This window comes from Onychostoma macrolepis, chromosome 19 (genome assembly GCF_012432095.1).
Source record: "Onychostoma macrolepis isolate SWU-2019 chromosome 19, ASM1243209v1, whole genome shotgun sequence".
In the NCBI taxonomy this organism is placed as follows: domain Eukaryota; kingdom Metazoa; phylum Chordata; class Actinopteri; order Cypriniformes; family Cyprinidae; genus Onychostoma; species Onychostoma macrolepis.
In genome coordinates, this window is record NC_081173.1 from 11,474,003 (window position 1) to 11,616,989 (window position 142,987).

At 37.5% G+C, this 142,987-nt stretch overlaps 11 protein-coding genes across 20 annotated transcripts; 5 read left to right on the forward strand and 6 right to left on the reverse strand.

The window, feature by feature from the left end:
- Window positions 1–24,636: 24,636 nt before the first annotated feature.
- nt5c1aa (5'-nucleotidase, cytosolic IAa) lies at window positions 24,637–46,957 on the reverse strand. The gene is given in 8 exon segments (XM_058754711.1): window positions 24,637–26,677; window positions 26,680–26,875; window positions 34,136–34,320; window positions 35,102–35,224; window positions 39,169–39,298; window positions 40,293–40,460; window positions 43,863–43,907; window positions 46,539–46,957. Coding segments are annotated over 8 exon segments (1,152 nt in total). The 5' UTR covers window positions 46,686–46,957; the 3' UTR covers window positions 24,637–26,519.
- Window positions 46,958–53,739: 6,782 nt separating this feature from the next.
- On the forward strand, window positions 53,740–58,311 carry stk3 (serine/threonine kinase 3 (STE20 homolog, yeast)). The gene is made up of 11 exons (XM_058754608.1): window positions 53,740–53,937; window positions 54,214–54,294; window positions 54,382–54,510; window positions 54,620–54,734; window positions 54,824–54,988; window positions 55,408–55,575; window positions 55,669–55,806; window positions 55,966–56,091; window positions 56,183–56,387; window positions 56,474–56,646; window positions 56,733–58,311. Exons 1-11 carry the CDS (start codon window positions 53,915–53,917, stop codon window positions 56,889–56,891), a joined length of 1,482 nt encoding a protein of 493 aa, XP_058610591.1. The 5' UTR covers window positions 53,740–53,914; the 3' UTR covers window positions 56,892–58,311.
- Window positions 58,312–58,977: 666 nt separating this feature from the next.
- Window positions 58,978–63,059, forward strand: rida (reactive intermediate imine deaminase A homolog). 2 transcript variants are annotated; one of them, XM_058754558.1, is made up of 6 exons: window positions 58,978–59,148; window positions 60,530–60,632; window positions 60,880–60,934; window positions 61,408–61,476; window positions 62,197–62,252; window positions 62,631–63,059. In XM_058754558.1, exons 1-6 carry the CDS (start codon window positions 59,084–59,086, stop codon window positions 62,688–62,690), a joined length of 408 nt encoding a protein of 135 aa, XP_058610541.1. In that variant the 5' UTR covers window positions 58,978–59,083; the 3' UTR covers window positions 62,691–63,059. The 2 variants fall into 2 exon arrangements, with proteins under 2 accessions (XP_058610541.1, XP_058610542.1); XM_058754559.1 differs by lacking the exon at window positions 58,978–59,148 and adding an exon at window positions 59,248–59,461.
- Window positions 62,920–77,743, reverse strand: si:dkey-284p5.3 (uncharacterized protein LOC557830 homolog). 2 transcript variants are annotated; one of them, XM_058754555.1, is made up of 5 exons: window positions 77,695–77,743; window positions 67,245–67,334; window positions 64,738–64,989; window positions 63,601–63,651; window positions 62,920–63,501 (listed from the first exon to the last, which is right to left on the reverse strand). In XM_058754555.1, exons 1-5 carry the CDS (start codon window positions 77,726–77,728, stop codon window positions 63,482–63,484), a joined length of 447 nt encoding a protein of 148 aa, XP_058610538.1. In that variant the 5' UTR covers window positions 77,729–77,743; the 3' UTR covers window positions 62,920–63,481. The 2 variants fall into 2 exon arrangements, with proteins under 2 accessions (XP_058610538.1, XP_058610539.1); XM_058754556.1 differs by lacking the exon at window positions 77,695–77,743 and adding an exon at window positions 67,519–67,902.
- Window positions 77,744–84,870: 7,127 nt separating this feature from the next.
- Window positions 84,871–86,653, forward strand: rpl30 (ribosomal protein L30). Its single transcript, XM_058753783.1, has 5 exons — window positions 84,871–84,979; window positions 85,091–85,139; window positions 85,882–86,027; window positions 86,156–86,286; window positions 86,553–86,653. The coding sequence occupies exons 2-5, from the start codon at window positions 85,119–85,121 to the stop codon at window positions 86,603–86,605; spliced, it is 351 nt and encodes a 116-aa protein (XP_058609766.1). The 5' UTR covers window positions 84,871–84,979; window positions 85,091–85,118; the 3' UTR covers window positions 86,606–86,653.
- Window positions 86,654–88,259: 1,606 nt separating this feature from the next.
- Window positions 88,260–99,317, reverse strand: laptm4b (lysosomal protein transmembrane 4 beta). The gene is made up of 7 exons (XM_058754731.1): window positions 99,018–99,317; window positions 97,604–97,721; window positions 95,917–95,990; window positions 95,544–95,666; window positions 95,354–95,452; window positions 94,426–94,521; window positions 88,260–90,767 (listed from the first exon to the last, which is right to left on the reverse strand). The coding sequence occupies exons 1-7, from the start codon at window positions 99,108–99,110 to the stop codon at window positions 90,693–90,695; spliced, it is 678 nt and encodes a 225-aa protein (XP_058610714.1). The 5' UTR covers window positions 99,111–99,317; the 3' UTR covers window positions 88,260–90,692.
- A 2,366-nt stretch (window positions 99,318–101,683) lies between these two features.
- mtdha (metadherin a) lies at window positions 101,684–109,761 on the reverse strand. 6 transcript variants are annotated; one of them, XM_058754589.1, is made up of 12 exons: window positions 109,311–109,761; window positions 108,589–108,723; window positions 106,692–106,776; window positions 106,399–106,563; window positions 106,216–106,263; window positions 105,369–105,533; window positions 105,053–105,151; window positions 104,887–104,970; window positions 104,244–104,368; window positions 104,054–104,155; window positions 103,830–103,944; window positions 101,684–103,328 (listed from the first exon to the last, which is right to left on the reverse strand). In XM_058754589.1, the coding sequence occupies exons 1-12, from the start codon at window positions 109,662–109,664 to the stop codon at window positions 103,261–103,263; spliced, it is 1,545 nt and encodes a 514-aa protein (XP_058610572.1). In that variant the 5' UTR covers window positions 109,665–109,761; the 3' UTR covers window positions 101,684–103,260. The 6 variants fall into 6 exon arrangements, with proteins under 6 accessions (XP_058610572.1, XP_058610573.1, XP_058610571.1 ...); XM_058754590.1 differs by having other exon boundaries at window positions 106,399–106,560; window positions 109,311–109,760; XM_058754588.1 differs by having other exon boundaries at window positions 106,399–106,560; window positions 108,589–108,726; window positions 109,311–109,760.
- A 1,748-nt stretch (window positions 109,762–111,509) lies between these two features.
- rrm2b (ribonucleotide reductase M2 b) lies at window positions 111,510–117,377 on the reverse strand. The gene is made up of 9 exons (XM_058753657.1): window positions 117,226–117,377; window positions 116,511–116,660; window positions 114,915–115,031; window positions 114,675–114,808; window positions 113,768–113,862; window positions 113,527–113,660; window positions 113,267–113,371; window positions 113,063–113,176; window positions 111,510–112,974 (listed from the first exon to the last, which is right to left on the reverse strand). The coding sequence occupies exons 1-9, from the start codon at window positions 117,271–117,273 to the stop codon at window positions 112,822–112,824; spliced, it is 1,050 nt and encodes a 349-aa protein (XP_058609640.1). The 5' UTR covers window positions 117,274–117,377; the 3' UTR covers window positions 111,510–112,821.
- A 215-nt stretch (window positions 117,378–117,592) lies between these two features.
- Window positions 117,593–127,438, reverse strand: azin1b (antizyme inhibitor 1b). Its single transcript, XM_058754565.1, has 12 exons — window positions 127,235–127,438; window positions 125,484–125,627; window positions 124,703–124,879; window positions 124,401–124,574; window positions 124,131–124,303; window positions 123,180–123,308; window positions 123,011–123,092; window positions 122,838–122,912; window positions 122,586–122,751; window positions 121,352–121,467; window positions 121,046–121,263; window positions 117,593–118,733 (listed from the first exon to the last, which is right to left on the reverse strand). The coding sequence occupies exons 3-12, from the start codon at window positions 124,802–124,804 to the stop codon at window positions 118,658–118,660; spliced, it is 1,311 nt and encodes a 436-aa protein (XP_058610548.1). The 5' UTR covers window positions 124,805–124,879; window positions 125,484–125,627; window positions 127,235–127,438; the 3' UTR covers window positions 117,593–118,657.
- A 1,483-nt stretch (window positions 127,439–128,921) lies between these two features.
- On the forward strand, window positions 128,922–137,762 carry atp6v1c1b (ATPase H+ transporting V1 subunit C1b). 2 transcript variants are annotated; one of them, XM_058754622.1, is made up of 13 exons: window positions 128,922–129,085; window positions 129,452–129,608; window positions 129,726–129,793; window positions 131,597–131,682; window positions 131,904–131,998; window positions 133,180–133,271; window positions 133,372–133,470; window positions 133,906–133,974; window positions 134,681–134,773; window positions 135,549–135,642; window positions 135,844–135,941; window positions 136,037–136,160; window positions 137,133–137,762. In XM_058754622.1, the coding sequence occupies exons 2-13, from the start codon at window positions 129,480–129,482 to the stop codon at window positions 137,226–137,228; spliced, it is 1,143 nt and encodes a 380-aa protein (XP_058610605.1). In that variant the 5' UTR covers window positions 128,922–129,085; window positions 129,452–129,479; the 3' UTR covers window positions 137,229–137,762. The 2 variants fall into 2 exon arrangements, with proteins under 2 accessions (XP_058610605.1, XP_058610606.1); XM_058754623.1 differs by lacking the exon at window positions 128,922–129,085 and having other exon boundaries at window positions 129,555–129,608; window positions 131,602–131,682.
- A 2,600-nt stretch (window positions 137,763–140,362) lies between these two features.
- Window positions 140,363–142,713, forward strand: si:ch211-215i13.3 (brain and acute leukemia cytoplasmic protein). Of its 2 annotated transcripts, none has more exons than XM_058754168.1 (3): window positions 140,363–140,620; window positions 140,855–140,985; window positions 141,195–142,713. In XM_058754168.1, the coding sequence occupies exons 1-3, from the start codon at window positions 140,437–140,439 to the stop codon at window positions 141,285–141,287; spliced, it is 408 nt and encodes a 135-aa protein (XP_058610151.1). In that variant the 5' UTR covers window positions 140,363–140,436; the 3' UTR covers window positions 141,288–142,713. The 2 variants fall into 2 exon arrangements, with proteins under 2 accessions (XP_058610151.1, XP_058610150.1); XM_058754167.1 differs by having other exon boundaries at window positions 141,192–142,711.
- Window positions 142,714–142,987: the final 274 nt, after the last annotated feature.

Here is a 142,987-nt window from a genome sequence, read left to right on the forward strand (position 1 = left end):
TTATAAAAAATTATAAAAAAATAACATTAAAAATTATGTGAATTACATGAAAAAAATCTCAAATATAAGAAATAAAGTCACAATTATGAGAAATTTGCAATTACAAGAAATACAGTCTCAATTATCATATATGAAGTTGCATCTATGAGAAATAAAGTTGCAATTGTGAGACCCTAAAGATTAAATTATGTAAGGTTGCGACTATGAGAAAGTTCTGAAATATGCCACATTGTGAGATATGAAGTCTCTGGGCTTCCATTCACAAGTGAGAGACTGACGATGGCCAAGAATAGAAATGACAAAATTACAAATTCATAAAGGTCTATTGAAAAGCAATAGATTTTCTATGTACAATGAATACATGTGCCTTTACACACCATATTAATGATTTTCAGTTGCATCCTTGGTTCTCAAAGAGAAAATATTAAAAACCTTCTGAACTTCAGAATTCCCAGCATTGCCTGAAGCAGAGGATTTGCTGCATTCCGGAAGTTTGATGGCCACGTAGTAAGAGTCAAAACAAACATGACTTGACAGAGCTGATGTACTTAAAGTTGTATGCCGAACAGCCTTTGGCAGCTCAGGAGCCTTAATTAAATGGAGATTGAAAAATGAGAAGCTTCGCCAAAAGGATTGAGCTTCCATGGCAACAAAGTTTGGAAGGTTTAATTTATGTGTGAGGATTTTCTCTCTCTCTCTTTCCCCACATTATGGGAAGTCTCAAAAAAGCATCAGTGAATAGTGATGACAATGCCTCTATTGGAAGGCCTTGTCACCCAGGGCTACTCATTGGTCTGAAGATACATCTCATCAGGCACTGTGGATTTGGTTATTGGTTTGGCCTAAATATAGCACTAGGGCTGCTAACAGATGAGAGCAGACAACTTGTCCCTGGAGAAAAGGAGCATTTATGGAGGCATTCAAGCAGTGGACATCTAGCAGACATGCACAGAGTGGAGGAAAATAAATTGGTGTTTGACTTTCATTTAAGAGCAATATTTTTGAGAGACTTTCAAATCCAACATAATGCCAATCATTGATTAAATGGCCAAAAGAAAGAATCTCAAACAGTGCTGTTCACACTTGCTGGAAATATATTATTAAGTCAACAAATAAAATCAGTGAGTACTGAATGTTTTTATTTCTATTTATATATTCTCCTCTAATTTAATTATTTTTAAATCATTCCAATTATATTATTTGATTAATCAGCACAACAATTTTAATAAAAGTTGCAAGATGTGTATTGACTTATTTGGGTTACACTTTAATTTGATGGTCCACTTTAGACATTCTGTTGACTGTAAGTAACTTTGCAACTAACTCTCATTAGAGTATTTGTAGACTGCTAGATTACATTTAGTAGAATAAGTTGACATGTAGTTGAATACTTACTTATAGTCAACCAAATGTCTAAAGAAGAGCATCAAAATAAAGTGTATTTATATTTATACAACAGTTCATTCTGGTTCTCGAATCTGATTGGCTGAGAGCCTTTTCCAGAGGTGCGATATTCTAGTGATAACAGCACTCCAACCGATTCACTGTTTGTACCACTCCACTTGTTGTATTTACATTTATGCATTTGGCAGACACTTTTATCCAAAGCGACTTACATTGCATTCAAGTTACAGTTTTTACATTTTATCAGCTCTTGCTTTCCCTGGGAATCGAACCCATGATCTTGGCATTGCTAGCGCCATGCTCTACTATTTGAGCTACAGAAAATCCACTATAATTTTTATAAATAGTACTGTTTTTGTGTCACACAATATAGGGGAGAATACGCTTCAAATAGGCAGTTTACTAGATAAAGATAACATCTATTTGAAAATTTGCTTCAACGTTTTCGGAGATGTGAGCTCCAAGGTGTCAGCAGCCATTCAGCGCTCATGAAACCGCTGAGAACAGCCTAACATTGGCCAGCTCAGTCGCTCAGTCCATCTCTCTCTCATAATATACATAACATATAATATAGTATATATTATGTATATTATATACATAACATAATATAGTGAGCTTTTAATACAGTAAAACAATAAGCTTTTAATGAAGCAACTCAATGTTCCTTTGTTCATGCAGCTTCTTGCTTACGGCCAAATCACAGTCGTACTGATATACAGCCATATTGCACTGCTACTCGTGTCATATTGCTCATGTAAGTCGCTTTGAATAAAATCACCTTGTATACTGACTCATTGTGAGTTGCTTTGGGTAAAAGCATCTGCTAAAACCCTTTACTGTGTAGGGTTAGGGTTAGGCTAACCCTAACCCTAACCCTTTGTTTCAAATTTTCCATAATCTTAAGGCCTTCTTTTCACTTCCAGGTTTAAACTGGTCTCTTTTTGAAGCCCACTGGATCTCTGAACTTCTGGACCTCATTCAAATATGATTTTGTAACATTATTGACCTGTTGATCATGGATGGATTTGTAGATTGTAATGCACATGTGTTCAGTCTTGAAATGCAGCATCACTTGTGAAAGACTATGTTTAGTGTAAGGATGAAAGAACCTCAGATACTTTGATCTCCTGTACAAACATGCACGGGCATCTTCGAGACACCCCACAGAGTGGAGGTGCAGGAAACTTCCATTTGTTTCTTCTTAAATCCCTTCACCCATCCTTCCTTCTACTCAGTCTTTTCAAAATGGTCAATAGTAGATTGTAATGTTCTACATGAATGCAAGTGATATTTACAGTCATGTTTGGTATCATTTGAATTGTCTCAGGGCGACTGGTACAATGATTTAATTCTTATAAGAAGTAAACTAAAAGGTAATACAGATCCTAAGAGTTTAGAGATATTTTGCACACTGTAGAGGTGTAGTCAGTTCCCAGTGTCTTTCATGCAAATTACCTTCTGTCCCAAAAGGTGTTAACTCGGTCAATGCAACTTCCAATTGTTAGCTCCTGTCTCCATCTCGGGGATGTTGGTCTTGGTCTGAGGTACTTAAGGAAATGTTGAAAAAGGATCAGGGCCTTCTGTAGCCGGAATGAGCCCATAGTATGAAGTGTTCGCACACTTCATACTATGTATTTTTCTCAAGTCAGGTATGCTTACTCTTAGATTCATCTTTGAGATTTGATGTTTTTGTATTGATATCTTTGAATTGGCTGTATAATTAGCATAATACATATTTACCTGACTGATAATAAATTGTTACATTTGAATTTATTCTGACTTACTCTGAAATTATCATTATTATTTTTTTATGCATTTAGCAGATGCTTTTATCCAAAGCAACTTACAGTGCATTCAGGCTATACATTTTTTTTTATCAGTATGTGTGCTCCCTGGGAATTGAACCCATGACCTTTTGCACTGCTAATGCAATGCTCTACCACTGAGCCACAGGAACATTTTCTCAAGTAGATTAAGTCAAGGTATACTATGGGGTATAAGTACGTTGGCCCGCGTGATATACCCTGGGTGATATAGATTCCTAATGAATGAGTAAATATAAAGTAAAGAATTAACTAGAATAATCAAATGTCAGAAGAATGATAGAAATAATTAGGGACAGACAAACGACCAATTTGTCTTTCAACCTAAATTCGAGGTCATAATAAAATGGAGTCAGATTTGAAGTTAACCTAAATTTAATACTTTGCACGCTGAAAAGACCGAACACGCAGGAAACCTTTATCCACGACTGGATACTGTCCTTGGACCAAATTCGTGGACCTTACATTAGTTTAACATTTATGTAAGAATCCCCAAGAGTGGCTCCGTAGCAAAGGTATGCTGGAGGTCTCTATCTCTGACTCATGTTGACTCACCATGGGAACTGGTCCTGTTTGGGTTAAAGGAGATAGGAGGGGGAATTCTGATGTAATGCATTTGACATATTTTATTGGCATCTCTCATATAGAGGAATAAACATGGTATTATTTACATTACACAGTGTACTGTTAGCCAGTACTTTCTAGAAGGGCCGTCTAAACAGATTCTGTGAATGAACCTCACACCATACGATCTGGAAGCAGCCCAGTGCACAAGTAGGTTGCCATGGTGAGCAGTGGAAAGGTTCTCCCCATGGAGACTGACTCAGACAAATTCAAATCGGGTAAAAATCTGTTCTATTGCTGTTTGAAAGATGTTGAGTCTGGGGGACTAATTAATTTACAACAATGCTTTGTCTTTTGACGAAGAGAAAATCTACTTTAGCCTACAGCAGGATTAATCAAAAAAACTAAAAGTTTAGAGTGACTATCCACGTATAATACAACATAAGTCAACAACTCTGCCGAAATCTAAAGGCCAAAGGAGAAATCTAATTTTAGTGTGCGTGGCTTTTAGTCTATTAACTTCTATATGCTATCTATATCATATTCCTAAAAACTGACAAAATGATCTTTTAGTAGGTATACACTACCATTCAAAATTTGGGGGGTTCAATTTATTTATTTATTTTTGAAAGAAATTAATGCTTTTATTTAGAAAGTATGCATGAAATTGATCAAAAGTGACAGTAAAGGCATAATGTTACAAATCATTTGTGTTGCAAACAAATACTGTTCTTTGAAACGTTCTATTCATCAAAAATTAATACAAAAGGTATCACTGTTGCCACAAGAATATTAAGTGGTAACTGTTTTCAACATTGATAATAATAATGTTTCTTCAGCAGCAAGTCAGCATATTAGAATGATTTCTGAAGGATCATGTGACACTGAAGACTGGAGTAAAAACTGGAGTAAACCTGAGGTCAAGACTATATCTGTGTGGTCAGAGAACAGTGTAGAGACACTTAAAGGATGTTTTTTGAGCACAGACTGGGAAATCCTACAGAATGGGGACCTTAATATATTACCAAAGAAATTAAAGAATGTATAAATCAGAAGAAGCAGGCATTTAAGGAGAAGGACTGGGTTGGACTGAGAGTGGTACAAAAATAATTCACTGGCATGTTGAGAGGTGCTAGGAAAAGACATAAGGACATTTTGGAGCAGAGGTTTACCTCCACTCCATCAAAAAGTTATGGGACACTATTAAAGCGATGACAAATATGAACACTAGATATAAGCATCTCTTTACTAATAATGATTAAGAGAAGGCAAATGAATTAAATGAGTTCTATCTCTGATTTTATACACAGGATTATACTCAGGAAGGTATGCCCTTTCCGGAGAATTTTGTAAGCGAGGATACTTCTTTCAAAGTTTTAATTGACCCTCAGAATGTCTGTTCATTTTTTAATCAAATTAATACTAGAAAGTCCACACGACCTGATGGTATTTCAGCTGCTCTTCTAAACTCATGTGCAGAGGAGCTTACAATTGCATGGTGCCCTGTTTTTCAACGATCTGCGGATTGTCATACTGCCCCTGATATTTGTAAAAAATCTGTTATTGTTCCTTCACCAAAAATATCATGTCCAGTGGAGAACAATGATTATAGGCCAATAGCCTTGACATCATCTGTTATGAAGTGTTTCATGGTGTCTATGGTGTCTTTGCAGGTATATGGTGTCTTTGCTAAAGACAGAGGTAAAACCTGTTTTAGATTCACTCCAATTCGCCTACAGACAAGGCCGCGGTATGGTGGATGCTATTAATAACTGATACTATTCTCAATACTAATATATATATATATATATATAATATACTAATGTACTATAATATATATTAGTATATTATATAATATTATATAAATAATATATACAGATGCATCTCAATAAATTAGAATGTGGTGTCTTTGACCCAAAGTCAGTTGGGAACCACTCACCCGTATTTATTCACTAGGAACCCATTAAACAAGTGTGCTCCTATAAATACCTGGGTGTTTATATGGATAATTTACTCACCTGGGATATGTTCTTTTGCGCAGCAGAGGTTACACTTTCTACGAAGACTGAGAGTTTACAGGCTTCAGCAGAAAGTAATGTATTTATTGTACCAGGCTATAATTGGAAGTGTACTACATTGTGGTTATACTGTGTGGTTTGGAAACATTACAGTTCAATCTAAAGCCAAACTGGCACGTCTGGTAAAGTTGGCTATGGGAATTTTAGGGAAAAGAGAATATCACACCTCGGAATCGTCTTATGAGCAGTCGGTTCTTAAGGAAGTCACGAAGATACTATCTGACCCCTCACATTGCTTATACTCTGAGTATAAGTTGCTGCCTTCTGTTAGACGATATAGGCTGCCTGTGTGTAGATACAACCGTTTTAAGAAATCTTTTGTACCTACATCAATTAGACTTTTAAACATGTAATCAATTCATGTTGGTGGTGGTTGTTATTGTGGCTTGGAATGTTGGTTTTTATCTCTGTTTATATAGATTTTTATTATGCAATATAATGTTGATCAGTGTATGTGTATGCGGGCTCCAGGTTCCAAGACAAATTTCCCATTGGGGACAATAAAGTGTATTGAATTGAACTGAACTGAATTGATGCTGAAAATTCAGCTTTGCCATCACAAGAATAAAATACATTTTAAAATATATTCAAATAGAAAACAGTTATTTTAAATTGCAATAACATTTCTCAATATTACTATTTTTACACTAGTTTTGATCAAATAAATCACATTTGAACGATATATTGTACACATTTAAAAATGATAGTCTTTCTCTTCTGGTAAAATGGAGCAAATAAGTTAAGTTAAGTTAAGTTAAGTTAAGTTAAGTTAAGTTAAGTTAAGTTAAGTTAAGTTAAGTTAAGTTAAGTCATGACGTATTGTTAAGTATGGTGACCCATACTCGAAATTGGTGCTCTGCATTTAAGCCATCCAAGTGCACACACACAGCAGTGAGTAGTGAACAAATGCACAAACACACACACACACACACAGTAAACACACACCCGGAGCAGTGGGCAGCCATTGCTCCAGCGCCCGGGGAGCAATACACCAAAACATTATGAGGTAGTCAAATTATCTACTGAATATACAGTATAGTAGTCCAGTTTCCATTTCAGTGTAAAACTTAAAACAGGTCATGTGTGAGATAAAGGTTCAAATATGAAGTCACAAATACAAGAAACAGTCACTTTTTATTATTTTTACTTGTGATGTAAAATCATGATTTTATAAGAATGAATGTCTGTCCCTTTAAAACCACAGGCCTGTGACTAGAAATAGCAAGTAGGCTTGTAAATCATGGTTAATGGTGTTATAGTTGGTGTCTTCATGTGATCTTGTATGTATGTGAACATGACCATCTTCAATTGAGTTATACATTGGAGCCTATTGAAGCAAATCAGGAAAAGTCTGAGAACATGACTCACCCAAATATCCTGTGGTTTTTAATCATCAAATGTGTAAAACAGGAAGACTGACAAACATCCAGTTTCATATGCTGCTTTTAACTCTCTAATGACTCAGTTCTAAGATTCTAAATGATGACTGGCTTAAGGTGCATAATCTGCGTGACCTTAGAGATGTGTCGTGTCTGTGCACCCAGGATCCCTGTTATTACATTACTGTCTGCTTAAAGTCACAGAGAGAGAGATGAACATGGCCATTTGAGGCCAGCGGTGCAGCCTGACAGGGAGTGGAGATCAACAGCATTGGGGAGGGACGCCTGTTGTTCGGGATCAAACTGACAGAGACATCAAATAACCATGATTTCCGGGAACAAGCATTTCACACATAGGGCGAAGTGTGACTCAACAGTTAAAATGTCACTGGGAGGTGAACAAGTGACCTTTAATAAAAAGCTACTAAAATTAGGCCATCAATATAACTGTTGGAGGACAGGCGCACAGGCGCACATCTGGAGGCAGTTGGAGTCTATCAGCTCCTTCCTTCATGAGGGCGAAGAGACCGGTTGGTTTTTATTTGTTTAGTGCTACTCTCATCTCATTCCTGGCTTTGGATCATCCCATTAATATGGAATCTATAAAAAAAATCAATCTAAAAAGACACCGTCAAAGACAACATTTGGCACCGCAACAAGTGTCACTGGCTTCGGGATACAAATGACACACATCTTTATGATTTTAAAGACAAAACAAATGTGTCTTACAAAATCTGTCTCTGTAAAACATCCACCATCGTGACAGATGCAAATTAAGGAATTCAATGCAAATTCCATGTGGATGAATGTAATCCTGGGGCACTCGATCAACCAACTGCTGAGCGTAACATCTGGAGATGTTGCTGATGGCTGCAGTTAATTCCTGCATCATGAATAGATGAGGAGAGCTCTTCAAAATCAGTGAATGTTGTAATGTGTTCGTTTTCTGGCAATTTAACAACAGATAGAGAGATACTGATAACTGAGGTAAGTTAAGCAGAATTTTCACAGAATTTTCAAAAAGGTCTACACAGCATGTTTATTTAGATTGAGTAGAAATCACTGCAGAACAGATGCACACTGGGGACCTAAAAACACAGAGCAAGCCACCCACCGCTGCCCTGTCCACCCACAGCCTGACCGCAAGGTTACATCAAGGTGTCAGCAATGTATCGCAATCAGGCTTACTTTGCAGTCCAGCTACACTTTACAATTAGTTATATATGTTAAATATTAATTAATGCAATAATCAAACTGCTTTAGTGCGAGACTTAGCTTTAAATCCCGTCCTAACATATATTTTTTTACATAAAAAATTTGTATGATAAAGAGGTTTTAAGTGGACATTTTAATATCAATTCTTTTGGGTTCACAAGCAAATGACATACGAGTTTCAAATGACATCATTGTGGGTAGAATATACCCTAGTAAAAAAGTAATATATTTAAAATACATTTATTTCATGTTAAGTATAGTTCAAATCAGTTAACGTATTTACTGACATATCCCTCGAGACTTACTGATATAAAAAATATATAATTTCAGTAAACTTTATTTGGAATACTACTTGCACAATGCACTTATTATTAAGCCTAAAATATATTTAAAGTATACTTGCAATAGTTCTTTTATTTTATATATATATATATATATATATATATATTATTTTTATTTATTTTTTTGCTAATCAAAGCATTTTAGACAAACAAAACAATTGTGTTTACAATAATTCTGTAAATTAATGATCAGATATACAAACCATCTCTTTTATTTTACTTCTTTTCTGGATGTTGAATTAAAAACAGTGTTATTTTAGCATTGTTTATATACTATTATTTGTAGCTTTTATTTTTATATTTTAAGTTTTAGTTGAGGTTTTAGTAATTTTGTGTGTTTTATTATTTTTATTAGCTTTTGTTTTTTGAATATTTCTATACAACTTTATTTTTATTTCAGTTTTAGTGATTTTGCTACTTTCACTTCAACTTATTTAAATTAGTTGCCAATGCAATATTTCATTTTTCATGTAATATTTATATTTTATTTTAGCTTTATTTTTACTACCGGGAATTATTTTTAATAGTTTTATTTAACAACAACCACACTTATTATAAATCGGCTTTAATATGTTTTGCTATAAATAGCATGATGCTTCTGACAAAGAGTACAAATATTTTAAAAATATTGCTTATTATTAGTTTACGATATCTAATGCATTAACAAATGTTTACATTTACAGCCTTACTGTAAAGTGTTACTTGCTGCCAAATCTCATTATAAAACACATTATAAACATATTACATTTTCAGAGAGTCCTCTTAGACTTTAAAAACCGTGAGGTCACTTATAAAGGTGTTGATTAATATAAAGAATCCTGTTCTTGTGCGGAGCCCAAGTTAAGTTATGCATGATTGCTCTAATGGTGCTACTTGGGCTCTGGTTACTATGGAGACAGCAATAAGCTGTTTCTAATTTAATAAATACTGTAAAGATTGACCATAGATTGCCCACACCAAGGGACAACCTCATCCTGTTGCCATGGATACCTCCTGCCGACCATTAAGTCCAGGTTCAGCACCAGAGAGACGTTGAAATAAATAAATTTACGAATTTACATTATAATAAAGGATACCAAAAAAAAGAGTTTTGAAGTTATATGAAATGTCTAAACATCACCGTCATATAAGCTTGTAACCAAGACGTCACTGTTAAGTAATTACACAAATCCTTGTCTGCCTCCATGAGACTCAATTCAGTTCCACAATGACGTCTGTAGAAAGAAAGAAAAAAAAAACAGAAATTGCTGTTCTTTTTTTAGACACAGGCAGAAGAATGCGTCTAACTGTTGCTTTTAGTCACAACGGAAATCAATGGCCGGCAGTGTATGAGCTTATTGATTAGATCTGCATGTTTGCTTAAGGAGACATTTCAGTAGAGCTGTTGCAAAGGGAGCGAGGCTTTCTACCGATACTTGGCTCCTTCCAGCTCCCTGTCATCTATTTAGGCCTGTCATCCTAAACTGATGGCTCTGGCTGATCAGAGGCATTTTGGTGAAGCTTGATGGATCCGTCAAGACTCATTCATTCACAAATTAGGTTTGTTGTTCTTGGGCTATAGGAGTCCAGACACTGGTCTGATGAAGAGATGCCTGTGTTACAGCAGAAAGTGAAGCAAAAAAAACAAAGGAAGAACTTGAAGAACTAGGACTAGTAACTAATTATTTTTATACACACATAGCTTGTCTGTTGGTTGGTTTTTAAGGGTTCTGAGTATTTCTCATCTAGTCAGGCTGAGAGACTAGCTTAGACTAGCAAAAACCAGCATAAAACATCTAAAATCTAGCAAGACTGGTTTACGTTTTTCTTTCAGGAGGGATGTTCGTGGATATGCATGCAAAAATATTATCTCTTGATTAGAGGAGTAAATAAATAAAATAAACTATTTATAATAAACTTTACTACCCAGCAATAAAGCAAAGTAAAAATCAAACGTGAAGTCAAGCAGTTTAGCTGGTTAACATGGCCTCGTCAGCCTCTGCTGGTAGATAATATAACCACACTATAACTTCTCCATAGACAGCCAAAATAGCCGTGTTTTCTGAGAAATAATTTTTTTAAGCAACATATACTGTATGCTAACGTTTCATTAGCATAGTAGATGTATTATCAGTGTCCGATTCTTGTAATAGCATGACTGTTGTGGTGTCACCTGTAAATCCGCGTTGCTGTGCCGATTTTCCCTGCGGCTTCAGAGTCACATGGCATTAGTTCTGTGGTAAATTCGAATGGACCCTTTTCACAAGACTGTGGTCGCGTTTCAAAATATCCTCAGCATTGAAAATCCTTGAAAGTTTTTTATATTTTGATTTTTAAAAATGCTAATGCAAGGGTGTTTCTACAACGTCTATGGGAGGGACGGAAAATTTGACATCATTCATCACTCTTCTGACTGCTGTTATAGGTCTCTCTCAAATTGTTTCCCCTTTTTTTGAAAGTCGTGAAAACACTATCGTGGAGTTTTTCTTTTGTTATTTGAGCAAATGGGAATGCAAAAAAATATTAATCTCCCATTCACTGCTCTCAAACTATGACGACTTCCGCTTAGTGTTGCCAACTCATTTTCAGGGAATGTTGGTAAAAGCATGTAAGGTCCATGAATTTGGTCAAAAGGATGGTATCCAATTGTGGATGAAGGTTTCCTGCGTGTTCGGTCTTTTCAGAGTTTCAGTTATTAAATTTAGGTTAAATTCAAATCTGACTCCATTTTATTAACTAATCTGACTTCATTTTATTATGACCTCGAACTTAGGTTAAAAGGCAAATTGGTCGTTTGTCTGTCCCTAATTATTCCTATTATTCTTCTGACATTTGATTATTCTAGTTCATTCTTTACTTTATATTTACTCGTTCATTAGGAATCTATGTCGCTCAGGGTGTATCACGCCAGCCGATGTAAGTTACGTGTACCCCACGATCACAAACTCTCCAATCTGATCATTAGTCAGAGGTTATGACTAAATATTTAAAAGGTCGCTCATGCTTACCATTATTTAAATAGTGGTTCTGTTTAGCCCCCCACAGTCACCCATGTAACACCCTTAGTTAAAGCTCAAACAATAATCAGAGGTTATGGCTAGCACTATGATACTTCAATAGTGTTTTTATCTAGCCCCCTATAGTTAATCTAACTATATAACAACTTGAATAAAGCTTAGACAATAAGCAGAGGTTATGGATAGTACTATGAAATATGCCTGAACCATGCTAGTATTTAGATAGTATTTTACCTAGACCCCCATAGTAGATGCAACTGTATAACAACTTAACTAAAGTCAAGCAGTCAGTCAGAAATCTAGAAATTCACCTGATGTGCCCCATGCTCCATCTAACCTGAGATTTAGTATGTACTAAACCTGGACGCAGATTTGCGGTAACATACGCCTTCACTTAATCTACTTGAGAAAATAATTTCAGAGTAAGTCAGAATAAATTAAAATGTAACAATTTATTATCAGTCAGGTAAATGTGTATTATACCAATTATACAGCCAATTCAAAAGTATCAATTCAATGCAAAACATCAAAATATCAAAGATGAATCTAAGAGTAAGCATACCTGACTTGAGAAAAATACATAGTATGAAGTGTGCGAACACTTCATCCTATGGGCTCATTCCGGCTACAGAAGGCCCTGATCCTTTTGCAACATTTCCTTAAGTACCTCAGACCAAGACCAACATCCCCGAGATGAAAAGACACTGGGAACTGACTACACCTCTACAGTGTGCAAAATATCTCTAAACTCTTAAAAGATCTGTATTACCTTTTAGTTTACTTCTTATAAGAATGAGACCATTGTTCCAGTCGCCCTGAGACAATTCAAATGATACCAAACATGACTGTAAATATCACTTGCATTCATGTAGAACATTACAATCTACTATTGACCATTTTGAGCAGACTGAGTAGAAGGAAGGATGGGTGAAGGGATTTAAGAAGAAACAAATGGAAGTTTCCTGCACCTCCACTCTGTGGGGTGTCTCGAAGATGCCCGTGCATGTTTGTACAGTCTGTTTCTCAGGAGATCAAAGTATCTGAGGTTCTCTCATCCTTACAAGCAGGTAGATCAAAGACTATAGAAATACAAAGACAGTTCACTGCTATACTTATGAATTGGAGAAACTGCAACGCGCAATATGACAGAATAGTCCCACCTAAGTCCCATCTAAATGAAAGAGCCAATCGCGTCACTGCAGTGGCCGTTAGAGGCTCCGGTTCCCATACAAACCTGAGGCTAGACCAGCCAATGTGCATGCATAGTCTTATGCGCATTATGACTGCGCATGCGCATTGGCTGGTTTAGCCTGAAAAATAAGCTTTTTAAACACTATTTGAACATTAGAAACAATATTGAATGTTGCTGATTTGAAATATATAATTTAATTGCGAGTTCAGCAAGCAGTTTTTGAGATTTCAGGATTCCCCCATTCATTTAGATTGGACTTGGTCTTGTTTGAGCTGCCTAGAAGCTTTGCAAATATGGCCACCGAGTGAACAGACTTTGAATGGTAGGCTACTTTGGGTATAGATTTGTTGCTAAAAGTTGCTACATGCTCCAGAATGTAGCAACTCATCCAGAACGCTTCCAGTTACATTTATGATTGATTTTAAAGTACTTTTACTCATTTATAAATCACTCAATTGCATAGGACCTAAATACATTGCAGATATGCTCACTGAATATAAACCTAACAGACCACTCAGATCATTAGGATCGAGACAGTTAGAAATACCAAGGGTTCACACAAAACAAGGGGAGTCTGCTTTTAGCTATTATGCCGCCCGCAGTTGGAATCAGCTTCCAGAAGAGATCGGGTGCCTGTACCATGAAACCAGTTTAGCTGGCTAGTCAGGTAAGTTTCAGTTTAGTTTCAGTTTAAAAACCAACTCTGGGTTTTAGGTACCATGAAAGTGGTTTGGCTTTTAGCAGTGTTCATCGCCATAGTAACTTATGCTCCACAGCTAACCTGCTCCGGGGCAGGTTATGTTCTGATTAAGAGATCTCAAACCGAAATTTGACGCAATAAAGCCACTCCTCAAGTTTCTCTTACTCCAAATTAAAGGTCACTACATAGTAAAACATTTTAAAAGATAAAACCATCTGTTTTTTAGAGATGATTATTTTTTTATAATTATTTTATATTATTTATTATTATACCATTACACAAGCCAGCTTAGTTCAATAGTAATTATTAAGCTTTTATCTAAAGTCAATGTAAACATATAGATAATATAGATAATATGCAATATAAATAAGTTTTAGAATCAATAGCTTTAAACATGACTACATATGAGATTAGAATTTTAAGTGTTTTTATACCTATAATATAAACTCTATAAACTAACTTTACAACTTTTACTTGCACTTATATGGTAAGATGTTAACTTTAAGTTTTCCTCTTTCATGGATAGATCGTTTCATGATCGTGCTGTGTAAATGTGTTTAAATTCTTCATATTGTTCAATCTTTTAATCTTCGCACTGACTCTCTCACAAGAAGTGAATCATAGTTTTAAAGGAATACTCCACTATTTTTGAAAATAGGCTCATTTTCCAACTCCCCAATAGTTAAACAGTTGAGTTTTACCGTTTTAGAATCCATTCAGCCGATCTCCGGGTCTGGCAGTAGCAGTGCACTTTTAGCTGCAGCTTAGCATAGATCTAATCAGATTCAATGAGCTATGGTAAGCTGCAGCTAAAAGTGCTACTGCCAGACCCGGAGATCGGCTGAATGGATTCGAAAACGGTAAAACTCAACTGTTTAACACTTGGGGAGTTGGAAAATGAGCCTATTTTCAAAAATAGTGGAGTGTTCCTTTAAGGCATGTGATTGGCTGATCATTACTGATGTCACACTTTCATGTGCGCGCCCTCTACTAACTCAGGATAAAGCCTGAGTTGACACAGAAAGTTGATGATCAGCTTCATGGTACCAACAAAGCCGGATTGGACTGGTTTGGTTTTGTCAACTCAAAACTAATCCTGTAACCCTGAGTTTGTTCAGCCACCATCATGGTACAGGCCCCAGATGTGCTAAAACATTAGCCACATTTAAATCCAGACTCAAAACTCATCTGTTTAGCTGTGCATTTATTGAATGAGCACTGTGATAGGTCCGAACTGATTGCACTGTAATTTATGTATAATCATTTTCTATTTTTAACTGTTTTAAATCATTTTTAAACTTTTTTTAATTCCCTGTTTTATTGTTGTGATTATTTTTTATGATTATTTTACTTCCTTTTATGTAAAGCACTTTGAATTACCATTGTGTATAAATAAACTTGCCTTGCCTTGCCTATTGTGATGTTACATCATTAAATAACAATGACGCAAAACCACATCGTTGCATAGAATACACAGTATATGATTCAAAATATGTTCATTTAGATTTGTTCATAAAAATAATATAAATGTAATATATATTCTTTGTAAAAGTAATATAAACACAACATTTTTATGATTAGATATTTTCATATTTAAATATTACACTGAATTATTAAACAGTTCTACATTTTTTAACAATTACTTTTTGTGGATTTTGTTATAAACTATATAATTACACATTCCAAACAATTATCATTTTAAGCAGTGTATTGGTTGTTAGTAAGTATGCTACAGTTTAAGAAAAGTCCATAAGAATAGGGCACAATGTACTGTGTTAATATGAAGGAATTTTCCGTATTAATTTTTCACAGGTGTTTTACCTGTATTTTAAATTACACATTGTATTTTGTGTTTTAGGTTTACAGGAAAAATCTGTAAACTTAACAAATAATGTCCTGCCAGAAAATTACCAATACCTTTTCTGTTTTTCTTACAGTGTACCTAACTGATCAACAACGATAGGAACAAACTAATAACAATGTGTATCATAAATGAAGAAATATTTTTGAACTATTGCAGCTGGCAACTTGATTGACATGTAATCTCTGTATTGCTAGGCACTTCTCTCCAACTCCCTACAGGCTGATGTGCTGCTTGGTTGTTAGCTCATAAATGTTTTTTTCTTTTTGTGTAATTTCTAGGGGAAATGTATGCCTTTTTATAATTTGTTTCACTTTTCAAGTTGCTAAAAGTTGCCAAATTAATTTTAAAAATAGATAAATTTGTTAGGTGCTAGGTGCTGTTTGAAGAAGAAAAAAAAGTTGGTAGGGTAGTCTGAAAGTTGCTAAATCAAGCAACAAAATTTCTAAGTTGGCAACAATGCTTCCACTGCTGAGAAACCAGGAAATGTGAAAAAGGTCCATCGACTACTTACAAGAGTCCTGCGTGAATGAGATGGAAAGAGGAATGAGATGAGGATGAATGAGAGTGCTAAAGGATAAATATTTCTTATTACAGATCTCCTTGCATGGTCCCCTAAACTGTACTCACTCTCATTGGCAGAAGTTCAGTTCAGAAGTCCGATTCAGTAATCAAATAATCGTCAAAACAGTACATGTAAATGAATCAGTTAATACAAAACGATTCTCCGTTATGAGTCCCTAAAAAAAGCCTGTGCAACATTTTGTCTTTTTCTACCAAATGTTTAGTTCAGTGCTGCTGTTCTCATTCGTTGTACAGTTTTATTCTGATTCTGATAATTGTAAATTTATCAGTTTTTTAATGATAATTTGGTAATAGTCGTATATTTATTTTAAAATGCTGTCTTAAATAGATTTAATATATTTACTTCGGATTATGTAACTTGATTATTAGTTATAGAGCTTAAAATTGAGTTGTTTGTAATTTGGAAAATTACAAAGTTGCCTCCCTGCTCCCAAATCTCTATCAATACAATATGCTTAGAAATAATATTAACAAGGGGCACCTCTTTTTAGCACATTTTTGTTTACATTTTATATCTATTATTTATCTGTAATTTTATGATAGCACATTCATGTGGAGAAAATCGTAAAGAATGCGGCAAAAACAACAGCAAATTCCCTTTACAGTGCAATTCTGTGGACAGTCGTGGCACTGGATTATAATGATTATTAACTCCCCGGGGCCATACTCTGTCCAATCTCCCACATTTTCCCTAATGAATTCCCGCAGCTGCTGATAGAGACTAATTATTGTTATTAGTTCAAAGTATGCAATTACCTCACTATTACCTCATTGCCACAAAGGCCAATTCATTGGCTACCATCAAAGGGCCATGAGGCTATCGATTTTAGACAGGATATTAAACATTAGGTGTATACAGAACCTGTGGCAGCCTATCTGATGAGATGTTGTTTTCCAATGAAATATATTTGCTAAAACATTGGTCTGAATACATAAAGACACATCAGCAGTGGAGACTGCATGATTAACTGAAGCGAGGCCATGCTGAGCGAGAGGGCGACCCTGCGTTGTGGCAGGCAGATCATATGAGTTCACGGCACTTCTCTCCATCTGTCTGCAACAGGTTTAGATGTGGCTTCAGCTCACTAGCTCGTAATAAATCGGTCATAATCTTCCACCCATCAGATCACAGCTGGTTCAGCCTAATACTACAGGTTGTAATGGTGCAAAAGTACAGCACATACAAACTGCCAAACCGTACACAGAACCACTAACATCTTGTTGTGACTAAAGAAATGCTTTTATGCCTGCATTGTGCATTTTTACGGCTACTCTAATTAGCCAAGCCTGGCAAATGTCATAACAGAGCAGCTGTCAAAAGTATCTAGCGAGCTCTGGTTTGTTTGGATTTGTGTGCATGCTGACCTAAGGTTATTCTAAAAAATTCCACTCTCATTAATTCAACATAAAATGTAATTTTCATGTGTCTCTGACAAAACAGGCATATCAAAAACCACAAATTTGCCTCGACTTGTAATGTTCCACTCTGTGAGACCCTTATCAAGCCAGTGCACAATGATCCAACTGCAGAACTACAGGAAGGAAGTAAAAGTGTTATGAATTTATTTTCCTGAGTGCATAACAGCATGGTTTTCCCCAAGCAAACAAAACAGTTTTAGCATCAAATCATCGATTTGCAGGCAGAATTCAGTTTCTGTGAGCTTTATCACACATAATCAGTTTGAAGTGCCTCTATGGGCAAACTGTTTACAACATGCATCCTCATTCATTTAAATTTGTCAGACCAATGGAAAACAGTACAACCGTTAGTTATATAAAATAGTTCTACATTTTCTTAAAGGAATGGTTCACCTAAAAATTATAATTTTCTGAAAATTTGTTGACCCTCAGGCCATGCAAGATCTAGATGAGTTTACTTCTTCATCACACACTGTTAGACATTTCTGTAATTTCTGCAGTTATTTACTGTATATCACCCAGTATAATACTGCAAATTCCCTTTACAGTAAATAACTGTAATACCCTTTGCATAATGAGAATTTTCTGTGACGTCAGACCCCACATACAGAGACTTACTGTATTTTTAAAAATTGCTGTATACTACTGTATTTGCTGTAAAGGCCTCTTTGGCGCCATTTTATTGAGGTTGTTTTATTTTCCTCATTTCTTACATTTGGATTGACACGATTTGCCCTGCACCATATGTCTACAACGCCGCAACAGCTTGGGACTGACTACACTGGACGTGTTTCATCGCTTGTAATGATTAGAAAATCAGTTTGTACTTCCTGTCAGAAACAGGGCAAGCACTTGGAGTGCATCTGTACGTCAGAAATATACCGGGGCATCACTTTACTGTCCGCATCCACTGTAGATAGTATATATAATGGGTTATATATTGTTTTATCGAGTCGCGCCGCGCCACTCGCTTACGAGGAACACACAGAAACAGCGGGGCATCGCCGCGGGTTTTTCCCGGGGATGAACCCGCAAGAGTGGAAGAGCTCCAGAGAACATCTGCGCTGTGTGTCGATGCACCTTACGAGATAATAAGACCAGCAAGCAAGGTAAATATATATGTACGTTTGTCTGTGTGTTTGTGTCAGATTTTTTAGGATTACAGAACTTGTCCTGAACATGTATGTCAAGCTCTCTCTCTCTCTCTGTGTGTGTGTGTGAGAGAGAGAGAGAGAGAGAGAGAGAGAACACATTTCAGCTTATGATTTTATTTTTTTCTGTTGTGTTTGTTGCACATCTTGATGACAGGGGTAGGGGGCTCCCATATAAAGCACTGAGGCTTCCCCAAATTCAGATGCAGTGGGTTTTCCATGGTGGGTTTGAACAAAACCAAAACTAGAAACAGTTTGGCTCTGGATGGAACGCTATTATCATGACTGTGCTTTATGTGGGAGTCCTCTACCCCTGTCATCAGGCATCAAAATGTGCAATAAACATTTACAACAGAAAAAAAGAAGCATAAGCTGAAATGTGTTCTCTCTCTCTCTCTCTCTCTCTCTCTCACACACACACAGTTTGACATACATGCTCAGGGTAAGTACTGTAATGTATGTGTGTACAGTATGTACATTGAGTACTGCTGTTCAGTTGGCTTGTTTGAGGCAAAATTAATTTTTATTTTTGATACATTTGTATTTTTAAATACATAAATCTTTTTATTTTATTAGAATGAATTTGTCTTTCATCAGATTTACCAAATGTTATAACTTCTATTTGTGCTGGTCAATTATGAGCAATAGGTAAAATTGAACTGCTAGCAAAAACTTGGGTGCTGCAAATATTTGACTTGCCCCTCCCCTTTGTGTGGCCCCTCCCCTAATCTCACTCCAAACTTTCGCTATAACTTGAGAGCCCTGCATTTACCCGTCAACATGGTGGTAACATGGTCGTTTCAAACGACTTTTGTCAGCTTATTGAATTAAGTTACTGAGTTAAAATTATTTTTAACGAGCAACGCTTATCTTATATTAAAATTAGGTTAACAAATGTGAAATTTTGTTCAGGTGTTAGTAGTTAATGTTGGCAAACTATGGTTTTCAGAGGTTTGTGTATTCTATATGGAGTTTGCCTTTTAAAAGTGTGCCATTTCTACTTCTTGTTTTTCAGAGAAGACATTTCTGTCACTTGTGACGCGTGTCCCGGGACCTCATCAGCGTCGCCCTGGAAACGGAGGAGAATCACCTGCACGTCATTAGCACGGGCTGGCCGGCCGCACCTGGTGCTAATCAACAAGAGGATAAAAGCATGCCAGAACCAGAAGAAGGTGAGATATGACTCCAGTTCTGGCATCACTGGCTTCTCTCTCCCTCTGCCACAGAGAGCGACTCCTGACCGGCCAGCCCACAGCACACGGACAACACGGACACGAGACCCTCACCCACGCAGAGCACGGAAGCACAAGTGGATCCTGGAGCACGACTATCTCACTCACGAGCACGACGGCACGCACAAACACTCACAATAGTGCCCTTTGGGGCATTTATTGACCCTCCGTGTCGTGTGATTCTTCCTCCCGTTACACACTGTTTTGGCCACGTTTTGGAGCAGCACCTGGTTTTTACAGATGTTTGTCTTTTTTCCCCATTATGTTTCTGTTGCCTAAAGATTCTTTGTGAGGATGAATCCAGAGGACACAACATAATGCACAGTAAAATGTCCTAAGACAGGAGAAATGGTGAAGATGCACTGTTCCAGCATTGGAAGACTATATTTTAAAGTGTTATACATGCAATGTTTTAAATAAAGAATTTGATATTTTGTAATTATTGTGTCTGTTTTAACTGAATGCCAGTAGTACCTATGTAGAGTAATAATAAAATTAATTCTATATAAAAATAATCAAATCTAATGAAATATATATTAAAATGAATGAATTACAGTAGTATACTGATGAATTGGATTTAATTTACTGTAAAACAGTACAGTTTGCAACTGTAAATCAAATGCCATTTGCTAATGTATAAGGCTTAATTACAGTAAATTACTGGCAACAGTGTTGCCAGTAAGTTACTGTAAAAAGCCTTTGAAATGTCTAACAGTGCAACAGATTTGGAGAAATTTAGCATTACATCACTTGCTCACCAATGGATCCTCTGCAGTGAATGGGTGCCGTGAGAATGAGAGTCCAAACACCTGACAAGAACATCACAATAATCCACAACATGACTCCAGTCCATCAATTCATTTCTTGTTAAGGGAAAAGCTGCATATATGTAATAAACAAATCCGTCAAGATGTTGCTTCCGTGAAAAAGTCCATCCCTTGTTGTCTTCTCGCATCCAAATCCACCCACATAATTGTTTAGAGCTGTTTTGGACTGTTTTATTCAATATTGGAAATGTCTTTGACTACATCTTTATCTGTATCCATCTGTATTCCATGGCTTTATTTCTTACAAACATGCAAGATGACCATGATGAACTGTACTCGTGTTGTGGATTACTGAGATAATGATTTTTATCAGTTTGGACTGTCATTCTGACGGCACCCATTCAATCCAGAGGATTCACTCCAGAGCAGAGGTGGACAGTAACGAAGTAAATTTACTTGAGTATTGTACACTCTCAGAAATAAAGGTACAAAAGCTTTCACTGGGGCAGTACCTTTTCAAAAGGTACATGTTTGTACCTAAAGGGTCCATTTTGGTACCTTAAAGGTACATATTAGTACTTAAAGTGTACATATTTAATAGGTACCTAATAGGTACAAAAGTGTACCTTTTGAAAAGGTACCGCCCCAGTGACAGCTTTTGTACCTTTATTTCTGAGAGTGTACAATACTCAAGTAAATTTACTTCGTTACTGTCCACCTCTGCTCTACTTAAGTACACTTTTTGAGTATCTGTACTTTACTTGAGTATTATTTTTTCTGGAAACTTGCGACTTTAACTTCACTACATTTGAAAGACAAATACTTTTTACTCAACTACATTTATATCGGAACTGTAAAGGGTCTACTTTTATTTGTGTGCACTCACAAATCAACAAAGCGTTGTGCTTTTAAGAAAACAATAATGCTCTTTCTGCCGTCTCGTCTTGAACAGGATATATATATAACTTAGGCCTACTGGTAAATTGCTGCTAAAAACTGGTCAGGGAAGTATATAAATCTGAACATTATTTTATTGTCAAAACACTGCACATAAATACTGTGACACGTGTCCCGGGCCTTCATCAGCGTCGCCCTGGCAACAAAGGGAGCACACCTGCACCCCGCATTACCGGCAGACCGGTCACACCTGGAGCTCATCGGGCACCGCCCTTTAAAAGCCGCCTTTCACACACACTCTGGTGAGTTCTGAGAAAGTCTCCGTCACTAATGTTGTTCTATCTCCTTTCTACCAGAAGACAGTGTGTGACCGGTCCTGCCGAACCACAGAAGCACGACACCGACCCACCACTTCGAAGACACAACACGAGAGGATTGAGCTGGAGCACTGCACGGAGCACCGCACCACAAACTCACGTTATTGCACAAATAAATCCACCCTCCGGGGTTTTTCTTGACTCTTTAAAGTCTCGTTGCCGTGTGTGATACCTCACCCCCGCCACAATACATATGTTTTGCAAACAAATGATCAATAAGTAGGGAAAATGATCATACAGGTCAAGATGTTTTACTTCATTTTTTTTTACAACTTTAGAATCTAAACTGGAAATTGATAAGAATTGAAATCAATAAGCAGAATCAGAATCGGAATGGATAAAATTCAAACAATGCCCAACCCTAGCCACATGTTGTGAAGTTCACTGATTTCTAAGAAATTTTATGAACACTAATCAGTTGATGGCAAAATTCAAAAAGACAGTTCTTTGGTGCAACCTGCACACCCATGACCATACTGAGAGAGTATGCTCCAGTTTTCTGAAAAGACTAAAGATTTGTTTTCTTTTCAATGTTTGCCTAAAATGAACCATATCATAGACTTCAGTATCTCTTTGAAAAAGAACTTTGTAACTTTTAAACAGTATTAAAATGAGTTGTAGTTGTAGGAGTGTTAAATAAAAAAATAAAGATGATTATCTTCATTCAGTTGTTCCATTTCAATAGGTTTTGTAACATAAAAGCTCTTAATTCCAAAGATAATACAAGCTAATCAGTGTATTCAGTAGGTTGCATTTGTAGTATAAGTTATTGTAAGTATACAACAATGCGACAATAAAACAATGCATTTACTTTTTACTTTTGATAGCCTACTTAAGTACTTTTAAAAACATGTAGGCTACTTCCATACTTTTACTTAAGTAAAAATCTGTCTTTACAACTTTCACTTGTAGTGGAGTATTATTTGACCAGTAGTAGCCTATCCTGTACTTTCACTCAAGTAATGAAGTTGTGTACTTTGTCCGCCTCTGCTCCAGAGCAAGAGATGTAATGCTGAATTTCTCTAAATCTGTTTCGATGAAGACATGATGAGTATGGCCTGACAGTATATGTACTGCAAAATTTTGGGTGAACTGTTCCTTTAAATTGCAATTGAAATGAAGGTGTTGTTAAAATGCATCCTGGGTCACTTTTCTTAATCAGTCACTTTCAAATGACCATTTTATTGAAATTCTGTTTAGCAGCAGACTTTCATTTGCTTATTTACAGAGTGTTTGAGAACAGTATATTAATAAAGTCAGCCAGATGGCTGAAGTCCCTCCCCAGCACTTCTCCGAAGTAATAAAATGGAAACGATCTCTGATCAATCACTACACATGGGGTGGACAACGATGGCCTCATTACCACGATGGCGCCTCAGAGGCACAGTTGCTTGATAGCCCTCTAGTTTATCTGCGCCTGCATTTTGGCAAGGCTTCTGGGTAATTGGCACCAGCAGCAATGATCAACAGAGAAAGCATTCATTTCTTCTCTTTGTAGTTTCAAAACCTCACTGAGCTTAACAAGTGCTTGGACACTGACAAATTTTAGTCCTGTTTTTAGACTCTCACACTGCAAACTCAAGCAACTCTGATACATTATATAAAGTAGGATGACACACAAAATAATAAACGTCTAACGTATATAAATGCTCCTTATTCATCAATGTTTAAAGAGATTTATTTTGAGATTATGGTAGCATTAATAATGTTTTTGAGGGCTTCAGCTTCTAGATCTTCTGCAGTCATTGAGGATCGCATAAAGCATTGCTGCCACCAAGTGTGATGCTAAGGAGGTGCATGCCAGGAGTGCTAAAACATATTCTCAAAAAATACACTAAAACATTTTATTTTATAAAACATTTCATTCTTTTAACTGAACAAGAAACAGCTGAAGGACTATTGTGCAATTACTCTTTTGTCTACACAGCATTTGCAGGGGAAATATGCTGACGGTGAAACTGATAAGACTTTTTTGTGCCACGTTGCACATAGATACAAAAGTTCTGTGTCCTCATAAAATTCTGCATTCCTCGAAATTTTACCTTTTATATCAAGGCAGATTTTCACATTAGTTTCTAAAAGCAAAAACCATTAAAAACACTGCATTCGGTCAGAACAGAACGTCCTGTATACTGTATGTAAAATTCAAGAGAACAAAATGTTCTCCATGTCTATTTGGTTGCAGTTATGATTATAAAGAGCACAATGAAAGCTGAAATAATGATTGCTTCTCTGAGTTAATGACTTTTTTCTACATTGTACAGTTTAATGAGTAGAAGGTTTATTCAGTGTTGCAAATGTCTTTGACCATCTTTATCTGTTTTCATGACATTAGCTGATAATTTAAGAAATAGCATTAGGTAATTTTCTTAGAATCCGAAAATGGCTGTAAAATATTGTTTGGCAAAATTAACTAGCCTTGGTTAGAGCGTGTTTCATTATTGTGACTACAAATAGGATAACACAGGAAATTGGGCTCTCTTTTGACAGCCATCATAATTGTCCAAAAGTAGCATAGTTTGCCTGAATATACCTCAAATCACATACACTGTAACTTTTTAAATGAAATCATAATTATTGCATTATATATGTTTTGTCCTTCATAATATTGACATTCTCAGTCCATATTAGAATAACTGTACAGTGGCACATCTCTGTAAATAAACATTTATGGAGGCAGCTAGTCTGTCACATTTTGTGTAGATTTAACAATGATAAGTGGATTAATTTAAAGAGGCAGGCTAAACACTGATGTCAACACAATTTGTTCCAATAATGTTTATAGGACAGATGCTGCAGAACATTACTAAACAGCACAGGAAGACAAGGCACAGGAAACATGTGAATAATAATAATGTCTTCACTACCCTAAAGCAGAAACAGTTCTGGATTGAAGCATAATGATGATAATTTTTATTTGTGTGCATGCCAAGCCAAGGATTATGAGTAAACAAGAAATGACATTAGCTGCATGCCAAACGTACCTGCAGAGAAAGAGTGGCAGGTTATGAAGCTCAATAGAAACACTACATGGTTTAACTGTTTTGTTTCTACAAATTAACTAGCAAATTTGTTTCTTTGGATGACATCTGTCGATATATGTGACCACTTCTTTCCTTTTTAAATTCCCTTTCACATACATTCATTGCCATTACCAACCATGTCAAATTGTATTGGCTGAAAATAGCTAAGTACATATAAGTATGTTTGTTTTTTGAGGCCTATGGACACAGGTGGATCAGCCTTTGCCAGTTTTTTAGGCTAATCCACTATTTGGTATACAGGACACAAAAGTAATCAATACTTAAAAATTGCTTTCAAAAAACATATATATATATTTACACCATCATTCAAAAGTTTGGAGTTAGTAAGATATTTTAATGTTTTTGAAAGTCTTTTATGCTCATCAAGGATGCCTTTATTTGATCAAAAATACATTAAAACATAATATTGTGAAATATTATTACAATACAAAAAACAGTTTTCTCTTGTAATTTATTTTAAAATTAAATTTAGTCCTGTGATGCAAAGCTGAATTTTCAGCATCATTACGCCAGTATTCAGCGTCACATGATCCTTCAGAAATCATTCCAATATGCTGATTTGCTGCTCAAGAAACATTGATTATTATCAATATTGAAAATATTTGTGCTTCTTAATATTTTTGTGGAAACTAATGCTTCCTTCCTTAATAAAATTATTCATTTCTTTCAAAATATATTACTAACTCTAATTACTAAACTTAAAACAGTAGTGTATTGAATGCAGATGAGAAAACTAAAAATTACAGTGTAAAGATGAAATATATCCTTCACTACTCATGGCTTTCTATAGATTCTGAGTATTTTATCTTCTCATATGTAAAATATTATGGCTTCTTATCAATATTGAACATTACATTACAGACTAACACTCCTTCCATTACATATATATGACATACTCACATACGTTAGATTACATAAAAGAATACTGTAGTTTTGCTCACACAACACCATCTACAGCAATAAACAAAAACACCCTTCACAGTCCATTGTTGAATTATACAGTGTGGTTCAAAACACACACTGTGTAAACACCATTTCTGTATCACTCCTTTTCGTTTGTCACTTTACATATTCACTTTACGTATAAGAATAGCAGCACACATTCCATTTTAACAGTAAGTTGATGTCATGTATATTTCGACAAACCATCGTATGGTTCCAAGCAACCAACGTATGCTTAGATGAAAATGACCATTCATTGCAGTGCTTCAGCAGAGGCACATTGGACAAATTTCGTTCATAATGAATATTTCAAAAGTCATGTATAGAATTACTAATGTTGAGGCAGTGCAGAAGAACAATACAGGGTTGAATCATTAGCTGGTTAAATGTTGTGTATGTCCTTGCATAGGTCACAGAAAAAGGCCAAGAGAATACCGAGGTCCTGATCCAATGAGTGCACAACAGATTTTACAAAAGAAAGATATCTGCAACTTGAACATCACTTCCAAAATAAGAACATAATACTCTTTATATTTTCTCCATTCGTCTTTGTTATTTTCCTGCATTGGTGCTTTTTTTATGAGGGTATTTCTGTGCAATCCCATAGGGCACATGGGCGGCAATGGCACCCATCTCTACAGCACCCTCCACATGAAACATCTGGTCATCAAAGTAGATGTGGGGCCGGATTTTCTCCAGCATGGGGCCTTTGGTGCCCCGGCCAGGAAAAGAGCCTCGTCCATCTCCAGTCCCCAGGCACGGAGAGTCTTTAAGGCACGGATGCCTGAGCTGGCTGCGCTGCGGGCCGTCACGAGGTAGGTGCGGATGGGACAGTCCATACGGTGGCCTTTAGCGTAGAATTTCTTCTGAAGCTTCCCGAGCACTTCCAGGAAACCCTTCAGTGGCCCCTGTGCGGTAGACAGATATACAGTATAAACAGTATGTCTATTGTAGCATCAACTACCGTATTGACCCGAATATAAGACGACCCTGATTATAAGATGACTTCCCTTTTGGAAAAGTCTTTTTGAAAACCAAAGCTTGTGTTTTATTAAGAAAAAAAAAGTTTAATTCATGCCGCTGCTGCAAGCTTTTCTTTTTCTTTTGTTTTCACTCGCAATGTTCTAACATTACAACACACATTACATTACTTTTTGGCACACTGGTTTTATGTGTATTTGGCGCCACCTATTTTTGTGGGTGTATTATTGACACGCCAAAGTCTAGACCTGAATAAGACAACCGCGTTTTTTTTCAGATGTATTTCAAAGAAAAAAACATTGTCTTATATTCGGGTCAATACGGTACATTAAAGAACGTCTCGGTTACGTATGTAACCCTCGTTACGTCAGTGTGACTGACTAATGGGATCTCGCCCGAGAGCCCAATCACCTTTGAGTGTTAACAAAACAAGCCAATGACGGTTGGCGTGCGTGTTTTGCCACGCGCACCCCGCCCCGCAGTGCAAACGCACATCAGTTTATTGCTGAGGAGCCGAGACTGTGTGCCCCGGCCGTACAACGGTGGTACAGCAACTGTGACGACGGGACGTTACGTCTCCGTTCCCTCCTTCAGGGAACGAGGGTTACATAAGTATCCGAGACGTTCCCTATCAGTCAGTCACGTTCGACGTAACGTCAGTGTGACTGACTAATGGGATCCCTTGGAAAAGACCACTATTGCTGACCCCTTCCAGTGCCCTGCGGAAGCCGGCAAGCCCCCCCACACCAGTTGGGACGGAAGATAGGACAGGGCTTAGGCAGAGATGACAGCCACTGCTGTTCCGTACAGTGGATATGGATAACACTGGGAAAGCGTACTCCAAGTAGGGGAATGCTACGGAAACCACATCCTGCGTAAAGGAGGTACCATGTGGAGATTACACATATGGACTGGCCTAGGCAGTACTACATATGGAAGTCAGGCTCCGCCACGCCTGACTGCCGAGGGTGTGGGAGGAACTTCAACAGGGTTCGCCAAGGGGAACTGAACTGAGAAGCAGTAAAAGCGCTTAAAAGCACGTATCCGGTCCGTAGAGAGGAATGGCACAGCAAGCGGTGTCGTGATCAACACCGAGCAGGTCCAGTGTTACTGGCCACCTGAGGCGAGTACACAGGAGGACACGGGTTCTACACGGAGATTATAGAATCTCGCAAATGTGTTGGGTGTCGCCCAGCCGGCAGCTCTACAGATGTCTGCTATCGAGACGCCCCGCGCCAATGCCCAAGAAGAAGTATCACTTCTCGTAGAGTGTGCTCTTACTCCGAGGGGGCACGGCAAGCGTCGGGCCTGGTAAGCTAGGATTTTAGCCTCCACTATCCAGTGGGAAAGTCTTTGTTTGGAGACACCCTTTCCCTTCTGCTGTCCTCCGAAGCAGACAAAGAGCTGGTCTGAGGTCCTGAAGCTCTGCATGCGGTCCACGTAAATGCACAAGGCGTTTACGTGGACAGAGGACAAAGCAGAGCAATGGCTGGGTCTGCCTCGTCCCGGGGCAGCGCTTGCAAGTTCACCACCTGATCCCTAAAGGGCATGGTGGGAACTTTGGGCACATATCCAGGCCGGGGTCTCAGGACAACGTGAGAGTTACCCGGTCCGAATTCTAGGCACGAATCGTCGACCGAAAATGCCTACAGGTCCCCTACCCTTAAACTTAAGCTCTACTGACTGCAGAGGCTCGAAGGGCTCCTCCTTCAAGGCCGTCAGGACCGAGATCCCAAGAGGGTACCAGATGAGGGCGCGGAGGATTTAACCTTTTAAGTGGTACGGTCCCACATATGGGATTTTCATTTCCGTGCCCCTGGGAGTATGGTCCCACATATGGGATTTAGAACGTTCGGTGATGTCGCATAACTGCCAAATTCAAACTGTGTTTTCGCGCTTTTTGTGACGCTGAGATGCCGCTGCACTTGTCATATAATCGCACCTATGCAGTGTTTTTAACCACATAATGTTTATTTTATGCTTTAGACATTTAAATACACATAAGTACTAGTAAAACAATACATTTAGAGTTCGTAAAATACACTCAGATATTTATGGAAGCAGCAATAACAATCCATTCAAATATAATTTTCAGATGTGTTTTATTAATATCAAATACACATAGTGTAAGTAACTATAAAGTTCACTCTATTCTTCCATTTCACCCGCCACTTACTTACATGTATTTCGCGAGAAATTGATGAATTTACGTGATGTAAATCCGACTGACAGGACTCTCTGAACTGCAGCGCGAACAAACATGGCGGCGCCCATCTCACATTACAGATCAGATCAAGATCATTTAGAACTGTTTTTAAACGATAAAACACACTCATTTACACATATTTGTGAATCGGAATATCAGATAGTTGATTATATGGTAAGCAAGTTTATGAATATTTTGAACAAAAAAGGAAAAACAAAATAAAAGCGATCCATCTGTCATACAGTGTTATTGTGGCCGCGGTGTGTCATGTCACAAGCATGACGTGTCGCCATGGAAACATTAAGGGGAAACGTTCTAAAATAACGGTCGCCTAAAAAAAATTCACTCTGGGGGGACCGCTGGAATATTTTAAACTCACCACTGAAAAGGTTAACCTCCTCGCCCTCTCTGAGGAACCTGATGACCAAGTCGTGCTTCCCGACAGACTTACCGTCTACTGCATCATGATGTGCGGTAATAGCGGCAACATACACTTTGAGGGTGGAGGGAAACAGCCTTCGCTCTAACCCATCTTGCAGGAAGGATAGCACGGCCCCGATCGGGCATCTACGGTGGTCTTCCCGGCGGGAATCGACGAACAGGTTCCACTTCAGACTGTAAGCGTGTCTTGTAGACGGGGCTCTAACTGAAGTGATGGTGTTTACTACCGCTGGAGGTATCCCACCCAGAACCTCCGTGTCCTGTCCAGGGACCACACGTGGAGATTCCACAAGTCTGGACGCGGGTGCCAGAGGGTGCCCCCTCTCTGAGAAAGGAGATCTCTCCTCAGAGGAATTTTCCAAGGAGGGGCTGTCGCAAGGAGCATCAGTTCGGGGAACCAAATCTGATTGGGCCAGTAAGGCGCCACCAAGAGGACCTGCTCCTCGTCCTCCCTGACCTTGCACAGTGTGAACGGCACGAAGCGACCTCAGATGCTTCTGACTCCAAAGGAGGAGATGGCGGGCGAGTTGCGACATGCGACGGGAGCGTAGACCGCCTTGGTGGTTGATGTACTGTATGCAACGGTCGCAGTGTTGTCCATACGGACCAGTACATGCTTGTCGTGTAGCAGCGATTTGAAGCGGCGCAGAGCAAGCCATACTGCTAGCAACTCGAGGCAGTTGATATGACACTGCAGTCGGGGCCCTGTCCAGAGCCCCGCAGCTGTGTGCCCGTTGCACATGGCACCCAAGCCCATGGCAGAGGCATCTGTTGATACAACAACATGCCTGGACACTTGCACTAGGGGCACCGAAGAAAGGCAAGGTCTGACCAGGGGCTGAAGGTCTGATGGCAGGACGGGGTGACAGAGACCCGGTACGTGCCGCGTCGCCATGCCCATCTCGGGACCCGGTTGTGAAGTCAACGCTGAAGCGGTCTCATATGAAGCATATGAAGCACGCTCTACTGAGAGACGTGCTGTGAGGTTGACCGAGTCCAACTCTATGCCAAGAAAAGAGATACTCTGCACAGGGGAGAGTTTGCTCTTTTCCCAGTTGACCCAAAGCCCCAACCGGCTGAGGTGACTGAGCACCTTGTCCCTGTGTTCGCACAACAGCGCTTGAGACTGGGCCAGTATGAGCCAGTCGTCGAGGTAGTTCAGAATCCTGCTTCCCTTAATGGAACAAGGGCTGCCTCCACGACCTTGGTGAAGACACGAGGCGACAGGGATAGCCCGAAGGGGAGGACCTTGTACTGATATGCTCGCCCTTCAAACGCAAAGGGGAGAAACGGCTTATGTCGAGGGAGGATCAAGACATGAAAGTACGTGTCCTTCAGGTCGATTGCTGCGAACCAATCGAATGGACGGATGCATTGAAAGATGTGTTTCTGCGTCAACATCCTGAACGGGAGCTTGTGAAGGGCCCGGTTCAGAACGCGCAGGTCCAAGATTGGTCGTAACCCACCGTCTTTCTTGGGTACGATGAAGTAGGGGCTGTAGAACCCTGACTTCATCTTGGCTGGAGGGACCGGCTCTATCGCGTCCTTCGCCAGCAGGATCGCGACATCTGGATGCAAGACAGGAGCCTCTTTGTTCAACACAGAGGTGAACCGAACGCCCCTGAACTTGGGAGGACGCCGGGCAAACTAAATCGCGTAGCCGAGTCTGATGGTTCTCAGGAGCCAGCGAGACGGCTTGGGGAGCGCTAACCAAGCGGGATCAGGGGAGCCACTGACGTACCCGCGGTGGGGCAGCGAAGTGGAGCACAGGGACCCGACTCGGAGGGCAGTACGTCCCAGAGTGGGGTCTGAGTGCACGGTGCGACACTTACCTGGCTCCACAGTTGGGCAGGGGGCGCGGGAGAAGGCATCGCGTCCTTGGACCGGACCCTGCTGCCCGCAGGCGAAAGGAGAGGGGGACGGGGGTGTAGAGATTGTGTCTCATGCACCGCCATCCTGGCCCTCTTGGGACCCAGAGAAAAAGGAAACTGCTCTTTTTTTTTAAGTTTTGGGTACCACTGGCTGGGGAGGAGCCAGTGGCGGAACAAAACAAAAAGGGAACAAAAGATTCTCCACCCGGCCCTCCTCCGGGGGAAGGAGTGGTGCGGTCACCATCTCCTGAAGAGCAGGATCCAAAGACTCCGGGTCGCCCGTCTCAGGGACGCCGCTTGCCCTGCCGCTTTCCTGTGGCCAGCTCCATGCTGCGGCCGTTGTGAAGGCTGCTGCTGGGGCCGAGCTGGAGCGGAGGTGGAGCCACCACTTCGCCGAATAGGCCGGCCTGGGAGATCGGGGAGTCCAAGAAGCGATGCTTGTCAGTCTCCCTCATATCCACCAAGGTCAGCCATAGGTGGTGCTCCTGGACCACCAATGTGGACATCGTCTGACCCAGGGCCCGCGCCGTGACTTTCGTCGCCCTTAAGGCAAGGTCCCTCGCTGTGCGCAGTTCCTGCAGCACACCTGGGTCAGCACCACCTTCGTGCAACTTCTTCAACGCCTTGGCCTGATGAACTTGTAGGAGGGCCATGGCGTGCAGGGCGGAAGCGGCCTGTCCAGCAGCACTGTAAGCCTTGGCCGTTAGAGCGGACGAGAACTTACAGGCCCTGGACGGAAGGCGTGGATTACCCCTCCAGGCAGCGGGGCTTTGCGGGCAGAGCTGCATGGCAATAGCGCGGTCGACTGGGGGGATCTCCACATACCTTTGGGCCACCCCACCGTCGAGGGTGGTGAGGATGGAGGAGGGGCCAGGCCTATTTCAGGCAGAAAAAGATGCCCTCCAAGACCTAGTCACCTCCTGATGCACCTCCGGGAAGAATGGAAACGGAGGCGGCTGCCGGCGCCCCCAGGAACCAATTGTCCAGCCTTGAGCGTTTGGGAGAAGGAGGCGGCCTCCAGTGCAGCCCGACGCTCTCGGCGGCCCGGCAAAGCATAGCAGTCAGCTCTGGATCTAACTCGGACAACGCCACTCTTCCTGACGGAGGCAGCGCAGCCAAATCATCATCTCCAGAGCCTAGCTTGCCCTCCGATGCAGCGATCGACATCCTGTCATCCGCTGGTGCTCCGAACGAGATGCTGGGCCCCGCCCTGACCAGGGATCCCGCGGGCTCGTCCGGAAACACCAGATGGTGCGATGCGCTGGAGGAGTGAGAGACCCGTGGAGACACACTCGATGGGGAAGCTCTCACTCTGATCCTCAAGTCACCCTGACCATGAGCCGAAGTAGCCCTCTGAGAACCGGAGGAGCTAGAACGGGGCATGGCAAGGGGGATACCCCCCCGTTTGACGAGGAGGTATCTGGAAAGCAGCATCGTGATGGTCATGTTCCCACAATGAGAACATGACTCATCCACGAGCGCTGCTTCAGCGTGCTGAAAGCCCAAGCACGAGACACAGCGATTGTGACCATCAGATGAAGCCAGGAAACGACCACATCCAGAAACACACGAGCGGGAAGCCATCTTTAAAAAGACGCCCATCGCTCATGGAGCTCTTTTAGAAATACTCTTTTAGAGAAACGCTGAAGCGCTCAGGGGAGGTTGCAGCGCGACCGCAGAATGAAGAGCTGCAGTACACCGTCAGAAGCAGCAGCACTGGACAGCAACATCCGCTGACGCGCCGTAACACCAACACTGCTTCGGCTCCGAAGGCTCGGCTCCGAACCGAAAAGCTGATGTGCGTTTGCACGCTCTCTCCTTTTATACCCGTGCTGCGGGGCGGGGTGCACGTGGCGAAACACGCACGCCAACCGTCATTGGCTTGTTTTGTTAACACTCAAAGGTGATTGGGCTCTCGGGCGAGTCACACTGACGTTACGTCGAACGTGACTGACTGATAGGGAACAAGGACACTGTTCTTGGAGATTTAGCCTTATATAAAACTTTACATATTATATCTGCTAATTTAAAGGTGAAGTGTGTCATTTTTGTTTTTTTTTACTCCACTAGTGGCACCATATGCAAAAATTATAATTATAAAGGAATAGTTCACCCAAAAATGAAAATTTGATGAATTCTTCATCAGAAATGATCTGGAGAAATTCAGCATTGCATCACTTGCTGGATCCTCTGCAGTGAATGGGTGCCGTCAGAATGGGAGTCCAAAAAGCTGATAAAAACATTACAATAATCCACAAATAATCCACACAACTCCAGTCCATCAGTTAATGTCTTGTGAAGTGAAAAGCTGCATGTTTTTAATAAACAAATTCATCAAGACATTTTAAACTTTTAAACTTTTAACCGTTGCTTCTGGCAAAAATATGATAACATATTCTCCAGTGAAAAAATTGTCTCATCTGAATCAGGAGAGAAATATGCACAGATCAAGATTTGGACTCTCATTCTGACGGCACCCATTCACTGCAGAGGATCTATTGGTGAGCAAGTTATGTAATGTTAAATTTCTGCAAATCTGTTCCGAGTACATTTTAAGCAAATTTTTGAGAAAACTGTTCCCTTAAACATGCATTTTGCATTTGCTCTGTATCATATTTCAAATTTAAACCATTGAGTGACAATACATGAGTAACAATAACAATGCTTACATGATCTAACAATCTGTTTTCATTTTCCCTCTCATGCTCGAAGAACTTGTCTAGGCCATGGGCTTTAAAAATACGCTCAGACTCATCAGAGAAAAGAACAGCATCGCCATCAAATGCTACTCTCAGCTGGGTCTCGGACACCTCGATTTGTTTTTCTGGCATAAACATGGTGGCTGCTGCAATCCCTGTAAGAAAACAAAAGACAAAGACAAAGCTCACCAGCCTAAAGGAAAAAAGCAGTGTGATGAATGACATTTAAAGGGTGTCCTTTAAAGACATTAGGACTCATTAAGCCTCATTAAAACAAATAGGTCATTGGATTGTTAAGTCGATCTGGAGTTCAATGCGTTCCCCCACTTCAGTTAGATTTATTTATCTTATTTTATATACACAATTATTTCTGCAATAAATATGATGACTGTAATATGTGAGCAAAGCAACATACAATATGGTGCTCATGTGCTCAAAGGTTTATTTAATGGCAAACTCATTTTAAATGGCAAACTGCAAGAGCAATTCCTTTGGAGTCACCATGACCACTAAGTAATTTGGCACTTTTCATCATTCAAAGTCATTGACAGGGTACCTTTCAAACACTATCTAAATATACCACAAGTCTAATGTCTGTAAGGCACACCTGTTTGTGATCTTTAAACTGGTTTCTTGGTAAGTTCACTTCATATGGTTTTGAGACATGTACTTATACCAATTCTGCATCATATAATATAACTTTTACTCACCATTTGAGAATTCAATTTGATTAAAACAGTTTACGCAACTATATTTGGCCGGAAAAATTCTTATGAATATTGTATATAATAACATCAAAGGTCTCTTGTTAACACTTTGTGCACTGCTTGTTGCACAAAAAAATGTCACATTCCTTTGATTTACTGAGTGTAATTGTGTTACAAGATGAAGCACTAGGCACTTGCATGTGTTATCAGATATTTACTGTGTACTAACCTTCAGCGAGGGCTTCCTGAACCTTTTCAGCATCAGCAGACAAATACAAGTTTGTATGCCACGCTTTCAGGTACCCAATGGGGCTGCTACCTCCTGTCATGCAGAACCGCTCAATGAATAGATCTGGGGATGAGAGAAGAATATTAAACAGCAATGAACATTTCATGAGAGCCAGATATTATTATATTTACATTTACATTTATGCATTTGGCAGACCCTTTTATCCAAAGCAACTTACATTGCACTCAAGCTAATGTTACATATTTAATCAGTTATTACCATATCCAGCACCCAGTCTAATGCTTTTTTTTTTTTTATTTAGAATACACTCTCAGAAAAAAAGTACAAAAGCTGTTCTGAGGCAGTACACTTTCAAAAGGTACACCTTTGTACTTTATTTACCCATAAAGGGTGCCTTTTGAGAAAGCAGCCTATATGTGTGATTAAAAAAAGAGCATTGATCTGTAAATATTAGCAGTCCGTGATTTATAGTGACACCTAGTGGTGTGTTTGCATTTCTGAACAAAAACAATGAATTGTAGAAATGCTCTGTTAGCATTTAACCATGATTATTTTGTTTACAGAGATAAAGCCAGTATTATTCGGCTGTCACGAGATCTCAAAATGGGCGCTCTTATTTCCATATAAAATAAAACAGCTTTTATATGACTGGAGTCTTCCTTCCTTTTACGTGAGTACACATTTAAATTGATCAAAAGTGGTATTAACTAATTTGTCTGTAATACCTTTTTAATGAATGGCCATTAGAAAAGAAAAGAGGTTTTCCTCCCCTGCTAAAAAAAACAACAGAAGCCCAATAGAAACCATCACAGAAATTCCAATGGTTTCCATTAAAATACCATTATAAACCATTAGCTTTTTCCAATAAAACATTACAAAATTCCTTTTTTGTTTGTTTTGGGCATTTTTCCAATAGGATTTAACATCCCACCAATAGAATCCATCACATACCAGTAGACACCATTATAGTTTCCATTGAAACCACGACAATTCCCATTATAACCATTAAAACCATTACATTTTCTATTGTGTTTTGGGCAGGGTTCTATTGTTTGTTTGTTTTTCAGCAGGGTCAATTTATTTAAACCGCGTTTAAATGGTCACAGTCTACAATTAGAAGATTCACTATTTTCCCTTATGAAAATTAACCATGGTTTTATTATAGGAAAGTGTAGTAACCATGGTTTTTTTCCTCATTGATTACCATTTGTATAACCACAGTTTTACTACAAATGCCATGGTTAAACTATTGCAAGACCATGGTTAATTTGTGGTTAGCATGGTTTAACTATAGTAACCATGGTTTTTTGGTTTTATTTGTTGTAAAACCATGGTTAATTTTCATAAGGGATTATGAACTGTTTAACAGATGGAAAGCTTGGACTGGTGGGAAATGTTGGGGTAATGTGCTCCTTTTAGCCTTTGACACATGGGTGCCAGCTCAGAAAGACATCAGCAGCAGGTTTGATTTACATGACATGTCAAGCCAAGTTTGCCCAGGAGTAAAAGAAGGGATAAGGTACAGTCAGCTGATCAGTATAGTAAAATGAACCCCCATCAGTATCCTGGTGTAGATTGGTGGGGTCTTGTATCATCCTGAAGGTTTTTATTTTGAGATAATGATAATAATTTTGCGATAACTCTACATTATAAGACTACTCAATCCAAGCACCTTAGCCATCTTCAAGATTCGGCTAAAAACACATCTCTTCCATCTTTATTTGACCCTCTAACTCTAGCACTCTCAAACACTAGCTTGCTCCATTCTTTTTGTATTCTATCTATTTTCTTTTTATTCATTATATAATTTTTTTTTTTTTTTTTTTAAACCTTGCTACGTGTACTGCGTTAGGCTAACTGAGACTTTTCATAGCACTTGCATATCATTGCACTTTTGTTGATTTTGATTGCTTCCATTTTCCTCATTTGTAAGTCACTTTGGATAAAAGCGTCTGCTAAATGACTAAATGTAAAATGTAATGTACTTGGCAAATAAGTGAATACATCGATATTAAATATTGATTTGAGCAATTTTATCACTTAAAAAATGAAACTGCTGAGAGCAGTAGGAGACATGAAACTAGCACCAAGTAGGAGACTGGATGACAGGAACAGTGTCAAATATATAGTTTAGCCTCCTTATACAAAAATATGTGACCTTTGACCAGAGGATGCCATGACTGCCCAATCAGAATCAAGTATTCCTGAGCGTCATTAAATAATGAGATATATGCAGCTAGGAGATAGAAAATGAAGCTAAATGAGATAAAAAGGCTCAGGTGAGAGGAAATGCATTGAGCTCAATTCTATGTGATTGGATGATGACACCTCAATACCTGTGACATCAAGGAATGCGGTAAAAATATCTTCATATCATTAACTGATATTGCTAAATGATTATAATATGTTTTAATAAAGTATGAATATGATTATTAGTGATGCGTATGCATCTACAGGCTAACAGGGTAATTGTTCCCCAGTGAGATTAGCACAGAAACATGAGAGACATTTTCAACGCTCTTGATATTTTAGATCAAATAATCCTTCATGTAATCTGATTGGCTCTTGTTTCAAAGCCCCCCAAAAATCTGGAAAATAAGTATTGGGCTTTAGATGAAAGAAAAATAGGTCCATTCTTATTTGTTGTATTCTTTGTATAATTTTTGCTTTCTTCTTTGCAGTGATGGATTTTGGAACTATTAGGGCATTAGACTCACATTTATCATCTAAAAAACATCTAACATTTTCATGGTTCAGGACATGAAGTTCTGACTTCAAATGGTTCTTGAAACGTCAGTTCATATCCGCATATTTGTTGTTTTGTCCAAAGAGAGGCCAAAGGATGGAGAGATGTTTGTTTTTCTTCAGTCAGCCACCGGAACGATCAAAACCAGTCCAGCTGGGGCGCTGCAGGGAACTGAGCAGGAAGTGGCTGGTTTGTGATACAAAGGTTAGAGGTGTCATATGCATCTCTGTGGGAAGATATGATTGGCCAGCTGGAGATTTATCTTCTAAGAAAACATTTGCATTGACAGTTTTGTGTCCTCAGAATCACGTTATTACTTTGTATCCCATGCCTTTGACTTATTGATTATCAATAATATACACTGTAAAAAATGACTGTGATTTTAACTGTAAAAAACTGTGAAAATGCTACAGTAAAAACCTGTTAAATGGTTAACGGTAAGATCCCCTAATAAAAACGGTGAAAAACTGTAATAGACATTTCAGACAATTTTACGGTGAAATACCATTTTTGAAAGTGAAAAGAATGTAAAATTTACAGGGAAAAACCGTAAATTGACGTTACCAGAATTCTCTGCGTTGCATTTCAATTTTTGTTTGAATTTGATGTTTTTTCTTTGAAATAACTATGTTTCTTCTTAGTTTTTTCTCATCAGTTATATGTTACATCTAATGTTGTTAAATTAATATTTATTGCATATGTCAGTTTAATGAGTTTCACCATAATGGTGTTCAGTGTTTGTGTGAATGACACTGTGCACCTTCTATATATGTTATTATTTAAAAGCTGCTTGTGATGGGCTTTGGTTCATCATGTGACTTTCTCATCACCACCTGCATTTGGTGGTTATCAGTGTATTTCAAAGGCACAAAACAGATTTCAGGACTTTAATAGGTTGGTATATTAACATTACATCAGTTAATCGATTAAATTTAAGTTAAAACCGTAAAACCTAAAAATGTTGCTACCGTATTTTTTACGGTAGAATTCGGGCAACCACAGCTGCCGGTCTTTTACCGTAAATTCTACTGAATTTTTTTTACAGTGTAGCATAGCAGTGTACATTTTCTGTTTTGTGGTTTATGATTTCATGATGAGGCACCTTTATTTCTTTTGTTTTTATTTTTTTTAAATGAGTAAATGATGACAGTTTTCATTTTTGGGTGAACTATCCCTTTAATAATTAACCTATCATCCATTGTCAACACCGATTTTTTGCAAGAATGCACCTTTCTGACCATGTACATGTTTGTGAAAAGTATGAATCCAGGTTATTAGAAGGTCAGCAAATTATACTTACTGTGGTAGTTGATGGTGTTGATCAGTCTGATGCCTACATGAGCATGGTTGTAAGTTACCAGCACAATATCAAAAAGGTCCTCGCTGTCTGGATAGAGCTCCCGCAACCGGTTATTTACTGCATCCAGTGCCTGAGAAAACACACAAAATTATGTGTCTAAAACACAAACGTTGTAAACTATTATTAGTAGTGTATTAATACGAATACAAATGAAGTAAGTAGTAGACAGTGAGAACATTGCAGTCAATACTGATAAAGGAATAGCTCAGACAAAAATTAAAATTTGCTGAAAATGTATTCACCCTCAGGCCATCAAAGATGTAGATGAGTTTGTTTGTTCATTGGAAAAGACTTGGAGAAATTTAGCGTTACATCACTTGCTCAGCATGAGAATAAGAGAATGAGAGCTGAAACAGCTGATAAAAACATCACAATAATCGTATTAATAAACTATTAATAATCGTTTACAACATTTGTGTTTGTAATAAACAAATTCAGCATTAAGATGTTTTCCAGCTAAAGTAGCCCTCTATACATAATATTGCTTTCTCAAGTGAAAAAGTCATCTTGCCTGAATCAAGAGAGAAATGTGCACAGATCAGCATGATTTACAAGCAAAAACAGTTCAAAACCATTCTAAACAAATATGTTGGTGGATTTTAATGTGTGGGGACAACAGGGGATGACATTTTTACACTGGAGGAAGCATTATTATGGGTTTTAGACTAATTTTGGACAGAAGTGACTGTTTAAAGTTAAAGCATCTTAATGATGTATTTGTTTATTACAAACACGCAGCTTTTCACTTCACAAGAGGTTAATTGATGGACTGGAGTTGTGTGGATTACTTGTGGATTATTGTGATGTTTTTATCAGCTGTTTGGTCTCTCATTCTGACGGCACCCATTCACTGCAGACTTAGAGGATCCATTGCTGAGCAAGTGATGTCATTTCTTCAGATCTGTTGATGAAGAAACAAACTCATCTACATCTTGGATGGCCTGAGGGTGAGTAAATTTTCAGCAAATTTTCATTATTGGGTGAACTATTTCTTTAAGGCAATGTATAAAAAAAGAACTCTTTATAAATTCATAATGCATACAATTTTAACTGTGCATTATTACCTTAACAAATGGGAATGCTGGGCCCGGAGCAAAGGGCTCATTTTCATGCTCCACCTGATACCTGAGATACTCCTCTATTCCTTTCTGCTCAAACACCTTCTGCTCTTTCTCTGTGCGGAACAGAACCCGTGACGACACAGCAATGGTCACTGCGTTCTCTGGTTTGGGCTGAATAGAGATGGTGAAAGAGTAAGATATTCCCTGTGAGACATTCATTACAAATGTTGAGCATATAACATACAAGTACAGGCTACCTGGTTCTTCTGTTTGTTAAAAGTTCTATTTCATAAAAGTGGTCTATATGACTTGATCACTGTCACAAATCTTCAGAAGTCAAATTATAGCTTTGTGTGACAATTTTTTTTTTAAATATTTTTTCACTATAATAATCTTCATCTCCACCATAGCTCTCGAATTCCATTTGAATATGGGTATATTTACATCTAACATATTGTATACTGTTAATTTTAGTAATAAATTTTGTCATTTTATTACATTCTTTTGTCATTTTTAAATATTTTAAAATAATTTCCTTTTTTCAAAAAATAATTTAATAATTCATTATAATAATTTATATTATAATAATTTTAATAATAATTTCTATTTAGCTTTCATTTATATTTGTTTCAGTTTTAGTTATTTTTGTACTGTAACTTAAATTTACTTTATTTCTGTTTTTTTTATTTTATTTAATTTTATTTCTATTTTATTTTATTATAGATTTCATCTATATATATATATATATATATATATATATTCACACACTGTATATACAGTTAGTTATTTAGTTAATCTTTACTTTAACAAAAAAGAAGAAGAAAAAACTATTTTGAATAGTTTTACTTTTAGTGAACGGTAACAACACTGTTCAATATAAGAACCCGTGACATTTAAGATCATTGATTTAAAACCTGGCAAGACATGTTAAAACTGATAGTTCACCCAAAAATTTTAATTCTGTCATTGTTTACTCACCTTCAAGTCATTTTTGCACCACATTTGAATTTACATAAGCACACATGAAAGGAGCAATTATTGAATATCAATGTATGTATCACATAACTTCAGATTACTTAAAATATAGCTCAGAAGCCATATTGACCACTCTTTACATAAAATGATGACAATTATTTTCATTTCTGGGTGAACTATCCCTTTAAAAAGAGCCAGAAAGGAATGAATTCTGTAGACTGCATAAAGCGGCTGAAAGAACATTATGAAATGCAATAGTCATCTCTCCGCAGCAAGCAATTATGCGTCATTACAGATGATCTCTTCAGGTGAGAAGGCACGAATAGCATGATTAATGAAGAGCACATTAGGATCTCCAGTTTCAGAGTAGATCGGACAGGACTGGATAATTTGAGATTATCATGGTCATCACAATAGCTCTTTCCCCAATTTTATTGTTCAATCAATATTTCATATGCAGCCACAGAGACCACTAAAAGTGATCCAGTGATTATACAAAAATTAATTTCCAAGCAATGTTGTCAACCTGTGTTATGTAGTGGAAACTGCCGGGGATGCATCAGGTCCCCGGTATCGATGTAGTCAGTAATGTGATTCCCAGCAGCACAGCAGCAGAGCATTAAACATGTACAGTGCTTATGTATAGTCACTTGGCCACACATCAGCTGAGTATGTCACAGGAAACCACCAGGAAAAGCAGGGCTACTTAATTTTGGAAAGGGGCTACCGCATGACGCAAACCTCTGTTCGTGCTGTTCAACATGCCCTCAACCGAGCGACAACCCCCCAACCCCAGACATGTACTGCCTGAGGGTTATGGGAAAAGGACAAGCCTGTGTAAATTGATCTGTGATGAGTTAACAGTCTCTTTCCCCAAAGAACCGGAGACCGATTTGCCATTCCAGATGAGCCGTGTCACGTCTCTCGCTCGTGCTGGGAGATCCTGAGAGGTTTGAGCAGGACTGGGAAATTTTTGATGATAAAGGGTATTTCAGGTGGTTGTGGAAATGAGACATTACCAGGAAATGTGAGTGGATAACTGGCCACTGCATTACAGAGGGAATGGGCTGTTGGGGCAATGCATTGGGACAGAATTTAACTATCCAGCACATTGTTAGCACATTTACTCTAAAAGCCCTTTACAGATCAGGAAGAGTGAACATTGACCTGCTGTTTAGTATCTGTCCTAATTGTTTAAATTGCAACTTTGGTGCCCACTTACCAGCTATATGTGATATTTTACTACAGATATTAGAGTTTTCTGAATCAGACAGAAACATAAAGCCAAAACACAGGCAAATGAGTAAATGTTAAGGGGGGAAAGTTTAAGAAAGAAAGAAAGAAAGAAAGAGTTATTGAGAGGACAGAAAAGAGAGGAAAGAGTCTGAAGTGTCCCCCCCCACCACACACCACACACCACACACCTCACGGCTCACACACACACACACACACACACACAAAATGATTATATGAGGGAACTTTACAAATGTGATTTCTGGACCTGGAAAAGTCATAGAAATTATTTTAAAACATTTTTTAAAAAGTGTAGTTTTTCTAATGAACAGATTTTATTTTATTTCATTTTTATTTTTTTACATTTATTTTTTTTTATTTCTTCTAGCTATGTAAAATTTCTATTTGTCAGCAAAAATTATTTTAAGACACCCAACAAAACACAATAATCACACACGACTATAAAAGACAAGTTAATTCATTGGTAAAGTGTAAACCATGAAGACCATTGTTATTAAAGCTTCTGAAATTATGCATTTTGATAATTTTAGCTTTTATACATATTTTATTTAATTATTCAAATATTGCCACTCCTGATTTCTGTAAATAAAATAAAAATAAAATTATAGCAGAAGTACCTTGGGAGGCCTTCAGATATTGTCTTTGACAAGTGGGGCCATGGATACCAAAAGGTCGAGAACCGCTACTATATTTTAGTGAAAAATATTTATTTATTTGTTAAAAAAAAAAAATTTCTTTCAAATGTTTATATTCAAATTATTTTATTCTGCTTTAGTCACTAAACAGATTCGTAAATTTGTGAAATTCATGTTCATTTTTCTGACTGCTATATAATTTCTATAATTATAACTGTACGTGTGTGTGTGTGTGTGTGTGTGTGTGTGTGTGATAAAAAATGCATTAAAAAGGATTTTCACTTCACTCTTCGTCTTAGATTTTTGGACCACTGTGTGTGATATTATGGTTATGCTACTTATTCTAATTTTTCATTCTGCCATTTTCTGCCTTTCATGTGTGGTCAATCACAGGAAATCACAATTTCTAATGCATACAGCAAAAAATGTTGAATGCATTGCACAGGCACGTGAAAACTTAAAGCCGTATATCTCTTGCCTTTAGTTAAACGCCACTGGCAGACACACTGATATATCTACTGAAAGACAGAAATGGATTTCGAAATAAATTTTCTTTGCACCCAGTAACGTCTTAAAATGCATTAACGTATTTATTTGCATAAGTCCATATTGTGGGTCAAAAGGTCATGCGTTTAGTAGAGCAAAGCAGAACAGATTGTTAATGAGACGGCAGAGATGAAAATCTGCATGACCCTTTGAAAATACTTACAAAGAATATGCCTCCCTCCACCTTCCTGGCCCGTCTCACAGGTCCCTTCATAAAATAACATTTCATATCAACCTCCACGTCAAAGGCATACAGATTTGTCTATTATGTAATGCATATCACGATACATATATGCTCTGGATGAGATTGTCATAAATAGGAAAACACAGGTGGGGCAGAAAGCGAATAACAGACAAGCCTTGTTGAGAAACGAACCACCAAACAATCCGATCATGGTGACCAACAACAATATTTGGAAAAACTGCTTCTGATTCAAAAACTAACATTGTATTTCACTAAGACACATGGGTAAATGATAGTGCTTTGGAGTAGCTGTTCCTATAGAGGGGTTTAGCTCTCCTGTGGAGATGTGTTATTTAAACCGTGTGCTTGAAAAAGCTCCCAACATGCTTGCTCAGTAGTATGCAGCGTTATTCATGGTTCAAACTCTTGATATAGAGACACTTTAATTATACTGTCACAGATATAGTTACAGACACCACGGGGGCTTCAAGATTGAGTGTTAGTAGCAGCTCCTGGTAAATAAAAGTAAATTCTGTTTTCGTTCCCTTTGACCAAGCGGAAACTGAAACCTAAGCCATACACTGGACATATAAAGATACCAGCCCTCTTCAAAAATGTGGTTTTGTTGTGGTAAGTCACATAATAATGAATAATAAATAATTATTTATAATAAAAAATAAATCATTTAAATAATAAAAAATTCCTTGTATGTGTAAACATACCTGGCAATAAAGATCATTCTCATTCTCGTTCTCATTCTCTCAGAGCAATTGTCCATTTTTATTTGGAAACTGGGCCTTGAGATCTCACAATAAAGACCAGTTCATAGTAAGCCTTTTACAAATAATTTCAGAGATGATTTCTGGCTATGATATTGACAAACTATATGCAGATGCTTTGCAGATCAATGCCATATTAGAAAGGTTAACTATTTTTCCAATGGATGTTTATTAGCTAACAAGTCATGGAGCTTTAATGCGGAGATCACAAGTGGACAATTTTAAAAAAATTTGACAAGAGGCATTTTTAACCAGGGTTGTTTAAACAATTTTAAAAAATCAATATCAGGTTGGGCTAAATTGTTTTATTATTATTATTATTGTTGTTGTTGTATTAATTATTTAATTAATAAAGTAAATTAATAATAAATTAATTATTATTAATTTAATTTATTTATTTAGTTTATTCAAGATTCTTTAATTGAATACAATGTTCAAAAGAACAAAATTTATTTGAGTGAATTAGATTTTTGTCATAACAATGTAAAAGTCTTTACTGTAACGTTTGATCAAATCAATGCATCTTTGCTGAATAAAAGTATGAATTTCTTTCATCTTACTGACTCCACACTTTTTATAGTGTTTGTTGTAAGTTTACAACATTTATTACTTAAATGTAAATATTTAAATGTATGTGTTTGTATATTATCATTTATATGTAGCTGTCTAATGGCAGGTTCCCGTTTTGACAAATTACACTATAGTGTACATGCAGTATGAACTGTAATGCCTCCAATTGCCTCTCAATTGCCTCAAAACTGTAAAGCCTTTAATTGCCTCTGTAACGCCAATAACGCTGGAAATATTTAACAGTTTAATGTAATCAAGACTTTAGTGTATGTAAGACTGTAATGTAAGACTTTAATGAGACTGTACAAAAAAATCACTCACTCAAATAATATATTTTAAATATAATTTCCATCACTTGGCTAATGTGGGTCCATTCATACAGGTCAAAGTGGCAAACTTTGTGGGTGGTGACTTTCTATACCCACAATGCTGGGAACAGGAATCATGAATCACTTCTGGGTCAATCTGGGGCAAGCAGTGCAAGTGTTGGAAATGGGAGAATACAAGAGTATAACAAAGAGGAGAATGGCATTGCAAGTTATTATTAGATCTGGAAAAGGCCAGTGACGCTTAGAGTAAGTATAGAGCTAAAGGCTACAGCAGAGAGGGGAATTATCCACATGGTGTTGACCAGCTGCCTGTTGCACACGCTGAGCTGTTTTTATGTGACTGTGCAATTTAATAACACGCTTAAAGTTCTCTAAGTTACCAAACAAATGCACTAGGCCAGACAAAATGTCCTATTATAAAGCTCTGCACTTGGCAGCAGTGTCACTCTTTTATTCGCCATGCACAACATATGACAGATGGCATTTTGATATCTTTACGGTGGTGTTAGCAGAGACAACTTAAAATGAGCTGCACCTGCTGTACCTCCGATGGCATTATCTCCTTACATTAGTGCCGTTACCTAATAGTACTATCACACCCCTCCTTTCCCATGAAACCTGTTCTGTTTCTGTTTTACAAACACTGACACCACAACCAGGCATCACAACATAAAAGGCAATGCTCTTCTTATAATTATATTTCATGTAATTATGCTGTTCTGACAAGCTACAGATCAGTATGAGGGCAAAGTGACTGGAAATGCAGCTGGAAAAAAAGGCTGACTTAAAAGTGGGTGCTGAAACACATGCACTACTGTATATAAACATTCCACGCACTAAATAGCCCACAAAAGTTTGACCTCCCCAGAAAAAGGACAGAAGTGATAGGAAAATTCACATCACAATGAATGTTGTCTATTCGAATATTGTCTATGCGAATAAGATGCATAAACTGAATTCACAAATGGGACACTTACTGATTTGGGCTTCTTTGTAGAACCTACATTTTCATGGATATCCTTGCTGTTGTCCCAGGATGCTTGGCTATTACCGTTTGAGGCTGATGGGCAGGTGTTGGGCATGGGGTCTTGCCCCTTCATGACCTGAACAGGGTCAAGACTCATTCTCTCCAACTCTTCTCATTAACGGCACACTTATCCAAGGCTGTATCACGCTGTGCTGTTCTCTCTGTTCACATGCACAGCCTCTCTTCCACACACAGTGTATGTCTCCAGCTTTAGGTAGAACAATATCCGATGGTATACTCCTGATTCAGTGTCTAATGATAGTGCTGGCTTTGGTTCTATGCGGCTATATCCTCTCTGCTCTGACGTTCTGCCTGCAATCTGCTGCTGTGACGTGGTATGTGTTGATATCTACCCCTTCTCTCTCTTCCTCCCTCCCCACTCATCCCTCACTCATGCACATGCTGCCCTCCTCGCTTTCCTTCTATTCGCTCTAATCTGTCTGCATGTGCTCACTCTCCCTCTCTCAAAATATAATATTCTGATTGGATCAGCATCTTCCAACCAATGAATAATGGGCTTCCCTGACAGTTAGTCCATCCCCACAGACACGTACACAGATAGACAGATAGATAGATAGATAGATAGATAGATAGATAGATAGATAGATAGATAGATAGATAGATAGATAGATAGATAGATAGATAGATAGATCTTCTCGCTGTCCCCTTAATGCCATTGTAATGGGGCGAAACAGCCCATAACCCAATAATCAGTTGCTAGGCAGCACTTCGACCCCATGCACAACCTTGCCAGGGATTGGCTGTTTAGTTGGCGCCCTGACAACTGCCCTGGGGCCCAGAGTGACAAACTGTCCACACTGTCCAGTGGTTGGCTGCCCTCTTCTGGGTGAAGGAGGAACTATATTCTTATTCTCAAGGATTCCACATTATTAGAATAACATCTAGATATTCAGCATTGCAGATTGCGAGTGTGACATTGCTTACAATAAACAATATTGGGTAATATACAACCCGAACTCGGGAAATCAATGAATGAATGAATGAATGAGGCATTTATATAGCGCTTTATTGTGTATTGCAATACACCCAAAGCGCTTTACAATCATGTGGGGGGTCTCTCCTTAACCACCACCAGTGTGCAGCATCCACCTGGATGATGCGACGGCAGCCACAGGACAACGGCGCCGGTGCGCTCACCACACACCAGCTACAGGTGGAGAGGAGAGAGATAGAGCCAATCAAGTGGATGGGGATTATTAGGAGGCCATGATTGACAAGGGCCAGTGGAGGGAATTTGGCCAGGACACCGGGGATACACCCCTACTCTTTACGATGAGTGTCATGGGATTTTTAATGACCACAGAGAGTCAGGACCTCGGTTTAACGTCTCATCCGAAAGACGGATGCACATGCTGCTAAATTAAATGTTGGGAAGTTTTTTTAAATTTGAATAAAATGAAAACTAAAACACATGAGCCAATATTTTATTCACAATATAACATAGATAACATGACAAGTGTTTAAACGTAGAAATTTTACACTTTTATCCACTAAATGAGCTCATTTCAAATTTGATGCCTGCTACAGGTCTCCAAAAAGTCATCACAGGGGCAACAAAGGGCTGAAAAAGCAAGACATTTTGAAAAGATTCAGCTGGGAGAACATCTAGCAACTAATTAAGGTATAGACATCAGGTCTGTAACATAAAAGGGATGTCTTAAAGAAGCAGAGTCTCTCAGAAGTAAAGATGGGCAGAGGCTCTCCAATCTGTGAAAGAGTGCGTAAAAAGATTACTTTAAAATACAAACCCGATTCCAAAAAAGTTGGGACACTGTACAAATTGTGAATAAAAAAGGAATTTAATAATTTACAAATCTCATAAACTTATATTTTATTCACAATAGAATATAGATAACATATCAAATGTTGAAAGTGAGACATTTTGAAGTGTCATGCCAAATATTGGCTCATTTTGGATTTCATGAGAGCTGCACATTCCAAAAAAGTTGGGACAGGTAGCGATAAGAGGCCGGAAAAGTTAAATGTACATATAAGGAACAGCTGGAGGACCAATTTGCAAGTTATTAGGTCAATTGGCAACATGATTGGGTATAAAAAGAGCCTCTCAGAGTGGCAGTATCTCTCAGAAGTCAAGATGGGAAGAGGATCACCAATTCCCCCAATTCTGCGGCGAAAAATAGTAGAGCAATATCAGAAAGGAGTTTCTCAGAGAAAAATTGCAAAGAGTTTGAAGTTATCATCATCTACAGTGCATAATATCATCCAAAGATTCAGAGAATCTGGAACAATCTCTGTGCGTAAGGGTCAAGGCCGGAAAACCATACCGGATGCCTGTGATCTTCGGGCCCTTAGACGGCACTGCATCACATACAGCAGGGGTGTCAAATCCAAACTCAGTAAGGGCCATGCCGAGGGTTATGAATAAAATCAGGGGCCGGACATATGTTTAGAGGATTTTTTTCATTTATTGCTGAAATATAAGTATATTAGTAACTGTGTGTATATATATATATATATATATACGCTCACCGGCCACTTTATTAGGTACACCTGTTCAATTACTTGGTAACACAAATTGCTAATCAGCCAATCGCATGGCAGCAACTCAATGCATTTAGGCATCTAGATGTGGTGAAGACGACTTGCTGAAGTTCAAACCGAGCTTCAGAATGGGGAAGAAAGGGGATTTAAGTGACTTTGAACGTGGAATGGTTGTTGGTGCCAGACGGGCTGGTCTGAGTATTTCAAAAACTGCTGATCTACTGGGATTTTCACGCACAACCATCTCTACAGAGAATGGTTCGAAAAAGAGAAAATATCCAGTGAGCGGCAGTTGCGTGGATGAAAATGCCTTGTTGATGTCAGAGGTCAGAGGAGAATGGCCAGACTGGTTAGAGATGATAAAAAGGCAACAGTAACTCAATTAACCACTCGTTACAACCAAGGTATTCAGAATACCATCTCTGAACGCGCCACACGTCAAACCATGAAGCAGATGGGCTACAGCAGCAGAAGACCACACCGGGTGCTGCTCCTGTCAGCTAAGAACGGGAAACGGAGGCTACAATTCGCACAGGCTCACCAAAATTGGACAATAGAAGATTGGAAAAAAAATTATGATTTAAATACCATTGATTAAAAACCTGCTAGCAAATGCTTCATTCTACTGGTCATATTCAGCACGCGCAGCTCAAATGCAGAACATTAATAGGCTTAACTACTGTCATGTAGCCTAACGTTATAATGAGAGCACTGTTGTAAAAAAATGTTGTGAATTCTTAGGGTTTTGCTGATGTTTAATGATAACTTTTAATCAAAACATAAAACATTATTTTTGTATCTGCGAGGCATCCATTACACATTTTCCCTGAGTGTTAACGTCAGTAATTATGACTGTTGAATATCTGACTTGACTCTTGGGTAATGTATTTTGCCCCCTGCCCCCAAAAATATAATTTGACTATCATATACACACACACACACCCACGTCTATCTATCAAACTTTAAGCTTTTAAAACTACTTTAAACTTCAAACTATTTCAGACTGAAACCCATCAAACTTAAAACTTTTAACATTTTTCAAACATAAACTTTTTAAACTTCTTAAAAAATGTTTAAACTTTTTAAACTTTCTGGTCCGGCTTTCTCAAGCCAACTTAAAGTTTGTCTTGACAAACTTTTTTATCTAGTTTAATTTAGAATGCATCACCTTAATGTTTCCATGGCGACGCGTCATGCTTGTCCTGTGACACACCGCAGCCACAATAGTGACTTTAACTTAGTTTTTCCTTTTTTATTAAATATACTCACAAACTGTTCACTATATTATGAAATATCTGATATACCGATTCTCATATTTATATGTGAAAGTGTTCATAAGATAGCAAGCGTAAATTAATTTTGCATTCGCAAGAAGAGTTGTAAAAGTGCAAATTGCATTTCAAGCGTAAGAAAAAAAGATTTGCAGCCTTTTACTGTTTTTTGTAAGTGTGTATCATGTATTGTGAAACTGCAACTTCGTGCTAAGACACAATAAATATGATCTGTATTCTTCTGACTTTCATTTTTCTGCGCTTACACTTTTGGCACTGTTGTTTTGCCCAAATACAGCCAAAAGTATTGCAAGCCTGTGCACAGCGTTTTGCAAGTGAAAACAACCGTATCAAGAACTGCAAATCAGATTGACCGCCTAAAACCAATATGTATGTGTAGAAAAAAAATCGTTGCATCACCTGTGTTTCAATGTTGTAATTGTGACAGACTTAAACAGCTCACGGGCCACATTGAATTGATTACCAGAATTTGTTGGCGGGCCTGATTAAAAGTTGTGGCGGGCCGTGTTTGGCCCGCGTGCCTTGTAATTGACACATGTGACATACAGGAATGCTACTGTAATGGAAATCACAACATGGGCTCAGGAATACTTCCAGAAAACATTGTCGTGAACACAATCCACCGTGCCATTCGCCGTTGCCGGCTAAAACTCTATAGGTCAAAAAAGAAGCCATATCTAAACATGATCCAGAAGCGCAGGCATTTTCTCTGGGCCAAGGCTCATTTAAAATGGACTGTGGCAAACTGGAAAACTGTTCTGTGGTCAGACGAATCAAAATTTGAAGTTCTTTTTGGAAAACTGGGACGCCATGTCATCCGGACTAAAGAGGACAAGGACAACCCAAGTTGTTATCAGCGCTCAGTTCAGAAGCCTGCATCTCTGATGGTATGGGGTTGCATGAGTGCGTGTGGCATGGGCAGCTTACACATCTGGAAAGGCACCATCAATGCTGAAAGGTATATCCAAGTTCTAGAACAACATATGCTCCCATCCAGACGTCGTCTCTTTCAGGGAAGACCTTGCATTTTCCAACATGACAATGCCAGACCACATACTGCATCAATTACAACATCATGGCTGCGTAGAAGAAGGATCCGGGTACTGAAATGGCCAGCCTGCAGTCCAGATCTTTCACCCATAGAAAACATTTGGCGCATCATAAAGAGGAAGATGCGACAAAGAAGACCTAAGACAGTTGAGCAACTAGAAGCCTGTATTAGACAAGAATGGGACAACATTCCTATTCCTAAACTTGAGCAACTTGTCTCCTCAGTCCCCAGACGTTTGCAGACTGTTATAAAAAGAAGAGGGGATGCCACACAGTGGTAAACATGGCCTTGTCCCAACTTTTTTGAGATGTGTTGATGCCATGAAATTTAAAATCAACAAATTTTTCCCTTAAAATGATAAATTTTCTCAGTTTAAACATTTGATATGTCATCTATGTTGTATTCTGAATAAAATATTGAAATTTGAAACTTCCACATCATTGCATTCTATTTTTATTCACAATTTGTACAGTGTCCCAACTTTTTTGGAATCGGGTTTGTACTTTAAAAAAAACACTTCCTCAACGTCAAATTGCAAAGGCTTCACAAATCTCATCATCTACAGTGCATAACATCATCAAAAGATTCAGAGAAACTGGAGACATCTCTGTGCATAAGGGATAAGGCTGAAGACCTTTGTTGGATGCTCGTAGTCTTCGGCCCCTCAGACGGCACTGCATCACTCATCGCCATGATGTTTTCATTGACATTACTAAATGGGCCCAGGAATACTTCCAGAAACCACTGTCGGTAAACACAATCCGCGGTGCCATCTACAGATGCCAACTAAAGCTCTATTATGCAAAAAGGAAGCCATATGTGAACATGGTGCAGAAGCGCAGTCGTGTCCTGTGGGCCAAGCCTCATTTAAAATGGACTGTTTCAAAGTGGAAAAGTGTTCTATGGTCAGACGAGTCCAAATTTGACGGAAATCACGGACGGCGTGTCCTCCGGGCTAAAGAGGAGTGAGACCTTCCAGCGTGTTATCAGCGTTCAGTTCAAAAGCCAGCATCTCTGATGGCATGGGGGTGCAAAAGTGCATACAGTATGGGCAGCTTGCATGTTTTGGAAGGCACTATGAATGCTGAAAGGTATATAAAGGTTTTAGAGCAACATATGCTCCCCTCCAGACGACGACTATTTAAGGGAAGGCCTAACCTTAACCCTAACAATGTAAAACTACATACTGCAGCTATTACAACAGCATGGCTTTGTAGTAGAAGAGTGCCTGCAGTCCAGATCTTTCACCTATAGAAAACATTAGGTGCATCATTAAACGAAAAACACATCAAAGACTACCACAAACTCTTCAGCAGCTGGAAACCTATATCAGGCAAGAATTTGACCAAATTCCAACACGAAAACTCCAGAAACTCATAACCTCGATGCCCCGACGTCTTCAAACTGTTTTAAAAAGAAGAGGAGATGCTACACCATAGTAAACATGCCCCTGTCCCAACTATTTTGAGACCTGTTACAGGCATCAAATTTGAAATGAGCTCATTTTGTGCATAAAATTGCACAATTTCTTAGTTTAAACATTTGTTACGTTATCTATGTTCCATTGTGAATAAAATATTGGCTCATGTGATGTGAAATTCTTTTAGTTTTCATTTTATTCAAATTTAAAAAACCTCCCAACATTTCCAGAATTCGGGTTGTAAGTTTTAGACAAAAATTGGCCAGTTAGTTTTGTGTAAAAGTCACTATGGGCTTTCCATTTCCCAATTTGACATACAAACCAACTCTACGCAAACTCTGCTCCTGGCTCTTTGTGTAGGCTATCGCTGGTTTATGAACAAGTGGAGTGATAAAAAGTTAAATGGCCCATTGCTGTATTCTGAAACACTGTTTGGCTAATCATAAACAGTCAGAAACTAACTAATTGTACTACCTGAACAACATTTAGGCTATATGTTTGAATCTGCATACATCGCCCTCATTTTACCCCATAGAAACAAGTGAAGAGGAGACTCATGTCTGATCTCTCAGAGGAACGTTTAAACAATATGAAATAGCTGCCCATAAATATAAAACTAAATTATATTACTCTTAAACTGGCTTTTGAATCGATTCATGATGTTAATGTAGATGTATTTACTTTCTGCTGCAACACAAATGAGTCTCCATTATTGCAACCTCGCTAAGCCTCAAGCGATATATTTACTATTATACAGATACAATTTAGTATGTAATCGAGTTTTGTATTTTATAATAAACAGTGGATAGTTACAGCATTTTAGTCTTAACGATGGACTTTTATTATGAAGTGCGGTTTGTTACGGAAAATCCCACACGTCAGCTGGCTTCACATCGTTGTTAGCGGCGGCGGCTCGGAAAGGCAGATAGTGCTTCCTGAAAGTCCAAACAAAACATGCGTTATTGCTTTATTTCTTAAGTTTCGAGCAAACAAAGTGTTTGAAATTAATCGGAAATTACCTGTTCATTAGAATAACAAGAATGGAGCATTCGGTGCCCAAAAAGTAAGTGAAAACACGAGCTCGGCTAACTAGCTATCAGTCAAGCTAATATTTACAGGCCTCACCTTACTAACCAAACTGAAACTGCAGATCAGTTAACGAACTAGAATAGATTATTGGGTTAATATCTTAATGTTCGTAATTAACTAAAGCTACAAGACCAGTTGTTGTTTTGTTTATTGGTGTTTATATTAGTTTAGGTTACATTTGAACTTCTACTGTCTGGACCCATGGCGTTTTATGCATTAAATAAACTATGATTGTGTTTATTCATGACAGTAAACTGAAGAAACTCAGTGAAGACAGTCTTACCAAGCAGCCAGAGGAAGTGTTTGATGTCCTTGAAAAGCTTGGAGAAGGGTGTGTATTAACATTATACTTCTTAAGTGATGTTGTATGCATAAGTTTTGTGTAAAAAATTCATATAATTAATGTTTTTTGGTTCAGATCATATGGCAGTGTTTTTAAAGCCATTCACAAGGAATCAGGCCAGGTTGTGGCCATTAAACAGGTTCCTGTCGAATCAGACCTGCAGGAGATCATCAAAGAGATCTCCATAATGCAGCAATGTGACAGGTAAAACAGCCATTAATGAATAACAATATCCTTTTATTAATCTCTAATTATTGGCTCTATATGAAACATTTCTGAACACTGCATTTACTGTTTTCATGTATTTTAACAGTCCTTATGTGGTGAAGTACTATGGCAGCTATTTCAAGAACACAGATCTGTGGATTGTGATGGAGTACTGTGGTGCTGGATCGGTGTCTGATATCATCAGACTGCGCAACAAAACGGTAAATAAAATACAACTGTAAATACACTACAGAACTTCATTGCATGGTTAATAACACTGTTTTTTTTGTTGTTTTTTTCTCTTGTCAAGCTCACCGAAGAAGAGATCGCCACAGTCCTCAAATCCACCTTGAAAGGTCTGGAGTATCTCCATTTCATGAGGAAAATCCACAGAGACATCAAAGCAGGGAATATTCTCCTCAACACAGAGGGCCATGCTAAACTAGCTGATTTCGGAGTGGCTGGACAACTTACTGTGAGTATTTAATGTAGAACTTGCATAAACTACTAGTTAAAGGTTTGAACATTACTCAACATTTTTGTTAAAATTATCTATATTTTAGAATAGTAGAGAAGTCATTAAAAATATAAAACAAGCGCTTTTTTAAAAGTGTAATTCCATAGTGTGGAAGTGTGGAAATTGTTGTTTTAAACAAATAAATTTAGTATTTTCAGCTTCTTCTTAAATCATTCATTAAAAAATTACAATTTAGTTTTGAAAAAACAAAACGTGTATATAATTTACATTAAAATTCTAAGTACTTAAGTATCCAAATTAAATGTTTTTCTCTCATCCATAATCATCTAAGATCAATTTCGGTCAAGTGTGTCCAAACTGGTCGTGTATATCATGTTTCATGAACTAATCGTGTTTATTTATAATGACCACAAAAGGACACAATGGCGAAGAGGAACACTGTTATAGGAACACCCTTCTGGATGGCCCCTGAAGTAATCCAGGAGATCGGCTACAACTGTGTGGCAGATATCTGGTCTCTCGGCATCACATCCATAGAAATGGCTGAAGGAAAGCCTCCTTATGCAGACATTCATCCGATGAGAGTGAGTGGAACACGCTGAGAAGTCCTTGATGTGAAATTTAAACAAGAAACTTGGTTGTTGATGGTGTGTTGTTTTGTCTTTTTGTGTCATTAGGCTATTTTTATGATCCCCACAAACCCTCCACCCACTTTCCGCAAGCCAGAGCTGTGGAGTGATGAATTCACAGATTTTGTGAAGAAATGTCTGGTGAAGAACCCAGAGCAGAGAGCGACCGCCACTCAACTGCTTCAGGTATAGGAAGATCCAAAAATATTGCTAACTGCTAGTTCCTGTTTATGATTCATACAGCTATTTATTCATTCCCTATTTTATTTTGGGGATTTGGTTTTTGGTTTCCATCCAAGTCGTGATAATAAACATCTGGTATGCTTTTCATTGTCTATTCGGCAGCATCCATTTATAACCAATGCTAAGCCGGTGACCATCCTGCGGGACCTAATCACAGAGGCCATGGAGATGAAGGCCAAGAGACAACAGGAGCAGCAGAGAGAGCTGGAGGAGGATGACGAGAACTCTGTGAGATTATTCACCGATGTTGTGTATTAGTTCTTCAGATTACGTCAGCATTTGTGTTTTAGCTGATGTTGTATGTGACTGCATTGTGCAGGATGAGGAAGTGGAAGTGGATTCCCACACCATGGTGAAGTCTGGTTCAGAGAGCGCTGGCACCATGCGAGCCACAGGCACCATGAGCGACGGCGCTCAGACCATGATTGAGCATGGCAGCACCATGCTGGAGTCTGACCTGGGCACCATGGTCATCAACAGCGATGATGATGATGATGATGAGGTAGATCTCGGCTCGATGAGGAGTGAGTATTTGTATCATTTTCTTCACATTAACACTTTTTTGCTGCTTTGTGAAATGTTTAATCTGATGTTTTTTTCCTTCAAACAGGAAATCCTACATCTCAGCAAATTCAGCGTCCATCCTTCATGGACTACTTCGACAAACAAGACTCAAATAAAGCACAAGAGAGTTACAATCACAACCAGCAGGACCCGTGTTTAATTTCCAAGACTGCTTTCCCTGATAATTGGAAAGTGCCGCAAGATGGAGATTTTGATTTTGTAAGTGTTCTGATAATGTTCTTTTGATTCGTTGTTTATGCATAAAGCTGAATCAAATGAATCACTGTTTGTTTCTGTCCGTGAAGCTGAAAAACCTCGACTTTGAGGAGCTCCAGATGCGCCTTTCTGCTCTGGACCCCATGATGGAGCGAGAGATTGAAGAACTGCGTCAGCGCTACACGGCCAAGAGGCAACCCATCCTTGACGCCATGGATGCGAAGAAACGCCGGCAGCAGAACTTCTAACCAACTTCACAGATGCTGAAGCTTCAAAGCTGGCTGGCCAGATCTTATGTCCCCTCCTGTGTTCAATCTTTGTACTGATGCATCTTATTCTAGATTCCTGCTGTTTGTACATTCGAAGAAGGTCCCAGTGGATGTATAAAACCTAAAAATCATGATTTGTTTTTTAGAATTCAAAGGTCACAATATTAGGAGTTCACTTTAAACCGAACGAATTATTCACAATTTTAATCACTCTCACCCTCTATTGTTATGAAGTTTAGGCTTTTCTTCTTTAACTTTAAAATTCAAGCCATCTCTACATCCGTGGTTAATACTTTCTTAATACTGTAAATGAATCCTAGGTGAAAATTACTGTGAAAATGTGAAGTTTTGTGGCTGAATTCTTAAGAAATGCTGCAAAGTCATTTTTAGGTGTGAATGGATTACTAAACCAAAGACAATCAAAAGTAGAGAATGCCTTAGAGCGCTTGATAACCCTCTTTTGGATTTTTGCATCACCAAGCTATAGGTTAGTATTCTGCTAATATGGGACCATGTTACAGTAGAGATGCCACAGTCATCTTTACTGGTATTAACTTGGAGAGAAACGGGACCATTCCTGCAGCTATGCTTCCCATCCCATCAAAATTCGTTGTCTGCACAAAGTGAGGTTTGAAACATCTGTCCACAGCTTTGTAAATATGCATGGCTTATTTATGCTGAATGTCACTTTCTCGGTTTCTGAATGTTTCTGTGTGACGTCTTCCCTATGGTCTCTTCGCTGCCACTGGCTCTTTGATAACTTGTGGCAAGTATTTGTGTGAGGAAGTGAGAACTACTTTTCCTGTGCCCCATTTTAAAGTTCTCGCTTTATCTCAGGGGTTGCTCGGCTTTGAACTGTCTCTCTTTCTTCTGGTCTTTTTCAAAGATTGAGTCATTTCAAATGCAGTGATTTTGTGTTTCTCATTATGGTAATGGTACCATCATTACTAGGCCTATTGAGTCTCTCTCCATAACTACCAAAAGCAATACAGCAACTCAAGGACATAGTAATGTAACAATGCCAGTAATGTGAATGACCTAAACCAGTTACTGAATCTTTTCAGAGAAGGATGAGTTGTTTTAAATAGAAATTAAAATGACTCTCACAATGTTTATGCCCTGATTGTGGACTGATGATGTCTGTAAATCTGAGTTGGTTTGAAGTATAGTCTGCTAATGATTTCTTCTTTTTTACAAAAGCTTATTCATAAAATAGTTAGCGATGTTACCAATGCCTTACATTTCCTGCAGTTGTGAGTTATATCAGTTTATTTCATACTCTGACATTTACATAGGCACATTTTTAATGAACACTCTAATTTATTGTGCACTATTCAAAATGTATGTTATTTTTTGCACTCTGCATAGAATTTTTGAATAAAGGTCTGTTACTTGTCTCCTTAAACCTTATGTGGACTTATTTAACAACAGTATATTTAATATTGTTAAACATATGGGGAACACTACTGAAATGCTATTAAATACACAGACAAACCTGAAAACAAAAGGGAATTTTAATGGTGATTTCCAGTCCTAGAAAATTAGTAAAATGTTGTTCTAGTTTTTCTCAGCTCCGAAATATTTTTTTCAAATAGAAAAATGTTCTTTTTGAGAACAAATGTCAATATAATTTCAAAATAACTTCTTTTTCAGTTTGAAGTTACAAAAACAAAATTTATGGTATGAATATGATTCTCTCAAGCCATTTATTTAAACTATGAACACTAAAAACTACAATAAACAAGCTAATATTTGTAAAATTGTGTATATATAGGCCTACAAACCATAAAAACTATGAAGATATTGAACTTCTTGACTGGTTTCACCAATTACCGTAATCACTCTATTACACAGAGCTCTGATTTATTCTGCCGAGTGAAAACTACAATATTTATGCATAAAGACCTGTATCAGCTTGTTTAGCCATACATGTTCTGTCTACCATTTCTTTCCTTGAATGTTCTTCCAAATATAGTTCCATACTGTGCGACATGTTATTGAATGATCGTAAATACACTTGTGATGTCTCTATATGTGGGTCGTTATGGTAGGAATCGCTGACGCCTACTGGAAGTGAATCCCTACAAACCTGCTTTACACTCATTCATTTACTCCAGAAGTTTACTCACGGTTGTGCTTCCCGGGTGTCGTTGGGATCTCAGTGTTCAGAGATGTCTGCAGTTATTAGGAAGATCATTCACACTACAGCTGCTCCGGCCGCCATCGGGCCCTACAGGTGAGAGCCTGACTGCTGTCCAGTCAAACCAGCATGTTTACCTTCCTCAGCAAACGCACATGTGACATGCTCTAGCATATGGATAATTTTTTTTAACATAAAACACCACCAGCTATGCATTGAGCAACAAAAGGCCCGACATAGGCAGCAATGCAATATTTGTTCGGGGCGTGTCTTTAGAAAGTGCACTCAGCAACTTTGTGCTGGAGATTCAGTGCGACTTACTTTTCATAAACTGTTTGGATGAGATGGCTTCTATTCAGAGAAAAATCCCATATACACCTAAAGCCCCTATTAGACAAGGCATATACAGGTAAGAGTCTTCTCAATCACTTTAATATTACAGAACAATAGCATTTAGATTCAAAACTGTTTTCAATTTTAAAATAGGGATTTTATGCAATGCATTATGATAAGATCTCTATAACTCTCCATAATACCACCGTTTTGTCATTTTTTTTTTTTTTTTTTACAGGGGGCTGTAAAAAAATATATAAAAAGGTTTCCCCCCCCCATAAATATATAAAAAGGTTTCTCCAATGTCAAAAAAAGACATTTACCATTTACAGATGTTAGAGCTTTTTTTTTTGTATTTTTTATTTAATTAATTAATGCATGTGTTTTTTGTTTGTTTGTTTGTTTTTGGCATAAAATGCAATTGAAAGTGGTTACAATGGGGGTGTTGATGTTTTAACCAATAGAGAGTAAGAGGAGGTGTCAAGTTCATTGACTTGACCAGAGGTCAATGCTGTTTCTTCTGCTTTAACAGTGTGGTTATGTTAAAAATGGCTTTCGGAAAAGTATTTCTGGCTCTAGATTAGTGTAATCATATATTATGAGTTTTGCATATATTATATACATTACACTTTATGCCCAGCTGATTACATGATTTAAACCTTCATGAATCAATATTGATGAGATTTAATGTATGAGTTGACCTATGATCTTTAGTTTCCTTGCAGTTGTGCAAAAACAACTGGCATTAATTTTTGCGTTATGTAACTTACTGAAGTTGTCTTGTATTAGACACATATTAACTTGGACTTGATACTGTCTTGGACTATGATCTCAAGCTGAACTTGCACTTGATCTTTGTGGTCTGCAATTCTACTGTGATATTTTAGTATATATAATATTCAGTATCCAATTTATGATTAAAAATATCCAAATATACTATGCCCAGCCTTAAATAAAGCAAGACAACCTGATTGGCTGTTGGGCTAGTTATAACTGCACTGCACTTGTTGTGCCAGCAGAAGGCAGAGGAAGATAACATTACCCACAATGCATTGTAATGTGTATTAGTAAAACATCCTTATTTCTTCCAAAATCAGAGTTCACTATTTATTTACATTTTAAATTATATTGCTACTACATTCAGCCAGGCTGTTTTGGTGGACCGTACGATGTACATCTCAGGACAGATCGGCATGGACGTTGGTGGACAGTTGGTGACGGGAGGAGTGCAGGCTCAGGCCAAGCAGGTGACAAAACACATATAGTGGCCCTTAAACAACTGTTGACATTTTGATGAATAAATGATTCATACATAATCGTGTATTAGAATTATGTTTTAAGTAATTAAGTATATATGGTCAGTTTTGATTTCACATTGACTTTAATACACAAATTAACAAGTTTTATTCGCAAAGCAGTTATTTTCACTAAAAAATCCAATATTGGATAAATGTAGTTATGCATGTTTCAGTGTTTTTCCTTACAACTTCATAGGCACTCATTAACATGGGGGAGATTCTGAAAGCTGCTGGATGTGGATATGAAAATGGTAAATCATTACGCATCACCTGCTTAAAGTAATAGGTCACCCAACAAATTAAAATTTGCTGAAAGTTTATTCACCCTCACGCCATCTAGGATGTGTGCTGTATTCCATATGGGAACCCGTTTTGAAGTTTAAAATGTCGTAATGGATTTGTTTCTTACAAACATGCAGCTTTTCATTTTAAAATACATTAATTGATGGACTGGATGTGTGTGGATTATTGTGATGTTTTTATCAGCTGTTTGGACTCTCATTCTGACGGCACCCATTCACTGCAGAGGATCCATTGTGAGCAAATGATGTAATGCTATATTTCTCCAAATTTTTTCTGATGAAGAAACAAACTTCTCTACATCTCAGATGGCCTGAGAGCAAATTTAAATTTTTGAGTGAACTATTCCTTTAAAATGTCGGTTCTTTCTTACAGACCTTCAGGCATTTTATAAACTGCACTTTTATTTTATTATTTTTTGCAGTTGTCAAAACCACAGTGTTGTTGGCAGACATTAATGACTTCAATAACGTCAATGATGTTTACAAGCAGTGTGAGTATGAATAAAAGAGTCATAATTCATCACAGAGTGTCGTGTACACATACAACCACAGATTTGCTTAGTTTCAGTAGACTGGCTAATGTAGAAAACCTAATAATTGGGAAGGACATTGTTGTGGAGTTAAAAACAATCATGGCATTTGTGTTCCCTCTATATCCCTTTCCTAAAATAACTTAACTTCCCATCCTATACTTTAGTGCTAATGCTTTATGCAAGTTATTGATTATTCAAATGTTTCACAATGATGCCTCTGTGCATCCCTGGGTATTTCCTCTTGAACACAAAGCTGATGGGTAATCCTATCCTGTCTGCGTGTAAAGGGATACAGTGCAGTTCTGTGAAACGAAAGCCTCCTCTTTACGAGTACAACCCATCATCACTGCCTCCTACCACACAGAACTTTCCATGATGTGACATGCAAACCTGCAGCGTCAACAAATACTCTGAATTTAATTCATGTCGTTCTCTCTTTAAAACTTATGATGCAATTAATGATGCATATAAACAAGCATAAGCGGCTGCTTTTCATTATCACCAGAACTACAGTAGTCAAACGTGCCAGATGAAGATTATATCTTATATAGCTTATAGACACAAAATGTCAGTTTCAACTTTACTGGCAGTTTTGTTTATCTTTGTCATCAGGAAAAAAACCCAAATTTTCCCAAAGTCTAAAAACTTTGGTGTCTCTGTTTGTTTTCTTTTTCTAAGTTTTCAAGAGCAATTTCCCAGCTAGAGCTGCCTATCAAGTAGCTGCCCTGCCCAGGGTGAGTATTAAACACAGACTAGTTAGTAGTTATGCTGAAAATTTACAGGAATTAATGACATTTTAAAATGTATTAAAATAGAAACATTATTTCAAATTGTAAAAATGTTTCACGTTATTACTGTTTTTAATCAAATAAATGCAGCCTTTTTGAATAGAAGAGACTTATTTCAAAACATTTAAAAGTCTTACTGACCAAAAGTATTAAACTTGGCACACAATCCATCTCACACTGTTTGAGCTACGGAGATGAAGAATACCTCAAATTATATTACTGTTACTTTACTGTAAGTGATCAACTTGAGATAAAAAGGGAGGGAAATTCTATAAACCTGCATTGTGTTTATACCTCATCTTAACTTGATTTTCTGTTTTACAGGGGGGACTTGTTGAGATTGAAGCGATCGCTGTGTTGGGGCCCATCACAGATGCTTCCTGACTATATGAACCCAGCATGCATCACAAATTGTAAATACAGTTATACGGAGACAAACCACATCCCAGATTACAAAATCAATCAGACTTTTAACCTCCCATTAAACTGATAACAGTGAAGTCACCAAGTCTGTTGCCCACTTTGCTAATACAAATATGCTATTGAAAGTTTACAACTTACTGTTGATCTCTCATCATTATATATTCTGTAATAGCAACTCATTAATTCAAAACCCAGTTCAATTCAACTTTATTTTTAAACTTGTCATTATCACATTAAATGAAACCACACCACAAAAAGTTAAATCTGTCGTGTTTGTTGCAAGAAAACATTAGCATACAATAAATAAAACCAAAATGCCTGTTTTTCAAATATTATGTCCATTGTCATTTTAAATGTATATAACATTTTATTTCAGTTGGTCAAAATATTACATAATTATATAAATAGCATTCCACAATTTTTATACTCACTTTGGCTTTTTGCATTTTTTTTTTTATAGAGGGGTAAAAGCCACTAAAATAGGCACTGATATTAAATATTGAAGGAAATCTCTAACTAAAGCCAGCAATTATAATTCTGGAGTGGGATGTTTGTAATCTTTGTATATAAAGGCAGGCACTGAGTCACTGAAGACCAGTTGGTCTATATCTTGGCAACGAACAAGCAATATCTATATAATAAATAAGCTAATGTTCCACTGTATTTTTAAACTATGCGTATGAAATCTTGAGTTTATTGAAATCAGGTGGTTGAGTCTGGATTCTGTAGTAACTGTGCCAAATGATGCACACTTAACTATCTTCACCAGAGGCTGAAAGAGATGAAGTGGTATGGGAAATCAGACAAGACATTTATCCTCGGGAGAAGATGAACTTTTTAGGTCTGTCTTGCATCATATTACCCTACTTACCAGGTGCTTCCTCTGGTGAGGAAGATTCGGCCTGGGCCTCAGTTGTGTTTTCTGTGGAAATATAGATGCATGTAATTATTTCCATCAATTTAGGCTTAATTCATATTTCTTTTCTTCATAATGGTTGATACACCCAAAAAAAAAATTGGTAATGAATTCTGGTTTTAAAAAAAAGTTTATTAAGATGAACTGAAATTCTTCTGATTCTATGATAAATGTATCAGTCTACAGAGACCATTAGCTGATTGCATATTTTCAGGACAAGTCCTGTGTGTTTCTCACGTTGGACTTACTAAAACTAATAAAAAATATCAAATTAATATTTAAAATCAGTTGCTGCGTCCAGCAGAGTTATTCTTGTTGCATTCTGTTCTGTGGTTAGTCATTATGTTATTTGACAATGTAAAAGTTTTTTTCCACAATGCACCCAAGACATTTGCATCTGTGGATAAATGGTCATTTACATTTAAAACTCAGGCAGTGAGGCATGCTGTGGCCCTTGCCACATTTAAGGTCTTGCCAAAGATACTACTGTTAAAGATGAAAATAATGCACTACTCCTAATTCCATTTTTTTACAGTGCATTCATAATCCCAAAATCAAACCTGTTCGTCTAACTGGAACCTGGTTTCAGTAGCCAAAATATTTTCTTTCCCAAGGTTCAGTTCTCCTAACCTTTTTTCAGACCATCAGAAGGAAGAACATCTGCTAGAAACCCTTAGTAAAACGTTCGGTAACAAGGGATGGAAAGGGGAAATTAAGCAGGGCAGTGTTGTACTCCTGGGTCACCGAACAGTTAGTAGGACACTTGTCAGGTTACTTAGAGTTAAACAAACACACTATTAGCTGTTTAAACTAGTGCCAACACCTTTCACTTAAGTATGAATGTGTAAAATGGTGCTTTAACTTCTTATAACAATACAAATGTATTCCAGGAAGGCTTCATTGCAAAAGAGAATGTGCAAGGTGTTTTGCATCTAGAGATACGTCCCTTGAAAGTACCAAGGCCATTTGCATGCACAAGAACAGAACACAAGGTATTATGTACCTTAATCTTGAAGAACTACTCTGAGCCAGTTTGCCCACAGTCCCTTTAAGTTATGGAAGCTGGCTGTCATCTGTAAATGTGAAACATACCACTTGGTGCTGGTTCTTCGGTATTCTCAGCTGTCGTGGAGGGGCTGGATTCGGGTTCAGTAGGCCGGTCAGTTGTATCGGCCTCAGCAGCTGCTGCTTCTGGTTCACTGTGAGCTACAGCAGCCTCAGAGCTCTGTACTTCCTCTGAGGCATCAGGAGCTGCACTGGATGTCTGTGGAGATTCCTCAGCTTGGGTTTGGTCTGGAATCGTCTCACTGTCTGCTGCAGGACCACCGTTTTCATTACTTGTTCCTTTGAGATTAAGACAAACATTTTAAACAGGGTTATTATCGTGAACTAAAACGAAGAACATTAAAATAATTCATTACTTGAAATAAAAACTTTAACTAAAATAAAATATGATAAAATAAAATAAAACATAAAACTAAATGAAAATTAGAAATGTCTCCTTGGCAATTAATGGCAATAAGTTGAAGTTGGAGCACGTAACTAAAACTAAAACTTAAAAACTATTCAGAAAATAAAAAAAATTAATAAAAAAAACAAAATAAAACAGAAAATTTTAAAATATCTAAATTTGAAATATTTAGAAAAAATGTAATTGTATATCAATGATACTGAAATACTTTTTTAAAATATTATTTTACATTATAATTATTAATTTTGATTATAAAAGAGTCAAAAAATTGTGTTTTTTTCCCCCAGTATTATTTCTCTCATATTATGGATCACATGTTTAGGCATATACATATCTTAAATGAGATATGTATATGCACACACACACACACACACACACACAACTTTCCATAGACTTCTATTACTTTTATACTGACCAAACAATATTTTCTATCCCATAACCCAACCCTAACCCTAAACCTACCCCTTACAGAAAACCTGTTTACATTGTTACACTTTCAGATAAACATCATTTACTATTTTTAAATATCAAAAAAGTTCAGGATTTACTATCCTTGTGGGGACATTTGGTTCCCACAATGTAGCATAAACAAGTACACACACACACAGTTTTCAAACAGGTTTCCGCAGTACAAACCATCTCAATTTCAATACTGATAAAATAATCCAATTTGAGTTCAATATACTCAGCTCGGTTCAACACATTTTATTATATTTAAATCTTTTCCACAGAATTCACGTTTCATCAACACAGAATTATGAAAAATGTTATGTCCTTTCTCTCTTCCCATCTTCTGTGTATCAAGTGTCAACTGCCTATACTTACATGAAACTGAAAGCAATACACTGTCTTTCTGGTTAAATAATAAAACCTAACATAACAGCTGGTGCTGAAAGAAAATTGATGTATTACAACAGGCAAACTAGCAGAGCTTTATGATATCGGACATCTGTGATCTAAAGCACACAACATTTACATGAAACCTTCTTCTCAGCTCCATAAGCACACGCTTTGTTTAAAAGTCGCCACTGGCAGGTTGACATGCATCACCACACTCGAAGGAGCTCCTGAGGTGGGGAGGACCTCCTCTGATCACCTAAAATGTATTTCCTCAAATTCCAAGAACTCACCCACTGTGATAGCTCAGGAAACAGACAACATCAATGTAACATCAACAAAAGCAAAACAAATTTCCTTCATTTGTTTGACAAATTTAATTCAATACAACCAAACTCAAAATTCTATTCTTTGCATTTAAAAAAAAAAAAAAGATCAATATCAATTAGGTAAAAAAAACATGTTAATTTATAAAGGAAGGTGTGTTTTGTGTGTATATTTTAGGTGTTCTACCATTAAGCATTTTGCAATTTCTAATCATTTTGCTGCTGCAGTGTGACAAATCCATTTTTAAAAGTACAAGTATCCTGTTCCTGTAGCTCAACTGAGCATGATGCTAAAAACATCAAAGTCATGGGTTCGTCTCCAGTAAATGCATTTTGCCACTATGCATAAAAACATCTGCCAAATACATAAATGTAAATGTAACAGGGGGTCATAAAAACTGCATGCATGCTAATTATAATAACCGTATAATATAGTGTTTCTCTGAAAGAATGTTAATAATTTAAAAGCAGTTATCAAATAGCGATTTGAAATTGTCATCTAAACCATAAAAACGTCCTTTTTCTTGTAACTTTCAGTTAAAAGTCTTATGGTTTAAGCTCTGGGTAAGCCATTTAACCTTAGGTTTCTCCATGGGGACTTTTAGTGTAATGAATACTGTAAGTTTCTCAATGAGAGAAGCTGGAGTCAAGTAGATCTAAACTGTATGGTGGAGTGATGACAGCATTCTGGATAAGGATCTGGGTGCCTTACACAATAGTTGAGGGTTCAGTTTCATGTTAGGGTGACCCAGGATCCGAAAAGTAACTAAGATCACAATCTTCGTCTATCACTTAAGGATCTTCCATGCATTTTAGCATTGGTGTCTACATTATGACATCTATCACACTATGCATGAACCAAATGCAGTGCCCATTACCTAAACTTCTTCCTAAACCACCTTGAAAATCAACAATATTTGACAAAATATAGCTCAATTTTGATTTTTTAGGTTGTGTAGTCTTACCCGACGTGCTTCCATCTTGTTTGGTGTTGGGTCGTGTTGTGTCTTGAGCTGTGGTCTGAGTGCTAGAAGTGCATCCCATCGTGTCTTCCTCTAACAGGAGTGAAGTTAAGCACTATATTAGAGAGGGTTGTCGTGCCCAGCGGCGCACCATCTACTTCAAGTGCAGGAGGAATGTGCTAATTAAACGCGCAGTTGATAGAGACAGCACTCTTTCCCTGGTCAGAGAACACATTGGGTGTATCTGAGTGTGTATGAGCAGCGCTCATATGCAAACCTGCTCTTATTCCCGGTAACTTTACAGGTCACAGCTGAATTTGCAATTCTAAAACATCAGCAACGTTCTGTCCTCTCTGATTAAAATGCTAAGAAATTACAGGTGACGCTTTGTGTTCAACTTAAGTTCTAACAACCAAAATAGCAATATAAATCCGATAACATGGGTTTAATAAGAGTCAATTTATTCTAACTTTAAAATAACATCACGTAGGCTACTCTATGTTTTGGTTGGGAAAGAATTTTGGCGACATCTACAGGTGACATCTGGAGTAGCGCCGGCCAACCCGAACTAGACTGTCATAAAAATCACTGTAGGCTGTACATCTACCATACATACATATATACCATACATGCTGTACATCTCAAATATTTCTACCGCCCATAACCAAATCTTCAACTGGTACATCATGTCAGTGCGCAGAGAACGCTATATATGCTTATGAAACTCACTGCTTATAAAAATTATAACATTTTATTAATTTATTTTACTTTTTTGGTTATATAAGGTTCTTGAGTTTCATAAATGGTTCTCTGGAGATTGGAAAAGTTGTTTGTTTTAAATTATACACTTTTTGCATAAAAATAATGAGACGACTTCTATTTGTGGGCATTATGACAACAACAAATGTTGTCTGAGAAGTGTTTGGGGGTATCAAAAACCTCACGGGCATTTAATGTGTGTCAATCATTCTGCATAAAAATGTTACATTAAGGGATCCCTACATGTAGCCTAGAAATACAATGAATATAGTAGTTTAGACATTTGCTCCTGCCAGGTATTTATTTGAATTTATTTTATTGCATCTAATTCTGCAGTGTGTTTTGCCTCCTATAAAAGCAGCAATAGGAGTTTTTAAGCATGCATGCATACTTGTGGCAGAATAAAAGGAAAAGGCTGCAATGATGTCTGCAGGGTTTTGGTATGAACATTAAGAGTTTTAGGAGAAAATGACCACATTAGTTAATATTCAAACAGTCTCGCACACTGTTCAAAATATTAAAATGTTACACTTTTTGGGCAAAGAAGAGCTACAACTAGTCATTTTAGAACGTTTTCTTTCTGAAAAAAAAAAATATTTTGAAAGATTAATGAATGATTTCCTCTTAATGACGTGCAAAACAAACATTTTATATGCATTTTTAATACATTTCATAGAATTTTGTCCCTCTATTTGTCCTCCATCCTGAGAAGCACAGATATAGAACATAACACACAGAATGTTAAGCATTTGGAAGAATAGAAGTATATGTATGTAACTTCAGCTATAGGCCCTACCGTTGGCCGTCCTACACCTTTTTAAGCAGAAGTCCATAAGGTCGAATTGAGCTCTTCACTATTTCTTTTTCTTTCGCAGCAGATGTGCCCAGTGGTATGGGGACCAACCAAATGTTTTTGTCCTTGATTTCCCTCTTCTGGGGATTGATTCTATTCTGCATGATGACTTTGTACGTTTTCCCATTGTTTTGCGACGTGAAGTTCTTGCTATTCGCAAACATATCTGCCACGTTGATGTCTGGAGATGAATAAATCCCTCTTCCGTACGCCTGACGGTCTCCCGCCTTGAAGTGAGTCTGTACGATGCCCTCAGCCCCCTTTAAATCGGTTCCGTGGTAGGAGACGGGCCACTCACCGGGCACTGAACGGCTCCTCCATCCGTCTGTTCCCAGCCACGCGTTCCCGCCCGGATATTTGTCCCAGACCTTCAGGGCGAAGCGCATCCAGCCGTAGGGCCGCTTGTACGGCTCGTCCCCGCGCATGCACAGAGAATCAAACTTTGGCTCTGACATGTCCGTGAAGTCAAAGTCAAACACTGGATCAAAAAAGTCATCGGAGATCACAAATAATTCCTTTCGGAGAGAAGAGCTCACACCGTCGCTTATCGGGGTCTCTTGTGAATTCTTCTGATCAACTGACAATCGCTTTAATAAAGACGTTAGACAAGTCACATCTTGCACTTCTTTATCAAGTAAGGCAAGAGTTGTCAGATTGGTAATTTGCAGTTGAGTGGCTTTATCTAAATCCTTACAATCTGACTGCAATTTCACCGTGACTCCCAGAATAGCAGAGAGCGCCTCAGTCAAGATATATTTGTTCACCTCCATCGCATTAATCGAATTTAATAAGGGAGCACGAGTTCTGATTGTAACACAGTGGTTTTCGGTCTTTGGCATTGGGACACACAGGCCACACAGCGCTGCACATTTGTATGTCCTGCTTATTTAGCACACCTGATTCACATCAGCAGCTCATTAGCAGAGAACTGAACTTGGCTCAAAAGTGACCAAAGCCTTGAAATGTAGCTAACTTTTTTTTTTTTTTAATAAAATCAATGTAATAAGTTTTTGTTCAATAATATTTTTTCTTTATTATTTTGTATTTTAAGAGAATGTTATGGTACTCATTAATATTTTTGCAATAATTACATTTTAAAATATTTTTTATATATATATATATATTGTAACATTTGAATGTAATCAAGATGTTCGATAAGGTTTTAGGCATCGTAAACTTTCCCTCCTCCCTTGTTGTAACGAAATTACAGATGCAATTACAGATGCATGTTTAACGTCCACCTCTGGTTCAAAGAGGCGTTATCACCTCTGCTATCTTCTCCAATGCTAGCAGGGACAGTTGTCAACTTTCTCTTTGAGCTTCAAAGAGATTCTGGGGGGGAAGGAACGATTCCCCCATTCCCATGAGGAGCCACTACCCGTGGCCCAGACAAACTCAAAAGCCGCAATACGCATAGGAAAGGACATTGGCTCCATTTACCCACAAACTGTTCCAAAATGTATATAGTGCATTCCTGTGTTGTATGCATGCTCCTAGGTTATAGTAGTTTAGTTACAACTCTGTAGTACTGTAGTGAAGCTCCAATTACTTGGATCTAGACATATTAATGTGTCACTGCCTTAATGTTTTCCAAACCCTTGCATGTTAGGTATCAAAATGACTGTCTTCTGATTCCCAGATTAATGGTGTATATTATGTCACCATAACTTGCACCATACTCTTTTTACCATGAGACTTTTTGCGTGAGACAATGGAACCTCTCCAACTCAAAATTCACACCTCTACATTGGTCGATCTGCCAAAGATGGGTGTGACCACGGACCGTTAAAAGGCCCTAACCCAAACCCATCATTGCTCAATCCCTTTGAGACACACTCTCCAAGACTCATCACCCTTGAGTCGGACTTTCTGGCAGTTTTTATCTTCAAGTAACTTTGTCGATTGACTGTGGACTCTCCAATCTTCAAAAGAACCCGACGAAAGCCTCCAACTCACTCCTACTGAACTCATCAAGAACCTCTGTTGTCTACCGCATCCGGACCAGCAGCAAAGCCAAAGCAAGTAACCGTTTCCAACTAGTTAGATGCGTGTCTAAGTTTGGGCCCCTTTGTTAAGGTGATTTTTGATTCTCTGATGATTCTCACTCGGTTGTGGTTAATTGATGTTAAATACTGCCATTCTTTGTTCTTCTCTCTCTCTCTCTTTCCTTACTTTCCTTCATTCTGTATATATGTGTTTTGCTTAGTCTAGTTGTATGTTAGCTGTAGTTTCATTTATTAAATTCACTATTTTCACAATTGATTGCCTCTGTGTGCTGCTCACGATTCGGAGTCACTGAATGCTGATCTTGCTACACGCTAAGTTAATGCTAGTGCTGTATGAAGTAGGAAAGTTATTCTTTCTTGGCCAGGAAAATAATCTTTCCTTGAATTGATAAATGATTATACTGTCGGTGGAAAAACAGATTAAATCATTGTAATATTGATTCTGCTACAGTTAATTCTAAGATCTGATTTAAATATTCATAATTAATTATAACCAGTTATTATTAATTATAAATATTTCCCTTTTGAGCTAAATTTGCTACTATATATATATATATATATATATATATACTAGTGGTGGGCCGTTATCGGCGTTAACGTGCTGCGTTAACGTGAGGCTCTTATCGGGCGATAAAAAAATATCGCCGTTAATCTATTCTCAAAGTTGGGTTGGGAGCTGGGTCTATACTACGCAAGCTATGATGACTTTCACCTTGATATTTTAGCCGGATGTATACCTAGCGAATTGCACTGTAGGGGGCGAGAACGAGTCTTGAACCTGTGTGTATGCGTGCTAATATGGATGCAGCTATGAAGCCGGGTTTGCTTCAGGAAAATTTATTTTAAGAAGCTTCCCAATGGAAATCGGCAAGTCGTTTCTGTCTCTACGTTACATGGTCGCGCTCTCTGTATCGCGCGCACAGCGGAGTTCCGCCCCGGTTCGCACACACACACAAACAAACGTAAGCGCACACACAAGTGAGCACACTCCCACTCTTATTTGTAAATATTAAGCCGCAAAACGTCTATTTAAATATGACTTCTGTGTGTCTCTGTGTTAATGTATGGCGCAGACGCACGGGTTTGTTCACTACTCATACAGAAGACCGCGTGACGCTTGCGGCGATATTAACGTCTGTCGTCTCACTAAATGAGGACATACATGAACAACATCTCCAGAACTGCTCTGAGAGTCACTTCATGAGCATTCGAGCGTTTCATTTGAGAAAATCACGGCATCCCGTCAAAATAAAAGTTCGGTTTCACTTGAAGACATTGGGCAGAACGTAATAGGCTACTACTACTAAAACTATTAAAACCTTAGCTTTAAGGAATAATCATACAATGTCTTCAATGTTATTATCAATATTAAATTCTTGATGACTGCTAGTTGTTTACTTATCTACTTGGCAGAATTCAAATGAGCCATTTTAATCTAGATTAATTCCAAGATTACAGTGAGATTAATCTAGATTAAAAAAAATAATCTATGCCCACCACTAATATATACGTACACTGCATGAAAGGTAATATTCAAAAATCCATAATAGGGGCACTTTTAAAAAAATGTGCCCCGAGTTCACAGTTTGGATGTCCAACTTGAAGCAGCATTCTAGACATTATTTCCAAGTAGGTGGGAAAAATCTGAATTCCGAGTTGTCAGGCATGCAGCCTACAACACAACATGTGCAGTGCTGTGGGTCCACAAAACCATCTCTGAAAACCACTGATGAAACACACCCGTTCACTGCTGTTTTCAGTATCAGTATTTAAACAATTCAAAAGCAGATCAACAAAAAAACAACAAATTTTTTCATTTTTAAATTAAGGGGGTAACATTAAAGGTGTCTTTTTAACATTGTTTACATGTCATGTTTTTAATATGCTTAAAGACAAACCACAAGCAAGTTCACCCAAAATCCCACATTTCCTCATTTCCCTCATTAAAGTAAAACGTCTCTGGTTATTTACGTAGCCCATGTTCTCTGAATAGGGAACGAGACACTACGTAGCTGACGCAATGGGAACACCCCTGGTGTGACGATTGTCTGAAGCCCGTATAGAATCACACCAATTCACTGGCTGATGGCGTGAGATACCGCCCCTATGTCATACGTGATTGACATAGACCCGCGCTCGTGCAATCTTACACCTCAGATTTTCCTGTCGAAGAAGCAGGTCGACAGCGTGAGGAGCTTGGCAGCGGACGCAGCGTCTCATTCCCTAATCAGAGAACATGGACTACGTAAGTAACCCGAGACGTTCTCTTTCATTGGTTCACTCAACGCTGCGTAGCTGACGCAATGGAACGATATACCACATATACCAAGCTAACAGGCTGCCAAGTCTGGCCCATTACAGACCAGAACACTAAAACACAGCTGGCTCAAACAGAAAGAACCTGGGAGCCAGGAGCTGTGTTCACATCAAGGTTATAGAACCTCACAAAAGTATGGGGAGAGGACCAACCTGCCGCCATACAGATATCCTCCAGGGGAACCCTTCTAAACAAAGCTTAGGAGGAAGCCATCCCCCTGGTGGAATGAGCCCTGACGTCTAGAGGTGAAGGCAGACCGTGCACCTCGTAGGCCTTCGAAAATAGCTTCCCTAACCCAGTGGGAAATCATGTACTTTGATGCGGCTAGCCCTCTGCGGCCTGCAACAAAATACACAAGCAACTGTAGGGACTTACGCTGTCAGTCCACATACATTTCAGAGCCCTGACAAGGCAGAGCAGATGATTACTGTCCTCACTTGAACAGGAGGGAGAGAGAGCCTGCAACACCACCACCTGCGAACGAAAATACATAGAGAGAACTTTGGGGACATAACCAGGTCTGGGCCTCAAGTATGCCTTGACCAGCTCAGGAGTGAGCTCAATGCAGGACTCGCTGACAGAGAGAGCCTGCAAGTCCCCAACACGCTTTAAAGAGGCCAACGCCAACAAAAGAGTGACCTTTAGCGTCAGAATCCTCTCGGGAGCTGACTTCAGAGGCTCAAAAGGAGGCTCCATCAGCCCCTTCAGGACAACAGAAAGGTCCCAAGAAGGGAAACTAGGAGGATGAACTGGCCTCAAGCGCTTAACCCCACGCATAAAGGAGGAGACCAAATGATGTCTACCCAACAAGACATCGTCCGAGTCCCTTCGAGCAGCAATAGCCGCAACGTAGACTCTCAAGGTGGTAGCAGGGCCATCCTTTGGGCGGTGCAACTGGTGCGCAACACCCCACCCCCTGGAATGCGATCGTGAATGGACCAAAACACGATCGAACCGAATTTGGAGGAATAGAGCCTCCTAGTGCAAAGGGCCCTGGCACTATTAATGGTCTCACGGACTCCATCCCAGAGATCAAAGGCTATAGGCAACCTCTGATAGGCCATACCCACAACTTCCAGATCTCTGGACGTGGGTGCCAAATTCTGCCCTGGAGCTGACACAACAGGTCTTTCCTGATTGGAATCTCCCACAAATCTCCTTACAGAAGGGAGACCAACTCCGAGAACCACATCTGGGAAGGCCAGAACGGGGCTACTAGGAGAAGGCGGACTCCACATGTCTTCACCTGCTAGGTTCAGGACCCTTAGGACATGGACTGCTCTCAGGGACAGAAATTTGTCCTGTGCCCAGAGGAGAAGTTGGCACGCATGCCTGTCCAGGGTGTGCGACCGGGAGCATCCCAGGTTATTGATGTGACACCACCGCCATATTGTCCGTCCTGACAATGACATGAGAGTTCGCCAGGAACAGAAGAAAGTGAACAAGATCCAGATGAACTGCTCTCATTTCCAGGCTGTTTATGTGCCTGGCGAGGTACTTGCCTGTCCAGACACCGCAAGCCGGCCTGCCCTCGAAGACCAAACCCCATCTTGAGAGGGAAGCATCCGTTGTAATCATCTGGTGACAGCAGGCTACTCCCATTTTCACTCCTTTCTGGACACACTGATAGGGCACGGAGACTGGCGCCTGACACTCTTAGTAGGCGGAGAGACGGCCAGAAGGGACGAATACCCAGGGACTTCACCCACCAGAGAAACGGTCTCATATGGAACAGCCCCAAGGGAAAAACCGGGGAAGCTGTTGCCATGAGGCCTAGGAGCCTGCGACATAGGCTCACTGACATGTGACGACCTAGCCTGAAGCAGGCCGAACAAGACTTGTTGCTTTCGATCCGGGCAGGTGCCAGACGGGCCTGCATCAAGGTCGAGTCCAGACAGACCCCAAAAACTTTGGTCTGCTGGGCTGGAGTGAGCATGCTCCTCTGACCATTCAGCCGGAGGCCAAGCGTGCGAAGGTGGAGAAGGAGAGAGTCCATGTGACGAATCACCTGCTCCCTGGAACTGGCTAGAATGAGCCAGTCGTCCATGTAGTTGAGAATTCGGATCCCCTGGAGCCTCAGCGGGGCCAGAGCAGCATCCATACACTTGGTGAACGTCCTTCAGGCCAGAGCTATCCTGAAGGGAAGAACCTTGTATTGGTAAGCCTTTCCCCCGAAGGCAAACCTGAGTAACTTCCTGTGCCTCTGAATAACCTGAATGTGGAAGTAGGCATCCTTCAAGTCGACAGTAACAAACCAGTCCCCCTCTTGGGACTTGGGAAAGAATGCTCTTGAGTGTCAGCATCCTGAATTTCCCTCTGTAGAGTGAATAATTCAGTCTGCATAGATCTAGAATAGGACGCAGGCCCCCATCCTTCTTCGGGACTAGAAAGTTGGTACGAAGAGGGGACCTCCTCTATTGCCCCTTTGAGCAGAAGAGAAGAGACTTCCTGTTGCAGGACAGAAGCCTCGTCGCCGCTGTTCACTGTAGTAAAAAGAACCCCGTTGAAACGGGGTGGGGTTGCAAGCAAATTGGAGTGTGTAGCCAAACTGGATCGTATGAAGAACCCAGGGCGACACTCCCGGCAGGTCCTTCCAGGCATGGAGGAAGGCTGACAGAGGCAGCGGAGTTGAACAGTTCAAGGGAGATGCCAACACGGGGTCCCCACTCTGAATGTCCTCCTGAAGGGAGGGACATGCATCCGACTGAAGTAGAGGAAAGCTCAAAGCGTCCTCGTCCCCTGGGCAGGTGCCAAGTCCTGCTGGAAAATGAAATCAGCATCTCCATAAAGCTTGTCAACAGAAGGAAGCATGAAGTGCTCTAAAATTTCCTGGTAGATGGCTGCGTTGACTGTGGGCATCAGAAAACACAGTGGACCAACACCAGCAGATGACATGGCAGCCCAAATCATCACTGACTGTGGAAACTTCACACTGGACTTCAAGCAACATGGATTCTGTGCCTCTCCACTCTTCCTTCAGACTCTGGGACCTTGATTTCCAAATGAAATGTAAAATTTACTTTCATCTGAACAGAGGACTTTGGGCCACTGAGCAACAGTCCAGTTCTTTTTCTCCACAGCCCAGTTAAGATGCTTCTGACGTTGTCTCTGGTTCAGAAGTGGCTTGGTAGCCCTTTTCCTGAAGATGTCTGAACGTAGTGACTCTTGATGCACTGACTCCAGCTTCAGTTCTCTCCTTGTGAAGCTCTCCCAAGTGTTTGAATCGGCTTTGCTTGACTGTATTCTCAAGCTTGCGGTCATCCCTGTTGCTTGTGCACCTTTTCCTACCCAAATTCTTCCTTCCAGTCAACTTTGCATTTAATATGCTTTGATACAGCACTCTGTAAACAGCCACACCTTTCAGTAATGACTTACCCTCTTTGTGGAGGGTGTCAATGTTCGTCTTCTGGATCATTGCCAAGTCAGCAGTCTTCCCCATTATTGTGGTTTCAAAGAACAAGAGATACCCAGAATTTATACTGTAGGGATGGTCATTTATTCAAACTCAAATGTAAATATTCTAATATTTTGAGATACTGATTTTTGACTTTCATGAGCTGTAAGCTCTAATCATCAAAATTAAAAGAAATAAATATTTGAAATATATCAGTCTGTGTGTAATGAATGAATATAATATACAAGTTTCACTTTTTGAATGGAATTAGTGAAATAAATCAACTTTTTGATGATATTCTAATTATATGACAAGGCAGTGGCTGGGTCACACGCACGAGTCACGCGTTAACTTTGTTATCTGTAGGCCTACAAGTAGCTGGAGTTATGGATCTCATTTAAAGACTAAAATCTAAAATCAGGTTTACATTTGTGGCTAACTAGAATGTGAGTGACCTTTAAAGCATTTCCAGAAATAAAGAAAAGAACCTCATTGCCATTAAAGTGAAATTACTGAACCTAATCATAGGAGCTTTATTTAAAAAATTATCATAAAAAAATAAATACAATTAAATAAATTTAATCAGACAGACTTAGAAGTTTTTGCATCTGAAATCTTCACCTGCATTTCAGTGTATCACTGAAATGCAGTTATATTGTATCTGTACTTCATTATACTGCAAGTCTAAAGTTGCACTTCATTGTACTGCAGTTTTACTGCTCTTGAACTTTAATGAACTGCAGTTATATACTTCATTATACTGCAATTGTCCAGTTGTACTTCATTGTACTGCAGTTATACTACTTTGTACTGCAGTTTCACTGCAGTTGTACTTCAATATACTGCAGTTATTTTTTGTAAGGGTACTGCAGACTTTCTCCGGGTCTTACCACTTTATTAAAATTAAAGTGGAGTAATAGTTAGTAATAATATAGTATGCAATTGTAAATGTGTAGTTGCATTAGCTCATTATAACTATAGTGTTATATCCATATAAATCATGATTTCTATGACCTGCAGTTCCTAAAAGGATTTAAGTTTACTACTAGACTAAAAACAGTTAAAGTTAGCAGGTGCATAGCGCTACGTACTTCAAAACACACAATACTTTCGTGAATAATTACCTGTCGGGGTCTTTGGGAAAACGATGAAAGACATTTTTACTGTCACACTGATAGTTTTTTTAGTGGATTGCCCAACACTGAGTCCTTTTATTCTACTTTGACTTATATTCTGTCTATTTCTGTGTATCTGTACTGTTGTCCATTTGGAACTTTCACCCCAAAATGGCGGCCGCAATACCGAAGCGCCACGTAGTGGCTGTTACCCAAAAGCATCAGAATTTCGCCTCTTGGTCTTCTATACTATTCGGCCGTTTCTCAAACCTGCATCTTCCGGAGGTCGCATTTGTAGGCTGCATACGTCATCAAGCTGCTTATTTCAGTTAACAAATCGCTAATTTGCGAGTCAAAAACATATTACAACAATTTACACTTAACTAAGAATTTGAGTTACTTTCCACCCCTGCTTTTTGGGAATCCTGCTTGCATTGATGATCACTGAACCGCCAACAATGGTGCTTAATTTCTGATTAGCAGGGTAGCTAACGCAGCACCAGTGACCCTAGAGCTCTGAGAGTGTCATCTAACAATTCTGAGTGCATACTTGCATCAGTTTTGTCCCTAATTTTACTATTAAGAAATAAAGGTTTGTAAAATGGCATTTGAGCCATTTTACAAAAAATAGTATTTTAGATGGAAATAAGATCCTCAATCACGTCATGATCTATTCTGTCGTGCAGCGCTCAAAATTGTGGACAACAGCCAGTTCCACCGTAAAATAACCCCTGAATATATATATATAGGCTACTATTTTTATGCCCTCATTTTTTTTTAAAGTGAAAGGATGAATGCCTTATAAACAGTTACATTTAAGACTTGCATTTAATTCACCCCAAAATGGGCCATTTGCACATTTTCACTTAACTTCTGCTACTTCACGGAGTAAGGATAATTATGAAATTAATATTAGCCACAACAGAGGTGCAAATTTTGCAATATATAATTCAAATTTAAAAAATTAAATAGACCGCAGCAATTAACATTTTGTCAGAACCTCTAGTAAATTACAAGCTATTTGTTTAGTTGTCTGAGAATCATAGGAGAATATGATCTCTATTTGAAAAAAAAAAGAGATAAATTTATCCAGAATTGTACATATTCCTATGTTTGACTGACTGTTTCTCCCATGGCAGTGACGGGCAAATGTTTATAGGGAAGCCGGCGCGTCCTGACCGCATCACTGTCTTTACTGGGTGTTTTTAGGGAATTGCATTTATTCACAGACGATTTGATTAGCAAATCATGTGGTGGACTGTCATTATTTTGGCTAATACGAGACACCACTGAATGCGCATCAGAGGGTATTTAGAAGTAGGTATAGGCTACGCAAAGCCGACTGATAAGCCTTATACCTGAATATACCCTGCACTCAGTGGCGGTTTTAGGCATGGGCGAACGGGGCAGCCGCCCGGGGCGGCATTTTTTCATGACACGTGGGGGGCGGCACAAGCAGAGGGGGTCTCGCCCGGAGAGTAATTCAATGTAGAACCGCCACTGCCTGCACTACACCACTGAGACTGACGAAACCATACATCAACAGATTCTTAGCTCATTGACAAATATATGATCTTGTAAGATGTTCTCTCTTTACACAGAGCACTGTCCCACTAAACATTAGACGTCTGACGGACGTGCAGATTATGTCTATATTGCGTCCGTCGGTCCAAGACCAATTCTGCACGTCTACACGACGTGCAAACTAGGTCCGTTATTTGGACGTCTATCCAAGACCCCATTTGGACGTCAATATGCAGTTCTACATTTGAACGTCGGACTAGGTAACTTTTTTTGGACGTCGAAGACATGTGCAGAAAATTGACATTATTAATGAATGTAATATTTATTTTTTTTAAGACAAATATCAACATTGTTCTTATCAGCATGGTTAATGAATATCAATATAGGTTACTTGTGATGAAACATTATTTGTTATTTAAATATTTATTTATTGAGTACATGATGTCTAAAATGATTTTAAGTTTGATGTAGAAAAGACGTCCACAAAGACCACATTTGGCCTACAATTAGCCCTTATACAGAGGTCCTGTGGACGTCAATACTGGACGTTCGTTAGACGTTGGAAAAAAGACGTCATCTGGCGTCACAGTCTGCACCTTCAGGGGACCAAAATTGGACGTTCAAAAACGAAGTACAAAAGACGGGTACGCGTGATCGCCAAATCGAAAGTGAAAGTGAAAGGCGCGAGCGCTCATTCAAAAGCATTTCAATTTCGCGCATGTTGATAGCGGCTCCCTGATGCGCGAAAATACAGTATTAGCATGTATGTGGGTGTGGGCGGTAAGAAAACGAAAAAGAAAAAATATATGAACCTCAATTGAATATCACAACAATTTTGTGATTGGCTGCTATGTGTGGGGCCAGGGTGGGCTAAGCTTCTGATTGGGTGGGCCAGATCTTTTTTGCGCCACACCTAAGTAGCCAAAATACATTTAAAATCTTGCCTACAGCACTCCAATCATTCTCAACATAACATCAAACACGGGAAGGGTTGTAAAACTTTATTTCATACATAACATTGTTTTTTGAGAGAAAAGAAACCTTACAATATTTCTCTAATTATCAGTGAACTTGTTTTTGTTTTAGAATATATAATTCATTAAGAAAGGTAAACAAGTAAAAGGTTTATTTACTGCAGTAGCCTATTTGACATTTGAACAAGACGAAGTAGAGCCTTTCTCTTTGTGAATTTTCATTTTCATTTTCTTTAGAATTTAGGCTATATAAGTAGCCTAATCTGTTTCACTTATGAAATCAGTGAACGAATGTGTCAGTTAGTGGAAATAGCCTGTAGCCTATAAAGCTTTTGTTTTTTTTCTCTTGACATACACTAAAAAGGCATAGAACAGAATTTCAATAGGCATGTTTACCTACACCTCTTTAAGCAGAAGGCCATATGGGCGTATTGAGCTCTCTACGATTTCTTTCTCTTTTTCAGCAGATGTCCCTTCTGGTATAGGGACCAACCAAAAGCTCTTCTTCTTGATGATTTCCCTCTTCTGGGGGTTGATTCTATTCTGCATGATGACTTTGTAAGTCTTTCCATTCTTTTGCGACGTGAATGTCTTGCTCTTCGCGTAATCTTCTGCCACGTTGATGTCTGGAGATGAATAAATCCCTTTTCCGTACGCCTGACGGTCTCCCGCCTTGAAGTGAGTCTGAACGATGCCCTCAGCCTCCTTTAAACCGGTTCCGTGGTAGGAGACGGGCCACTCACCGGGCACTGAACGGCTCCTCCATCCGCCTGTTCCCAGCCACGCGTTCCCGCCCGGATATTTGTCCCAGACCTTCAGGGCGAAGCGCATCCAGCCGTAGGGCCGCTTGTACGGCTCGTCCCCGCGTGTGCACTCATCAGACTTTGACTCGGACATGTTCGTGAAGTCAAAATCAAACTTTGGGTCGAAAAAGTCATCCGGGATTGCAAATATTTCCTTCCGGAGAGAAGAGTTTGCGCTTTCGTTTTGCGGGGTCTTTTGTGAATTTTGCTGATCACCAACAAACCACCGCGCCAGTAAATAAGTTAGATAAGACACAGGTTGGACCACAAGCGCAAATGCTTCATAACCAAGAAGGGCAAGAGTTGTCAGACTGGTAATATGCAACTGTACGACTCCATCTAAACCCTTACAATCTGACTCCAGTTTCACCGTGACTCCCAGAACAGCAGAGAGCGCCTCGGTCAAGATATATTTGTCCACCTCCATCGCGTTAACACCCGACCTTATCAAGAGAGATTTCTATTCTGTCAGTGTCTACAAGAAAACGTGGTTTATCTATCACCCTCAACACACCCAATTTTTACCCACATTCACTTTTGCTTTTAGTTCAGTTTAGTTTGTGTGGTCACCAGGCCCGCCGCTAGGGTGGGAGGGGCGGGGGCATTGCCCCCTCAGTTTTCTTAACGAACTTATTTATTTAAACTGTTAATAGATATTTAATTGGAGGAGCATGTGCGCACCGTCTGCAGAGCGCATAGTTGTGTTCAATTTGAGCAGATCAATCAGCGTCTGACTTGAAGCAGTGTAGCCTATCAAAGAGCGATTCCCGAGCAGATGCTCCCCCGCTCGGCCCTTTCCATCCTCTCCCCTCCTTGATGACCGTGTTCGAAAGTTAAAGTAAAATCGGAACAAATAGCGCGCGAACGAAAGCCATTGCACGCTTTTGCAAGATCAGAGATTGCTTTACACCACCAACCCCCCGGGAAATTCGTGATTTCTTTTAATTTTTTTGTGCCCCCCCTAGAAATTTAGATGGTACAACGGAAAAATTCACCACATCCAAATGAAAAAAGTCAGCAAATCAAAATGAATACCAGACAGCAATATGGATTATGCTCTTCTGAGTATTACTGTACAAAAACTGACTTTTTTTCTTAGCCTTTGGAAAGGGAGGATTTATTGACAGGAGGGAGCAGAGGTTGCATTAAACAAAAATGGTTATTCATTTACTAACACTGGTATTATTTTCAGTTATTTTGATATAAATTAGCAATGCACCTCTGCACCTGTGACTCCTGAAAAAAAGCAGTTGAAACTATTTTAAGATTTAAACTGGTTTGGTCTCCTAAACAAAATTATTTAAACAATCCTACACAAAAGCTCTTTACAAATGTGCTGAACATTAATAATACCTCCTCATTGTGTGATCTTTGTGTTGGCTGTGTAGCAACTCATAATTGAAAGTATGTTTCTGAGCATTCTGAACTGTTAAATAACATTTACATTTACTTTCTGTTGCAGTCTTCATTAAAATGTGATATCTGTTTGACATGCAATTTAGATCCCGTTCAGTGTTCACGTTGTTGAGGAAATCAAGTGGGCAAAATAGAATTTAGTTCTATGTTTTATTAGTCAGACACATTTTGCAATGCACAAAATCAAACTTACATCACACAAAATACAAACAATGTATTTTTCTGTAAAACACATTAATTTAAGTATTTTGCACGGCAGTTAAACTGTTAGACAGTTAAACTGAAAGCAAAAGCGTACATGGGTGAAAATGGGTGTGCTAAGAATAGTAAGATGAATCATGTTTTCTTAGTCGACGCAAACAAAAACTTTGCACCCTTGATAAGGTCAAGAGTTTGATTGACTTTGTGACAATGAGACAATGCACAACACACAAAATCAAACTTAGCTTTATGTGCTATTCATAAATCAGTAATATGGATAAACTTGGGTTGTTTTGACCCAGTGGTTAGGTTACTACCCAGAAGGTTGGATTAAAAATTTAACTCAACCGCTGGGTCAAAACAACCCAGTTGCTGGGTTTGTCCATATTTCACCCAGCGCTGGGTTGTATTTAACCCATATGTGATGGCCTGCTTCTTCTGAGATTCTGAAGTGTGCAACCAATGGACACATGAGAGGAATCAACATGTTCACAAAGGACACGACACAGCTGACAGTGTCACTCACATGACAGTGCCAACAAAGCAGATGTGTGTGGGTTTAATTCTACACCTACATACGCAGAATGTATTTATTTATTAAGAGCCAAGAAATAATTTCTTCATTAAATGCAGAATATATTCTGACAGTGTGTATCATTTCAGATGCATAATTTGTTTTGTTTACTTTGGGTGGATGAGGGAAAATATCTGAGATGCTTTCACAATTCAATTAACAGACAAAGTAACAAAAATATAAGAATAAGAACATTTCAGATGTTCTTGCAATTTTGTAGTTTTATAGCTATATTAGTTTATACTATGTTCAAAATAGTAATATTGAAGAATGAGTATGTATGTTTGACAGGCCTACAGTTTTTTGAGCAAGCCTTTGCCAGTGGTTCTCAGCCGCTTGAGGCCCATTAAGGAGCATCAGCAAACTTCAGAAGAAGCCTCAAGATGACTTAGAATTAAAATGAACTAAAATAACTAATTAATCAAGACATGTATTATTTTAATTTAGCCTACTCCCTCAGCTGTTGTCTTTCCTTTTAAGAACCAGAAATTATCAAAAAATAATCTACTCTAGAGGGACTTAGCTGTTGTTATTCTATTTGGATGTCTACCGGAAGTTAAGTTAGGGCCACAAAAGTAACGTTTGTTTATGTTGTTGTCGCTGAAACGTGAGATGTAGTAACTATAGCAACCGTGGCGCCCATTGCCCTATGTTGCCAGGAACTACCGTGAAACGTTTGTTGCAGCGCTCTTAAGCCCTATTCGGACGGGACTAGTTTTCTAAACTACGTTTGAGTTTCGATTCTTATCACCTGACGTCTGCGATTTTCATGTACCAATTCGGACGGGACTAACATCTCCGTGTTTATTACAGAGGTGGGAGGGTCTGTTTTGTACATCTGGGCGTTTCAGAGGTCACGCGCTCTGTATGCGTGCATTGCGTGTCATTCGGATTGATTACCATTAGTATAACAGTTTTACTACAAATACCATGGTGAAGTATAGCAAAACCATGTTAATGTGTGGTTGCTTTAGTTTTACTTTAGTTATTTATTTGTAGTAAACCCGTGTTTAATTTTTGTAATTGAGTGCAGAAATTAACGCGAGTAATTTTACCTGACGCAGATATTACAATAGCCAGTCTGAATGGTACGTGATCTGACTCTTGATTTTATTATTGTTTTTAATTTATTTACTTTTTTTTTCCTTGCCGGGAGGCAAATATATCAAGAGCGTCTATGGTAATTCACGTTGGCCAAAACACACAAGGAAACGCGTTGTGAAAAAAAATATCACCGGCAATCACAGACATCGTATTCGGATGGGATTAGTTTTCTCAGAGGATCACTGAGTTTTCTGAAAAACAGTAGGTAATTTGCTCTGGAATTATTACAGAGGTTGTGTGAGAAAAACACAGACATGGCAGATTCGGACGGGATTAAAATCACCAAGTACGTCTGTGAAACACACATTTCTCTAACGACCCCCTGTAAAACTAGTCCCGTCCGAATAGGGTTTTAAAGAAATACCTTAAGTTACCTCAGGGAATTTTTTCCCCTCAGGGATAACGTTACTCCTAAAACAAATTACTTAAGGACTTTCATGCAACCGGGCCCAGGGTTCCGTAACATGATTTTAAATGTGTGTTTTCTAAACATGGAAAAGTTGTGTAAATTAATAAGGTCTTAGAACTCCAGGTATTGACCATTATACTTAATATGACTCTCTTCTGACCACAAGTCACAGGGTGACTGTTCCGAGACTCGAGGTTTGTGTTCTCGCGAGACGGGCGCGTGAGGTTTACGCGCGCGGTGCACGCTGGGAAGCCCTTTCTCTACGAGGCCATCTTGGTGTGATCAGGAGGTGAGCGCGGCTCTGGCGGAAACTATTAAAATACTCATTTTAAGACTTCTGTCTAGGATACAAACGTATGATTTTGAAAGTGTAAATGATTTGTCGCTCTTCTGTGTTTAGGTTGGCCAGATCGGACTAATCAGGAAAAATGGTGGCCGCAAAGAAAACGGTGAGTGGAGCGCGATGCTGCGCCGGAGAACTTCACGTGGAAGCTCCGCTACAGGCCTGATTAGAAAAACCAACACGTTTCCATCCACAAATATTTTGATCTATAAGATTAAAGTTACGCAGTTGAAGTGTTAATACACATTATATGGTGCAAATGTTTGTCTCTTTTCGGGGACGTGCTGGTGGGTGGGCTAAATGTGAGCTAGTTCGAGTGCAGCTGCTTGACGGGATGTTTCTAGTACAGAGGATTTGTTTTGTATTGTGTTTATATCGTTATTAATATATTTAATACAAGTGTCCACATAACGTGATGTGTCTTTATCAGACAAACGCTTATTACGTAAATTAAAGCCGCGTTCCTTAAATCATGATGTCCCAATAAAATGTACGGGAGCAATACTTATGAAATGTCATTGAGAGATAGTATTATAGTTGTCTGTGAAGCAGACGTGATGTGGTCACATTATGTATACACTGTTTATAAGTTGATCTTCATAGTGTGAATGGGATGTGACTTTAGAATTGCTTTGGAAATTTAACTTATATTAATTTGCTTGACTTAATGCACATATTAGTCTAGTGCACAAGATTAATATACAGAATTCACACCCCTTTCAAAGAAATTACTGATGATAGCCTGATATAAGATATATTTGACATGTTAGTCATTGTATTCTGTCAAAGTGTACTTTTTTACATTCTGCGCTGTAGCTGTATTTATGGTTTTCTCTTCATCTTTACAGAAAAAGTCCCTGGAGTCCATCAACTCTAGACTGCAGCTTGTGATGAAGAGCGGTAAATACGTTCTCGGATACAAGCAGTCTCAGAAAATGATTCGCCAAGGAAAAGCCAAGCTGGTAATCCTTGCCAACAACTGTCCTGCTCTGAGGTGTGTGTTTTTTACTGCTCTGTGAATCCGCTGTCATAATGCAAATAATCTGTAGTGTCTTAGTCAATACAATTGTAGATGGATTGAGGATATTTTAATGATTCATGATTTTTTTTTTTTCTTTCTAGGAAATCTGAGATTGAGTACTACGCCATGTTGGCCAAAACCGGAGTCCATCATTACAGTGGAAACAACATTGAGCTCGGCACAGCCTGTGGCAAATACTACAGGGTGTGCACACTGGCTATCATTGACCCTGGTGTGTATTCATGCATCTGTTCCATTCAGTGGGAGAACTGATGTGACTTGATCTTAAGCTTTTGATTTATTGTAACTAGTTTAGTAGATAAGTACAATGTCAAAGTACATGTACATTTAAAAAGTTGCTGGTGATATTTTGAATCTGATGTGGAACTCTAGAGCATCTTAGACATTGTCCGACTGTCCTTTGCATTTTCAATATCAATATTGTGTCCAAGTTAAATGACTTGTTCTGTCATTAATGCCTTTCTCTTGTGTTGATAGGCGATTCTGATATCATCAGAAGCATGCCAGACCAGCAGCAGGGGGAGAAGTAGAGCCATTTCCACCAGATCTTATTAGAAATAAAATTGGTTGAAACGGTCTTTGTGGTTTTTGGTTATTTTTGTCTCCGCTTTTATTCAGAGTTGATGTCTAATGGATAAAAAGTGTAAACTTTTTTTATTTATTTATTTTTTTTCTCTCTCTTCTCATCTTTTGATCATTGATAATGTTGAATTTGGATTGGATGGGATGTTTAGTCACTGTTTCAGTTATTCTAGTTTTTATTATTGAAATTATTTTATTATTTGACATGTTTCTGGAATCCTTCATATGCTTTTGGGAAATGTTTATTTGTCACAACTTCTCAAAAGCATGAACAGGTATCCAATGTTTTCTTTATGTTAGTTGTGAAAATTAATTTGTGTGCTGTGAATTCATCTTGAGCCACAGCAATGGGATGAATCTAAAGTTATGCATTCACACCTTTAATAAGTATTACAATTTTGCCACTAGAGGGTGCAATATTTAATGCATTTTCTTAGTTTTGCAGTTAAAACATTTTATCAGTACAGGCAGGGTGAATTAAAATATAATGATATCTTTTGGTTTGAAAATTTCTGTAGCTCTTTCCTAAATTTGAAAAATGTGTAAATTGTTGATATGGAAATGTTTTACAGTCTTAAACGAAAAGCATGTCACCCATAGGATTTAACTGCTGAAAAAATAGTCAGAAACATTTCATTTTAAATTGCTACCAAATATATTTGGCTCATGTAGTTTTTCCTAATCTTGAGAGGCATATACAAGTTTGATTAAATATTTAATATATTAATTATATAAAATTAGATGTTTTTCAGATTTGATGATAAAATATTTGATGAGATATCTGAATTGCTCAACTTCACAGTTATCTGAATTAAATAAAAAATTGTCATTGCAGTGGCTATGTGCCAGTGTCAGCAATAAATAGGCACAGGCACATTAATACTCTCTAAACAAGGCAAATGTGCAAAATGAGACCATCTGTGTGGGTTTTTTTTTTTTTTTTTGTATTGTATTTATAAACTTTACTTCAAAATTGTTCACATACTCTCCAGTGATTTAATGCAGCCCTTGAGATGAGGCTGAGGCATTAGAAACGTGCTGCGGCAATGACACACTTTTTTTTTTTCAGCCCTAAAAAAAAAATCTGACAGGCCTAAAGCGCTTGAGCAGAGAAAACATCAAACGCTCTCCTCACTGAAGTGATTGCCCTAGTTTCCTCAGTCACGTGTAGTCAGTTTTGAAGTCTAATTCTTAAGTACCCACACAGATAAATATAATCAGCCTCAACTGAGCATGTTCAGTGAGCTTGCAAAATTAAAGGATAAATAGGGAACTGGAGTGATGTGCATGAGATTGCATCTGTGCCTCAGAAAGGACCTCAGGCTGTTTTTAGTTTTATATACTAAAGCGTCACTGGACAAGCATCCTTGGGCCATCAAAAATAGGTCAGTGGATGAAGTGCATATATATGTTTCAGATTCTTCTAACCAAAGTAATTGGTAAAAACCCTGACACAGTTCTGCTGAGGCAGGACTGAAAGTAGGTGAATCCGTCTCCTCTGGTCAAGCAAAGGTAATGCCACACTTTAATTGTGAATTCAATCCACTCTCCCTGGACTTCTGCAGACATCAGGCAAAAGACTCCCATAATGAAGCATTACTGGAATATTTTTATTGTTTAGAAATAAGACATAAGCCAGTGTCAACCCAATACAGGATGTGTAACAAGACGAAGACAAACATTCACAGGCATTCTACCTACTGACAGACATTGTTCTGAGAATTCATTTTGTGATATCCATTGAAAATTACTTCATTTTTATGAGAAATATTGTGAGAATATTATAATAAAAATTACAGGTCACAATACCAAAAGTAATATTCCAAATACACAGAATCCTTTTAAATAGTGTTTCATGATAAAACATTGCTTATATGAAGCTAATTCGGAGATGCTCAATTGAAGATGAAAGTCTACACACAGAACAATGAAAGAAAACTCCTACATCTATCAATCTCTAATATTTTCATTAATGCTTCTATATCTAAATGTTACCATGATGAGTAAATGTAAGTGTATAGTCATTTTCAGCTATGGTTACATGTTACAAAATACCCTTGCATAGCCACTGTATATAAAAATTTAAAATGTTCCCAATAACATAAGCTACTTTGAGCTAGAAGGTGACTGGGGGAGACGCCATGTCATCTGAACTCTGCTATAATCTACTGTCGGGGTCACATCGTTTACTTCATTTGTCACAATTACTGATTAACACACCATTCATCACAGACAATAACATGAATGAATAATATTCACATGTGCAAAAACATTGCAGTCTGCAGCCACAGATTGTAACCTAGTGATAATGACAGAAAAGTTACACTACTTCTCCAAACAGGAGCGCGTAACTTCACCAAATGACTAAAATGATTTCCTAACACCCATAATTCTCATTTATTCACTGAGCACTGTCTGGTTCAATGCAAGTCAAGATCAGTCGACAGCATTTGTGGCATATTGTCAATGACCACAAAAATGGTCTGGGCTGCGTTTCCCAAAAGCATCTTAAGCCTAAGTACATTGTAGACCCATTGCCACCAATGGAGCTATGATCAACTTAGGCTTACGATGCTTTTGGGAAACACAGCCCAGGTCCCTTGTTTTCTTTAAAAAAAGAAGCAAAAATTAAGGTAGGTTAGGCACCTACAATAGAAGTGAAGTGTGAAGCTTTTAATTTTATGAAAGCACTTACTTTAATATTTCTCTTAAAATCTGTGTATTAGAGCTGTAAAGCTGTTCAAATGAAAATTCTGTCATTAATTGACAATGTCGTTCCAAACCCGTAAGACCTTCGTTCATCTTCGAAACACAAATTAAGATATTTTTAATGAAATCTGAGAGCTTTTGGACCCTGCAGACAGCAACACAACTACTGCGTTCAAGGCCCAGAAAGTTAAAATAGTCCATGTGACATCAGTGGTTCAACCTTAATTTTACGTAGCTACGAGAATACTTTTTGTGTGCAACGAAAAGAAAAATAACGACTTTATTCAACAATCTCTTCTCTTCCGCGTCAGACTTCGACGCGCATTCATGGGAGTACCACGACGCAACAATGCATATTTTTGCTTTCTTTGCGCACAAAAAGTATTCTCGTAGCTTCGTAAAATTACGGTTGAACCGTAATGTCACATAGACTGTTTTAACGATGTCCTTACTACCTTTCTGGGCTTTAAGCGGGGTAGTTAATGACAGGATTTCCATTTTTAGCTTTTTTTTTTTTTTTTAAGTAAACAAGTGACAAGTCCTTTAATTTGAAGTCAGATCCCCCATGATACATGAATCTTTAAAATGTTTCAAATCTAAACCAGAGTTTCACAAATATTAAGTGTATACAGCTTTATATCTGTTCACAAGCAGCAGGATCGTTCAGTCTTTGTGACATCTACACCATCTAAAACTAACGATTAGCATTTTATTGATTGAAAGAGAATATTAATCAATGATTGCATCAAGTTTTGGGACACGGTGTATAAAGGAAGACTTAAAAGATTTCACTTTGTTAGATAAAATGCTGTAGAATTGCTCGCATTAATTCACATTTTTACAACTAATTTAGTTATATTCTGAATAAAAATTTGTCATTTTATTTCGTACAGTACAACGAAATTAAAGTGAAAATGCCGGTTTCTTACATTCAGTATATTTCTAGGTAATTCCCATTTTAAAAGTGCTCTTACGTAACTCCCGTGTTTATCATGCACGCCGCATTCAAATCTCAGGTATATCAGTAGACAACAACACTACTGAGTAGTTCACAGTATTAAAAAGGCCAGTGCCACACATAATCGCCAAAAGTGCAAATCAGATTGGAGCTGACACACAGCGTTGGGTTTCCAGGACAGCTGGGCAGCCTCGTCGAGGGAAGGGCGTCTCAAAGTCATACTGCTGCCTCCAGAGAGGAGAGAAGAGAGGAGACTTACGTCACACAGCGACAAACAGCAGACCAGGGCAACGGAATGGGCTATTGTGACGGAGATTGTTTCTTTGGAGAAGGTTTGGGAGGAGCGTAGTAAGAGAGCGGTGCGATTCTTAAGCTGAAACGTACTGAGGAGGGGGATCCTTCGGTGGAATAGCGATGGCCTCCTCGTAGGGTGGAAGTAGTACCTGAAAATAAAGCAGTAGCATATTAAGTAACTGCTTTACGTATACAATATGTTCCCCTTTTCTGTTGTACACTATATTCTTAGATTAATCAAAACACAAAAAATTAAAACAATAAGAGAATAGTCTGTGCTATAGCCATTAGCACACATGCTGTCATGAATATTAGCTTATACTATAAACTGCCAATTAGATTAGAATAGAATATGAAACAGGACACGTCATGCTAAATAAAGTTTTCAACAGAAGGGGCTATATTTCTGTATAAAATAAACTTTCTTGGAATGTATACACAATTTTATGTCTCAACATAGTAAGTCAAGAAAGAGCTTCAAGAAATCATGTCTGATATCACTTCTGGTTCATTCGTCACATTGGACATAATGGGTCACATTGGAAGCACTGCATTTTGGGATACATTATTGTGGTCAGCTGCTGCACATTTTGGCAAACGCAGCAGGTCATCCATATGGAGCCCCACACATGAACATTAGAGGAAAAAAACAATATCGCTGGAACAAAAAGGAATAATGGCCACACATTTCCACAACATTCATTCCCTTATTTTTAGTTAAAAAAAAAAACCTTTTAAAAAATAAAATTATTTAGGGCTGCAACAACGAATCGATTAAATCGATAAAAATCGATTACTAAAAGCGTTGGCAACGAATTTCATAATCGATTCGTTGTGTCGCGCGACGCGGAGACGTTTGATTATTAAAAAAAAAAAAAACTTTAGTTGAGCGGAGCGGAGTGAACACACTCGGTCTCTCGCGCACGGATGCTAGCAGAGTTTGGCGCCTCATAAATAAAAACAAAAAGTAAAAAAAAAACCAAAAAACGAGCGGAGGTAGAGGAAAGATACATGGCGGAGGCAGAGAAATCCGTGCGACCCAAGTCATCCAAGGTGTGGGAGCAGGGCGGCGTTTGCGTATGGCAGAGTATGGCAGTTGCCATACCCTAGCCCAGTCAGGTGCTGTGAAACATTATCCAAACTTGAGTCGCTTATAATTCGTTTTATTATTTTAAATCAGAGAGTTTTAAAAATAGTAAACCAATGATAAGCATTAAAATAACTTGTCAGTAAAACTTCGTAACGCCATTGGATCATCGAGCTCTCAGCGAGACCTCGTAACTTCACCCGCCTCCGTTCAGATTGACGCGCGCACAGCCTGGAGAAGATGAGATCTCTGCTTTTTCGCAATGCAAGGGTGAATAAATAATTGGTGTTTGAATAGTACAGCGTTTTCTTTACTCAAACACTATGTCAGTAAAGGATAATGTTTTTGTGTGTTTGAAGAGTGGAGAAGAATTAGTTATTTGCTGTCTATATACGTTTTAAATATCCTGTGCATTATGTGCATAAGCGCTTAATTTGAGATTTTGGCCAAGTGTATTAAACAACAAGAAAAACTAAGCGCCCATATAGCTACAATCAAAGTTATATAACCTGTAAAAGTTGATGAAAGCATAATGCACTTAATGCACTTATGCACTGCATAACAGTTACAGCCGTTCTAACGACAGACAAAACACTCCATCTCCGTCATTCTCTGGTCAAAACATTATTAACTCCATTTGAGCTTGATTTTCATATAATGTTAAGTGCAGGTGTCTGATACAATACCAACGCTAACGACGCAGTGTTGTTAAATTATTTAATTTTTGCACCCCCCAGATGTAAAGCATACATGTGTATGTTTTTTGTGTTAGTCCATTTTATTTTATTATTATTATAACAGCTCAGGGATGTTCAAGGAGCAACATGTTTGTGCACTTTCTAAAGATTTTAGTTCTGTTTTTGAATAAAGGGTTGGAAATGAATGCTTTTTTTTTTTTATCCGATTCATCGATTAATCGAAAAAATAATCGACAGATTAATCGATTATTAAAATAATCGTTAGTTGCAGCCCTAAAATTATTGTTGCTTTGCTAGCCACCTGTAAACCAAGGCCATGGCAGACATAAAACTAAAGCATTTTTAAGCAACTCTGGGTCAGAGGGTCCCCAAAATGCCTTCATCTTAAATTTAAATGCTATCCATCTCCGCAGAGGAATGTTCATTCCCTATACAGAAAAACCAGCTCAAAACATTCTGTTATTATGAAACGGTGAGCTAATTAGTAATATGGTCATGAATGCCCTGAGGGGGGATCACATTTTCACCTTGTCAGGATGGCTGGAATGCGGATTTCAAATGAACCAAACAAGTGTGGACAGTTATGTAACGGCCTGCAGCTGAATGGTGAAAAAGCCCCATGCTTCTCAATGGCCTTTTATTTCAGTTCTTTCTGTCTCTTTTTAAAGCATCTGACCACTCATTATACTGGTCATCCATCTGTGTCATTCATCTGTGGAACGACCCGGGCAATCCAATTAGCCCGATCACCCACCCCCCAAAAAAACTTTTTTTAATAATTAGAAACATACAAATAAAATGCATTCCTTCAAAGCACTGCAAGTCACTTTAGATAAAAGCATCTGTCAAATGCATTAAATGTAACTCTGAGTTGTCAGTGACTGGAGGGTCAACAGAGCAGCAGGACAGACAGACAGAGGCAGTAAAACAGGATTACTTATGGCAGACAGTAGTGGGATTAGAGGCAGTAGAGGAACACAGCACACTGCCCTCTCTAATGCCCTCCATAAACACTGACTCAACAATACAGAGGGCATGAGGAGACGTCATCGTGATCCTGCTGTGATGCACGTCTGAACATCCCCTATAGCTGTGCAGAGATAAACTACATGAGACTGCTTTTATGACCGAATCACATGTTGGGCCGGAAACTGAACTGGATGATTTTCATATGTTTAGTTTGGTTAACGGTACTTAAACATTTGCATTCTTTTGCTGACAGCATGATCAGTTTAGCCTGATTTGCGAACGAATGACGAACGAACTGAATTGAATCAGTCTTTCGGATAATATTCAATTCACATTTCACTCACTGAACCATGATTCATTACTTTGCTTAAATCATAATAAAAGTTAAAGATATACGTTCAGAAAATAATTGTTTTGCATTTAAATGTTTAATTTTAATGTATTTATTGTAAGTTAAATGTTACCAAAACAATATATATATTTTTTTAATTCTGTATTTTGTTTATAAAAATATAAATCTCATATAGCTTTATATGGTATAATAAAGGTAACATATTTTATTTGTTGCCTCCTTAAATGTACTAAAAGAATCATTAATGGAATCAGTAAGGAACCGGGTGTATTAAATGGAATCAAAATCTGAAACAGAATGATCAAACTCCTTATGATTTTTATCCATAATTACACTACCATTCAAAAGTGTAAAAAAAAAAAAAGTATATTATGAAATTATTTGATCAAAAATACAGTTCAACAGTACTGTTGTGAAATATTATTACAATTTCAAATAGAAAATTGTTATTTTAATATATTTTAAAATGTAATTTATTCCTGTCTTTTACTATTATTACTGTTGAATACAGTTATGCTGCTTAATATTTTTCTGGAAACTATGATACATTTTTCCAGGATTCTTGATGAATAGAAAGCTCAAAAGAACAGCATTTGTTTGAAATAGTCTACGTGGGTTCATTATGGAGACATCTGCAAATATGAGTGTAAAAAAACAAGACTCCGTTAAACAGTTTAGGTTTATATAAACCTCTGACTTACTGTAGTGTCATTTGTGGTGACATAAACCAGGACCTCTGTAGTGGTTCTTCCACTGACGTATCTGTAGCAGTTCCACACACAGGCAATAAGGTAAGCCTAAAGAGAAAAAGAGAAAGATCAGCCACTGATGCTAAATAAAACACCACCATAAATCATGTGCATATGGCTTAAGCAATAAAAATAATGAGCCACAGATACAGTGCCTTGTCTACACTATTTAATTTCCAGATGGTAAAAAATTATAACTAGAAAGTATGGGGCAGGTAACATAAACATGATTTTTTCATTTAAAATCCTTTTTTTGTTGTTTAAAATACACACAGTGACAGTATGAGCTAAGGTTGTGCTATAACTGGTCACCTTTCTTTTTTATTCTTCATTTTTAATAATAACCTTGTATCTTTTTGCATTTATGCTAGAGAAGTAGTTCACCCAAAAATGCTAAATGAATACAATGCTGACAAACCTAAAAACTGTCAACCAAATATCTGCTTTTACTGTTCAAGAAATTAACCCTTCAGTAAAATTTACAATCTAAACTGTTTTTTCATTCAATTCAATGATGATGTTTATTCCCAGAGACATTCCGTCTGATTTAGACAGATCACAAAGCAACAAACAACCTATTAGACTGTCATGCATACAACAGCATGGGAGGCAAGCAGAGGTTAATTTTAGCACACTGTGTTTATCCCAGCAGAGTAATCTGCCTCTCTCTAATGCGTGCAGGCTGTCATAAAGCGATTTGTATCACATCTGAAGTCTACTGGAAAAGTCAGGCTTCTAGAAGGACAACACAGTGTTTGTCTGAAGCAGTCATATTCACAGTCATCTTGCAGGCTACGGTGCATCACATCTAGCTATAGTGAACCAAAAATGATCTGGCAGATCACAATAAAGGGAAAGCAGTACAGTTGTTTTGCTTTACCTTAAAGGCTAAGATGCATCCAACAAAGAGAAGCACTGCTAATACTAGGCACATGTTGTTTGTGGACATCAAGTCCTCTTTGTATGGAAAGGTCCCAGGCTGTTAAAACATAAAAACACAAAGAGTCAATAACAGAATGATACTCAGCAACTCAAAGTTTGATATTTTAAGAGTCAGATCAGATCCTTACCAACTGCTGAAGGTAGTCCTGTATGGTGTTGGGGTAAACGACAACACTTATTGCTACCAGTGTGTTGAGAGCAAAGTCAAAGATCTGGTAGCAGAAGAAAGGAATGATCCATGCAGCATGTTGCTGAAAGAAAAGAAAGAAATCATTTTACTACGCAGCACAAACTGATGAATTAACCATTTAAATTGAATGGTAAACAGATAAATAGTCTTATTTAATGAGCTTCAAAGGATCCTTCATTCACAAATGAAAGTTCTGTTTTAGAGTTCAAGGAAGAAAGTCTCATGGGTTTGGAACAACATGAGAATGGGTAAATTATGGCAGAACTTTCATTTTTAGGTGAATAATCCATTTAATAAGAAAGTTGTCAAACCTTATATGCACCGTAGGTCGCCATTCCACAAATCAAAATCATCAGCAATGAGATTGCAGCGGCGATACACATGTCTGTGGAGGAAAGACACATAACATCAGATCTGCATATGGAATATTGAGTCTAATAGCCAAAATGTACCATTTAGGAATTCTCAAAATCCCAAGACTGATCTTTTAATATGATAAGAATTTCGCTAATGTTATTTTGCAGCAAGCCTGGCATCCAGCTAATTTCACTTTGAGTTGAGCTCACTACAAAACTCAGTTTACCAAATAATGCTTTGAATGAATGTTTTTATTTTTAACATCAACTGTTTTAATGGCGTTGATGTTAAAAATAAATGTTTTAATAATGCAAATTTAAGAGCATTCCTTATAAAGTTCACAGTATCAATTTATAAAGAATTTCTTGTAAGCTATATTTCTACAAATTAACTGCAATAACTGAAAAGTAAACTGGGCCAGATAAATCTAATAAGATCCAAATCATATTGACCTGAATGAAGAATTTATTAGAAATTGTACTGAATAAAATTAAGACTGTTGATCAGAATTTAAACAAATCCGAACATCAGCGTTAATAGCCAGAACTATCAACAAACCGGAAAATATATCTGTGTAAAATGTAATGAATTCTCTTATCATGCTCTGAAATTTCTATGAAAATGTACTTAAATATATCTATGTAAATTGTAAGGAATTGTCATTATGCCTTCAAATTTCTTTAAAATGCACTGATATATATCCGTCAATTGTGATCAATTATTTTGCATTGAAATTTCTATGAAAATGCAATTAAATATATCTGTGTACATTTCTGAATGATTCATTTATGAACCAACTTACTAATTCATCAGAAAAAGCTAGAGACTGACATACGAGCCAGTAACATTGCCCGCCTAAGTTAAAATTTTAGTAGCTCAGCCTAGCACTCACAAGACATTACAGGCTCCATGAAACAGTTACCTGACCTACGATCAATAGTGCTGTGTTTCCAAAACAGCCACCAGATTTTCTTTCTCTCCAAAACACAGGCATATCTCATATTATTGAGAAATACAAACAAAGAAGCTTTACAGATAATAAAATAGCCAAGTAAGCACATAGTTGAGCAAAACAAGTGAAATAACTCCTCTAATTCCTCCACTTCCAACCTTAGTTTATAATTTTGCAACTTTTTAGAGTACATAATATTATCGCTGACATCCTGAATTACTATTACACATTGAGTTAACCTAATGGCTAATATTGCAGGGTTGGACTAATCTCTGACACTTTTGAATGTGATGCTGTGACTCTATCAAATTAATTTGAGCTGCTTGTGCTCTCAGTACTGGAAGTGCATTGAGTTCAGTGGTGCTGGTCTCTGAAACAGAGCTTAATCCCCTGCATATGTTAAAGGACACTCCACCGTACACTCTGTCTACTTCAGCGCCTATTACAAAACAGGCTTCATATAACAGATGCAAAGCTGCCCAGACCAATTACAAGGAATCATAGTTTGAATCCTGCTGATGAGAGCCGGTTTTAATCAAAGTCACCAGAGCCAGAATCTATAGCTGCACAGACAGCAGTGAAATACGATAGCAGTCTTCGAGCTCTCGCTGAACTTTAAAAATTGATGATGACTTGTTAGCTCATACTGGAATTTAATAACTACAGGGGATTAAATGACTCAAACGTACTTGCATCATCCATGACATCCAAATCTGTGCCGAGTTCGGAGCTGGTGAGGTGGTAGTGGTACTGAACTGGGTCATTGAGAGCCGACAACAGGATTAACAAAACCACTGCATTGATGAGCTGAAAAAGACAGAGATTATTATTCAACAAATTAATTTTTAGGTGAAAACTACCAGAATAAGATGAAAATTTAAATTACATTTTGGAATAAACTGTTCAGATTAGTTTACTGCTCAGTTTGTTATTATTTCAAAATTATATTTTAGTACCTGCAGTATCTTGTGTTAAGTTTAAACATACAATTTAAAGTATTTGCATTCACTTTCATAATACATGTTTTAATTCATTCATTCATTCATTTATTAATGATATGTGTGTGTGTGTGTGTGTGTGTGTACTTTTATAATGTATGCCACAATATATAAAAATGTTTTAATTTTAAATATATAATGAATTAATTAAAGCATGTACATAAAAATGTGTGTATATATATATATATATGTGTGTGTGTGTGTGTGTGTGTGTGTGTGTGTGTGTATCAGTATGTAAGTCGCTTTGGATAAAAGTGTCTGCTAAATGAGTAAATGTAATGTAAATATATATATATATATATCACACATACACATACATACATATGTGTGTGTGTATTATTCTAGATCTGCTGAAATGTTTGACATTGCTGTTTAACTTTCCAGACCAAACAAAATTAGTCCCATCAACCATATTATAATGTCAGCTCTACATAACGGACAAATCAAAAATGAAATGAATCTGTGACACACATTGCCTTTATCCTCATTCATTATCTCTGATCATGTTTTGTCTGTGACAAGTTTCCTGTCTGTGTCAATAAGCATCGCTGTAGTTTTTAGGTTAATGAATATTCTGCTGTTCCTTGCAGAAGAAACTGGAGGTGACCAGAATATTCTTCCGTTGTTTATTTGCATCTCCTATATTTAAGCATTTGGACACAGTTTGATAAAACGAAACTTCCTTTAACAGTTTTGGCAAAAGATCAAGGATTATTTATATCACGTAAAAGGACCCGGTGTCTAAAACAAGCCTCAACTTTTAGAGAAAGGTGGAAGTACGACATAATTACGGTATCATTTAACGTTAGTGGTAAAATTATTTAAGGCTTCGCGGGTTGCTCTCTGGCATTAGCACAATATCCTAGACAATGTTTATAAAGATGAGTGCAGAATTTTGAAAACCAAACGTTTAGAATCCCCCCCCCAAACAATACACGATTTTGAAAAAAAACGACCATTTATTAATTTTAATTAAATTGGAAAAGGAATTCAATTAGAATTCTACTAGTGTAATTATTACTTACTAATCATATTCAGAATATTTTATGTTGGATATAAAAATAAACAGAAGGGGTTATTGAACATAAGAGTTGTTTTGGCTCACCATATACCAGATGCCCAGGATAATGGTGCCTGTTCGGACATGACAGCACAGGCAGCAGCTGGTCGTGTACCATCGGTCCCACGGAGAAATCATCTTTCCGTCCAAAAACAGCACGGCTAGATCATGTATGCCTTTTTAGCTCGAAGCGATATTATTGTTTTTTTTATATATAAATCGATGGTTTTTGAGAGCTACAGCTCACCGTCGCAGCATTCGGTCGCCGTTAAATCCTGAGTTGTTTCCGTTTCCCGTTAGTGTCCCGTTCTTTCCCACCGCTGCATTAATCCAGCTCATCTCCGCACCACGTGACCGGAGGGGGATTTAGCGTGACGTCAGAGGCCCGCTGTTCAGACGCCGGGAAGCAAAGACCTTACAGTGCGGGAAGTCAACATTTTGATTTATTTTTGAGAAGATGTGAACATTTAAGAAAATACAGTTGTGACAACAATATTGTCATTCAACGTGGGGCAAGTTGGCACAATGGAACCTGAGTTTATCAGCAAAATTTAAACAGAAAAATAATATTGCACAAAACAATTTATGAAACACTACAAATACAAACTCTTTTGGCTAAGTAAAATTTATGTCAATTTAATTTAAATCTATAACAATTAAAACATATTTAAAAAATATATAGGAGGCTATAAATAAAATAAACTTGCCCAGCCTGAAGAATATATTAAGTTATAAAATGAAAAAATGACAAAAACAGCCGACCTCTTTGCTTAAACTAGACATGGCTGTGAAGGAAAAACAACTGATAGTTTATTAAGATCTCACTTTTTAAATAAATCATACATCTATTTAAATCTTTTATAGTGACAAATCTATCTATGGTGACAGAAGTTACACTTGGATGTGAAAAACATGACATAGGTAAAAACTGGAGCAAAGATGTCTTCAGACTTGGTTACAAAAGTGTTCATATAATCTCCTCCAGTGAGATTATATGAAGGGATCCAGTGTTGATGAGGACAGGGCTCTACGTGACACAGGAGGAGAGCAGATGGCCCATACCAATGAGACGGTGTGTGTGTGTGTGTGTGTGTGCGCCTGGAGCCTTTGCCTAAGCCTCTGTGGGCGGCAGCTCCTTCACTGCATCAGGGGATTTACAGCTCTCAGCCAATGTAAGTTAGTTTAACAGCAGCAAAACAACATGGTGGCTGTACAAAGAGTGAAATGTTCTCAGGTTCACCTGGAATTGGGACCTTCACAATTTATAGAAATATATTTCAATATTTTACAATATTTTTGTCCTCAGGGTATTTTTTTTTTAAATTATTTATTATTAGTTCTGTGTTTATTTAGATTTAGTTGCATAATACTTTGACTCCCAACTTCTGTTTATATTTTACTACCATTCAAAAGTTTGGGGTCAGATTAAATTTTTTTTTTTTTAAAGAATTCAGCAAGGATGCATTTGCTCAAAAGTGACAGTAATTGTTACAAAAAAATAATGCTTTAGAACTTTCATCATTTTTGTTCATCAAATCCTGAAAAAAAGTCATGGTTTCCACAAAAATATTAAGCAGCACAACTGTTTTCACTATTGATAATAATAAGAAAGGTTTCTTGTATGGTGGCCGAGAGAGCTCAACACACTGCAAATAGAAAAAAAAACCCTGCAAATTAAGAAAACAACTTCATCAATTTGACAACACATACGCTACAAATGCTCACAACACAACCAAATAAAGAAACGTGCTGCAAATAAAATTCTTTGTTTGGTTGTGTTGTGAGCATGTGCAGCACCTGCTGTCAAACTGATGAAGATGTTTTACAATCATCTGAGCATGTGAGACTTATTTCAAAAACATAAAAAATGTTACCAACCCAAAATTTTGAATGCTATATATAGGTGGGCAAATACACTCCCAATGACTACTTTATTAAAAACAAATAAAAAAATATTTGACAACTGCCTTAAATGCAGATACCTCTAATAATTATTGTGATTAACAAATTCCTACTTGTATCAATTAACTAATGAATAACTATAACAAATGAAAAACTATATTTCTTTATCAGGTTTTAACAACAGTATAGCATGGCTACCACAGAGGAAAAATCCCTATCCCTTTTGGGGAAAAAAGCATAAATCAATAAAAAAAAATTAAAAAAGGATTAATGTGCCACAGATCTAAAATGAGATGAGAAAAGGCAGGAGAGGTTGTCTCTGTACACGTGACACGAGACTGCACTTATTGTCAGGATGCAGCAAAATCGAGCAAACCAACAGAATTGTCTAGTATGCACTATTTCTAGTACTTAACTAATAAACTAATACTTTGTGTTCCCTTAACTAGTTCTTGCTATGCAATAGAAGTGTGTAAAATGGCAGTTAGAAATGTCATAAACCTAAATATTGATGGATAAATAAAGGCGTCTGTGCACAATGTGCTGTATTTGGAGTATAAAGATAGATTTAAAAGAGGCCAATAACAAGTCAGTATGAAAACAACAGAAAAAATGACTAATTGCAAATTCAGTGTGCAAATATTATGGCTGTGGGTTGTACTTTGAATTCTAAATGTTTTATTAATGTAAGATTAAACAGCAAGACTGTTAGCTAAATTATTTGCAGAAGTGTAATTTTTTTTTGTGGCTTGATGCTTAGTTACTAACACTCCTTAAAAAAAAACAAACCAACAAGAAAAGCTCTGAGCCCAAATAGCATTTTCTTTTATTTAACAAATCAACAGTTCTAAGCTCAAATAGCGATCTTCTTTTATTTAACAAATCAACATAGAAATATTGCATTGACTTAAGTAAACATGATCATTCTTAAATCCATAAACTGGTAGAAATACATCGTTTGAGTAACCTCTAGAATGATAAACTAAGGCAGGCATCCGATGCTAGCCCAGAGTGCCTCAGAAAGACATGATCTACTGAAATTTACAAAACGACCATGGGCAAAACACCACTAAGTCAACCCAAATATGAATATGCATTAAAAATCCCCCCTCCCAAACCCACCCCACATCCATTCTTCATTATCATCATATTCATTCATCATTCATTAAAGCCTATTTACAGTGAGTGGTACTTGCACGAGTGGACAGAGAATCAGGACGTTTTATCATCACTATAAATGGTTATGAACTTCATGCAAGTGCAACACTGACATCAATCAAATCTGAAATCTGAAAATGCCAAACCTGTTAAAAAGACTTCAAAATGAGGAAGAGAACAAAGCATCCACTACTAAGTACAGATTAAGGCAACAGATTCCTGATACTGATACTGTTTTAGTGTCATGGAATTAAAGCTGCACTAATCATAATCAACGTTCCCAATTAAAAATCACATAAACCTACTAATTTACTCAGTCAAAACAAACATGAACAAAAATCAAATGTTCACATTGTGCAAAAAAAAAAAAAAAAAAAAAAAAATTTGTAAATACAAATGGTGTTTCACAACCTTCAGCACAGTGCAATTACAGAGTTTTACCATAGAAAAAAAGCCCTTATAGTTCTATACATATGGCGTGGCTTTTTTTACTTTAGCTTGCAGGAAATAAAGCATTAGAGTCAACTAGCAGTTGATTAAAAAGGGAAGTCTCATAACAGCTCCGAGATCCACATACCCAGTTATATGGGTAAAATATATATATATGTAATCAGGATGGAAAAAAAGCTCTAAGAAAATAGGTTTAGCATTAAAAAAGTTCTCTGTAATATAACCGTTCTCTGGTTTTCCACCACAGCAATCTATAGGATTACAGTAATTCACCTTCTACTGCTCAAGCTAACATCACAGAAGTACTGCTGGAGGAGACGCCGGCTCGCAGCGCCTCTCTGTGGCTTCTAACAGTAACTGCAACACTTCAGCAGCACTAAAGTGCCACAGGAACAGTAATAGATGGAAAGCAAGTAGATTCTTAAAATTTCCCAAATGAAAATCAACACTCCAACTTCAAAATCAGTTTAGAAGCAGTTGGAAAATAATGATCATGAATGTTTTGCTCCACTGAACGCATATCTGATATCAAGGATGATAAGTATTCCTTAAACTTCAGTGTAGCGTAATAGTGCACATAGTAGTGTTCCAGCCCATGGACTGCTCACCTTTACTCTATATTTGTCTTTTTTTTGCCGAGTTCTTCCAACTCATTTTTGTTTCTATTTTGGATTTTTTTTTAAAAGCACAGTCAATTTATTCAGTATAAAATTCTGTACTGTGAAATTATTGCATAAACAATCTATTTGCATAAGCTATCCTGAATGTTATTCACGGTTCATGTTTCTCTCCTGGCCTTTTTCTTCTGAACTTGCTTCGGTGGTTCCCAATTCTGATCAGATTTCTCTGTGGAAGCAAAAATAAAGAATTTTATTCAGCATGATTATTATTAGTTATATTATTATTATTATTATACAACAGGGTGCCAAAGTCAACTTTGAACATCTAGGATTTCAAATGTAATTTAAACCTGGAAATAAAGTTTTTAGGATTTTGGAAAAAAGAGGGGGAAATTAAATGCAATAATATTCTGAAATGTACATTTTTAAATTCAAAGTTTAATCCAAAATATGCTGGATTAAATATTAATAGATATTCTCTGTAATGGGAAAATGGTATTAAAATAAAATGAAAAAGGAAGAAGTTCAAAATATTACTTTATATAAATGTTAACAAATAAAATACAACATGAAACATTTTCATTTAGTTTAACCTCCAGTACTAAAATAACTAAATCCAACAGATTAAACATTCTATCCATCTATAAAAAAAATAACAAAAATGTCAAACAACAAAATTACTAAAACATCATCACTAGATCATCATCGTCATCTGTGATCCACTCACTTTGTGAAGACTGTGGAGGGACGTTTTGCTTGGATCTCTCATCTTTTGGAACATGAGGAGGATGAGGCTTGACAGTCGCACTCTTCTCTGCAGGAGCAGAACCTACTTGAGTCACCTGGAAGAGGAACGTACAACTTGTTCAGTCATGCAGAATTCAACCACGGCTGACATTTAAATATTCGTTCATTGTGTCAATACTTTGTTTATTAAAACATGGTGGTTACCTCAGCGGCTGAACCGTCTTCTTCTGGTCTCTTCTTTTTCTTTCGTCTTTTGGATTTTCCACCTCCTGCAGGATCTACCTTGTCATTGTCATCATTTGAGTCCTACATCCAGATCAAATACTTCGTTAAATCTACTAAAAGTTTTGTTGATATAAGTTACAAAATAATAAGTGAAGGTGTTTTTTCATACCACAAGTGGCTTGGACACTGGCATCTCTTTCAAAGTGGGGGGATCTACTTTGGGCTGTTCATAATTGTCCCACACCTCAGTTGGAGCGTTCCAGTCTGAGCTCATGCCCTCGTTGGCAACACCATCTGAAATCATATGGGGATACTGGTGATGTTACACAAAAGTTTAGGGTCTGTGTTTTTTTTTTAAATACTTTTATTCAGCAAGAACACATTAAATTGATCAAAAGTGACAGTGAAGACTTTCATAAACGTTACAAAATATATTTATTTAAAATACATGATTTTCTTTTGAACTTTCTATTCATGAAAGAATCCACAAAAATATTAATGTTGTGTTTGAGTAAATCAGTATATTAGAATGATTTCTGAAGGATCATGTGACACTAAATATTGGAGCGATGATGCTGAAAATTCAGCTACGCCATGCCATCACAAGAATTAAATGAAAACAGGAATTTTAAATTGTGATAATATTTCACTGCTGTGTTACTGTTTTCTTACTGTATTTCTAATCAAATAAATGCAGCCTTGCTGAGCATAAGGGACTTATAAAAACATTTTAAAAAAATCTTACCGATCACAAACTTCTGAATGAAACGTTCATCAAGTAAATACTGAGTCTAAATAAGTTTTGATCTTACTCAAGCCGGTCCATTGACTGTCAAAGGTGGGTTCCCTGTCCCGTTGCCCGATTTCAGAGTTAGATTTAGTCCTAGTCTCTCCACCTGCGAAAATACACGGAAAAGGTTAATGCTTCATGTTTGTAGTTCTTATTAGCATACAAGAACAAAATTATGTGCTCCTCACAAGAATAAAAATTAGAACCTGATGGGTTCAGTCCGAGTATTTTCAATTTTACTGCATTCGGTTCTGCCTTAATTCTACCATCCAAACCAGTCCACGGCCCTGTCAAAAAAAAAAAATAGGACAGTAAATATAAAACTCTGTGATATGTGCTCTGTGTTGTTACTATGCTTAACATTTAAGTAAGGTGAAATAACTCAAAGGTTTGAGTTTCATTAGATCTACCATCTGATGATTACTACATGTAACAAGAAATTTCAAGATCTGAAAATAAACCCTTAAGAAGCAACCATTGTTATAAACAGCTCTGATCTATTACCCTCTGACTCTTGTTTCCAGGTGGCGTTCTCACGGTTCTTGTGCCCAGGGGTCTTTCTCCCAGCAGACAACTCGTTGTTTAAAACATTTGATTGGGTTGACTTCACAGGAACCTGTGTCCATCCTCCACCATTAACAGAGTTCACATCATTCCAGTTAGACGACACTAAAAGAAAAGGGTGAAATTTGTAAGATAAGTCCTGTCACATCACTATCATTGTAAAGTTTGTGGATGGTAAGAGGTTTTTGAAAGAAGACACTTTTGCTCACATATATGCTGCGTTTATTTGATCAAAAATGCAGTAATTATTTTTATGTATTTTAAAAAGTAATATTTCAAAGCTGAATTTGCAGGAGCCATTACTCCAGTCTTGTGTCACATGGAGAAAAATAAATAAATAAATAAAAATCTAATATGTTGATTTGCTGCTCAAGAAACATTTATCATTATTATCAATGTTGAAAGCATTGCTTAGTATTTTTGTGAAAACGGTTTAATTATTTTTTTATTTTTTCCTGGATTCTTTCAAGTTGAAAAGAACAGCATTTATTTAAAACAGAATTATTTTTTTATTTTTTTAACATTGTAAATATTTTAAGTCTCTCTTTTGATCAATTTAATGCATCCTTGATGAATAAAAGCAGTAATTTCTTTCTAAAAAATCTTTTTATTTTACGGTCCCAAAACCTTTGAACAATAGCATAAATGAATCTATGCCCTCAATAAAAACACATGCATTTCTGCAATTCAAATGTCTTACATGGAATTAATTTAAAGTTTATTTCAAAAAGAAATGGTGAAACATTCACAGATTCTATATTCGGTATATAAAAAGTGTAATTTTTACCTTGGTGTATAATGGTGTCACCCTTTGAGGCCTTGGCACGCGATGACTCTACAATAAAACAAAGGAAAAGCGCTCTAATGATCAAAACTAGCATGTGTCAGAGGAAATCCTTGCTTATTAACATTTTCTTGGATGCTATGAACACGGTCTCATGAACAAGCACTGAATTTAGGAAATGCATACCCTTGTTCTTTTTGGTGCTAGCTGGGGCTGTAACCGCAGGTTGCTCTACCTTCGGACTGGCACGATCTCCACTCTCAGGGCTCCCAGAGCTGTCACCAGGGCCCTTCTCTTTTTTGCGCTGCTGACGTTTTTCTCGATTACTGACCTTGGTTTCCCAAGCACCTGCTAAACACAGTCATACTGAAAGAGCATCTCGCACAAGCAGCTCATTTGAATTTCTGAGATCAATCACTAACAAACAGCTTAATACTGAAAATGTGAAGTTGCCACAGTTTAGTAACCCAGTTTCATACCTTCATCAGGTTCCTTGCCATTGGTGGAGGAAACATCTTGGGTTGGCTTCACCTCTGGTTTTGGTTTCTTCTTGTTTTTCTTGGTCTACGGAAGAGCCAAAAACACTCATTTAGAACTTCCTGACAAGTCAGAAACAAAGCATATTTCTTCCTCTCACACTTACTACAGGCACATAGTGACATGCTGTTAAAAAGACTTCTTAAAATACTTGTTCGGCCTTGTAAAAACTATGCCTAAAGTTTGAGGCCTTGGGACAAAGTACACAGTTTCCCCTCTGGATGTACCCTACATTTGCTGTTTCTGCATTATCAAATTACAGGCCGATACTGACACCCGACCTCTCTCAATCACTGTTTACAGACTGAACCAAGGCTGATTCAAACCTCCATAGCACTACTGTGCAAAAGAGTCAAATGTACTTTCCAAACCTGTCAAGTATTTTTAATGTGCATTACAAGTAGAGTTGGAAATTTCATAATTGTGAATTCAGAACACATGAATGACCAAGCCAAGTCATATTTACAAGTGGGAAGCTGATTCCAGATAATACTTGAACTGTGACCTTGGAAAGGGCATACAGATTTGAAACACTGCGTAAACACTGATATATAATATGGATAATACCATAACATATCTATAATCTAATGCCTATAAAGAGTCTATAGTGCAGATATTCACAAACTTTTTATCTGCCAAATCCATTTGACTAATTTCACTTGCAAAATATTCACAAGCACCCCATGAGAACCCTTAATTTGTTTTTAATAGTTTAACAACAGATTTGCTTGTTCACGGTTCTCTGATTGTCACATGGCATGTAGGTAAACAAAATCTTTTGTAAGAGAGGGAGGATGGGATTGGGAAAGGTCCACGAGCCGAGACTCGAACTCGGGACCCCTGAAGCGCAATGGTGCTGTTGGAATCACTTTCAGAATGATTTTTTCCAGCTGATGAATGATAAAGCACCAACTGACTGTCAAATTCACAACTTTAAAGAGCAAACATTTCAATCAGAAGACAATTACTGCAGCATGTGCTTATAATTAACAGAAAGTTATCGTCAGTTGGTGTGGATTAATAGTTTTCCTTATAGCAATCTTTATATTTATATAAGTGTGTGAACAGGCCTTTAATCACTCAATTATTTTAAAGGTTTGCGTCACATTTACTTATATCATGTACAAATATTTGTGACCCTGGACCACAAAACCAGTCTTAAGTCGCTGGGGTATATTTGTAGCAATAGCCAAAAATACATTTTCAAATTATCAATTTTTCTTTTATGCAAAAAATCATTAGGATATTAAGTAAAGATCATGTTCCATGAAGATATTTTGTAAGTTTCTTACTGTAAATGTATCAAAACTTAATTTTTGATTAGTAATACGCATTGCTAAGAACTTCATTTGGATAACTTTAAAGGAGATTTTCTCAATATTTAGATTTTTTTGCAGCCTCAGATTCCAGATCTTCAAATAGTTGTATCTCAGCCAAATATTGTCCTATCCTAACAAACCATACGTCAATGGAAAGCTTATTTATTCAGCTTTCAGATAATGTATAAATCTCAATTTCGAAAAATTGACACTTAAGACTGGTTTTGTCATCCATAGTCACATTTGTATTCAGATGTTTTTTTGTTCACAGTATGACTCTTTTGCTTCGTTTATTCTACTTCCATGAAGTTTTCAGTCAAATCACTGCATACATAGATTTGACATTGTTAGCAAATCTCCAAAGATCTCTAAACTGTTTTGCTCCTCAGAAAAGCAAACCACTCCTATTAAAATGCACCATAGCTGCGCCAAAATGCGCTACAATTATTGTTACTACAAAAATATAAACAAACAAATACACTTCCTCAACGAAACCAGCATGAATACTAGGTGGACCAACCTTTGTGTCAGCAGGTGGCTGTGCTGGTGCTGGTGCAGGTGCTCGCGCTGGTGCAGGAGGGGGTTTCTTTTTCTCCTCGGTGACTTTGATTTCCTCCTGAGGTCCAGCCACCGTCTGTCCATTCGCCTGGGCCTTCTGCTGAGGGAGCATGACAGTTAACGTTACACACTCCTCATTTCCTTCCTCTATCAACTGACAGTGCTTGAAAACAACCCTTAGACCATGAAAACCGTCACTACGGCGGATCCTTTATCTTTTAGACTCACAAAAAGGTGGCGTTTAGCCAAAACGAAACTTATGAGCGTGTCTGCTGTACTGTGCTACGTGGCTTTCTTACCGCCGTCGTGTCTGTTTTATTACCATAGCGTTACTCGTAATCAAATAACGACGCCAGATTTGTTCATTTAATATTAAATGTGACAATAAGCAATACAAAAATTAAATAGTTATGATAGGGAAAGAATTTTTATGTGAACAGCTGATTCTTAGCGGTTTTGACAGGTTAGCACGTTAGCAGCTAACTTACTCATGCAAATCTCTATCAAACTCTAACTTTGTCAGCTAAATATGATTTTTAGGAAGATAATGAATCTCAAAACCTAGCAGGCTGCCTATTTAGATTTCATTTTTGGGTATCACAAAAAGGCTGTCTAGGAAGACAGCTGTCTTAGTTTTGAATCACAGCCATTAGCACTAGCAGATCACAATCACAGGCCGCTTACCTTCTCGGCTGCTTTCTTTTTGTTCTTCTTTTTCGGTTCGCTCGGCTCGGTCTTTACAGCCTTCGGTGGTACGGCGGCCTTAACCGGAGCCTCGGCAACGGCGGTGCTGGGGCTCGCAGGAACGGGCGCCACTCGGCGCTTCCTCCGTCCACAGGCCGCGATCAGCAGCAGCACCGTCAGCCCGATCAGCGCCGCGCTCAGAATGAGCCACGTCGGATACTGCTCCGGCTTTATCCCCAGATCAAGCCCCAGCTCGGCCTGGAGGAAGTCCAGGCCGGAGGACAGCAGCCCGCGGATACGGTCAGACACGTACTCGGCCCGCTGTGTGGCTAAAACTCGCCAGTCCTGGTCCATTTTAAGCAGGCGGACAAGAACCGCACTCAGAGACGCAGAGTGAGCTGCTGCTGGCAGCGGGAGAGAGAGAATGGCAGGAGGGAGTGGCTTTGATATTTCTCGCCTTCTTACATTATGGCTGTGTCTCAAAACATATCGATCTGACTACCTAGACAACACTTTTGGGCGTCTTTGGAGGGCGCAGCATTTTTGGACATCAAAAGGCGAAAAAAAAAGTCTAAGGAATATATCTTCGATTTTTTATCAATACATAAAAAGTTTTCGGGCTCACTTCCTACTATGCCACTTTTTTTTTCTTTTTTTTTGTAAAATGATATTAATTCAGTTTTAACCCATCAAAATTTGTTTAAATAATTGGTTCTATCACTGATCCATAATAATCATTATATAGACCAGTGGTAACTATATTTTAAATAAAATCACTAAACAAATAAACATGTAGTAATCTGTTTATTCAATCTGTGTTTGTCATAAATCAGAAAAGGACACTGATTTAAGTCTCAATAGTTTTTTTTTTTTAAATCAATAAACACTTAAATACTATTAAATATTAGTGCTTGTTATGTGTATTTAAGTATAATCAAAATACACAACGAACTAAATAAATCAGTTAATTCATTAAATAACGTAATTGTGTTTTCACTAGAGCTGTCTATAAAAACCAGCAGGCAAGAGTAGTGTTATCAGTCAGGAGAGGGAGGTGAGTTTAATTCTATTGCAAGCTAATTTTTTTTTTTTTTAAGGTATGATGCGTTGAAAGTACTGAATGTTTTTACACATTTTTCAACTATATAGCCATCTGTGTTAAAGGGAAGTTATGTTTTGTTTAACCCACAACATCTGGCCCTGAATTCTTTATTTTTTATTATAAAATTTCGTGGGATTTCATGTCACATGATTAACTGGGCAACCAGAAATGGTTCAATGGTTCACTTTGAGATCAAGACCCCATAGTGGTGAACCATCGGAGTTTCGAAACAGTGTGACATAACATAACGAAGCTTCGTTTGGTAAAATCACGTGACCTGACCGGTTTGATACGCGCTCCGAAACACTGATTCGAAACAAAAGATTCGCAAATGTTTCGAAGCTTTGTGAAGCAGTGGCGCCCATCACTAGCGTCCATAATTCTCAAATGGAAGAAGTTTGGCACAACCAGGACTCTTCCAAGAGCTGGTCGCCCAGCCAAACTGAGCAGTTGATGGAGAAGGGCTTTGGTTAGACTGGTGACCAAGAACCAGATAGTCACTGTTGTTGAGCTCCATGATCTTATATGCAGAAAAATGAGATTTTTTGGTCTGATGAACCTCAGTTCTAAACATGTTTGAAGGAAACCAGTCACTGCTCATCATCACCTGCAGAGTACCATCCCAAAAGTAAAGTGTGCTGGTAGCAGCCTCATACTGTGGGGCTGTTTTTCAGAGGCAGGGACTTGGAGACTGGTTGAGGGAAAGCTGAATGGAGCAAAGTACAGAGATATCCTCAATGAAAACCTGTTCCACAGCACTCAGGACCTCAGAATGGACAGAAGGTTCACCTTCCAACATGACAATGACATTAAGCACACAGCCAAGGTAACACAGGAGTGGCTTATGGACAACTCTGTGAATGTCCTAGAGTGGCCCAACCAGAGCCCTGAATTGAACTCTATCGAACCTCTCTGGAGAGACCTGAAAATGGCTATCCACCGACAGTCCTCATCCAACTTGACTGAGCTTAAGAGGATTTGCAAAGAAGAATAGCAAAAAATCCAGGTGTGCAAAACTTCTTGCGTCATACCCAAAAAGACTCGAGGCTGTAATTGCTGCCAAAGGTGCTTCAATTAAGTACTGAGTAAAGGGTCTGAAAACGTATGTAAATGTGATATTTCAGTTTTTTTTTCTTTTTAATAAATTTACAGACATTTATATATTTATTTCTTTTCTTCCCTGTATGTTGTTTGCAGGGTTTCCACTTGCACCCAGACAAATTCGTTGTAGCCTATAACTTACAGGCTAATTACAGAGATGTAAAAACTCAGAATTATACCCGAGTACAGATACTGAGTGAAAATTTTACTTTAAAAGCAGAAACGTGCAACTTTAAATAGTACTCCAGTATTAAAGTAGAAGTAACCTTAAAAATAAGAGAGAACATTCTTGTTTTATCATATTGAATTCTTACAAAGTTTTAGTTAGATACCAAGGTTTGGTAAAGGGGGAAAAACACAATGGACAAAACATCAGTTAATATGCAGCACAGTAGAACAACAAAAAATACAACCCTTAAAGAGATACGCCATCCTTTACACTCTCATGCCATCCCACATGTATATGCTTTCTATTCAATTCTATTGTTTGCAACAATTTAGCTTTTCTTATTGTTTATTTGGGGCATTTATTTTCTTAAATATTGGTATGTGATTGATTGTGATTCATTACTTTAATTAATAGGCAAATCATGTAATTATTTAGATTAAAAAATAATAAATTTTTACTCCGTATATAATTATAATACCACTTATCTATTTTCCATTATCCAGTATTTTTGGAGATTTGTAACATTTAATAAATACAAAGCGATCATGACTACCAAATATTAACAGTATTTAAAATCTCATTATTGATTTTATTTGCATTCAATCTTGTGCATTCAGCTATTATTTTGCACAGACAGCTAACAGTTGTATAAAAATGGACAGAAATAATTAATTTAACTGGCTTAAAAAAATTGAAGCCAGACATTTCCCTGATGAAAGTTACAAGTGAAGCTAAAACTTACCTGATTACTGTGTAAAAGAAAGTAAAATTGTAAAAAATGTAACAAGTAATTCTGTAATAAAAGTTAAAATAGAATTGTCAGGCGTATAAAGTACTGTTTTTTCAAGTAAAAGTACAAGTAGTCAGTTTAAATTGTAGTTGCATGAATAACAAATAAACCCCAAACTAATACTTAGGTACAGTAATCAAGTAAAATGTAAAAAGACCTAAAACATCTTTGAAATTGTAAACGTTTTACTCTTGTTCAATGAAAAAAAAAGAAACCAAATTAAAACAAAACCTAAAAAGTCTACAGTTTATTGTTTACTTTCTTCTTGGACTTAAAAGCAAAAAAAAGTTTTTCTGCAGAACATAATGAAACTGTCCCAAAAATAAATAATATTTCTTCTAGTTCATCGTTAGAAATCTGCATCAAGAGTGAATTCACAGTCCATCACATTTGACATCACTCCAAGTCGCTGGTATTCAGCCACTCGCTTCTCAAAGAAATTTGTTTTTCCCTCCAATGAAATGGACTCCATGAAGTCGAAAGGGTTTTCTGACTTGTAAACCTTTTGAGACAGAATTTAAAAAGCATTGCTATATAAATACAAAGATTATAAGACAAAAATCATAATACAATCCTGATAAAATACTGACTTTGGGCAATCCTAGGTCTGTTAGCAGCCGGTCAGCCACAAACTCAATGTATTGCTTCATGAGAGAGCAGTTCATCCCGATTAAATTGACGGGTAAGGCCTCTGTGAGAAACTCCTACAGAAAAACAAGCAAATACAAATGCAGTTACGCTCATGCCTGAAATAATGCATTCTGCAGCACTAGAGTATAGCAAAGTGTACGTACCTGTTCAATGCTCACAGCTTTCGTGATGATGTCTTTCACTCTGTCAGCAGACGGTTTCTTCACCAAGTAGCTGTATATCAGACATGCGAAATTACAGTGCAGACCCTGTGAATTTTCAGATGGCACAATCAATAATCAATAACAGCCTTGATTAGATTTTCACTGGGACTTCTTATTATCTCTCTATTTTTTTTTTTTAATCATGGACACAGATAACAAATCTTGATCAAAACATGATCTGAATATCTTAAAGATTTAACCTCATCTCTGCTGATGAGTTCATTGGAGTAGGTGAGTCCGGGCATCAGCCCTCTTTTCTTCAACCAGTAGATAGCAGCAAATGATCCAGAGAAGAAGATGCCTTCCACTGCTGCAAATGCTACTAATCGCTCTCCTAAAACCAAATAGATAAATATATATACACTGCTTTTGATCAAGTGTAATAATCAATATTGTATGCTCATTTTAGGGTAAAAAAAAAAAAGCATTTTTTCCACACACCAAAAGTTGATTTTGTGTCAGTGATCCACTGTAAGGCCCAGTCTGCTTTCCGCCTTACACAAGGCATGGTGTGAACTGCATTAAACAAATAGTCCCTTTAAGAAGAAGTAGTTTGGATTTAGAGAGAGAGAGAGAAAACAATACTATATACAGATAGATAGAAAGATAAATAGATTTGTTTACTGTATTGTTGTTTTGTGTAATGTCATAATTTCACTATTTGTGACCCTGGACCACAAAAGCAGTCTTAAGTCGCTGGGGTATATTTGTAGCAATAGCCAAAAATACATTGTATGGGTCAAAATTATCCATTTTTCTTTTATGCCAAAAATCATTAGGATATTAAGTAAAGATCATGTTCCATAAAGATATTTAGTAAATTTCTTACCGTAAATGTATAAAAACTTAGTAATATGCATTGCTAAGAACTTCATTTGGACAACTTTAAAGGCGATTTTCTCAATATTTAGATTTTTTTGCAGCCTCAGATTCCAGATTTTCAAATAGTTGTATCTCGGCCAAATATATATCCTAACAAACCATACATCAATGGAAAGCTTATTTATTCAGCTTTCAGATGATGTATAAATCTCAATTTCGAAAAATTGACACTTAAGACTGGCTTTGTGGTACAGGGTCACATTTATGATTGATTAAAATTGTAATATATGTGTTATAAACAAAGATGTTGACAAGTAGAGCAATCATTAACTTTATCTCTTATGTGTACAAGACTTTTTTTGTGGTTAGAAAAAAATGTCTTGCAAAGTTTGCTCATAAACCACATAAGGAAAATGTTGTCATAAACTGCTTAACTGAATCTTGCACCTGTCACCTGTGTAAAAGCACTTTAAAAGCTGGAACTGACTTTGTTAAAGTAAAGAAATACACTTTTTACACATTTTACCTCTCTTTTAGATCCCTTATGTAGGTGTTGATAAGCATGCTGTACATTTCGGAGTGCACATTCTCTATGAGGATTTGAAAGCCGTAGAAGGAGCGAGCTTCTGGGATCTGTACCTCTTGACAGAACCGCTGCACCTGTGACAAGTAAAGACATGATGTTTAGAAGGGACACATCTTCTTGGTCTATTCAGTCTGATATTTTACATTGGTTTTAATGTAGGTTAGAAGGAGATGCACTTGCCAGGTTCTCATTGACTATCCCATCACTTGCTGCAAAGAAAGCAAGTACATGGGATATGAAGTGTTTCTCTTCTGACTTCAGCCTGTCCCAGTGAACCAAGTCCTTTGATAAATCCACCTAAAACAAACCATTGAAAAGTTTAGCAATTTCACATTCAGCAGAAATAAGGACAAATACTATTTTTGATACAATTTTCTTAAATGTATAGTTCCCCAAAACTGAAAATTCACCCACGTTACTTCAAAAGTGGGTTTCTTACTTCCATGGACAGGTTTAGAACAAAATGAGGGAGGGTGAGTAAAGACCTGTTTACACCAAGAACAATAACGACACATAAGCATCCACACCAATGGACTATAACCTGTTTATCACAAGGTCTGCTGAGGGTCGTCTGCTTTAAAAAATTGGGTGGATTCTAATTGGCTGTCAATGTTTTTATTGTTCATCAGTTGGAAAAAAAAAAAAATTCTAAAAGCAATTCTAACAATATCGTTCTTCTGTTTCTTTATGGTTACAGTTGTGCTGTGGACTTCCATATACTCATGGAATTAGAACTATAATTAAAATTTTATAAAGTTGTCATTAAGGCCAGTTCACCCCAAGAATGTTAAAAGCGTCCACACCAATGTACGATAACGTTATGCTTATTATAAACGCAAGCACGCTGCTGTTTTGTTGTCTGCAACTTTATGCTATTTAAAGTCGAGTGGATTCTGATTGGCTGTCAATGTTTTACTGTTTATCAGCTGGAAAAATATCGCTGAAAGCCATTCCAATGACACCCTTCTTCGTTTTCGTTGTATTTGTGACATGGACTTCCCTACTCTCAACGAATTAGAATTAAAACACACTAAAACAGCTAAATAAATTGATATTAAAGTTATAGTTAAAATCAATAACACGTACACCATGGAGACGTCTATTTGACGTCTGCATTTACATCTGCAAGACATAAGAGTAGATTTCTTCTTAGAAATCTTAAGAGTAGATTTAGATTTCTTTAAGATGTTTATGATTTAGAATGTATGTAAAACTGACATCTTGCCTTAAAATTATTAAGTAAATAATAATTGAAAAAAAAATAAGTTAAGTGAATTGTCAAGTTCACTTAACTTTTTTTAAAAACTTATTTACTTAATCATTTTAAGGCAACAGGTTTCCTCAATTTTTTTAAAGTTAAGTCAACTTGTCACTTTTTACAGTGTACATGTGCTATGTGATAACTATATTAGCGTCTGGTCGATTCTGATTGGCTGTCAATGTTTTCAACGTTTATCAGCTGGAAACAAATTGCTCTGAAACCAATCAACGATATCGTTCCTCTGTGCTGTTATCGTTGTAGCTGTGGAGTGGATTGCGCTGTTCAAGACAATGAGAACAATCGCAACTTTATAGTAATAGTTTTCTTTAAACGGGTCTTTAAATAATAATTGAATTTTCGGGTGAATTATCCGATTGTGCCCTGGCATGGTGGTCGCACGTTGTAATTGTTTTGCAAGTACAACAGTTATTACAATGCATTCAAGTATTTTCATCAGAGTTTCCAAAACGATCATCTTAATATTACATTGATAAATAACAAAAAATAATATTCACCTCCTCAACTGTCCAAAATGAAGCCTGAGCTTGTTTGTACATTTTCCAGATGTCGGGATACTGAATAGGAAAAATGACAAATCGCTTTGGGTTTTCTCTGAGAAGGGGTTCGTCTTCCACACTGTTTGTGTCAACATCTTTGTGACCATTCTGCAAGAGAAACATAAGAGTTAATCGAGGAGTACGGGTTTATAAAGATGTGTTAATTCAAATCTCTCATTATGAGAGCGCAAGAGGAACAACTGCTGCTGAACACACTCATTTCTGAGGCAAACTGATGACGAATCTGCTTACGAAAAATTTAAATGGACGGCTTTCATGTACATGTGATTTAAACAACACTACAATCCTCAAATTTATTTACATATAACTCAGAAAATAAATATTAAAATCAATTTTGATTCACTTTATCCATACCTTGATGTTACAACTTATGTTTAATCGAAATATTGCTGTCGCTATCCGCACCACATAACACTCTTTTACTGACACTGTCATTATTATACAAAATACTTTAGATTTCATTTTTACTTTAATTGTATTTATCATAAATGTTATATATCGTTTTGTTTAACTCCACGGTTACTTTACCTAATGCGCGAGGCTCTTTGTTATGAAAGCTCACAGCCGCACACATAACAAGGCAGGCAGATTCAACATTTTTACGAAGACCGCAAAATCGCATTTAAATGCTGTAGAATAAGTTTATTATTACCTGATATTCCATAATGTTCGCGGGAGTGTTGCTTATACCGGAGTTCATGGTTATAATCGTCTTTGGTCAGCAGCTGTGAAGCTGTGATCTCGCTCCATCGTCTGTCATTGAGAACTAGCTCCTGAAGCAGTGAACAACACGCGACTAGCTCCTCCTCCACTGTACACTCTATAGAGGTTAACCCTTTCCTTTCTCATGTCTTACATAAAGCTAAAATTATTAAAATATAAAACCACCCTCTTACAAAATATATGTAATGTCAGTGTTGCTTTGGGTATTGTAGTTTAATTTATTAAACTAAGCTTTCAGGGGTCTACATAAAGCACTTTGAGACACAAAAAACGACTCGATCGTATTTGCTCAGAAATGTATTAAATTAATATTTTAATTACTTTTACAAGCACAATTTTACAGTCAAAAACAGGCAATGGTCCATTAGTGGACTTAGACAAAAGGTATATTTCATTTCTAAGGGGTTTGATTTTATAAAACGGTGAGCTGTTATAATCAAACTTGGACACTATGCTAGACACACAAGAGGTTGAACATGAGTTTGAAATATACAACATTTGAATTTTTGATTGAGAACTAGTGCCTTGCAGCATTTAATCTGATTGTGGTGAAACTTGTTTAGGTGTTACTTGAGGTAAATGTGACCTCTAAGCACATTGTCAGCAGATTCATAACACCAGGCAGTCTTTAGTTTTTTAAAGCATACCATTAGAGAAAACAGACCAATTTACATTGACCTTCAACTGATAACCTGGCAGAATGTTCAAAATCTTTTGAAGGGACACTGCAAATTACAGCACACTCAACCATAGAGCACTATGAAATATATAACAACCTTTGGAAATACTGTCACGTGATGCACCACATGTAATGAGGAAACCATAATTTGGCATGATGAGCAAAGAGAAGCTCCCTGCTCCTATAAAACCCATGAAAAGTGAGAATGAGAGAACAAGGACAGAATTGCTAAACCAATTTTCACTTGTTCACGCACTATTTGTGCAGAATCTAAAATCTGTCCTGATTTGAGACAAATGCATCTTGTTGTACAGACAACTAATTTACAAGACTGTCAGTAGGTCATCTATATATGTATACATAATAAAATTAAATTAGTTTAACATTTATGTAAACGGTGTTTGATTAAGAAACCCAAGATTTGGGTGCCATCTCCACAGTTATCCATTTTGTTGCATATGTTATTTCATATGGGTTTTCTGTCATTCTTTTTGAGTGATAAGGAAAGTGAGCCTTTTGTAATTGTGAGAAACTGAGGTAACAATGTCAATCAATTAGTTTTTGACCAAGTCATTTTTTCTCCCCCACCAAAACAAATACAATTTTCCACCCATGACTGTTGGAATGTTGACTCTGCAATCTATTCACATGCCCAGTGGTTAGTGGACGGAGCGTGGCTCTTTTACAAGCCATACTGGACCAAAGAGAGGTTTTTCATGGTATCATCAAGAGAAATTCCAGCCTCTTGCATCTCAAACCTAGAGGAAATGAAAAAAAAAAAAACAGCATGATATTAACTTTAACCCTTGTGCTGAATATCCTTTACCCAATTATGCTATATTATCACCAAATCTTGCCTTCAATCTTTCTGTCAACATGTTTTCTTTCAATTAGTACAGGCTTTGTTTTGATCTGAGCATATGAGTGAAAAAAGACTTTTGCGTTGATAATTTTGGCAAAGTTCACTCAAAATCTCAGATCAATGAGGCCTACGACCAATCAGTTCCAGATAGAGGCTGATAAAAAGATTGAATCCAGAACACAAAATGACTGGAAAACAACAGTTAAAGGGATAGTTCACCCAAAAATGAAATTTCTGTCATTAATTACTCGCCCTCATGTCGTTCCAAACCCATAAGACCTTCATTCATCTTCGGAAGACAAATTAAGATATTTTTGATGAATTCTGAGAGCTCTCTGACCCTCCCATAGACAGCAATGTAATTACCACGATCAAGGTCCAGAAACGTAGTAAGCACATCGTTAAAATATTCCATGTGACTGACATCAGAGGTTCAACCGTCATTTTACAAAGCTACGAGATTACTTTTTGTGCACAAATAAAATAAAAATAACGACTTTATTCAACAATTTGTCTCCTCCAAGTCACCCTGGCACCATTTTGGAGAGTATCCACTGAACCTAAACAGCATATGCTGTGCCACGCAGGTATCCGTGTGGCGAAGCTGACACAGAACAGCATAAGCGGTTTATGTTCAGTGGATACTAGGGGTGGGCGATATGAGCTAAAATTCATATCACAATATTTTCCACTGTCCAGACGATATCAATATTATATCGCGATATGAGAAGAAGAAAAAAATGGAATCACATTTAAGTAGACCTTAGTTAAATTACAGGCAAAATATGTATTTTAATCTTATATAAGAAAAAAAGAAACATGATTTCAAGACCTAAGGCAAAAACAGAATGGTCTGACTTTAAGATGTGTGAAATTATGCTACATAAGACACCTGCGCAAAAGCAAAACAGCAAATGGACTGAAAGAACATGCAAATTCACTCTATGACAGCAGATGGCTCTTATGGCCTCAATTTAGCGTTCCTTTGGTTACCGCTGTAAACTAAGCGGCTCTGCGCTGCGCTTATGAACACGGAGGTAAGAGAAAGTGCCTTCTAAAGTTTTCTGAAGAGAGTTCCCTTCAGATACTCATTCATATTAACCCCCTGCCCCCAATTCATTATTTATATTTTTCTTCCTATATTTCGAGCATTGTGAACAGAACATCTTGTGCTGCCTGCTACAGTATTTTGTCTCTTTGTGTCGGTTAACAGCCGTTTACAGACTTAGTAATATTACCACACAAATTACATTTTGGGAAATTATTGCAATCCAGTTTGTGTGCAGTTCCGAAAAGCCGATCGTGTGTTTGGAGCAAAAACTATCCGGTGTTCTGACATTTTATCCTACCTGTCAGATTTTCCTACTAGGGCTTACTGCGCATGCGCACATCAATGTTGCGTCTTTTTTCTCATGCTGAACAACAATATTTAATGTATCTGCATCACTGCATGGGTAGGTTTAGGGTTGGAGTAGGTGTAGACATTAATAAAACACAATCTATTAGGAAGAAAAAATTATTTATTGTTCGTTTCCGGTTCTGATTTATGTCCGATCAAGCGGGGCATCTCTCTCTCTCTCTCTCTCTCCGATGAAGCAGTAACGACCGCGGGGAAAAAAATCTTTGTTTGTCCATCCAATGAAATCCATGAATATATAACAGTATCCACGGTATAGCAAAATCCATATCATGGCACAACATAATACCAGTGTCACGTTAATACCGGTATAGCGCCCACCCCTAGTGGATACTCTCCAAAATGGCGATAGGGTGACGCGGAGGAGACGAATTGTTGAATAAAGTCATTATCTTTTTTTTCTTTGCGCACAAAAGGTTATCTCGTAGCTTCGTAAAATTACAGTTGAACCTCTGATGTCACATGGATTATTTTACCGATGTGCTTACTACGTTTCTGGACCTTGATCGTGGTAATTACATTGCTGTCTATGGGAGGGTCAGAGAGCTCTCAGAATTAATCAAAAAGATCTTAATTTGTCTTCTGAAGATGAACGAAGGTCTTACGGATTTGGAACGACATGAGGGTGAGTAATTAATAACAGAATTTTCATTTTTGGGTGAACTATCCCTTTATATTTAATAACCTTTTATATTACACAATCACTCTTTGTAATGAGTGAAATGAAAAAGGGAAGACAAAAGCAGTCTGTGACAAGCACAAAAGGACAAATATAATGTGATCTTAATCACCAGTCATCTGTGGAGATGGTGTAATACACAGGTGGTTGGTCTGTGTCGCTGAGGGTTGACGGACCCTCCTGACCGCTGGCCCCCATGTTGTTGAAAATGAGCCAGTCCCCAACAGCGAGCTCAGGGAGCAGGCAGTGCTCCACCACCTGGTCCAGAGGGTCACACGATGGACCCCACAGGCTGCTGGAAAACACGGGCTCATCTAGGGTGAGCGACAGCTGAGAAACACAAAACAATGAATTTAGAAATCTCAGGCAACTTACTGAAATATTGTTCATGTGTTCAGGTACATGCATTGTTATTTACCTTGTGGACAGATGGTGTGGTGATGACATTTCCAAACAACTTCCCCATGAAAGATCCATAAACACCATCATTCATGTAATACACAAATTCTGGTGCATCGTTTGGGGTCAGCTCATCTGAAAGTGCAAAAGACACAGTGAGAAAATAATGTAGGGATGTAACAATGTTTGACGATAAATCATGATAAAATTCCCCACGGTTAGTATTACCGCATCATATTTTAATTATCATTAAAACCGTATTCGATTACCGCGATTTAAACATCTCACGATAAATAAATACTGTCCAGCATAAAGCAGTTTTCAGTAACAGTCTCACGTGCGCACAGCAGCAGAGTAACTTAGTTTTGCTTTGAGTGAAAACACGGCGGAAAAGCTGGGAGGTTTTAAAAGAGTGCTAAGGGAATTATACAAATGAATTAATTATATGAATATACCTCTGAAGGTTCTGACTGTCTTCAGAAACGATTCGATGGCATTTTGTTTTCATCTTCGCTGCATGTAACACCTAAAGGAAGTGTTCTTAATTGCAATACTGCCCAGGAGTTTACGGGAAACAGCTGTTATTCAGCTTTTTCATCAGCGCCACCTACTGTCAGAGAGTGGATTTACAGAGACTTATATTTACAATCAGCTTGTGTGCAGTTTCTGTCTGGCCAAAAATGGACCGAATTTGCATGCCCTGCTGTAAATATTGACCGGTTGAGGAAAAAGAAGCTTATGTGGATTCTACACATTTAAACAATTTAGATAAGTTATGTAGAATTATTTATGGAGCAGATAAAATACATATAATCATTTATTAATGAATAATCATTGACTTAACCCTTTTCTTTATTTAAAGGCTGAAATGTGAGGTTTACCTTTATATGAAACTTTTTCAAAGCTTTATTTTAACGTTTACATTAGATATTTGAACGTGCTATTAAACTGTTGTCAGTCAAGTTGTCATTTAAAATCCGAACATCATTGGTAATGTTATTGTTTTAGTGATTATGCAAACAAAAAGTCATTTTATTTGTTGTTTGTTGACTTTTAAATATAAAACTTGGTGAAGCGATTTATGCGTCTGTACTTTTTGAACATCTCCAGCACATTTTAACAATACCGTGATAATACTGATAGGCGTAATAATTTTGGTCACTATAACCGTGATAAGAAATTTTCATCCTGTTACATCCCTAATCTAATGCCATATATATATATATATATATCTCAAATATGATGGGACTCACCATGAGTGCTGCTATGAAGATCCCGGTATACTGCTTTTTTGCCAATAACATTGACAGCCAGAGTGAAGGAGGAAAACACAAAGAAATTTCCCGGTTCAGCGATGACGCTCACTCCAGACGCTGAGGGGAAATAGGCCTCCAGCAGGGGTCTGACGATCGAATTTACCTGATCAAACAGACATGAAAGAAAAGCTTTGAGTAAGTGGATGATATTCAAAAAAGGAAAACAAATGAGACTCATGCTTGCCGTACCTGTTTCAACTGAAACTCAGAACCACTGAATCCTCCACCAATATCCAGGATCTTCATGTCAAAGCCTAGTTCCTTCTGCAAAGTAAGGAAGACTCAGCACTCCAATAGATACATGAAATTTACTAATAATCTAAATTAAAGTATCACATTATAACATTCGTACTACTACTCACCGCCATGTCAAAGATGCAGCGGGCGTCTGACAGTGCATGGGTGTATGCTTGGGGATCTCGGCATGATGCTGGTACTTGGAACCTGCAGAAAAAGTCCCACTTTCTAAAGACTCTAAATAAGACAAAGTAAGTCTCAGAAAATTAGTGGTGACAAAATCAGTTGACTTACGTGACTCCAACCACATTCACACTCAACTCCTTGGCCATTTCCAAAAGGTGTCTACAGCTCTTTAGGGAGCAACCAATGGTCACACTTGCTTCCTCAACCTGTGCGTCAGTAGACACTTGAAGCAAAAGCCTGTTAAAACAAGAACAGTGCAGAAAGAGAATTACATAAATATATAATAAACACTTACTGTAAATAAATAATAATATATTACAATATAAAATTAATTTTATATAAATACTATATATTTTACCATTCAAAGATGAAGACCAAAAAAGTTTTTTTGAAATAAGTCTCTCATGCTCACAAAAGCTGTATCAATAGTTTTTTTAATAGAGTAAAACAACATTTTAAAACAGCTGTTGTCTATTTTAATTTATTTTAATAAATAATTTATTAATGTGATGCAAAGCTGAATTTTTTAGCAGCCTTTTTTCCAGTCTTCAGTGTCACACAATCCTTCAGATATCATTCTAATATGCTGATTAGAAACATTTCTTATCATCAATGTTGAAAAGAATTTAATGTGTCCTTTCTGAGAAAAAGTATTCATTTCTTAAAGAAAATGTAGTCACACTTTAGTTTTGGGATTTATTCTCACTACTAACTAACTATTAACTACAACTTTTGCCTCAGTAAACTCCTAATTTGCTGCTTATTAATAGCTTGTAAGGTAGTTGTTAAATTTAGGTATGGGTTAGGATTAAGGGATCTAAAATATGGATGATTAACATGCAGAATAAGACATAAATATGTACTTTATAAGTATAATAAATAACTAATATGCAAGTAATATGCATGCTAATAAGAAACTAGCTAATAGCGAGAATTGGTCCCTTAAACTAAAGTGTTACTGAAACTTTTACTGACTTTTGAATGTCATATAAAACGTACATACGTACATTTTGTTTTAATGTATATTATACATATATAAAATATGTTTTAAGGACTTACTTGGCCTCAGGATGGGCACGGGCAATTTTGCGAAGCTCTGCCTCATTTTCACACACCAAATAGTTAATGCCAGTCTTGGCCGCGTGTTTGATGAGTGAAAGCTGCTTGCAAACTCCAGACAGGATGATGTTCTCAGGAGGGACATCATGATTGAGTACCAATGTGGTTTCAGCCTGAAAGTAGTAAGTACATTTCTATAAGTTGCCTTCAAAATAAACGTTTTGAGATCTTTCTAATATCTCTACAGGTAAGAATCAAATAAATTGTTACCTTATTTGCACAGACAAAACCAACGCCAAGAGCAGACAGGACTTCAATGACTACAGGGCTGCTGTTACAGCTGACTGGGTAGAAGGGTCGAACAAGAGGCATAGTGGTCTTCCACAGAACATGCTGTCGCATTAGGGCCCCAAGGTCGGCCACAACAAATGCATTCTTTTCAGCCTGTCAAACAAAATCAGATCAATCAATGAAAAAGACAGAAACAACACCGCTATGTTCCATTTGTTTACTAAAACAGATGTTCATAACACAGTCTGACATTTACTGGGAGAATGATTTTCTGAACTAACCAGATTTTGCTCATAGACATGGCTGTCGATGACATTGTCAAGGGTCGTTCCTCCCTCAAGTAGTTCAATGAAGTAGTTTGGTGCATCAACAAATCCTTTCATCTCAACCGTATTCCGCAAATCCGACAATCATAGAGAGTTTACTGAGCCGCTGGGGTATTCTGGGTATGCAACAAACTGTTCAGGGGAAACCAAAACAGCAGTTTCATTACAACAACATGCATAACATACAAATAACATTACGTTTTCACACAAAACATTACGTCAAGGTGTACAACTACAACACCAACCCACATATTTCAAAGCCGTGTGTTTTATGAGGAAACTTTGAACAGGAAGTTCAAAGTCATTGTAGGGCTATCGTTGATCTAAATTGGGTTTCTATGAGGCTAATAAATACAAGAGGCAGGAAAAATGAATCACATAACTAGAGAAGGCATCATGAGTCCATCTTTAGAGATGACGACAACACATAGGCTTCAAGAATGTGGCCTACAGGCTATTTTTTTTTACTCGGACCCAATCAAGATAAATCCCTGTGGCTTTGAAGCACAATGGAGCATTTGATGGTATTACCAATGGATTTATGCAGTATGAACGGGGGACAAAGGTGTTACATATAAGCCACCAAGAGTGTTATGTAAAACCAAAAACAATCCACAACAGTTGGATGAGTGCAGACACAGATTTTGTGTGTAATTAAATAAATCATATTATTATGTAATTGTCTCTCAACGGTACTTCAGGAGGGGTGCATGTCTAATATTCTATTTAGACTCACATGGACAACGTGGGAGATGGTCCTCTCCCGCTATCAACTAGGATCCCAAGGCGGCTCAGCGTTGAAGTCAAACTGCTCGCGGTAGAGGGCCTCCCCTAGGCCTTCTGGGTAGCGCTTATACACTCGCAGAGAGAGTGGGGAGCCCTGTGGAGTCACAAAAAACAGGTGTATACATAAATATTTGATTTACAAGAGCAGCTGATAGATAAAGTAAACTTATATAACACAAATGTACCCAGGCAGGTTAGAACATTTCTGAAATAACTCTTGACTTAGACATAACCAGTTTTCTTAATACAGATGCATTACACATTTTCAGCACCACTTTATTTGTAGGATATAATGTGATGAATTTATCAAGTGACCGCTCATTTTCCGCTGTAGTTTGTACTTGACTAGTTAAATGGACCTGATGATCAGATACTCGGTGTTCTCATTTTTAAGCATTAAACAACACGGTCTTATCTGGATCTTCCCACATGTGGTCAATAAATGAAGTAACATGTTGAACATTTATCAGAGGTCATTGTGTTTGTTTCTTCATGTGGACACCACCATAACCCTATAAAGCCTAATGTAGCCTGTTATTTGACACATTAATTTCTCAGGCCTCTAAATGATCAACATCATCAAAATTTGGCTGGAAAAACCTGTTGCACACAACCTACTTACATGCATTGATTCATCTAATAGATAGTTATAGTTCACACTTTTTAAGCAAGTAAATGGTAACTTTTATGTTATTAGTAACGTCATAAGATGGACAATTAATGGACTAAAGCAAATGTATCACCTTTTAGAAAAACCATGTTAAAATGTGAATATCAAATATGACACAACAGGCTTTTCAGGATTATATCATCTTTGTATTATACTTTTCAATCACCTTACAAAAACATTTTATTGAAAGTTACAGAGTGACAACTGTTATTTATATATAATACGTAATTATAATTTTATGCAAGTATTCAGTTATATTATTGTAAAGATTTACATTATAAGTTATCAGAATCTCATCTTAATGTTCTCACTATATCATAATACACATAGGTCATAAAATCCTAATATATATCCAAAACAATAAATAAATACAAACTTTTTGGGAAAAAATTAATAAAATAAATTAGTTTTTATATTTTGTCTAAAGGTTCAATAAAGTGTTCTATTAAAAACATATATTTTCCCAGCTATTATTTCACATGTCAGACTTTACATTTATAGTTATTATGGTGTAATAAGCATGAAAGTGACTTGTGTTTTGGTATGAGGTACGTTAAGCTAATGTTTTACCGAAACAGATGTTTCTTAAGAAAACTACATTTGAAACACAACTAGGCCTAATTAGTGTTAGCATAATAGATTTTATTATCATACATGTATGAATGTCTAATCTGATATTAGAACACAGTAAATCAGTTTATAAAAGTAATGTGTAACACGCTCATCATTCAATAACCTGATAGGACATGTCGTAAGCGCACGGGTCTGCCCACTGAATCAGCTCACTAACTGTTTAGCCAACTAAACACGCGCCATGCTCCGACAACTAATGATTTATATACATAAACACGTTTAATCCTCATAATTTGTGAATTTGAGATCTACTTCTCGTTGTCCTTCACGGAGCACTGCCGTTGCCCGTATAACAAGCGCGACTACGACCAACCGCCATGTTGTGTCACGGCTCCTCACAGCAAACGGCGGATTTTTCCGGGAAGAAGACTAAAACCAACAACAAACGCGGTACTTACGTGAGATAACGGCCTGAATGATTTGGAAAATCGTCTTCTCTTTTTCGGCGGAATTTTTAAAGAGTGGTGGGGACACAAATAGAAGAAAGAAGAGGGGCTGTATGTGCCATATGCCTGGGCGAGGATAGCTCGGCGGAACACGAGAGCGCTGCTGTCTGTCTCAGGAAGAAATGGTCGCTGCTGGAGGAAGGCGGGAGAAACGGCTGTTAGAGAACACGGGGCGGGGCCTAAAGTACTGATTCTACTACAGCAAAGGCTTGGCTTGTGAAGAGCGACGGAGCTACGTGACTGGCTCAGGACTGGTCGTTCTGGGGAGGATTACCAAGAAACGCCAGCCCACTCTGATTAATATTCATGAGCTCAGCCTTTAGCTTAGTCAGAGCCGAGCTTTTAGTAGGATTCGGATATCGGTGGGCGGGGACATCTGTACTCGTAAAAGAAGTATGTTAGAGAAACACACTCCTTTGAACATGTATGGGCCAACGTGGACTCTGTTTATATTGCTTAATATGCTGCTTGTACTTTCTGATACATGCTTCCCCTCTTCTTATTTTCACTATATGAAATTCATTGTTGTTCATTTAGATTTATAGTAGATTTTGTTGTAGTATATTGTTATACTATACAACCATACCACCAGAACCAGTAAAACCATTTTAAAATGTAGTTCTGTACATTTTTATTAAACGTTTGATCATCAGTTGTATTCCTTCTGATTCATAATGAAGAAATCAACAATGCTGAGGTTCACAGCTGGCAAAGCTGTCATAACAAACCCTTACACAATGGTACATAAACATACACAACACTGTAAGATGCAAGTGTTTTCATAGTCTTTTACTAGGTGAAAGGTCATATTTTATGGTTTCAGGTTCTAGTTTGTTTGCCAAAGAATTTCAGATAATTCCCTAAACAGACTAAAAAGCTTAATTTTCAGACAAATGTCTTGTTAAATGCACATGCCTACAACTGAAGGTCTTGTTTTGTTTTAGTGAACTGATGGCAAACATGTTGCACCATTTATATTTGAGGTCTCTGAAACTTTGTCTGCAAATCATGTTATTTACGGTAAACTATAGTACATTTTTAATTGCCTTGAATTTGCATATCATCTTGTATCAGTTAAGTAATAGCATAAATGTGAATCAGTTCATTATTATTGTCATGATGACATTACATGCAGATTACTGTGCTGTTGGATGCCATACTGTGTACACGCTCAAATAACATTATATTGTATGCTATATTGTATTTACACACTGTAAAAATTAGCAACCGGTTTCATTCAGGTGAATTAGTGAATTCATTAATGAAGGTATTGAATCTCAGTAACATCATTTCTACAACTGTAATTTATTTAACTACTTTTGAGACAGAATGTATGAAGGGTTGGTTACCAAAGAATGTAATACTTTTGATTATCTTTTGAATACTATTTAATTGTCTGATTATATGTAGGCTACGTTTTATTTAGATAAAAATATATTTCTTAAAGCTGAAGCTGTTTTCTTTAAACATTTTAATACTTAAAGCAGCTAAAATGCCTTAAACGTCTTACTCTGAAAATATATTGATTAATTATAATTAATTTATAATTAGCTTTTATATTTTTAATATATGCAGTTTGGTGTATATCTGTTTGTTATTTGAATACCCACATTGCGCATTCTGAACGCATTGTGAACTGAACGAAACACAAGCTCCTCCGATCACCTGACTGGAAGTGTGATGCTGTCCGAAGGCTTTTCTACACGGAGACTCAAATAACTGTGTTTTCAATAATGCTTTATTAAAACTATTTTCAGTTTTAATAGATTACTTAGTAGTATACTGAAGTGACTTGTATAATCGGTAAGTATCGCCAAATAATTATTTCATTTTGATAGTCGTGACAGGCGTAAACGCTGCTCATTCAATATTTACAGACATCAAATAAGCGCATTTAACCCATCGCATCACCTAAACGCATACCATATCAGCGTGCACTTTACGATTAAAAATTATGTGTTCAGTCTTTAAAAGCAGGAAACCTATTATCTGCTGAGAGGGACAGCTTTTATCTGCTGATGACTCGTGACAGGTCATTTTTATGGAATGAAATGGAGAAGTGTGGATTTGCTCATATGATCAACCTTGAAAAGACCTCTGTAATCTATTTGACAGGTTTTGGTCGAAGTGTCTTATATATGCTATGAGAATTGAATCTTTATGTTTAAGGACGCTCTCCGTGATCATTTGAGCAGTCATGACAGAGTTCTGGTTGATCTCTGCTCCTGGAGAGAAGACCTGCCAGCAGACATGGGACAAGATGAACACGGCCACAACCCAGACCAACTTGTCCACTAACCACAAGTTCAACATACCTGAACTGAAAGTAAATGACTCATTATTTTCTATTTCAGTTTATTATTTATTAAAGCATTGGTTTGTTTACAACACATATTTGACATTCTCCATTTGTCTAATGAGTTTTGGGGTTGTTTCTCAACAGGTGGGAACTCTGGATGTCCTTGTTGGGCTGTCAGATGAGCTTGCCAAATTGGACTCTTTCGTAGAGAGGTTTCATGTCTACGTTTGACTTTTTACCAAAGTGTTTAGTTTCAAAATTGATACATTCGATTTTTTTATATTATTATATATTGATCATTATCAATTACACACAGAGTCATACAGATGCATCTCAATAAATTAGAATGTCGTGGAAAAGTTCATTTATTTCAGTAATTCAACTCAAATTGTGAAACTTGTATTAAATAAATTCAATGCACACAGACTGAAGTAGTTTAAGTCTTTGGTTCTTTTAATTGTGATGATTTTGGCTCACATTTAACAAAAACCCACCAATTCACTATCTCAACAAATTAAAATACTTCATAAGACCAAGAAGAAAAAAAAAACACTTTTAGTGAATTGTTGGCCTTCTGGAAAGTATGTTCATTTACTGTATATGTACTCAATACTTGGTAGGGGCTCCTTTTGCTTTAATTACTGCCTTAATTCTGCGTGGCATGGAGGTGATCAGTTTGTGGCACTGCTGAGGTGGTATGGAAGCCCAGGTTTCTTTGACAGTGGCCTTCAGCTCATCTGCATTTTTTGGTCTCTTGTTTCTCATTTTCCTCTTGACAATACTCCATAGATTCTCTATGAGGTTCAAGTCTGGTGAGTTTGCTGGCCAGTCAAGCACACCAACACCATGGTCATTTAAACAACTTTTGGCAACGTGTGGGCAGCTGCCAAATCCTGCTGGAAAATGAAATCAGCATCTTTAAAAAGCTGGTCAGCAGAAGGAAGCATGAAGTGCTCCAAAATTTCTTGGTAAACGGATGCAGTGACTTTGGTTTTCAAAAAACACAATGGACCAACACCAGCAGATGACATTGCACCCCAAATCATCACAGACTGTGGAAACTTAACACTGGACTTCAAGCAACTTGGGCTATGAGCTTCTCCATCCTTCCACCAGACTCTAGGACCTTGGTTTCCAAATGAAATACCAAACTTGCTCTCATCTGAAAAGAGGACTTTGGACCACTGGGCAACAGTCCAGTTCTTCTTCTCCTTAGCCCAGGTAAGACGCCTGACGTTGTCTGTGGTTCAGGAGTGGCTTAACAAGAGGAATACGACAACTGTAGCCAAATTCCTTGACACGCCTGTGTGTGGTGGCTCTTGATGCCTTGACCCCAGCCTCAGTCCATTCCTTGTGAAGTTCACCCAAATTCTTGAATCGATTTTGCTTGACAATCCTCATAAGGCTGCAGTTCTCTCGGTTGGTTGTGCATCTTTTTCTTCCACACTTTTTCCTTCCACTCAACTTTCTGTTAACATGCTTGGATACAGCACTCTGTGAACAGCCAGCTTCTTTGGCAATGAATGTTTGTGGCTTACCCTCCTTGTGAAGGGTGTCAATGATTGTCTTCTGGACAACTGCCAGATCAGCAGTCTTCCCCATGATTGTGTAGCCTAGTGAACCAAACTGAGAGACCATTTTGAAGGCTCAGGAAACCTTTGCAGGTGTTTTGAGTTGATTAGCTGATTGGCATGTCACCATATTCTAATTTGTTGAGATAGTGAATTGGTGGGTTTTTGTTAAATGTGAGCCAAAATCATCACAATTAAAAGAACCAAAGACTTAAACTACTTCAGTATGTGTGCATTGAATTTATTTAATGCACGAGTTTCACAATTTGAGTTGAATTACTGAAATAAATGAACTTTTCCACCACATTATAATTTATTGAGATGCACCTGTAGTTCCTATAATTCCCTTAATGAGGTTTTTAAGCTTCTGTCACATTAAAGTTCTCTAAATATATTTAAATGTATATTTACCCTATTTATTTATTTATTGCTGTTATTTTCCAGCGTAGTGAGGAAAGTGGCCCAGTACATGGCTGATGTGTTAGAGGACAGTCGGGATAAAGTTCAGGAGAATCTTTTGGCCAGTGGAGGCAAGTGAATTTAAAATCCTCAATACATGCTAACCACAATATTGATGGCAAACAATACCACTCTTAATTATTATCACAATCACATAAACATTTAACAGGTCCTAATGTCAAATTTTTCAAAGAAAAATACATGTAATCTTAGTCTAGTCAGACATATTTGAATGTCCTAGTATATTACCTTATAAATCTATAAATAATAATGAATAACTCTTTCCATACAGTTGATCTGGTCACATATGTTACACGGTTCCAGTGGGATATGGCCAAGTATCCAATCAAACAGTCCCTTAAGAACATCTCAGAGATCATGTCCAAGGTGAGGCATGTTCATATATTTTGTCTGTTTAATATAATATATATAATATAAGGAGATTTACTTTTCTTTAAAGGTGCCATAGAATGCATTGATACAGTATTTTAAATTGTTATCTGATATCTACATAGAAGGTATGTGGCTTAGGTAAGGGCAAAAAATCTCCAGAAATGGTTTTAAATGTCCATTTAAAACCCTAGGCTTTCTCCCTAGAATGAAACGGTCTGTTATTGGCTTATTTGGCAGGGTGATGAATAATAATGAGCTCTGCTCTGATTGGCTGTTTCACAGTGTGGCTCATTTCAATAATTCACAGCAAGAAGGAAACACAGGGAGGAAAATATATATTTAAATACTTTTTCTCGTAGTTATATCGTCGGGTAATTATACTGTATATAAAATGCGGGCATCAGGGAGCCGTTATTAATACGCGAGGCATTGCAACTGCTTTTGAACGATTGGTCGATCGCGTTATAGTTTCACTTTCAAGATACGCGATCGCACAAACTCTGTTTATACTATGGAGCGGCAGTACTTACCACACATTTCACAAGATCAGATGCTTGTCAGTGGTGCTTAGGATCTGTAAATCATTCGCCATCATCCTCGGTCATCTCTCCTTACTCTGTTTATGTGGTAAGTGAAATCTTATGTACTGTAACAGGCTACAGCTAGCAAGCAGCTAACCATGTCCCTTTAGTGACTCGCGTTATTTTAGTGGAACGCGTTATTTGCTTTCCACGCCTTTCTGAATACAGACACCAACCCATCCCTGCACCTCACATCCCCTGCACAGCCTGGAACACAACATTTTATTTCCATGGTATGCCATTTTTGCTGTTGTCCTCGCTTGTTTCTTCACAATACCTGAAGAACTTCTGATGATTCGTTTGTGTAGGTTCGACTGGCAGCTGGCCTAGAACAAGGGCGGGTTTATGCAAATGTTGGGGGCGTAGTGATCCCGACTGTTGCGTAACAGTCGGAGTTATATTCTGATTAGCCTATTTTTCAGTGGTCTTTTTTATTCACGAGATTTACATAAGAAGGAGGAAACAATGTTGTTTGAGGCTCACTGTTTGTCATTTCCATGTACGGAACTGTTATTATTTTACTATGCCAAGGTAAAGACAGTTTTTCATTCTATGGCACCTTTAAAATTTCCTGTTTTGGTTCTCTGTTCTTAGCAAGTGAGTCAGATTGACAATGATCTCAAAGCCAGAGCTTCGGCTTATAATAGCCTAAAAGGGAACCTTCAGAGTCTGGAGAGAAAGAATGTGTAAGTGGGAGGAGTTTCATATTCTTAATTTATTTGTGAAATTCTTTGTTATTTTAATCATTTAAAGTGACCTTAAATAATAACATGTCTTGTCCACTAGAGGGAGTCTTTTGACTAGGAGTTTGGCTGATATAGTCAAGAGGGATGATTTTGTTCTGGACTCGGAATACCTTACTACTCTACTTGTAGTTGTTCCAAAGTAAGTCAAGCTGGAGTATTTGTGCTTTTCTTCTTCTTTTTTTGTATTTTGTGCTTTTAAAATGTTTCTTCATTGGATTAAAAATTATGTCAATATTTACTCACCCTCATGTTGTTCCAAACCTGTGTGACTTTCTTTATTCTGTGGAATGCAAAAAAGATATTTTAAATTATATCGGTCAGAAAACGGTTTCAGTTCCCACTGACTTTTTCCATTTTTCCAAGTTTTTGTCTATACTGTGGAAGAACCATTTTTTCTTACCAACAATATTAAGAATATCTTCATTTGCATTTTGCAGAAGGTGTGAGTTAATGATGACAGATTTTTCATTTTTGGGTGAACTATCCCTATAACTCAGAATGAACCCATTATGTTTTATTATACATGTTGTTACCTCTGCAAAACTCATTTTTGTCCATTTTATGGCCTAAAAAGGACTAGTTATCCTGACTGGCAGAAGACGTATGAAACTCTTTCTGAAATGGTGGTTCCAAGATCCACAAAGTGAGTAAAATTCAGCAATGATCTAAAGTATAGAATTATGAACTTTGTGTTGCCTTTATTTAAATCTTGACATCATTACGCTTTGCTTTTGCTGGACATGTAAACTTGGCAGACTGTATTTATGGAAACCATGCCCTTCTGTTATTGCTGTTACACACAGTAATACAGGCATTACAGTGCAATAGGCTTTGCACATATGCACTCCTTTTTGTGCTCAATTAATCAGAAGTATTCAGCTCTGCAAGAAATCATAATGAAGACCAAGGAACATTTCAAGGAGATTCAACAACGCAGAGAACAAATTTCAATCAGTGCAAAGAACAGTTGCAAGACTTTGAATAGATTTCATTAAAAAGGTAACAAAACATGAAACTGTGAACCGTGAACCTGACCAGAACTGTCTGTTCAGTGCTTTACAGAAAATGAATAAAAGGTCTATGGCAGAAACTGTGCGTGTGGAAAAGATTATTTGTACACTTAATGAGATAGAAGTTTGAAATTGAGAAATACTTACCTAAGTTATGCTTTTTATTAATTACTAAGTGTTGATAAGTGGCAGCATGTGGCTTTATAGACCTCATGTTGTAATGGAATTCATCCTTTTACTAGTCAAAGCTTTTATATGTGTTTTATCCAGTTGAATGTTGCTCTGTGATGGTGATAGTGACTGACCTCAACTCTGATTTTTCATCTGCTCTTCTGTTAGGGTTTTATTTGAAGACCAAGACAGTGGGTTGTTTAGTGTTACACTCTTCAGGAAGGCTATTGATGACTTCAAACTCAAAGCAAGAGAAAACAAGTAAGTCCTTGAAGCTTTACAGTCTGTAGTTGTTATTTTGTCAAATGGAGCTGAAAATCTGTTTGAAACCATCCTGTAGTCTCAAGTCAGATTTGCAAGGTGGGATCATTTTGATACATTTTTCAGGATTCTTTGATAGAAAGTCTAAAAAAATGTAAAAGAATGAAAGTATATACACACTATCGTTGAGAAGGACTGTTAAGATTTTTTTAAGGAGTCTCCTGTGCTCATCAAGGCTGCATTTATTTGATCAAAAATACAATAAAAACAGCAATATTGTGAAATATTATTATAGTTTAAAATAACAGTTTTCTATTTTAATATACTTTAAAATATAATTGATTCATGTGGTGGCAAAGCTGAATTTTCATCAGTCATTACTCCAGTCTTCAGTGTCACATGGTCCTTCAGAAATCATTCTAATACGCTGACTTATTATCACTGTTGATAATAGTTGTGCTTCTTAATAGTTTTTTGAAACCTGTGATACTTTTTTCAGGATTCTTTGATGAATAAAAACGTATAAAAAAAAAAAAAAAACAGTAAATTCTTTTTTAAAAATCCTTTATACGTTAACTTTTATTTTTTTTAGTTCTGTAGACGGTTTTGTCCCATATTTCAAGAGTCAGTGTAAATATATTTTCAGATTATGAATAACATACTGTTGTAAGGCTGTTATAATGAGGCTGTCTGTTTTTGATGTTCACTGATGCCATCATGTCATTCAGCTGAATCAGAGGAAAGCTGACCGTGTTACTGATTTTTTTTTTTCCAGGTTCATGGTGCGTGATTTTCAGTACAATGAAGAGGAGATGAAAGCAGACAAAGAGGAGATGACTCGCCTCTCCACTGACAAGAAAAAGCAATTTGTATGCATGCAGCTGTCTAAATATGATTCTCTATTGAACATTATAAAATCCTCCACAATGATGTTGATGAGTAACCTCAAAACTCATCAACCTCACAGTCAGCTTGAGAGGCCCTGGGCCTTGATTAGTCTTCATTTGAAGTAATAAGAAAGAGAAAAGATAAGTAATGATAACAACGGTCAATCTGCTTCTGCACTTCAGGGTCCTTTGGTGCGTTGGCTTAAAGTAAACTTCAGTGAGGCTTTCATCGCATGGATACACATCAAGGCACTCCGGGTTTTTACGGAGTCAGTCTTGAGGTACAGTGTATACAAATCTGTTTAAAGCGTATAAATCTATTTCATATGTAGATGTAGATTGTCTGATGTAAGACCTGCATATTTGTATTGAACAGGTATGGGCTGCCAGTCAATTTCCAGGCCATGCTGCTTCAGCCAAACAAGAAGAATGTAAAGAAACTGAGGGACGTTCTGCAGGACCTTTACAAACACTTGGACAGCAGTGCTAATGTTATTGATGTGAGCTATTATTAAGTTTATTTTATGTTTTTGAAAGACATCTCAGGTGTTCACCAAGGCTGCATTTATTTGATCAAAAACACAGTAAAGTAAATCGTAATAATGTGAAATATTGATACAATTTAAAATAACTGGTTTCTATTCAGCTTTGCCATCACAAGAATACATTACATTTTTTAAAATATTAAATATTTAAATATGCAATTTATTCCTGTGATGTTAAAGCTGAATTTTCAGCATCATTACTCCAGTCTTCAGTGTCACATTATCCTTCAGAAATCATTCTAATATGCTGATTTGCTGCTGAAGAAACAACAACAACAAAAATTCAGAAAGGATGCGTTAAATTAATCAAAAGTGACAGTAAAGACATTTATAATTTACTAAAGACATTTACAAAAGATTTTTATTTCAAATAAATGTTGTTTGTTTGAACTGTCTATTCATCAAAAATACTCTATCCACAAGAATATTAAACAGCAATAATAACAGTAAGAACCATTATTAATAATTGAGCACCAATAACAACTGATTAAACTAAAGGTTTAGTTCACCCCAAACACCTCAAAATGGCAATTGTGTCATTTACTCAACCTCAAGCTGTTGAAAACCTGTATGAGTTTCTTTCTATCATTGAACACAGAAGATATTTTTGAGTAACCAAACACTTTCTGGCTGCCATTGGCTTCCACAGTATGGAAAAAAAAATACAATTAAAGTAAATGGGGACCAGCAACTGTTCGTTATGCACATTTTTCAAAATACCTTCTGTTCAACAGAAGAGAGAAACTCATACAGGTTTGGAACAGCTTGAGGGTGAGTAAATGATCAACTGACCAAAATCAGCATATTAGAATAAATTCTGAAGCATCATGTGACAATAAAGACTGGAGTAATGGCTGTTGAAAATTCACTACTGTAATAATATTTCACAATATTACTGTATTGATTTGTTGATTTTTGTTGTTTTAGGCATCTATGGACATCCCGGGTCTGAATCTCAGCCAGCAAGAGTACTATCCGTATGTTTACTACAAGCTCGACTGCAACCTCCTTGACTTCAAATAGAATTCAAATTCCAATGCACCATTCCATCCTGCATCACAGAGACTAAACCCAATAATTTATTAAACACTTACTGTTTATCTTTACTTTTTTTTTTTTTACCTCTCTGTTAGTACCTTCCTCTCACTGCCTCATTCCTTTATCATTCCTGCAGATCACTATTTCAAATAAGAGGTCTCAGAATCTCACTATCTGTGTTATTGGTTTAGTTTGTTTACAAATGAAGGATTTTCAGGGGTTTTAAAATCTGTCCTTTGAGGGCATGAGTGGTCCAACACTGAACACTCGTCTTTTGCTGAGCCCATAATGGCTGTGCATTCTGTTGTTTTTAATTTTCTGTTGAAGCTTACTCTGTGCCATGTGCAGGTAATGCAGTGATTATGTTTAATTGTGTTGTTGAGAACCACTGTGTGTGTTTGTCTGTGTTTGTGCTTCTGCTGTGAGATTAAATGTATTTATGTTGCTGGAAAAGGTGAAATACATGATCAAATGCTGAATGTAAAGACCAATCAAAGTCAATAAAATTATAGCACATAATTTTGTTTATTTTGTTTTGCTGTCAGGAGTGAGGAACTTATTCAAATGACTAAATATGTGACCCTAGACCACAAAACAAAAAGATACATCATCTGAAAGCGGAATATATAATAATCCTAAATTTGTTAGGATAGGACAATATTTGGCTGAGATACAACTATTTGAAAATCTGGAATCTGGAAATCAAAATAATGAGAAAATCGCCTTTAAAAGTGTCCCAATGAAGTCCTTATCAATGCATATTACTAATCAAAAATTTAGTTTTTATATACACTATATTGCCAAAAGTATTGGGTCACCCCCTTCTAATGAACAGCTTTGACTACTTTAAAATTTGTACTTATGGAAATTACTAATGTTTAAGCATATATTGATATTCTAGGGAATTGTGTGCTTCTAATTTTAAAGCAGTTTGGACAGGACCCTTTTCTATAGGGGTTATGTGCAACAGACTTCCGTATTCTGCTAACCAAGTCTCGTTGCTTCCGGTTCACGCGTTTTGCAAATGCCCCGTTAAATATGAAGCTGTTTTACTCAAGATGCCTTCAAAGTAGACACTAAAGATAATCATTACCAATGTCCATCACATATGTGGACTGATATATAAATTATTTTTATTTTTATTCTTTTCAATAACATTTATATATAAAAGTCGAATAAAATGTCAACAATAAAAACAGCTAGCTAATTTAACTGATTACCTTAAAAGTCCATTGATATCACCATTATTTAATACTGCTATTAATACGTTCTCCGACAAGCGGAAGCGATGAGACCTGTTTTCCAGGTTTGGTCAGGTGACGTTCGACATATACCCTATTCTAACATGACAATGTCTCTGTGTATAAGGCAAGGTTCAAAAAGAAATGATTGATTTAATCAGTGTGGAAGAACTTGACTGGTCTGCAGAAAGCCAAGTCCTAATCCAACCTGAACACCTCTGGGGCCTGTACCATGAAGCCGGTTTAGCTGGCTAGCCAGGTAAGTTTCAGTTTAGTTTGCGCCAACTCTGGGTTTTAGGTACCATGAAAGTGGTTTGGCTTTTAGCAGTTTTTATCACTATAGTAACTAACCTGCTCCGGGGCAGGTTATGTTCTGGTTTAGAGAGCTCAAACTGAAATTTGACCAATCAGCTTCAAGCAAAGTGATGCAATAAAGCCACTCCTCCCGTTTCTCTTACTCCAAATTAAAGGACGCTACATAGTAAAACACTTTTAAAAGATAAAATCATCAGATTTTTTAGATCAGAATTATTTATATAATTATTATACCCTTAATTCATTACACAAGCCAGCTTAGTTTAATAGTAATTATTAAGCTTTTATTTAAAATCAGTGTAAACATATAGATAATATGCAATATAAATAAGTTTTAGAATCAATAGCTTTAAGCATGACTACATATGAGCTTCGATTTTTAAGTGTTTTTATAACTATAAACATTGTCAACTAACTATAAACTAACTTTACAACTTTTACTTGCACTTATATAGTAAGATTTTTTCTTTAAGTTTTCCTCTTTCATGGATAGATCGTTTCATGATCGTGCTGTGTAAATGTGTTTAAATTCTTCATATTGTTCAATCTTTTAATCTTCGCACTGACTCTCTCACAAGAAGTGAATCACAGTTTTAAGGCATGTGATTGGCTGCTCGTTACTGATGTCACACTTTCATGTGCACGTGCTCCATTAACTCAGGCCTGAGTTGACAGAGAAAGTTGATGATCAGCTTCATGGTACCAACAAAGCCGGATTGGATTGGTTTGGTTTTGACTGGCCAGCAAACTCACCAGACCTGAACCTCATAGAGAATCTATGGGGTATTGTCAAGAGGAAAATGAGAAACAAGAGACCAAAAAATACAGATGAGCTGAAGGCCACTGTCAAAGAAACCTGGGCTTCCATACCACCTCAGCAGTGCCACAAACTGATCACCTCCATGCCACGCAGAATTGAGGCAGTAATTAAAGCAAAAGGAGCCCCTACCAAGTATTGAGTACATATACAGTAAATGAACATACTTTCCAGAAGGCCAACAAATCACTAAAAATGTTTTTTTTTATTGGTCTTACGAAGTATTCTAATTGGTTGAGATAGTGAATTGTTGGGTTTTTGTTAAATGTGAAATCACACATTTGTTAAATTTTAAACACAATTAAAAGAACAAAAGACATAAACTACTTCAGTCTGTGTGCACTGAATTCATTTAATACACGAGTTTCACAATTTGAGTTGAATTACTGAAATAAATGAACTTTTCCAAGACATTCTAATTTGATATGCACCTGTATATTGACATTGCCTACACAGTAATGACGATAAAAAATAGCTTGGTTACACCACACTGACATAGATTTATAATTTATCTTGCATTAAATTAGAAGATACAAAACTAGCACTCTCATCATCACTCCTGGGTGTAGCCTATGTGTGGTTTATAATATATAAATATAAGTTTGTCACTAAAACGCATTCCTCTCTTGTTTGTTTTGGTGCAAATCGCCTCTCCACAGTATCACAATAAACTGATGACGTGAAGGATGACAAATCTCAAGTTTGGCAAATGCACGAGAGCACTCATTCACTCACAGCTGCGCGCGGGGCCGGACGGAGCATAAACGCGCGCGCTCGTCTGCATCCTTTATTAGTGCATGCAGCGCTCCATCTTATTTCAATGGGCTGCGGTGGGAGTCGAGCAGATGCTATTGAACCGCGATATCATGAGAGCTGGACCAGAGAAACCGAATCGACGTGGCTTACTAATACTGAAGCTGAAATCCCCAACGGCGTGACTTCTAAGAACCGCGTCGTGCGTGGAGAATCTAGCCATCTTATTAAAGACAATTCAAAACTATCAGGTATATGCTGTTTTTCCTAAAAGTAACAGGGTTATAATATGTATACACCTACGGTTAAAAATACAGGCTATTTATCTGATTTAATTGCAAAAATATGCTGAGGTTTTTCTCTAAATTAAAATCAAAGTTTGTTTGGCTTTATTATTCTCTTTTGAAATGTCATTTAGTCTTAAAATAGTTTTTAATTTAGGCAAAAAATAAGCTTTTTGTGACATATTGTCACTTCCTCCTCAGGTAGAGGTATGGAGGCCAGATCCTGTGGAGACAGAGGCAGACAGATGGTTAATGCTGGAACTCAATGTGGAAAGCAGGTTTTGACTTCCAGCACCTGCACAAACCATCGAAAAACATCCTGCAGTCATGAGGTTTCAGTCACTGAATAAAAAACTAACAGCTATTTATGAGATATTACACGTTCAAAGGTCTCATATGCATAATCCTTCAAACTTCAGGGTTTTGACAATGTAGCCTACAGACAAAGCAGACTGAACGAACAGCTGTGTCAGTGTTTGAATAACATTAAGTCTGCTTTTCCTTCGATATATGGTGACAGCTTGTTTGTGTTTTACAGCAGATAAGTGACTCAAAGCAGACAACGCACAAAGAGGAAACGACGCATTCTGAAGGGGTTTCATCTAATGCTGCATCTAACCCAGGGGAGCCATGAGGGGAAAACAACCCCATCTTTGTCTGATGTGGAGGATACGCTCTGAAACCCAGAGGAGTTCAGCGATGTGGATTATGGGCTATACAAGAAACCATAAGCTGTAAAGAGAAATAGAGCTTCACAAGAGATGATATCTTATTAATGCACACTTAGCCTATAGAAATATGCTTTGCTTTAGTTTGTTGCAGAAATGGGTTAAAAAGATGCATCTGATCATTAGCTTGGCAAATATAGATTTTAGTCAACCCTGATATCCTCACAGGAGTTACTGAGCAAAGCATATTCATAATGTTTATAAATTCAAGTTCATAAAATAAATTCACATTCATAATGTTGCACAAAAGAGTTATCGCTCACAATTAATAATAGCTCTTAGAATTTCTTTGTGGAATTTTAATGCTAATTACATATTTTAAAAGACAAGGCTATAGAATATTTTTGTCATGCTTAAATACTTGTAAAAAAACAACAACAGCAATTCTAATTGATTAGTTGATTAATATTATGGCCCTCTTAATGTTTTTATTTATGTTTTTTGTTCATTTCATTCTTGTAGATATGCATTTAGGCTATTGCAAATTGCAAAGTATTTTTGGCATGTATCTGAAATAATTAATTATTACATTTTAATTTAATTTAAATTAAATTTATTTTATTTAGTGTGACACTTTTTTTTTTTTACCCTGCTTTGTTTAATATGGACAGCTAAGTGCTGTAAAATCACTGGAACCACTAGATGGAGCAGTTTATCTTACATTTCAATTGCACAAGGCAACTGAGACATTACCTGTGCATAGTTTTACCAGATCTTAATGCTGCATCACAAAATAGACATTAGGAATAGACATACAGTATAAAATAGTGAATACTATTTTTATAGAAATGTTTAACTTATCCCAAAACTATGTAAATTAATGACAAGTACAAAGAGCAATGTTGTTACCTCTAGCAACATGTATGATGCAACATTGTTTTTGTGTGAATTTTATTTAAATTCTGCTGTCCAACATAATAATTATGCCATCCTTTATCATCCCCATTTCACAACAATTGAAATTGTTTATATATATATATATATATATATATATATATATGTATATATATATATATATAGAAATGCATTAACACAGTTTACTCTGAAAACATGTCTGACACATTGTATAGTCACCTTCTCACTCCAGGGACAGTGGCTGCAAATTTGTATGTGCAGGGCATCTGCTGCATGAAATGTGATGCTATTATGTATTGTCAATGTCCAGGAAAATAAATAAATAGATCAATAAATGGGACATATTTAAATCTCTACTGATTTTGCAATATGCTATTTGTTGTTCTAGAAATGAGCTATATAAATAACTGTTACAAACACCCCTGTCTGGTTAGACATGATTTTGACATGCAGGAAAAAAAGCTTGTATGGATATTATAAAGTACAGCATCTGGAAAGTATTCACAGGTCTTCACTTTTCCCACATTTTGTTATGTTACAGGCTTATTCCAAAATGGTTTAAATTGATTATTTTCCTCAAAATTCTACAAACATTACCCCATAATGACAACATGAAAGAAGTTTGTTTGAAATCTTTGCAAATGTATTATAAATAAAAAACTAAGAAAAAAAAAATCACATGCAAGTATTCACAGACTTTGCTCAATACTTTGTTGAAGCACCTTTGGCACCAATTACAGCCTCAGATCTT

Excerpts from the sequence above, each read along its gene's own strand:
- stk3 (XM_058754608.1), top strand. The coding sequence starts at position 53,915 with ATGGAGCATTCGGTGCCCAAAAA. Across the intron at positions 54,295-54,381 it reads CTTGAAAAGCTTGGAGAAGG|ATCATATGGCAGTGTTTTTA; the intron begins GTGTGTATTAAC and ends TTTTTGGTTCAG. Across the intron at positions 56,388-56,473 it reads AGATCTCGGCTCGATGAGGA|GAAATCCTACATCTCAGCAA; the intron begins GTGAGTATTTGT and ends TCCTTCAAACAG.
- rida (XM_058754558.1), top strand. The coding sequence starts at position 59,084 with ATGTCTGCAGTTATTAGGAAGATCATTCACACTACAGCTGCTCCGGCC. Across the intron at positions 60,935-61,407 it reads TGGATGTGGATATGAAAATG|TTGTCAAAACCACAGTGTTG; the intron begins GTAAATCATTAC and ends TATTTTTTGCAG. Across the intron at positions 62,253-62,630 it reads AAGTAGCTGCCCTGCCCAGG|GGGGGACTTGTTGAGATTGA; the intron begins GTGAGTATTAAA and ends TCTGTTTTACAG.
- si:dkey-284p5.3 (XM_058754555.1), bottom strand. The coding sequence starts at position 77,728 with ATGTCTTTCATCGTTTTCCCAAAGACCCCGACAG. Across the intron at positions 67,335-77,694 it reads TTTCCCAAAGACCCCGACAG|AGGAAGACACGATGGGATGC; the intron begins GTAATTATTCAC and ends CACTCCTGTTAG. Across the intron at positions 63,502-63,600 it reads CTCACCAGAGGAAGCACCTG|CCTCTGGTGAAGATAGTTAA; the intron begins GTAAGTAGGGTA and ends CATCTCTTTCAG.
- rpl30 (XM_058753783.1), top strand. The coding sequence starts at position 85,119 with ATGGTGGCCGCAAAGAAAACG. Across the intron at positions 85,140-85,881 it reads TGGTGGCCGCAAAGAAAACG|AAAAAGTCCCTGGAGTCCAT; the intron begins GTGAGTGGAGCG and ends TCATCTTTACAG. Across the intron at positions 86,287-86,552 it reads ACTGGCTATCATTGACCCTG|GCGATTCTGATATCATCAGA; the intron begins GTGTGTATTCAT and ends TTGTGTTGATAG.
- laptm4b (XM_058754731.1), bottom strand. The coding sequence starts at position 99,110 with ATGATTTCTCCGTGGGACCGATGGTACACGACCAGCTGCTGCCTGTGC. Across the intron at positions 97,722-99,017 it reads TCCTGGGCATCTGGTATATG|CTCATCAATGCAGTGGTTTT; the intron begins GTGAGCCAAAAC and ends TGTCTTTTTCAG. Across the intron at positions 95,667-95,916 it reads CGACCTACGGTGCATATAAG|CAACATGCTGCATGGATCAT; the intron begins GTTTGACAACTT and ends CTTTTCTTTCAG.
- mtdha (XM_058754587.1), bottom strand. The coding sequence starts at position 109,664 with ATGGACCAGGACTGGCGAGTTTTAGCCACACAGCGGGCCGAGTACGTG. Across the intron at positions 105,534-106,215 it reads TGACACCATTATACACCAAG|TGTCGTCTAACTGGAATGAT; the intron begins GTAAAAATTACA and ends CTTTTCTTTTAG. Across the intron at positions 104,156-104,243 it reads CAGTGTCCAAGCCACTTGTG|GACTCAAATGATGACAATGA; the intron begins GTATGAAAAAAC and ends ATCTGGATGTAG.
- rrm2b (XM_058753657.1), bottom strand. The coding sequence starts at position 117,273 with ATGAACTCCGGTATAAGCAACACTCCCGCGAACATTATGGAATATCAG. Across the intron at positions 113,863-114,674 it reads ATAAGGGATCTAAAAGAGAG|GGACTATTTGTTTAATGCAG; the intron begins GTAAAATGTGTA and ends TTCTTCTTAAAG. Across the intron at positions 113,661-113,767 it reads TGACACAAAATCAACTTTTG|GAGAGCGATTAGTAGCATTT; the intron begins GTGTGTGGAAAA and ends ATTTGGTTTTAG.
- azin1b (XM_058754565.1), bottom strand. The coding sequence starts at position 124,804 with ATGAAAGGATTTGTTGATGCACCAAACTACTTCATTGAACTACTTGAG. Across the intron at positions 124,575-124,702 it reads ATGTCTATGAGCAAAATCTG|GCTGAAAAGAATGCATTTGT; the intron begins GTTAGTTCAGAA and ends TTTGTTTGACAG. Across the intron at positions 118,734-121,045 it reads ACCATCTCCACAGATGACTG|GTTTGAGATGCAAGAGGCTG; the intron begins GTGATTAAGATC and ends CATTTCCTCTAG.
- atp6v1c1b (XM_058754622.1), top strand. The coding sequence starts at position 129,480 with ATGACAGAGTTCTGGTTGATCTCTGCTCCTGGAGAGAAGACCTGCCAG. Across the intron at positions 129,609-129,725 it reads TCAACATACCTGAACTGAAA|GTGGGAACTCTGGATGTCCT; the intron begins GTAAATGACTCA and ends GTTTCTCAACAG. Across the intron at positions 135,643-135,843 it reads CTGACAAGAAAAAGCAATTT|GGTCCTTTGGTGCGTTGGCT; the intron begins GTATGCATGCAG and ends TCTGCACTTCAG.
- si:ch211-215i13.3 (XM_058754167.1), top strand. The coding sequence starts at position 140,437 with ATGGGCTGCGGTGGGAGTCGAGCAGATGCTATTGAACCGCGATATCAT. Across the intron at positions 140,621-140,854 it reads AGACAATTCAAAACTATCAG|GTAGAGGTATGGAGGCCAGA; the intron begins GTATATGCTGTT and ends CTTCCTCCTCAG. Across the intron at positions 140,986-141,191 it reads AAACATCCTGCAGTCATGAG|CAGATAAGTGACTCAAAGCA; the intron begins GTTTCAGTCACT and ends TGTGTTTTACAG.